Source organism: Vanellus vanellus (assembly GCF_965231255.1).
Source record: "Vanellus vanellus genome assembly, chromosome: 1".
Lineage (NCBI taxonomy): Eukaryota > Metazoa > Chordata > Aves > Charadriiformes > Charadriidae > Vanellus > Vanellus vanellus.
The window spans coordinates 121,740,155-121,852,510 of record NC_138905.1 but is presented as its reverse complement, the minus strand read 5'-3'; the positions used below and the strand labels follow the sequence as shown (position 1 = coordinate 121,852,510).

Here is a 112,356-nt window from a genome sequence, read left to right as displayed (position 1 = left end):
CCCTTTCCTCATTTCGAAGCTTTTCCACAGCCTCATGGATATCAGCAAAGGCTTCACTGGTGTATTTTACTGTGCTAGTGAGCTGGAAAACCCCACTAAACTTTTTAATCAGCATATCTCCCTTGCTTCCTTCCAAAGGAAAACACAATATCCTATCAGTGCTTCCCCTTCCAATCTCATGACAAGCCAGGAGATGCCCAACGCAGTGGCAGTCTGTCTTTGCCAGCGCTTGTCACCCCCCATCACTGTGCAAGGTCATGAAGAGTTGTATACTCGGGTCCCAAATCAACATAACTACATCGGCAAGGCGCCCTACCTGTGCTAACAGAGCTGTATGGATCCAATTCTGGCATAATCTCTGATCCCATAAGATCGCACCAGAGATATCTTTAAGGGCTTTTTTTACGTGCTCGCCTATTGAAGTAAGCTGTGTGAGTGCACTAATCACCCAGTCTTATTCTTATCTTTGTTAAATAAAATATCCTGTCATAGTCACCAGTCCTACTTTATAAACTTTTCTAAAACGATCTTTCAAATAGCACGGAATTTCCTTCACCTAGCAACCAAAACTTGAAAATCATCAGGCAGTTATCATCATTGAGGGTATCTGTGTTGGAGCGTTGTGAAGACAAATTGCTTTTGCTTTAGTGGAAGTTATGATTCATGAGAAAATGCGTAGAGCTATCATGTGACAACTTGGTAAGAGCGTCTTTTTTGCAGTCTGTAAATGATCTTTGTATTGAACACAGCACAAATCCTTGGCTTTTTCTGGAGCAGACGAAAGCAAAAATACATGCAAGCTCTCTGGCATTTGAAAGAGGTATGAGGTAAATCTTTGGGGAGAAAGGAGTGCATCTCAGCTTGGTTTAGTTCTGCAAAAAAAATTCCAGAAAATTTGAGCGGTAATATTTTTCCCTCCATATTGCCTCTTAAATTCATCTCAACCCTTCCCATACCTGAAGCTGACCTCCAGAAGAAGGATAAAAATATGTATTGTTTTTGCAGAACATTTTATGTCAGCTTAGTTGTACTGAAATAAGGGTAAATAATTTTTGCCCAGCGCTGCATTAACTCAGAAAATACTCCCTTTTTGGTAGAATGTGTTGCTTATGGTAAATATCATAGTAAGTGACTTCTAGCATTTGTTTACAAATATTTATTGAAGCTAATGTTTTCTTAAATGTACTATACTGAATAATTCATTAGAGGGTTGGCCACTCAGAAAAAAACAACTGACGTAGCTCTGGCTTAAATTGCTGCATTCAGATTTGACTGGATGTTTATTATTTGTGTTCAAACTCAGTGTTTCTAAATACAGCAAATTTCCCTTTTTTAAAAATGCATCAGAAAACTATAGTTTTAGAATGTCTTTTGTACTAATTAAGCCAAAATGCATGAATTATTAAACATGCTCATTTGCAGTGCTCATGCACTTGAAAGGTTTGCTTTCATTACTAATAAGGCACACACACAGCTGAAAAGAGGTAATTAGAGCATCAAAGGCAATGAACCATCCTGAAACTTCGTAATGGTTTGCCTGAAAAAAATTATCATTCAGCTGAATAGCAAGAAACCAAAAAATGTCTGTACTGTTGTGTCCAGAAGGATGCAAACCAAAGTCTTTCCAAGTAACTCCATGGATATGGCAAGAGGCTTTTAAGCGTCTCAAAAATACCTTCAGACTTCATGTAGGAATGGCAAAAGTGAACCCCTGTGGTTATATTTCAAAGACTGTTTTTAAGTCAGAAACACTTTAGTTCTCATAAATCAAAGACTTTTTTCATCCTGTGAGACCTTTTCAATCCTGAAGAAAAAGTAACGTTCCCAAAATTTTTCTTTTCCAGTGATTTTAATAATCTGCTTTGTTTTATAAGCAGTTGCAGGGAAAGATGCTTCTTGCAGATAAGAAGGAGCACTGGCGCTTTTTATGACAGGAAAATGTGTACATCATATCAAATAATGAGTGCTCTGTGTAAGCCACATCAGAGATTGTGCGTTGCGTATCCAGCTTTGGAGAACAAGTTACACTCTCTGGTTTCTCATTACTGCAATCCTCTTGAAACTTCTCCCCCAGACATTTAGAAAATTACACTAAAATGACTGCATATTGTTTACACAGATTATTGACTCTGCTTTCTTATGTAGATTTAGGGAGGAAAAAAAGGTCTTTTTTACATAGCCTGAAGCTCTTAAATACACATGAGAAATGTCTAGACAGCAGCTTGAAAACCAACCTTCATCTCTGTAAGGTTCAAGACTTGTCTTTTTTATAGTCCGTGCGTATCCGTCGCTCTCAAGAAGCAGCAATGTGTTAAGATCCGGAAGCGGCTCTCCGAGGCGACTGCGGGGGACTGCCAATGAGCCATGCTATGGCTGCTGCTCCGCACCGGCTCCTTCCTGGAAAGCCGACCATGAAACAGAAAATGAGGCAGTAAGAGGGAAATGACCTGGCTGGTCTAAATAAAGCAGCAGGTGTTGTGCCACCCGGCAGCAGCCTGTCACGGACGGTGTCAGGGTGACAGACATCTTTGGGAAAAGGACCATTGTTGCAGGAAATAGGGATGGGGTTTCAGCGCAGAAAATCGGTCCTCTTCTGCCGGAGCCAAGAGACCGCTGTGTTGCGTGGGAGGCAACTGTGGGAGTGTGAGAGAAACCCTACTTTCTGACCTAAACACCCCTGACAAGAGGGGCAGAGACTACCCTGGTATTATAATTAGTCGCAAAGTTTTCCAGCCTACTGAAACTACTGTCTTCTCAGAGGTGTGCTTTTCTGCCCGCCTTCACTGGTGCTCTGCGCAGCGGTAACCCACACCCCCGGCAGCCAAACAAAGGCCCTCACCACCTTCGTTAGCAGGTCTTCATTAGCAGAGAGGGGTACATGGGGGCAGGGCCACCCTCTCCCACTCTCTGTGGATGCCCATCTCTCTCCCCACTGGGGAGGCGTGGGCAGCAATAGGGCTTCTTACTTGGGATCCTGCGACGCTGCAAAAGATATAGCCACAGGGAGTTAGGTGATACAGGCATTCCCCATCCAGGCTGTCTCCTCCCTGCAGCCCACAGGGAATGCTCTTTGGAGCAAGCTGTTCCCACAAACCGTGTTTTGGAAGGACTCAATCCCAAAGGGAACCCAGAAGCACAATGGCTGGGGTGCAGCGCGGGTGGCCGGGGCATCGGGGTCTGGGTGCCAGGCCAAGCTGCTGGGCAGCACGGACATGCCCGCAGGCAGCTCAGTTTGATGCCTGTAGTTAATTGGGGTGAGCCGGCACCTGCCTGCGCCTGCCGGTCCGTGTGTCTGTAGCCTGATGTACTTTACCCCAGCGGCAGGTACATTGCTGTCTCAGCTGAAACAGGTCTCAAAGGCTGAATGTGTTTGGCAGGAAAGGTGCTGTAGGAAAATAAGGTAAATGAGTAAAACCAATTAATGGTACCACGATTCATTTTTCAAGTGGCAATCAACATGATTATAAGCATAAACCTCCCCCTCTCTCTCCAACCTTACATAAATATTGCCACGGTGCATATGTCAGCCTCTTCTTGAGATGTGCACATCTTACTCTACAAGGGTTAAACGCCGTGTACAGTGCGTCCCTGTTGGAGATGTAGCTAGAACAAAACATATGGTGTCAGACGGTGCCTGGAGGATTTCTATAGGAATAAACAGTGATTCCATCCAAATGTAACTTCTCAGCAATTCTGTCTGTGACCCGAAATTATGGATAGAGCAGATGCTGTTAGTCTGTTAGGTAAGATTTGCAGTGCCCTGATTTATATGAGAAAGCAAAAGACCTGGTTTATTTTAAATCACTGGGAGGCTTTTAGCTTGGTTAGGAAAAACAAAATTGTTACACATTGTTTTATAACGAAGAAGTGCTTTCCTGGTGTATTGTTTATGCCACTGGCACAGGTCAGCCTTAATTTCTACTGCTGTAAATAGCTCATGTAGAAACAGGTGTAGTAGTGCCAAGGGTCTTCTACTTTAACCATTCAGGATGCATCCCACCTGTAGGTGAGACTATGGTTTTTATATCAGCCATAAGAGGAAGCCATATACCTGCAGAGGTCTGTAAAGAAGGGGAAACACTGTTCTTGAAGGCACCCGTAACAGTGCTTTTTTTCATATATACGTGAGGTTACACCATCAAATATTTTTAGAAGGGAATGTTGTTATGTGCCTGATTGCCTCTCATTTCCTTGAAGCAACTTTACAAATGCCTAAGAGGCAGGGCTAGAATAGATAAGCCAATCTGACTTCTGTAGCAGGTCTAACACACGTACAGATATGTGGAAGGTAACACTCTCCCCCTGCCCAATTCCAGACAGCAGGTCCAAGGCACCTGTTTGAACTCAACAGCTTTGCAAAGGCAAATCCTCTGGGCTGAGCAGGCTGCCATCACCAAGTTCACATAGAAATGCCCAGGAATCGGGGAAAATAATGAATTAGAGGTTTGCTCAACAATACAGAACAGAAAGGGAGGTTGATGCAAGAGCTAGGGTGCCAGCCCCAATGCGTTTTGTCACCGCAAAACGGCAGCATATTGATGCCATAGTGGTAGAAAATCATTAGTGGTTTAAACACAGTGATGATGGATGGCAGGTAAATGTTCTTGTATTAGAACAAGAATGCTTTTCTGCTTTATTCAGAAATCTCTTTAAAACGATAGCCCTAACACTCATGCATCCATTTTAAATTATTCGGTCATTCTACTCTAGATTGGGGGTCATTAATTGTAATTGTGAAAGTTTTAATTTAAAATGGAAAATAAGAAAGCATATGGAAAATAAGAGCATAACACAGCGATTGACCATAATTAAGGGCTTGTTTTTCATTTTTGCCTCCCCAGGTGATCTCATGCATTTGCCACCCTACCTTAGGATGGACTTTTTATTGAACCGTGGTGTGCAGGGCACGAGCAGAGACCTGGGTTTGGGGCAAGCCTGCTTGGAGCCGCAGAAAAGCCGAACCTTGAAGCGCCCCACCGTCCTGGAGCCGATACCCATGGAGACGTCCTCCACAAGAGAAGTACAGTCATGGCAACCTGGTGCTGTGGCAACATTACCTCAGCGAGAAGGAGCTGAGTTAGGACAGGCAGCAAAAATGAGCAGCTCCCAAGAATCCCTGCTGGACTCCCGGGGCCACTTGAAAGGAAACAATCCCTACGCAAAATCTTACACCCTGGTATAACAAAAAGAGCATGGCTGGACAGTGGCTGTAAATATTTACACTGAAAAAAAATCCAATGAAAGCTACCTTTTTTTTATTGAATTCCAATATTTATAATTAAAGAAGAAGATTGCCAAAATATTTGACAAAAAAAAAATAATATGAACGACAGACAGTGCAAAGACTCTCTTGCTTTTTTTCTGTCTGAGTGTGAGCTTCATCTGACTGGACATCTGAATTTTTGGGTAAAAGAGTCCAGTTTTCTGATCTTCACAAGCGTTTGTGTTTTTACTGATTTTCTACGAAGTGCATGGAGACTTAACTAAAACATTTTAACTGGAAGTTCCATCAGACAAGATTTAAAAGGGAAAAAAAAAATCACAAAAAAAAAATCACCCTATTTGTGAATTCAACGGGAACATTGATTTGGAAAAACAAAAAGTCTTTTGTCATGTTTGCACTTTTTTTTTAAATTAGAAAATGGGTCCTTGATTGTTCTTTTTTTGTTGTTAATTAGGATGAGTGATGTCAGTGGAGGGGATTGATTTGGGTTTTTTTTTAATATTAATTTAATGAGACACTCTTTGCATTTTGTCTATGCGAAATAAAAGGGTCTTCTGCCTTTATTTGTGACGTCTGCTTCCATTGCCTTCTGCTATACTTGGTTATCCCTAAGTGTAATAGCCATGTCAGTACCGTACTCTGAACAATGTCTTCTTGTACCGTGGGCAGAAAAGGAAAGCAGGGGTCATACCTTTGGAAAAAAATTGGGGTTCGCTTACCCACAGCTTTTGCTACCATCGGGCAGAGAGACAGAACGGCACAAGTGCTGAGTGCTCTGAATCAAACCTACCCCGGACTCTGCATTTGCTTCGTCTGCCACTGGGAGGCTTTCGTTCAGCTTCAATATTTTGGGGATCAGAAGAAATGTTTTAATGTTACTTTACTTACTCCCTAGGAATGGGTCTTTAGTCCATTTGGTAGCAGCACTCACAGAAATTAGTCGCTTACATAAGGACTGGGGAAAAAACCCACCAGTTTTTCCCGTCATAGGAGAAAGGGGAGGAAAAAGTTATTCCAGGTCTAAGATCAATGTGGCTTTCTTTAGAGGAAAAAATCTTTTTACAGGGGAGCTGTCAGCTCATATTACTTTGTTGCATCGTTTGATTACATGAGAAGTAATATTGCTTGTTTTATACAAAGCATAAATGATTGAATACTCCAGCTGGTGGGTTTAACACAACAACATTTGAGCCACCTTGCTAAGTGCCTCCTTGTATGTGTTCTGGCTACCTTTGTGTGCCCTGACCAAGAGAACATGGTGCAGAGCACCCCAGATTAGTGCTAACACACTCTCTTCAGCAGTGACTGGAAATATTAACTGGGGTCTGAAAGCAATAAAGCTTGGTAAGCTTGAGCAGGCTGAGAACCTCCTGCAATTTCCCAGGCTGGTGACAGTGTGGGCACTGCTGATGCAAACATTTCTGCACCATGCTCAATTCCAGTTGCTTTAACATAGAAAAATGCAGTTATGTGTAATTGTTTCATTACTATTACTAATGCAATTATGGTGTTAAAAGGGCACTAAGTTAGCAAAGTACTTAAGTGTCTTCAAATGAATCAAGTTGCACTTGCACCCTTAGCTCTGTCAAGTCCAAGTGCTAAAGTTCTGGCAAGTCCTATAGAAGAAGCCAAATGGAGACATCCTTGAGGTACGTACTTCTTACAGACCTACAGAGGAGTGCTGAGATGTCACTCAGAAAAGGAAGCATTTCCCATCTAGTCTGCCTATTTGACCAATATGGTGATAACGCACATTAAAAAATGTGTTGTGTTGGTTATTTTCCATAAAGAAATATTTTGTTAATAAGAAGCTAATTTAAACACACAAAAAAGAAATTTCTTTTACTATTTCCCATTGAAAAACTCCAGAGAAAACTAAACTTTTATTGAAGATTTCTTTTTTGGGCAATTCAGTTCTTTTTGATTCCCACAGGAGTCTGTCTGGTGTGCTCAGCTTGAGGTGGATGGGGCATTAGCACTGCATTTACAAATAAAAATTGATTTTCTCTGTAGCATTCAGGACTTTTGAGTCTCAGGCCACTTTCATCTTCCATTCAAGCTTCCTTCTTGTCCTCTGAAGAAAGATGAAGAGCTTTTGGGCAAAACCAAGGCTTGATCCATTTATTCCCATGACTCTTGGCTGTCCTCAAGCACAGGGATGGTGGGTCCTGTGGCAGCGTTCCCCACCAAAACTCACCTCCAGTCACAGACAAGAATGAGCGTGCAATGGAGGGAGGAAATATTCACATTTTAAACTGCTGGTGACTGCTGATAGTGGTAATATTCCCATATCTCCCTAAATCTACATTTGGCTGACAATCTGGAAAGTGCCAACCGTCCTCGACTTAATGAGACTTCCTCCTCATCTGTATTCAATATGCCTGGTAATATCCATCCTCCTTATGAAGTGAAGACGCCTTTGGGGGCCCCGTATTCAAAGAAATTCATGGCAAGTCTCCTGCTGGTTAAAATCAGAGTGGAATCGGGCTGGTGCTTAAAACACGGAGGCTCAGACCTGCAGGGTGCCTGGCTCCACGCCCTGGATCCAGCCAGCTCTTCAGTACGCGTAACTGTAAACACGTGTACGGTCCCCTTGGCTCGGGGGTTTTATTGGCTTTTAATTTTCCAAGCAGCGCTGCAGCGGTAGAGCTAGTTAAACATGTGACAGAAGCTTTAAGGAAGCGCCTGTCCCACTCTCATCTAGTCAAGGTTTGGAGGCAGAAGTAAGCTCTGATCGATACAGCTGGGAGCAGTCAAGGCCCTGCGGGATGCATTGGTTCGCAGGACCAAGATGAGAGAAAACGAGCTGATGTGTCTCTAGCAGCACCATTTTAAACACTTCCCTGTAAGAAAACCACCAAAATCCATGGATCCTATATGTCTGCATCCTGGCATGTGATACACTGCCCCCATTGCACCAAATGCCCTCTCGGAAGTGGAAACAGCAGTTGGCATCAAAATGAGATCACAAAAGACAAGCCCTAAAGTACTGGAAGACCAAGGTATCAATGCAAGCACATCTTGCACAAAACTGAGACTCCATCTCAATCCTGAGGGTGACAGGAGACTTTACTTCAAAAGATGAATTTAAGAGCTAACATTATTCCCTGTCTTCTGTCTACTAAAAATCATACCTCCTTGGAGAGACTTGTTCTTTTTCACATTATACTTTTCCCCATGCCCCAACCTCAGCTAACCCTTTAATGATTCAGATAGTAATTAACTCCCCGTTTTTGTCTCAAACGAGTGAGCAATTCCCTCACTCCTGCCTTTTATAAGAACCCTTTTATCCTTCTTTATTCCATTACTGTTTCACTTAAATTGGCTGATTAACACAATTACATTAAACTTAGTACAGTTTTTCCCTCTCCTTTTTTTAGGTTGGATCTTGCCTTTCCTACTGAGAACCAAAGAAATTTTGACCGTTTAAAAGCTTGTCTTGTGGTCAATTATTTTTTAAAACCAGGTGGGCTCCATAGCAGTGTTACCATAGCTAAAAGGAGTTAGGAGTTGTAATTACAACACCAAATAACATAGCTGAAAAACAAACAAAAGCAACCCTGGGCTACCATTTAGGACAAACGGAGACTCCAGAGGAGCTTTGTGCAACCAGGTTTCCCACTTTCCCAGGCAGGTGGGGGGATGAAACTCATCCCTGGCTTGCAGGTGGGTGAGTGGTGATAGGTCTCTACCTATTTGAGGTAAATATCTTCAGACTTTCATGCCCAAAGTCCTTTGCCTGCACAGCCAGGTACATATGAAGACTTGTTTTTTTGGTTGGTTGGGCTTGGGGTTTTTTTTGGGGGGGAGAGGGGTGTCTTTTTTTTTATTCTGAAGACATGAACAGCGAAGAGGTGGGATAAAGTGTGCAGCTGGAAAGGCAAACTCCTCCAGCACACCATTTTCCTGAGTAGGCTGAAAAGCTCTCCCAGAGAAGGGAGGAGATCTCTTTAAAAAGAGAGGAAAAGTAAAAACGAAAAATATCATACAGTTTGGACAGCCCGTTCATAGTTTAAGTGTTAGCCAGGTTATTTTAGGTTACCGCAGTTGCTTAATGGACTCTCACGGTCGACTGTGAGGCATTCCAGCAGGGAAAAGAGAGTGCTTTTCACCATCAATTTTCTCAGGGCTTGCCAGAGCCTCCCAAGGGGAACCTCACCACCTCCCCAGAAAGAAAATGCCTCTGTGGGAAGTGCACGAGCCCAGCACACACAGCTAACACTCCTGGGGGTCATACAGTGCACTTCCCTGGGGTTTTTTGTACTTTCTAAACCATTCCTCCTTTTTTCACAATGAACATTACTCCTTTGTATGAGGATTTCAGGGCAGGAAGGTGCTAGAACTGACACAAAAGGGATCTCCAACTGTTCTCACGGTTGACAAGAGCCCTGTAAACTTTCCAGCAGGTCTTCAGCACCGGAGAATTTTGTATGCCCTCTCCACACCCTGCAGCAACCTCCTCCTGGCTCTGCTTAAAGCACCTCTGCCCTCCAAGTGGAATGATTTCCCCCCCTCGCAGCCACCCGCTGAAGGTGTTCAGTACTTTTCAGGCCTGACGGTAGGCGAGGGGACAAGCGTCAGGGATGACCCTGAGCGCGGAGCTGGCTGGACACAGCCATGGCGAGAGGGGACAGCTTTCCTGCCTGTTGGAGCAATCGCTCCAGCTTAAAATGAAGACTCGTCTCTCTGCGATGTGCTCACCAGGAGGAAGGTTGCTGCAGGTATTTGTTCTGACGCTGCTGGACAAGATACAAGCACACAGAATTTCTAGCCAGTGACTTTTCTTTTTTGAATGGGAGATACAAGCATATAGAATCATAGACTCATAGAATGGTTTAGGTTGGAAAGGACCTTGAAGATCATCGAGTTCCAACCCCCCTGCCATAGGCAGGGACACCTCCCACTAGACCAGGTTGCACAAGGCCACCTCCAGCCTGGCCTTGAACACCTCCAGGGATGGGGCCTCAACAACCTCTCTGGGCAACCTGTTCCAGTGCCTTACCTCCCTCACAGTGAAAAACTTCTTCTTAATGTTCAATCTGAACCTGCTTTCTTCTAGTTTAAATAGAGATTAAATATAAGATTTTGAAATCTCTGGGACCAAGTGTGAAAGAAATTGATCTCTACCTTGCTATGGAAGAGTAATGTCAAAACCAATTTCTCAGATTACTGAAACAAAAAAAAAAAATTGCTTTGAGGTAAGTTGTGGAAGTTACTGGTTTTACATTGAAACTGCCAAGTTTTCATCCTCTGAGCCTCTCAGAAAGCATAAACACCATGCCCCTCTAGTTCAAACCTTTGGACTCTTTTATTTAATTGAAAGCAAGCGAGAGATTTTTCATAAAAGGACATCACATAATCATCAGATAATAGAGAAATCCACAACCCAATGGGAAAACAAGGTGAAAAACCGTGAGAAATGCAGTCACTAAGAAAACTTGTCATCAAAACTGTAACATTCAGTGATATAATTTTGGAATATTGCTCAAGTTAAGTCAAGCTACATCTTTGCACCTAAGGTTTTTCCAGTATGCTTTCTTTAACAGTTCCAGTCCTGGTGGGATAACAAAATTAACCTGATTCAACAGTTTAACAGAGAAAGCAGTGGTGTCAGTGCTATTTTTCATGCAACGGAGGCCTTGGGCGATGCGGGGAGGGGAGGGAGCATTGCAGCCAGGGGCTTGGAAATACCAAGTGTGCATTGAAACATATATTGTGATAGATCTCCCACCAGCTAAAGCCTGGCTATGGGAGATCCTGCAGCTTTTCCCTAAAGAAAGCACACCAGGTTCATGGAGAGCTTGAAAATCCTCTCTCCTTCCATCCCCTCACAGGCCTCATCCTTTCTTCCTGCCCTGTCCTGCCCTTAATTTTCAGAGGCTTTCGAGGTTGCAGAAACTCAGTGCAGCTGCCTCTGGAACCTAGGGAACATCTTCTCCTTCCCTTCATCTCCACAGGCAGCATCTCAAGCATCTCCCAGCCCCTCTCATGCCACAGTTCCCATGCTGCCCCAGCCACTGCTGCTGCCCCACGCTCAGATCTTGCACCCCTGTGGGATATGCCCTTCCTGGGGTGGCCACCACCCTGTTTCTGGAAAACCAGAAGAGTGGGACTAGGGGGTCCCCTGTGTCCAAGGCAGGTCCCAGTGCATACCATTCCCAAACATCTCAGAGCCTCAAGGATGAAGAGCTCAGGTCCGATGGAGGAGGCTCACTCCAGAGGCTTGAAACCGAAGCCATCCTGTCTGTGGCACCTGAGATGCCTGCCTCACCTGGGGCTGCAGCTCCCAGCCCTCCCAGGGGGCTCATGGCACTCCCGTGCCAAGAAAAGAGCTCCTGTTATACTGGAGAGGATAAACAGGCTGGTAGCATCAAGGACCTCATCTCTGTTCCCAGGTGGGGGGAGGCCTGCTGGAGCCCATCCATGCCTCTGCACACCAGTATGCTGATGCCTGATGTCCGACTGTCACCTCCTGTCTGTCTGGGCAGCCACAGACTCCCAGGAAAGTGGGAGCTTATTGGGACTCTGTTGGATTTAAATAACGTTATCCCAAAAGCACAAATCGGGGATACTTTTGTTTGTGAAGAAAAGCATTGGAGTGCAGTGAGGCTCTGCTCTGTACCAGCTTCTTCACCTCTGTGTAATTGCTCCAACATTAGTAATTGTAAAATTATATGCCTCCATAAGGAAATTTAAATTAAATGTAACCTAAATCAATTTGAACTTTAAAACACTGAGCTTGTACCAGCTGTCTCTCCTAAAGAACAAATTATGTTTAAGCCCCAAGGTCAGGAGCAAAGGGAAAGCTTAATTAAAGTTGATAGCAGACAACATAATCACACCTGAACCAATATACAAACAGATTAAGCACCAAAAGCCATTTATTTTATTCTGCTATCCTTGCCTGGACTCTAAGAAGATTTTCCTTTTAAAATGGCAACAGCTTCAGTTGCATCTCATCTTACATGTACAGAAATGAATGGATACCTTGGCAAGCTGCTCTCCACCAACCACAAAAGCTCGTTCATTAGTTTCTGACATGTTGGGCCATAGCTCTGTGCACTTCTAATTAAATCGTCATCCTTGAAGGTGAACCCTTTCCACTATTTATAAGCAGAAATGCTTCAGCTGAAGGAGCCGTGAACCAAAGCAATAGGCAACACAGAATTGATGAGGTGCTGTTAAAAATAACTCCACAGTTTTGCTGTCGTTTCAAAGAGAGCCAAGACAAAACTCGAGAGAGAGGGTGAAGCTGGTTTCAGGGCAGACAGCATTACTTGGGATTTAACAGCTAAAAAAGAGTAGTTGTGACCAACCGATTGTGCATTTGCTCCCACGGGTGGCTTGCAACATGCAGGGTATGTCTGGGATTTAGGCTGCTCCTTCGCTGCCCCGGGGCAGAAGTGCTGCACAGCTGAACGTGGTTTGCCGGACCAAACAGAGGGAGCTGGAGCACTGGGAATTGGTGGGATTGCAGTTTATTTCTGGTCAATCTGGCGTTATGGAGCCAGCTGCCACCTGCGCCGTGAGTAGATTATCCACGATTACGGCACGCAGACACGCACATGCATACCCATACACACACAGCCTTTGTCATCTGCACAGAGAATGTCAAGATCAACGCGAAAGCTATTGTCACTGCCCTTTCACTACCACTACATTGCCCTTGGTGGAGGGGAGCAGGGAAAGATGCTATAGCGCCACGAAACCACAGCAAATCAGCCACTTCCAGTCACATCACTCTCAAGCGTTTGTCTTAGCTGTGTGTGGGTGCATAGGCAGATCTTAACTATTTATGGCCCACCCTTTAGCAAATATTGTCCTATCCAGGAGACAATGTCTCCTGGTTATTTTTATAGCCTTGTATTTTATTCTTTACTCCTCACAGCAAGAAGTTGAGCTTCTTAATCCATTCAGCACAAGAATACAAGTCAGAGACTTTTAGGGACAAATGCTCAGCTCAAGGTGAAGGGTGTCATTTACACTGACCAGGACTAGAAGAAAAGAAACACAATTGGCTGAAGTCTGAGTGCTAGAAAGTGCTCTGCGTCAGTCCTGAAAGTACAGCAAGCCCATGATCCCTCTTTACAGCTGTGAACCACTTTTCAGACACTCATGCGCACAGGAGGTCCATGAGAGCTGTATTCAGTGCTGTCCCATCCCCTCCTACACAGCACGGCAAAACCCCATCCATTTCCATCGGTGGCACCCAGAGCAGATATGGAGATGGTCAGTGTTTGCCTCCTCAGGAAAACGCAGAAAGCTTTATGCCAAAGCTGGCAATGTCATGAACAATATGTTTGTTCAAAAGACTACTGCTGCTAATTATGATTATTTTCAATAGATTTGTTTCAGCATAGCCTAATGAGTAGGGTTCTCACTGGAAAAGACCATTCAGTTGACCCAGAATTTTCATGACAGTCTGTCATTTTCAGTAACATCCAGCATAAAAACAGCATGGTCTCCTGCCAATTTAATCAGTTGGACCTAGATAAATGAGAGTTACCTGAGTCTGAGGCCAACAAATTATATCTACGAAATTAGGCCTCAGCATCCCACGGCATCCGCCTGTTGGTAGCCTCTTTCTCCTGGATACAGGGTCTAGCAGAGGTTTGTGGGGATTCAGCTTCTAGACAGAACTTCAAGAGTCTCTTCCTGACATGAGGGCAGGTTCCCACCCTTTGGGTGACCTTGGCAGCTTCCCTCAGTTGCCTGGAAGCAGCCCAGGCCACCGCCGACAGCCACAACAGGCTGAAAACAGAAAGGAAACATTTGGATTTTTTTTTTTTCCTTATAAAATAAAGAAAGGCAACTTTCAAAATTTCCATTCTGAGGCTACACATTTCCCTTGACTGCCCTGGGAGGAAAATGAAAGCTCTTCCAAGACTCCCATTATCTGAAGAAGTGAAAGCATTTTAGGCCACATCCAAAGATTATCACTATGACATGTTTTCTCCGTGCTGCGTTGCCTGAAAAACGGAGCAGCCAGGACAAGGCAGGACAAGGACTGGGTCTCAGCAGTCTTGATGAAATTAGCCAATAATGAGCCCAGGGTAAAAACCACTTACCTAGGGCTTCAGTGAGGGTTCCCTGGCAGCACTTCTTTAGCTGTGTGTGCTGGGCCTGAAAGAGGCTTGAAATTTTGCCATGCAAATTAGCGACTGCTCGACTGACCAGGCAGCTGAACCAGCAGAGCAATCAGCTGGTGCTGACATGTTTCAACTTATCAGAGAGCTCAAGATCCACGGAAACCAGGGTATATCCCAGCCCCTGGGGTAATTTCCAAACACGGTAACAAAAAGCACAGTTCCTGAAGGAAAACAGCACGTTACTTGTATGCGAGTGAAACAATTTTCAGCACGTGAGCTCTGAAGCAGTTTCAGAGCTCAATAATGAACACATGAGAAAAGAACAAATCTTGCCCATTTACCTAGCAATACATTGACTTGTTTCTTATGGGGTTCGATAACAAACTCATCTCCAAAGTCTGTATAGTCCCAGTAAAATACACACTCAAGTCTGACAGGACAAAATCTTTCATATTTTTACAGTCACTGAAGTCCCAAAGACTTTAGTAGGGATTTAGGATAGGAGAAGCAGGTGTGTGTATGTGTGTAATAAAGAAAGGAAGTGGTCCGCTCAGAGAAGAAAAATGAGCGAGACCAAGAGCCAAGACCTCGGCAAAATTCACCACAACTTCAAATTCACCAAGTATTGCCATGTAGACAAAGTTAAGCATAGTTGATGTCTGTACAGTTTCCACCTTTTGCAATTTTAATCAAAATTGAAAACTTCAGCATTTAGTAACAGTGGCAGTGTCAAATACTATTGTGGCTCTGACGGTGACATGATGTTGCTTCAAAGATGGCAGAATATTAAGGTCAGATGTCTCTGAGCTTTCCATTTAATCTTACTTGCACTGAGAAGATAAGACTCTCCCCTCTGCATAGGGTACAGCAACATTTCTAGGACTAAAGATTCGGGAGCTCTGTATCTCACGGGAGGAAAGTTGCTGGTATAGTCTTTCGTTGGCACTTCGACAGCACGTATCAGGAGTGTAACCGAGTAACATAGAAGCCCGAATGCTTTATCCGCCCCCTGTCATACCTATGAGGAAGGGAAGGCTGCCGGGATCAGATGCTTTCTCCAAGGTCATTCTGCAGACACAAGACTTCAGCCTTCACTGGTTTTCACGCAGGGCTCGGTTCTGCTCAGCTGAGCCCAGTGGCAGGCTGCCCTGAGAAGCTGTGGGGTTTCCAACCTTGGAGGTTGGAAAATACTTGCAAAATACTCCAAATTTGAGCAGACAAGCCCTGAGTCACCTGAGCTATGCTGGCCCTGCTCTGAGCGGAGGGGGGAGGGGGGGGGAGGGGGGGATAATCCCTGAGGTCTCCTCTAGACTAAAGTATCCTGTGATTTGAAAACAGAATTTCCCCTGGGAGCAGAATTGCACCCGGAATGCCTCAGCTGCATGGACCCACTTTCCTCTTTGTTGTTAATAGTAAAACACCGATGTTTTTCTCTCCTGACCCTTGAGAAGGTGACAAATGCTTCCACATTTGAAAAAGAAATCCCTTTTCCCTGATTCTTTGTTTGCACACCTTGCTGGGGGTCATGGGGCTTTAGGTTTAACACAGGCTACTATCCAGCCACCTACCAAGTTTCACCTCAGCTTTGCATGCATATAATACCATAAATATTTTCCAAATATGGTCATAATGTGGGGTCCCAAAAATCAGGTGAAAGTTTGTCCTCCACCTCCCTATACCTTAGTTTGCTGTGCTAAGGGGTGCAGTGATTGCTATTTCATCTCATCGTGACCTCCTGCAGAGAAATGCAGAAATGTTTGTGCAGCACTTGGACACTGGTGACTGTGTTCATGAAATGAAATCGGAATCATGAAATCTCCAGGGAGCCAATGAATGATTTTATGTTCATTTCAGCCTCTGAACAGTGAATCCTAAATAAAAAAACCTAGTAGTATAAAAGAAAATAAGAAGTAATTTCCCATTCATAGAAATAGGAGAGGGCTCAGGAAAGGGGGGATACAGGCTTATGAAGTCAAAACCTATGTCATAACACATTTCGTCACGGAAGAGCAAGTACCATTAGTACTGCAGGGGTATCTAATTCTGGCATTTCCAACTTCAGATGGTTGACTTTACAACCTAGTTATTTTTGATGTGCTATATAGTGTGCAGAAGCTTTCTGATGTTTTGCTAACCAATAACCTTGTTTCAAAAGAGCATCTATGGTATCTTAATGACTTTCAGATATCTTTTATAGCTGATGTTTTCAACCAGCAGGATACTCTTGGGTCCAAACCTAAATATATTCTGTCTGAAGAAGTGTCAATTTAAAAAAGAAAATCCTTTACAGATTTACAATGAAGGATGCCAATTATATCTCAACATTCCCCAGAGTGCTTGAAAATATCTGCTGAATCAATATATATATCATAGAATAATTCAGGTTGGAAGAGACCTTTAAAGATCATCTAGTCCAATCTGCACTGCAATGAACAGGGACATCTTCAACTAGATCAGGTTGCACATATACATTTGTTAAAAAAAAAACCCAACAATTAAAAAGACAATACTTATAACAAAGTATGTTACTCTGGAGAAAAACTTGCAAAGTTGATTGATTTATAAAAAATTAAAATCTTTCCTACACTTTTAGTAAAAGCTTGGTATTTAGCCCTCTTTTTCTACTACAGTATTTACTACATGATGTCTAAAGACATCCTTTTCTTTATGCAGGTAATTTCTTTTGCTGCATGAATGTGTTCAGAATGTCAGCAGGCTTTTTTTTACTCCAAGACATCCTTATTCCAACACTTTTCATTCTCAAAATACTGTTTTCACATATACAGAAAACATCCCAGGATTTTCACAAGCTGACTATTGGCCACATCAAAAGATGTCAGGTATAACTTTAATTCTTCAGACAGTTGAACAACCTCCTTAAAAAAAGTTTCAAAGGGCAAACACAGAAATTTCTTTGACAGGTAGAGCCAAAGCAGTTTCCAGTTGCAAAGACAAAACTGTATTTACGGTGCACTTTTTATCATCAAAAATTGATGGTGTGGTCATGCTGTTAGTTGACAGGTCTGGGGTGGGCTGGGGTGGTTTTGCTGTGTATTGTGCTCCAGAGATGGTGGCAAGGGCTGTGGTGCAAACCTGCTCCTGGTGGCACCCGTTGGTCCCTCCTGGGGACACTCCAGGAGCCACCCTGCACGCGCGGGCTCCCCAGGTCAGGTACCACCGTGGAGCAGCAGGACTTTGGGCTGCGATGGTAAAGTCACTGAAGGGCAAAACCACTGCTGTGGGCTGGTACATGCACATGGCTTTGTGCTGGTTTGGGGGTCTTTTTTTTTTTTTTTTTTTTTTTTTTAATGCACATACATTTTAAAGGTTACGATCTTTTGTGACATTTCCATTTCTCTTTTCTTGCTGGTGGTCATGCAGCTGACAAATTGAAGCCAAAGTGTAATCTGAATAACTGTTTACGGAAGTCCTCTGTTTTCTCTTCTTGGCTACCTCTGAGATTTGGGCAGTGCTCATGTGGCTGCTCATAAGTGCTTCTGAATGCTGAATTTGACCCCAGTCAACCCAGACAGCATCTATCAGATGGTACAATATACCTCCTGACTGACAAATAGAAGGCTAGCATGACTAGAAAAATAAGGATGTTAGATACAGCTTTTAAAGCTATTTGATCATATATCATGAGAGAACATCCCATTAGACTAATCCTAATCGACACTAATTTCCATGTTTTATGAAACCTTTTTTAATTTTCATTACACTTTAGGGGGGGCTGTTCGGAGCTTGTCTGTCCCAAAGTTAACCTCCAAAGAAGCTACAGCTTCTTTAAGAAGGTTTTTTCACCAAACAGCTCTTGAAGAGAGAGATCCCTGCTTCCCTTCCCTGGGTCCCATATACTGGGAACTCATGCTATGGGCCACGTCTCCAGCAAGTAAAATTGAATACCACTCCTTTTCCAGCTGATTACATCATAATGATTTACAATACTAACAAAACTAGTCTCCTTTTCTTTTTTTTTTTTTTTTTGGCGGAGGGGGCAGCACGTCTGTCTACAGATACAGACATGGTTTTGCATCTGTGTGTATAACATACTGTTTAAGTTACAGGCACCTATGTATGCACACTCATTTAAATTAATGTATGCTTGTAATATAAGCAGCATGTCTTCAATTCAAATATAGATGTTAGGTAATATATTAATTTATACATAAACATAATTGAGGTAAGGTGTACGGGCAATAACTTTTGTTAGACCAGATGCTGGAAAAACAGACATGCTTTCAGGCGGATGAACTATTTTTCAGGTCATTTTCAGGGCTTAGGTACCCCAAACTTGTCTTTCTTCCCTTTTTCATACCATCTGTGCTAAGAAATAATCGTATCCTTCCCTGCAAACGTCGCTTCCCCTAGTATTCTTAGCCCACCACAGCTACGACAGGCTAGCGTTAGCTGAACACAAACTGCTGCTCTCTCGAAGCTTTCTCCTGGAGACACCATGCCACCCAGGCCTGAAACAGCCCCCATTGCCTATCTGTGGAAACCCACGGTTGTTATTCTTCTGGGCTGTGTTTGGGTTGTTTGCCCTATCACGATCCCAAGAGCCGCAACGCATAACACATCTCCTGTGGTCGGTGAGTACACGGGGGCTTGAGATCTGCTATTGTCTGTGGTGACTGAGCAGAGAAGGCTTAATTAAATCTGTCCATCAGTAGGTGAAAGGCTTCCCTGTTTCTTTATAATGGGAAGATACACAGGTAATTGCCTTTTCGATTTATCGCCTCTCGTATCAGGGCTGCTGGCACAAGGCATGGAGGTACTCTGGGTGTCCAAAGGAAAAGGGGAGGGAAGATACGGTGGAATTTTCTCTGGCAGCCCAGTTTGGAGGACCAGTGGGCAGCAGCCTGGGAGAAATCCATCAGCTCTGCAAGATGAAGCTCAGAAGCCGAACACCTTTTTTCTTCGCTAAGAGCTAGCTAAAAGTAAGCCAGATTCTGCCGCAATGAATTATTAAGAGGAGTTCATTTAACATCACTGTGCTCTGGCTTGAGTACAGACAGAGCAAAGTGGTTTCCCAAATCTTACTGACTTCCCTAAGTGTCCTATTAGAGGACAAAAATGTGAGTTTGTCAGCAAACATATCTGCTGGGGGAAACCTAACACAAAGCAAAATGAGCTTTGGAGAAAGAAAATAGTTAAATGGGAGTTAAATGGGAGAAAGAAAATAGTTTAATGGGGTTAATTATTTTTATTAAATAAAAATAATTGCAATGCTTTAGGTTTAAGTGGCTTAATAAAGAAAAATGTGCTCTGACAGCCCGGGGATATACCAATGTCTGTGGGGCATAAGGGTCTGCATCTAGGATCACATATATGTTCTATACATAAAGTAAAAGTGTATCTGTGTGATTCACCTTCTCCTTTGCCCCTCTTCTGCCCTGGTCAGTATTTCAATGAGTCATATTTCACCATCTGCCTTAGAACTTGACTCTGGGATAACACGTGTGGTGGTGTTCATAGAATCATAGAATCGTTTGGGTTGGAAAGGACCTTTAAAGACCACCTAGTCCAACCCCCCTGTAATCAGAAGGGACATCGTCAACTAGATCAGGTTGCTCAGAGCCCTGTCCAAACTGACCTTGAATGTTTCCAGGGGTGGGGCATCTAGCACCTCTCTGGGAAACCTGTTCCAGTGTTTCACCACCCTCATTGTAAAAAATGTCTTCCTTACATTTAGTCTAAACCTACCCTCTTTTAGTTTAAAACCATTGTCCCTTGTCCTTTTGCAACAGACCCTACTAAAAAGTGTGTTCCCGTCTCTCTTATATGCCCTGAAAGGCCCCAATAAGATCTCCCCAGAGCCTTCTCTTCTCCAGGCTGAACAACTCCAACCCTCTCAGCCTCTGCTCATAGGAGAGGTGTTCCAGCCCTCTGACCATTTCTGTGGCCCTCCTCTGGACCTGTTCCAACAGGTTCGTGTCTTTCCTGTGCTGAGGGCTCCAGACCTGGTCGCAGTTTTCCAGGTGGGATCTCACCAGAGCAGAGTAGAGGGGCAGCATCACCTCTCTTGACCTGCTGGCCACATTTTGATGCAGCCCAGGATGCGGTTGGCTTTCTGGGCTGTGAGCGCACATTGTCGGCTCATGTCCAGCTTTTCATTCACCAATACCTCCAAGTCCTTCTCAGCAGAGCTACTCACAATGCCTTTATCTCCCAGCCTGTATTGCTACCAGGGGTTGCCGCAACCCAGGTGCAGGACCCTGCACTTGGCCTTGTTGAGCCCCATGTGGTTCATACGGGCCCACCTCTTGAGCCTGTCCAGGTCCCTCTGGATGGCATCCCGTCCCTCAGGCGTGTCAACTGCACCACTCATTTGGGCTAGTATGAAGCATCAAGCACACTGTTCACAGGTTTCAGGATAAGTTCAATAACCCAGGGATTTTAAGTGTTCGTCAATTGTTGCACTAAAGACTAAGGAAAACACTTACCTACAATTGTTTTCTGAATGTATCAAGCTAAAAAGAAAATAGATGAAAATACAAGAGGGCAGCAAAGGCAGACAAAAGTTAACATAGCAGTCCTGCAAAAGTCGCACCAATTTTTCTCAGTTCTTCCAGCAGAATTTTTATTTTCTCCAATTGTTCCTCTGTGCAATGCTGTGCAATTCAATTTCTCACAGCCTTATTAGCTTTGTCAGCAAGGCTTTTAACTTCTAGTTTTTCCAACCACAAGTCCCAGATCACCAGGCAAAAGGAAGGTATGCCTAAAGCCCAGGCTGTGAAGTTCAGTCTCCAAGGTAAAACTCTCGTTAATTCAGTATGGCCAGTACTTTTTGTAATGGATCCCGCATAAAAATGTATGGGTAGCACACACTCGTAAGTGCTTTAATAAATGGATACTGATGTAGAAATGCTTTAGGGTTCCTCCTTTCTTTCCCTTCCTTCTTGTGTTCTTTAATATATGACAGCAAATAGCAGCTACCTCTAAGGCAATTAATTGGAGAAAAAAAAAAACTGTAAATACACTTTATAACTGAATCATTTAATAGACAAAATTTAAAAACAGAGTCCCTGAAGACAGTTCCAATATGTTTTGCATTACTGGTACATTTAGGAAACAAGTAAAATATGCAAAGAACCATAATCAGTTCAAATCTGACTAAAGATTTAAAAGGCTCTGTCAAAATCTATTACCACAAACATTTGTTAAACCTCTTTTCTTTTCTTTTAATTTCCAGTGGGACAGTCCAAAAAATGTCTGTGGAAAACTATTACAGTCAGTGTTGGCAGTGGGCTCACCTCTGTAATTGTCGAATTTGGCAAAATGAAATTACTGGTAATTTTGTTTTAAAAGAGCTTCAGGAGGGAGCAAATCAAGGTGTTTGGTGGGCATGTGCATGTGCGCATGTGTCTGTAACCGAGGATGAGGACATCCTTCTTTAATGTGAACTGTTGACTTCGGTGAGTCTAGTCACGAAAAAGGTGCTGAGTTTGTATGAATTATGACACTTCACATCAGACGAGTGAGAATACCAGCTTAAAATCTCCATTTTCATTTCTTCTCTTCCTCGTTTTTCCGTATACCTTAACAGCATTTTGTGTAGCATGAAGTAGTGGGATCTGCAGTGATTGCTTTGCCGGTATGTTCGTTTCTAAAGAATGATGGCCAGTCAGTTTTTTTAACATTTATAAGCAGGGAGATCCTCAGAACGCACTACAGCTGTAAATGGTATGCTATTTATACTAGAGCTAGGACAGGTAGATGAAAACATACAGTGTTTTCAATTTCCCTAATGAACATGGTAGTTTCCTCAGTCTTGCCACGAATCAGTGAAAACTAGTTTCCTAAAAGAACTGCATTTTGCAGCTAATCAGCGTGCTTGGTTACCACAAGATTATTTCCTAAATGGAAAAAATGCACATTAGTATGAATATTCAAATAAGACCGTGAAGCGTTAAAGACCCATTTGTTCTACAAATAGAACTGCGGTGACTTTTGAATAAGCTCTTCCTGACAAGCAGTTTTCTACAGATGTGAGAGGCCAGAAATTATAAACTTACCCTAAGAAAAGGTGCAGTACCTGTTGTCTTGAAGGAGAGCAACTAGACAGACCTAGGAGATCAATCTATTTTTCTGCCTGGATTTTCAGCATTGCTGTTCTTTACCATTTTCAAAAGAATAATCAAATCCCCAAATGAACTTGAATAAAATTGCTTGTTCTTTTGAGTTTAATGGACTAGTTATTTTTAGTCAGGTTTAGTCACTAGAAGCAAGTTCTTTTTTTTTCTTTTTTTGAGAAAATTTGCACAGATCCTTCAAGATTTTTATAATACTTTAGAAGCACAGGAAAAACACTCCACAGCACTTCTGATGCTTTCAAAGTACGCTAAATACTTTAATGAAAAACTCCACAAAATCTCACCAAGAAACAATGTTAAACATGTAAGAGTACTAACACTTGTATTTTAGCCCAGTTACTGAATTTTATTTTTTTTTTTTTGCTATTTTATCCAAAATCTGGTGTTTCACTTTAATACACTACAAAATAGTTTAGCCAGTTTTTGTTGTATGTCAGTAGCTATCAATTTTGGCACATATAAGAAAAAAAAAAACCCACAGTAATCTTTTTTCTTTTTTTTTTTTTTTTTCCCCAATAAGTCTTTCATAGAAAGTTTGGTCCCTTGCAGAATGCAGATACAGAAAAACAACGAAGGAGGAGTATATAACGGAACAAGTGACTTCATATAGGAGAGACTTTCCCTCGTATTACTAACATGCTGAGCCTACCCCATGTGTAACTTGCACCAGGTCTAAAAGATGAGATGACAAAGAAGCTGACCTCACATCTGGAAGCGTGCCCAGTGAAGCAAACGCCTTCATTTTTCTCCATCGTGAAGTCAAAGAAGGCAAAAAAAAAACAAAAACGGGTGCACCATGGATTTGGGAGAAAGACTGTGCTTAACGTAACTGATGGATAATCTGATCCATTTTCAGCCTTATTTTTGCTCTTTCTAAAAATTGAACCCCAAGCCTTTGATTCCTGCATACTGCTTAGGAAGAAGCAGAACTTTTTTGGTTTACATATATACAGGTATGCGCATATATCTGTATATACACCTATGCGTGTATATACACGTGTACATGTACTTTAATACATGAAGGCAGGTTTAGACAAAAGAAGAAAGAGGGGGACACAGGTCAGCACGCTCAGAGTAGCTCATAGTATTTGGGCCTGCAAAGATGATCCCTTTGGGTTCTCGCCTTGCCTGTCAGTGTTCGCACGCACAGATTTCTGTTATACCCTGCCCCACAAATTTTCCTTCCTGTTTCCTTCTTATTTTCCTTCTTTTTTTTTTTTTTTTTTTCACTGAGGAAATTTACACACAGAGGCGTGTAAGCACCAAAGCCTGAGGTTTGCTCTTTCTTTCACACAGGCTGGCTGAAAGTGCATGTTTTTTCTCGTTAGACGGCTTTTATGACTTGGAAAATGGGTATTGCAATCTCAGTATGCAATTGATGCATGGTGCACAGATGCAGTGCCTTGGAAAACATTTGCATTGACTATCATGATGTTTTCCTAATTAGACGCCTCTGAATACAGATCTATTTCCAGCATGGTTTTTACGTCGAACTGCACAACAAATTCAGTTCAACTGGCAGTTTAGCTTACCCAAATGCCATCAACAGAAGTTAGCTGAAATAAATTAAAGAGGCAGTAATGTGCTCGTAGCATTAACATTAGCATTTCATGGCCTTTAGCTAGCTCAGGCAGTAAACAAATTTGAATTGTGAAAAGTTTCCTGCTTATGCGGACAGAAGGGCATCTGATGGCTGAAGGCTGATTGCTGCTTCCCATCAGACACCATCACTTGCCTTTTCTGATGGGGTTTCGAGAACCTTAACCACGGTCATAAAGTGTCCTGCGCCCCAAGAGGGGGTTAGAGGTGGGAAGTAGAACAAAGGACGGTAAAATGGGGGAGGGACATAAAAAAAACCCCAAACAACAAAACTTGCTTTGAATAAGCTGATGGAAGGAGCAGCTCCATAGCCGGGGGTGCAACACCTCTCCCTCCTAGGTTACTGATTGAAGTGATGGAAGTTTGCTGATTGAAACCCAGCTGGCGCGGAGTGTGATTAAAGGTTTTTCCCTCCAGTCGTCCTTCAACAAACAGCTCATGTGAAACAGGGGCTGTAGGGAGAGTGAGACAATCTCTGGTAGGATTTCTGGTGGAATTCAGAAGAGGTACCTCTGTTTTCTCATATCGTCCTACTCTTTCCTCCACCGTTGGAAGCAAAAATGCTTTTAAGAACCTGGAGCTGCATATATAAAATACAGCTGAAGTACGATTTTAACCACTGCCTCACGCTAATTCCCTAGAGCCACAGACAGGCAGGGACTTAAGTGGTTACACTTTAGGAAGAGCTGAGCACCCAGCAACCCTTCCCACAGAAAATTATTTGGTACTGATTGAAAGTGGTTCTTCTAGAAATGATCCATCACGGCGAGAAACATGATTTCGCCCAGTGATTAATGTCGTGTCTTTATCGAGTGACTGCACGGGAAGGAAAGGGACAGTGCAGAGCCGGCAGCAGGCACAGAAGTGATGGGGGTGCTGCTCTGGTAGGAAAAAATGGTGCCAAAAGCTGCGCTGAGATGGGGTCTGATGAAGGCAGAGGGGCAAAAGGAAAAATCTCACCTTTATGGAAGTCCAAACTGTGTTAAATTGCTTTCATTTTGTATCAAATTGTCTTTTTTTGTCTTTTTTTTTTCTCTTTGAGGAACATGGATTGCTTCAAGAATTGGGGCTAAAGTGTTGTAGCAGGATAAGAGCTCAAAATGGAGTTATTTAAATATTATTTAAAGAATTTAAATAATAATAAATAATAATAATAATAATAACAATAATAATAAATAACTATATGGTCCCTCAGCAATCATGTATCGGAGCCCCACACTGGGGTAGTGAAGGAAGGGAGCTGCTTTCTGCCCCAGTTGAAGCAGACTTCCTGCCTCGCATTTGATTTCCGATGAATAGGGAGTAAGTTTGCCTCTGACAAGAAATCCTCTAGCAGAAGGAGGCAGATAACAGGGGTCGTGGGGTTTATGGCTCTCTGTTACCTGTGGGTGGCACATTTGACAAAAGAAAAAAAAATTGTCAAAGGCAGGAAAACACTTCTAGTCAACAGAAGTTCCTCAAAAGGAGAAAAAAAAATTAAAAAAAAAAAAAGACACATAAAATCTGAGTCCTTTCCAGAAGCACTGTATGGAGTCACTACACGCACCTTGCTTTAAAGGACCACCCTTTATATTATTCACATGCCATCTGAGCAAGGGTCAAGGAGCTAAATCAACAATGAACTCCCTGCTGCAAGCGTTTCACCTATACTATATGCCAAGACCTGGGCTTTCACCCATGGTGTCATCCTTCTGGTGGGTTCCTCAGCAAAGGTCCAGTCCAGAGCTTTGCAGGCTGCCACTCAGGCTCCACTACCTTCAAGAGCAGAGCCCAAGCTGTTGGGGCCTCTTCCACACCCTACTGCTGAGGCTGTAGCTGATGGAAGACTGGAAGACCGGAAGACCGGCCAGAGAGGGGCAGAGACCTGGGACTACCCAGAGAGTAATGGTGAGAACTTCCTCTGCCTGCCACCATCTTCTGAGTGGCTGAGCTGGCTGGCACACGCTGCTTCATTTCCCCCAAATCCCTCATTGCTTGAGAGCAAATCCTAAGATGCTATGACAAAAAGTTTACGACTTACCACCAGAGTCTTCAGGTTTTCATCTTATTTATATGAATGTGCCTTTAGCCACCACGAGAACTGCAACTCCAAAGAGCAAAAATTTTAATTTTGTTCCAGAGGATTGCAGTTTACTTAAGCACCTGCTTGCTTTATTCTGGCAGGCTAGGCTAGGATTGCTCCGGTATTTTACTGTAGCTTACTGTTTGATGATCAGTGTGTTCCATGAATTTTTTTTTCAGGCAATAAATACTAGCTGTATGTGGCAAAGCATCTGGAGCCATTTGTTAGTCCAACACACAAGGGAAGCAGAATAGTCAGCACAACCACGGTCTAATTTTGAGGCTAGGATTTATTTATGTCAGCTGGTCAAACTACATCCTTTCATGCACTGTGCCTATAAAAGTAACTGCAGTAGTAACGGTTCATCAATAAGGCAAATTGCACCTCCGAAAAGAAGAAAAGGCATTGCACTTTCTGCAATGAGTAGGTGGACAATTTTGCATGGCAGAGGAGAGAATAGCCATGAGATTTAGTACAGCTTCAGCTGCAGCCATTTCCAGTTCCTTGGCATGGTACTGAACCATAGGGGCTAATTGCAAGGCAGCCTGCAGAGCAGTTCATCAATATAGATCTAGCATAGCTTCCGAGAACAACAATTTAAAAACCATTTTTGCTACTTAGAAATGTGTGAATACAGAAGGCAATACGACTGCTGTAGCATAAAAATACAGCACGGTATAGTGCACGCTTGCTCTCATCGGTAATAAGACAACGACAAAAGGACGTTTACCGAGACTTTTCACGCCTTAAGGAGACAGACCTTGATAGCGAGCGCATTTCATGCCTCATCAGCAAAATATCAGCTCCTTTTACAGCTGAGGAAGTAAGCAAAGACTTATTGAAAAGAGTGGAGCTTGTTTTCCTGTGGCCACTGATGACTCAAGCTAAAGCAATATCAAAATGTTTCTAAAGTTTGTCTCTTGGTTATACAATTAGTTGAAAGGGGAAGAGGTCTGCATAAATATTGAAGTGAATTGTTAGCAGTGTTTGTAAATATAGACAGTATACTACCCCAAAACTGTCTGTAGTTGGACAACGTATCATGATGTGCAGCTGGTAACGCTAAAGTTAACTTTCGAAGAAATAACTCTGCCTTCAAAGTAATAGAAAAGGGAATCACTGAATGCTCTTCTAGCTCATCCACTGCAGAAACAGCAAGCGTGCTCTCTCTAAGACATCAGTTTAACTTTAAAGCCTGTAGGACAGGAGGTTTCTGTCACATTTCCCTCTCTGTCAGCAGATTGTTCGTCTCAGCCTTGACAACCAGGAATTTTTGAGGCATAGAGTACTCAGCTCTGCACAGAACAGCACAAAGAAACTTAAAGTGTTCTGCAGATATAACGCATCACGTTTTTTATATTAGTTTTATATTGCGAAGTTGTAATTCTTAAGCCTCTTAAAGATGGTGAAGATGCAGATGGGTGAACGCTGCTTTTTAAATACTAAAAACTGTGACAGTCTTAAAAGTAGGACAATCTCATCCTGTATGTGCTGAAGTTTGACATAATGCATTAGTTGAAGGTTAAATTACAACAGAGAACAGATGACAGATTACTTCTTCGTAAGAGTAACTCTTCTCTAAAAAAGATATGCAAAATTATTTAATTCAGTGCCGCACGTTTGTTCTCAAATAGCTGAATTCACATTCTGATTTCTGAGAGGAACATTTTTATTCACTGTTTGAACTACATTTTCTGAAGGAAGGACAAAGGTGACTTTGAAAACCGTAGATGTTTGCAAAAGGGGGAAACTTCTGATTGATTTATGTTTGTTGGTGCCATGTATGACGCGAACTGAAATGTTAAGTAAAGGGTGTGTGTATGTTGGGGAGGGTGTCAGAAATCCTGTATTAGAGAAGGTCGGGTTCTATTTTCAAATGTCTTAATTTTTCAGAATTCTAGCTTTCTCTCACACTTAATAGTTATGGCATTTGCTGTGTAAATTCCTAACTCAAATATATCAGCAGAAAGACGACCTTGCCAGATTGCAGAAATATGCTAAATATTAAATCCCTTAAGGCTTAGGCTTCGCTCACACATGCAAAGAAGTTTCAAGAAATGATTATGAAATACAAATATGCATTACAGTTACACTGAACTTACATAATATCTTAAACAAGAAAGTAAAGTTTATAACTGAATTTTATATGTCACAGTCATAGGAAAATTCAGGGGAAGAAAAAAGAGCCTGGGATGCTAAGGGAAACATGCTTCTCTAAAGGACCCCCTATTTTTCATGTTGTCCCTTATTTCCAGCCAAGATAGGCAGTACCTCTCTTACCAAAGATGTCTGTCACTCATTTCTCCTGAGCCAGATGCCAAGGCAAACAGATCAGCCACCGGTTCCTCTCACTATTCTTCTCCAGGAATTCAATTAGAGGAAACGACTGCTTGGTGAATATACTTGCCATTAGCTTCCCCTGGACCTTGAACTAAGCTTCATTTGTAAAGCAGAAATAACCCACTCGGGAGGGTTCTCCAAAGAATAATTTCTTTTAAAGGTCATGCACACACTTTTGAAAGAACTGAACACTTGTGCATGAAGAATTATCAGAGTTCTTACATGAACTGCACACATTGTACGCATCAAAATATCGAATCTAAATGCTTTTGTCTTCCAGAATTTTTAAAATGCACACGTTTGTACCCACGCGGGCAATATGTATAGCTAAACACGACAGTTGGATGCGCTGGCCAGAAACTCACCTCGTATCTAAGTATCTTACATCTACCATCTTTTAAAACTGATCATTTGTCCACAGAAGAGAGCTGAAAATAACCTGCTCTCTGACTGACAGTTCAGTTAATGAACTTAGCTAGATAATCCTGTAAAGTCTGAAGTTAAATACCATAGCTAAGAAAAGGTATTATCCCTGTTTTTCTCCTCACTCTGACTTTGCTAGATGTTACCAGTTCCAAGAAAATAGACAAGGGCTATAGCCCGGCACCCAGAAAAAAATCCCGACTACTTAAATTGTTCCATTACTGAAGTACAAAGACAATCATCCATCAACATGTCAACAAAGTTTTAAAAAGTGGCTCCTCAATTTTTCCAGGAGAAATAGTGTTTTCTACATGACTCTGGAAACTACTTTAAGAAAAAAAAAAAAAAAGAAGAGAACTTTTAACCCCAGAGGCTGCTGAGACTTGCTTCTTATTTTAGCAATGCAGCTGTTACCAAGGTAAGAAGCAGAGAAGCAGTACACTTTTCTAAAACTTCAGTTGAATGCAAAGCCTCTCTTGTTACACTAAGTGGGAAAATAATACGTTTTTTCTGCTGAACAGGGTATTTAGAAAGAACTCTCTCTTAGATCAATTAATTTGGTTGATTGTACGTAGGCGAGAAACAGATTTCTTTAAAGTATTTGGTCCCGGTTAATCAGAGAAGCACAGTGTCAGGCTGTAGCAATGAGCTCTTTTTCTTTCTTTCTTTTCAAGTTAGAGGGAAAAAGATTTTGTAAAAATTATCGATTCCTCACTGACGATTCCCTACTGATTTTTGACTGTAGAATGAAAATCCCTAAATATCTATGAAGTCGCAAATATCCCGGGTTATATAACAACAGCCTCATCTGCTCATAAAAAGCGATGTCTTCAGTGTCATTTACTAATTTCTCATTTTTTCCAAGTTTGGTGAGAACCGGTTTGCAAGTAGTCCACCTCCAACGCCTGCCCTCTGTTGTTGAGGGATTTATTAGATGTGTTTCCAAGTCTCCATTAACTGTGACTTTCCAGTCTATTAACTATTTACATCTGGTATCACATAAGCATTTCTAACATAAGCACCGCTGTAGTGAATGTGCATGCTATATAAATAATGGAGTAATGGATTGGATCAACTCCATCTGGAAATGGGATAAACTCCTCTCTATCTCAGGCAGGAGCTCTTGCCATAGGACCAAACCGAGGTGAGCTTCTCGCTGGAGAATGAGGCTGGACATTTTCGAGGCTGGACATTTTCAAGGCTGTGTTGGAAGACGGCTTGCTGCAGCCGCTGAAGCCTGCGGCAGGACCTAAATAGGCAATGGGACCGCTTGGTTTGCCCTCCAGAAAAGGGCATTTCAGCCCCAGGAAAAGGTGCCGTTCCCCCGGAAGCACAGCTTTGCAGCTGGACTCGGCTGAGCAGATGTGTACCATGTAACTGCGGAAGCTGAGCAGGATGTATTCCCTCATCGAGCTCAGCCACTTCTACGGCGGCAAAGAGCTCTTAGGAGCACATTCGCAGGCGTGAAGATTACCAGCCTGCTGTACTCTTCCCCTGACGAATGCAGACACCTGACATTCATCTTGCAATTTGCGGTCCCAGAAAGATGTCTGTAGGAGCTGTACCTCAGCAATACTACTGCACCTGCCAGGAATTACAGGCACCGCTGCTCTGAGCTTTCAAGGCAAGCAGCACGTCTGAGACTGATTCAAACAGTAGTGAGGAAAATACCTGTTCCGTACTCCTGCTTCTTCCTCAAAACTCTCCGCGCGGGCAAATCTTGCACAACTGATAATAGACGCCTCTCTATAACAAGACAGGCTTTGTTTGGTTTTATTTTTGATGCAACGGACATATCAAAAACCAACCAGATGTCACTGCAGCTATGTTTATAAATGGATGGCTAATAACTGGAAGCTGGGGCAAATTAAGTCAGATTTATTTTGCTTTAGGTGAGAGCTTGTTAATAACAGTGAAACGCACTACGAAGAGAGGCGCTGCTAAAGCTCCCTGCTTGGCAGAAACCTCATCCATCACGGAATTGCTGCAGTTGAATATAGCACATTTACCCAGTCTGCGAAAGATTTGCAAATGCACCCAGGAGATTAAAGTGCATAAGTGCCAATGACTTTAAATGGTACTTGCTTTTGCAAATTTCGTCCCCTGAGACCAGTAAACCTAGTAACGCACAAAAATACAGTCTGAAGTGCAATCCAGCTTTACATCTGCTCGGCAAGTCTCGCTTTTGTTTTAATTTGACTGACATTGTAAGGTGATAATAAATATGACTGCTTTTTCAGAAATTGTCGTACTGGAAAGTAGCATTTGTAATAATACTTAACCTGATAGGCTCACTAATACAAGTGTTTCTAAATGCCAACATGTAAGAAGTTTTTCAGTGGAAATCAACAGGTTACGTTATGTCAAAGAAGAGACAAGCAAAGGGAATTAACTGGCCTTGACTAATGGTCTCACCTAAAGAATACTGCTGCTGATAGAGCACATGAAAAGGGATTCCCAAGAGGGAATAACACAGCCTAAAGCCGGCAAACAAAAGGAACCTTTTAAAGTTGATTTGCATCAGAGGCCTCAGCCTATTGTCTAAAAATAATAGTGTTGACTCCAGCAAACCAGTCAAGCCTTATCTGTAGCATACCAACAGAAAAGCTATTCATCTGAGACTATTTTAGCAAGAAGCAGCAAGAAAACCAAAAGAGAGTGATATTTGGTTGCTAGGACAAAGAAAAAGCAACACAAGTGTGTGCCTGTTCACACCACCACAGCCTCGGCACTCCCTGAACGTCTCACAGCAGCTGAGAAATCAGCTCTCTGTGTAATGTGTCTTTCTGGGCCATGCGGGTTTGTATTCCTGAGACGCAAAACATTTTTCAGTGACGTTTTGCGAGTCTTAGATCCATCACCTACATAATGTCAGTTATTTCCAAGGCAGAGAGTTAGAAGGACACTCCAGACCTGGCAAGCAGGCTGCTGCAGTGGGAATTGCAAAGGGCACTGCGGGATGTCTCCAAGGATTTCTGATGAATATCCCTGAGAATGGAGCGGTCACTTCCCCCCCACACACACTTTGCCACCTGTTTGGTCATCACTTAAATCTTGCTGCGTGGGAACACAATACCACTCACCAAAGCTGCCCGTGGGCTGCCCACCCGTGCCCGCAGGCAGCCCACCTCCCCCTGCAGGAGCAGGCGGCGGGGCGGATGAGTTTTAGGAGACTCTGAGACAGACAAGGGGGTGATAAGTTTCGGTACCATCGGCGGGCAAGCGAATCCGAGAGTTTTATCTCACCTTTACGCGGCACATCCCCACTCGTGCTGCAGTCCTGCAGCCCGGCCCCCTGCTCCACGCCGCTGGGCTGCGCGCGCAGCGAGGTGGCACGCGATGCAAATAAAATTCAAGGGCAGAAAGGAAGCGTAAGTCACGCTGGTGCACCCAGGGCTGTTCTCCAGCGCCCACTTTCCTGTGTAGCAGCTGCACATCGCCGGTGTACGTTTGAGCCAGAGCTCTGACTGTGCATTGGCACCGAAGGAACGCTGCCCAGATGAAAAAAGGGATGTTTATCACTTTGTGTTTGTTTCCACAAAGGAGAATTGTCTGCTTCTATGCAGGCAAAAAATGTCATCAAGAGAATTCCCCTTCTCACTTTATACTTTCAGGATTTCCTTTACTCTTTGCATTTTTACTCTCTTACTTTTTCCTTTGTTGCCAGCCCTAACCTTGAAGCTTTGGCAGCTATAAACTATAAATACTATTGAAAATTACTTATTTAAATTAGTCTTATTGACGACAAAGCTTGCAGGATTACAATTTCAATGCGCAGCACAGAATCAGGATAATGGACTTTTAATTCAGATGATGGGCCTTAACTCATGTGAATATGTAAAATTGGAGTAAATGTAGGTAGCTCTCTAATGCCAAGAAAAACTTACATTAATGGAAAGTGCTTCTTTAGCTATGAAATGACCGTTTACTTCTTTTGTATCAAAGTATATAGAATATGATGCATAATGCATGCTTTTCCCTTGTGTGGATCCACACAGCAGCACTGAAAACCAGCAGAAACAGAGGAGCAAATCATCCATCTCCTTGCTATGCAGCAGATGTCAATAAACTGGAGTTTGTGTTCCATTCTGTTAAAATCCCAATGTCCCAGGCAATAACCTATCTTTCAATAACTGCAGGTCTAATGTCCATTGAGATGTGAGCTAATGCTGAGTGGAAAATGACTTCAATGTTTACCTACTTCCAAATTGTATTTTATCCATTTTCATTTACCAGATAAAAACAATTGATTGCCTTAACTTATCCTTTGTAAAGAAAAAGGCTCTACAATCAGGGGAATATTGATGGCAGAAGAATTCTAATGGAATAAAATTTCTTTCCCTCTGAACAATGATCTTAATTTCTCTGAACATGATGTCTCCCAATTCACTTTTTAAGCCCAAAATGAAAGAGATGCTTCAGGCGCTCTCCAGAGACTGTAGGTACCATATGTCAGGGGAAAGTCTAGAGGGCAAACTACAGGGTGACTGATCAAATACTGGGATTTTTATTTTTAACTCGAAGACAGAATTTACACAGCACAGCTGTGATCCCTAAATGCCTGCCAATTGCCTTGCATAACTTGAACGCATTGCAACGCTTCAGCGCTTGCAAAGTTGCCCAGGTATCCCCTAAAGACAACACTATGCTGTTTAGTTTTACATAACTGAACGGGAAACATCTAAGTTATTCATTATATCAGCAAAAGAGTGAGTGGGAAACGAAATGCTCCATCTCTTCAACATCAGGCAATCACCTCCCTTCTCCGCCACCGTTCCCCCTCCACCCACCCTTCCTGCTGTAATTCTCTACCCACACCCTATGCCTCCTCCTTAATGCGCTGTCATTACATACATCCCCTTCACCCTTCCCGTAACCCTTCCCTTTCCACTGCAGCAATCACCTTCACTCACCCCTGGCTCCCACCCTTCGCTGCCACCTCCCACCAGTGCGTCCGCTTTGTCCTCTCCCCCAGTTGCCGGAGCCCGACAAGCGGCGCCCCATGCTGGGACCACTCTGGGCTTTAGGGGAGTGTGTCGACTCCACAGCCCTGCGGCTGACCAACTAGAAGGTCTAATCCTGGTGCTTATTTTTGGCCTGCCTGGTGTTTTGGCAAGAAGGTGGCAAGCCAGCTGCCCAGCCAGGCAGGCAGATGTGTGCTCCCACCAGCTAACGAATGACCCTGCAAGCAAACCCCATCCCAAGGCTGTGCAGGACCAGGATGAGTTTTGTCTAAATATCTGATAATCAGAATTTTAAAACAAGCAAACAAAACATAGTCCTACGAAGGGGACCTGTGCACCTCCATGTGATATTAAAGTGGGGACCAAACACACCTCCTGCGTCTGGCTTGCGGGTGGCACTGCGTCACCTGTGCAGAAGTGGGGAAAGTGGGACTGCACCAACCCCTGGGCAGGGGCACAGCAAAGCAGGGACGCGACCAGCCACGTCCTTGCTACCGAGAGGAGAAAATTCGCTGCCACCACAACAACTGAGGTTGGCCACTGCAGGAGGAGGCCAATCCAGGAGAAGGATTACAGGTATAGCCACGCCACACAAAGAAATGTGTCACCGTGGCTTGTGCGTGTGATCTGAACTACTTTAACGTGTTTGGGAAAGATGCCGGTCTTCTGCAGCTGTGTCGGTTTTCCCCTTGCTGTAATTATTGTTGTTATTAATCATCGCCACCATCTTGTGGTTATTTTTTTATATCATTCACTATATTAAACGTGGACTTGGCTTCCAAGAAGAAATGAGCAGGGTTAAAGAAAAACAGCGATAGCGTTTTGCCAAAAGCTGGAAACTAAGTACAGATTGTGTACTTGATGAGGCCAACGGACCATCCCCTCACGCACCCTCCCTCTGTCACATTAGTCCTGAAGACTTCAGTGGGAATATTTATGGTGGAAACTACTACTGAATGTGAGTAATAGTATCGGTTTGGCCTTTGTGAAAGAGCATTAAATCACAACGCACTGAGAAGGGGCAAGAGTCTTCAGGCTTATTTCAAGAGCTATTTTTAGATATGGATATTCAGACGTTTCTTGTCAAATAATTAGTCATCACAAGTAAAGGCAAGATAACTTTTGAGAATAAAGCAGGAAGTCATTTAAACCTTTTCTGAGCTTCCAAAAAAGGCTGATTTAGAGATCATTGATGCTTCTGCACCTGACTGTAATAATTTAGTAACGGGAAAGAGGAAAGCACAAAAAAGTCTGAACCAATCACAGTTCCTCCCCAATTTTCAGGCCAAAGAACTGAAGATAAAGACAGTCACCTGGATTTCTGTATCTTCCCGGTATTGCGGAGGTGCAGTGGGACTACAAAATTAAGAAAGGTGGTTTACAGCCAATACAGTCTCTTGTAGAAAAGAAGAGGAAAAGCCTGACTAGAGAGACTGCAGAGAGGCTCCACATTCATGGGAAATTATGTTCTGACTATAAGCCAACAAAATAATGCTGTCACAAAAAATGCCAAAAGCCACGCAAATTTGTGGTAAGGGGATCGTCACTTGTAAAATAGTCAAGATAATTATGCTGCTGTGCTTGGCACTGGTTATGTTTCATTCGGATGGCTGCATTTCATTTCAGACACACAGATAAACTGGCAGAGTTCAAAGGAGAATAACAAAAAATGATGAAAAGGGTTGGAAAAGTAGACCTATGAGATAAGGTTGGGGAAACTGGGTATAGCTGGTGTGGAACAAATTAATCTAAATGGATGGAGGGTGGATTTAGGTTAAGGACCAACCTTTATAGCTTTAAGAAAAGTTCAGCCATGGAACAAGCTGCCAAGGAAGGTTTTAGCCTCACCATCACTAGAGATACTAAAAGGCAGGAGACCATCTGTCAGGCAGAGTTTAGGGATTAAAAAAAAAAAAGAAAAAAAAAGCACTGCCACAATTTAAGAGTTGAGCTAAATAACCCATTCGTGACTAGACTTTAATGGACTAGAAGTGGCATAGCTTCTCTTTTTAGGGTAAGTTCCTAGAACTTTTCACTGTGAAGACTGTCTTGATCGTATAAACTAACGATCTGCCGATTTCAGATTGGGAAGGATATCTGCATTTAAATATTTGCAGGAGGCAGATTTCTAAATACTAATTTAATCACATCAATAATACACTCTCCTTTTTCTCCCACCAGGTTTTGAACATGTGTATAGAGCTGATATTGAAAACCATTAAACCATAATTAAAATCTGAGGTTTTTCATATCCCTTAGTATTGCAAGTAAATAATGTGGCCCAGGCACAGGCCTGTCCAGTGGCCTGGGGCTTGTGATGACCACATTCAAAAAGATTTCAGATCAGGTCAAAAATGAGGTGAGTGGTAAATGGTCAGTAAAGCATATAAAAGCGTTTCTGCATTTCCACAGAACTATGACACTGGCATCTGAGCATCTCTTGCAGCCTCATGGCAAACTGCTGACTGTCAGGAGGCACCTTAGGAAGCTTCCCTTTGCTGCAAGGCATCTGCTAGCTTGAGGGTCTTAAGGAAACATTGAGCAACCCAGCCCAAACAGCCTTCAGTGGTGATTCAGCTGAACTGCTGGGACTTTATTTTGGAAGTTTCCACAGTCAGCTGCCAGGTCTAAAACGGGAGCTGGCAGGTAATGACTGAGGGTAGCAGAGGGCACCTAAGATGCCTCTCAGATGCAGAGACCTCCTCTGGTTACGCCTACATGAGAGCCCCACCACCGACGGCTAGATGTGCACCACAGCTATGTCACAAACATAGGCTGTTATCCTGCCTGGGCAAGTATCATGTCTTCCCTCCTCCACACCCTCCTCAAGCTTTGGTTTTCATGAAGGAGAAACCCTGACATGCTCCAGTTGTACTTCTGAGGTGGGGGAGCAGGGACCATGGCCATTGGCAACGCTTGCCATCGTGCGTGGGAACGCCCCCACTCTGCTGCCCAGTTCTCTGTGATCCAATGGGCTTTGGACTGGTGTTTGGGAAGCACCGGGTGGCATGTAGGATTCACCGAGCTGCATAGACACCTCCCAGGGGTGGCCAACTTCCCACCAGAGAGCCTGTGCTTCTTTGAGGCTCATGGCCCAAAACAGACCAGACGTGAGGAGTCAACTACTTGAGAAATCACATTTAGATGGCTTAGTAAGTTTTGGCAGTGCTTGCCCTTCCCAGCTGTGCTCCTCTTTTGCTCAGAGGGTTCCCTTCCACCCGTCCGCCTCCATTGAGTAATCCAGCAGATGCTTTCAATGACATATTTGGGCTGCTGTGCTCGTACCTGAGAGCCATTTCAAGCAAGCTGCAAGCTGAGGGGTTGCACCGGGGCCAGAGCAGGTGGCAGAGCCACTGCTGGCACCCGTTTCAGTGAGCGGCTTGATGGACATCCTTTGCCACAAGGAATCTGGTGGGGGACCCTGCTGCACCCACTCTGGACCTGCCTGGGGGATCCCCCCAAGTTCTTGGGCTTCAAGCATGGCATTGAGCTGCATTATGCGCAGCTCGGGCAACTGAGAGGAAATAAGCCAGGGGAGGGAAATGCTACTTGTTTTCCATGAGGAAAACCATGGTCCTTCATACACAGGACTAAAAGCTATCTACATCCCTCTCCTTCCTGGGAGGGACACTGGGATATGCAGAGGGACAGAGCCTTAAATGCAGGGCACAGTATGTCTGGCAGCTGCCCGGGGCAGGACCGTGCGAGGTCCAGCCAGGAGCAGGGCAGCCACCAAGCACCAGGGCAGATCCAGCCCCAGGCATCGGACACCTCCCTTGGGATGGGCCAAGGCCAGGACATGGTCCCGGGGATGAGCTCAGCTTGGTGGGTCCATGGCCGGGCAGGGCAGAGGTGTGGGGACCCAGAGACTGGCCCCGCTGCGGTGTCACTGTGGCAGGGCCTGATGGCCCTGGGAAGCTGACATGGGGACCTGGGCCCTGGCAGGGTGGTGGAGCCCCAGGGGGCTGCCATGGCATCCTGGCCATGGTCAGGGTCGGGGGAACTCCAGAGGTGGGCAGGGGGAGTCAGGGCTATTGGTGCCTTCATAGGCCTGACACATCCTTCCTCTCCTTGTGGGTCTCAAGGAGCCTTCTGTAAAACTGAGGAGCAAAGCGTGGGATTTTTCATGTAGAAAGCCCCAGTATAACAATTTGTCACCTCACTTTTCATCATCGCTCTTTTCAGGTGATTTTTAAGAACGTTGCACAACGTAGATGCTGTTGGAGTCCCACTGGTGACACCCCACTCCGGTGAGAACCAGACATGCCATCCCACCCTTTCGGCTCCTGTCCCTTAACCAGTTGTTTTTCTGCAAGAGGACCTGACCATTTGTTCCCAGAACACTTGACTTCTCTAAGAAGCATTCATGAGAGTCCTGTCAAAACTTCTTGAAAATCCAGGTGCACCTGTTTACTCCACCAGCAGTTATTAATTCACCACCACCTATTCCCCTGGAATTGAGGCCAGCATGAGCAATGGGTTGAACAAGGCAGCTGCTGCATTATCTGAGCTCCTCTACAACATGTAGGTGAACCTCACCCAGCCCTGAAGATCTGTTGTTACTAATTTTGCCAGGTTACTCCAAACTCTCTTCTACTGGCATTTCAGTTTGACGATGAATTCCTCGGGTTGATGTATTACAAAATTAGACCCCTGTGCCCCTGTTGTGGGAGCTTCTGCTCTGAGTGTTAATGCAAGATTCATTTTTACTTTCTGCAAGATCTCTGCTTCCCCACATCCCCACAATTCTCCAGTAGGCTACCAGTCTGAGGAGTGTTTGAACAAAAGTTTCATTTATAACTCTGTACTTTCATCAAGCCACAGGTTGGCGTTGGCTTTGGCTTTGGCTTGCATTTCTGTGTTTAGCTTGATAGAATTCACATCCTTTGCTGTTTTCCTCATTTGGACATTCTTGTGTTTTCTGATGGCGTTTCTTTACTTCTAATAGTCTCCTTTGCTGTTTACTTCTAAAGGTTATTTTATGGTCCAGGCAACGATGTGAACAAAAGATCTCTAAGGCTCAGGCAATTGTTCTGATCATTCAGCTGTAGGTTATTCCCTTTTGGGACAATCTGACAGTAATTTGGAGCAGAAGCAGTAGGGTTGTGTCTAGGGAGGGTGTGGGTGTATGTGGTGGGAGTGATAACCCTCTTTCCTCCAAAAACTACTGCTCTGAATAATCTTTCATGTTACCTATGGGTAATTTTGGTTTATCAACACAGATATCCAGCTAATTTAAATTTTGCTTTCCATGACTTGGTTACTCCCAGCTAGGTAGTGCCACTTAACTACAGAGCTCAGTGAGTGTCTGGGATTTAAAAGACCCATATAATACCTGGAATGTTTAAGTGTCCCCTTTCACCCATCTTAGTGAAGTCCCTGATTGAATCGAACTCCTTTCCTCACCTCAGCAATATCCAGATAAGTCTTTGAAAAGTATGAATTAGTGGTAAGAAAGGAAATTAAAACCTGCCACCTTGGATGATATGAACAAAGGATCAATGAAAAGCAAGTCTCAGGAGTGAGAAAGCTCTCCTCTCCTGGGAACATGAACTGAATCTGTGATGCAAGCGCAGTTTCATAAAAAGGAAATTGTCTGATGGGGCAGCCACAATTAATCCAAATTTCATGTCAGTTCACTCTTTCCTCATTATGTTTCACTGTATATTAAGACTGTATTTGTAAGATGCACTCTGAACTCACATTAAAGAATAGCCCTGCTGCTAAAAGAGCCATAATTCATTTACTAACAGCCCTTGTTGCTGTGCTTCAATAATGTAATCGTTTTCTCCATGTCCCAACCATATGATTATCCCTGTTGTGCAGGAAATTTAAGTCCAAGGAATGTCAGATCAAATATAAAAGCCTAGTGCTTACCCATAGTTTTTATTCAATTAAGTAGCCATTACAGAGCTCATGCTATTTCAAATGACATAATGCAGAATGCAAATGCAGTGCTTTATTACAGATATATGTTCATCTAAACAAAATGGCACCAACACAATCCAAACCCATTACAATTTTTAAATTATTATGCTAAGGCGATTATTATATGGTGAGCAGTCTCTGTGAAAGACAAGTGGGGAATCCGTGGCCTCCACAAACCACACTTTGAGCACAGCTGGAGAGTTATTTGAGGTTTATTTGTGAAATTCCTAAATGCAGAGAAACAGTGCTGCTAAAATACACTCCTAGAGAGAAAGAGCTGCAGTTTGGAGTACTCTGACTTTGCAGGGGATGTGTGGTAAGTCATGCATAGGGCCGGGACCTGACACAAACAGAGGTGCCTAAGGCAGGGTCTGGGCAGCGTTTAGATGTTTATCCCCAGATGAAGATCTAAAATCCATGTCCATTCCCACCCAGTCTTGCTTTGCTTATTAAGCACCTCACGCACCGTCTCTGCATGTGCCTTCTACATCACCCACAGGACCCATAAGGCTTCCTCTGCTCAACATCTCTGAGGGCTCCTCCTAACCAGCGCGGTCTCAGAGCTCCTATCACCCACCATCAGGTTTGGGCTCCTCGCTAGATTGTTGCCCAGCACCATAAGTGCCTTAACCTGCATAAGGGTGAGGGCATTCCTTTTGCAGTCCCGCAGCCCACCTTTCAGGCACAGCTCTGCACCCCTTCGGTATTGCTACTACGGTGGGCCCTCAAGGGAAAGGATTGCTACCAGCGTGAGATCCTTCCTTTCCCTCTGTTCCTACCCCTTGGTTGTGGCTTTCCGTTTACATGAGGGGCCTGATGATATATGCGTCCTCCACCCTGGTGATCAGAATATTCCTGTGGGACGTGGGAGAGGAAAAAACGAATCTCTCTAGGCAGAGCTGGGAATTATACCCGAATCTCTCACACCTGAAGCAGTCTCAGCTCCAGGCTGTTCGGTTGAAGGCAGGCAGGCTGTCACCCCTCAGCATGCCTGCCTCTGTCAGCCTGGAGGGGAGGCTCACGCTGCCTTCTTGGAGAACTACTGCAAACACCAGTCCTCCAGAAAACACCTGTCTCTGATTTCCCTAGAGACAAAGATGCCTACTGGAACCCCTAAATCTGCTGATGCAGCCAAGAAGAGGATGAGGGGGTTTTTTTGCACTTCTCTGTGTAGTGCATGTCCCACTTGCTCAATCTAAATAGCTCTTTTTTCTGAGTACAAACTACTTGTTTAAACCTTTTTTGAACTTTCCTCGTGCACTATATGGGCAGCCAATTCCTGATGAGGTTTGAAGCCAGGCAAGATCCTCACTTAGATCTAGCCTGAAACTGATCGGTTACTGTTTTACAACAAGGAGAAAATAGAAATACTTCCCAATTTCAGACAGACATTGTTGTGGCTTTTTTTTGTTAATCACAAACTGGGCTAATACAGTGATAAAGTCAGGGGCTCATATAAAGTTGAATACAGAACAGTGCAAATGGAGACAGGGAGTCTTATGATTTACTCATCAAATACTGAAAATAATATGAAAAGAGAGAGATGGCATAGAAATAGTTACTGATTATGTAGAGAGTGAAAAGCTGCATCAAAAAGAGATTTTAGAGGATCAGTTTCTAGCTTTACAAATAAATAAAAAAAAAAAAACAAACAACAACAAAACCCACCTTCCAAAGGTTTCTGGAATTGAGTTTTGTATTTTGTGTCTGATTTATTATTTTTTCCCATAACAATCAATATGGTCCAAGCTGGGTAATCCTGAATGTTATCATGCAAAGAGGAAGGACAGGGACAATTTCCCCACTTAAGCCACTTTACTGGCATAATTGCAAGACAAAAAATAAACCGCTCACTGCTTCCTACACCTCTTCCCCTCATGCCAGCTTCTGTCTGCAACTTTTTACTCTCAGCTCATTACACGAAAGTAATTTTATTGTCACATTTGGCTGGCAGCTGGAATTCTCCAAATGAGGTAAGCAGGGCTGAGATGCATGCTCTCATCCCTCAGCAAAAACCTTGTGACATACGGTGCAGTTATGTCTCCAAGCTTTACGTGAAGAGGAAAACAGGCAACTGGGCTGGGTTCATCTGTAATGCTGTGGTTGCTGAATTAATATGAAAAGACAGATGAAGGCAGACACTTTAATTACTTCACCCTAACTTTTTATTACAACATCAAGTAAAATGGTGAGTTACAGAGGATAATGGGCGTGAAACATCTGGGATGAAGTCACACACAAGCTCATGGTTTGTTATCTGCCAATGGGGTTTTAAATATCGATCATTTCTGTACATGCATCTTTGTGTTATTTCTGATTTTCTTGACAAATCATTTCAGGATTACTTTGTTTTAAGCTGTGAGGTAGCTACTAAGACTGGGACCCCGCTTTTTTCTTCTGGAATTTTCTGAACTGGGACTGTATCGCCACGGCCGCCCGCTCTGTCTCTGGCGCGTCCATGTCTATGTCAAATTCCTCTTGAACCTTCTTCTGCCCATCTGCTCAAAGAAAACAAAACAAAACATCAACAGCTTTTTCAAACAGTGATAAGCACTGGACAGAACAGGCGAAGACACCAGCCCCTCTCTCCTTCACAGACACAGCATGACGATGGGCAGAATATTCAGAAAAAAAAAAAAAAAAGGGATCAGTTTTGGCAAACACAGCTGATCAAATTCCCCAACCTCTCTCAACGACAGAGTCTGTGACAGCCTGTTGGTAGCTGGGCACCAAGAAGTGACATCCAAATGGCGCTCGGCTGTCACCGAGCATCACCCTGACGTCTGAGCAAGTCCTCTCCTGCCCAGGGAGCTAACAGTGAGGGGCAGAGGGACCCTCCTGTGCCACCCTGCAGGTAGAAGTTACTCATGTCCCCATGTTTACTCTAAAACAAAGGCACCTTAAAATATTTTAAAGTAGGGATTAAAACCCTGTTCCTATCACACCTCCTGTATTAAAGGAAGCAATAATACTTCCTAAAGCAAATTTCCATCTTTTTCACTTGTTTCCTGCCTCATTCTTTCCAACACATACCGGTCTTCCCTTTGAATCATTTATGTTCAATCTCTCTGCCACTGTGCTGCTTCCCGCACTTCTCCTTGGGCTCTGTTGGTGCCTTTCAGCCTCAATCCTTGGCTCTTTGCCTTCCTTTACTCCCAGTCCTCAGCTTTTGGTGCAACTGCATTTGACCTCCACGTGGACAACCCAGCTGACTTCCCTGAATTTTGCTTCATCCACCTATGTATTAACAGTGCAGCTATGGGAAAACTCCTGCCCTCATTGCAAAGAGAACCCTAATCTGCCTGGACTACCGAAGTGAGAACACACATTCCCTCCGCTAACCTCATCATACCACTGAGTTTCTCTTCTCCATAAACTTGTTAAACTCACTTACATAATTGTTGTATCCCAGTCCTGCAGTGAATGTCATGCCAGGATTCTGCAGACAACTCTACTTAAAACAGTTGGGGGAATTTACCCATTTTGAACCACTTTGCTTTTTATTCGTGAGATTAATACTTCCAGGATGCTCATCCAGCAGTACTGTTAATGCAAATCAAGGGAAACACTTTCAACACTTTATTAAAATGAAAATAAACTTATTCCCCACTCTCTCTCTCCTTCCCACTAGAATGCAGGGATAACATTTCATGACTTTAGCATGAGTCTTGCAGTATTTCTTGCCTTTACTTCTTGTTCTTATTCAGAACTCAATTTTTCTGTCGACTTTCCATGACCAGAATCCACCCTAAACTGGGCAAATATTTAAAGGGAAGGTTTTGGCATATTCCATACCAATTTTATTTTAAATACAATAACCAAATAAATGCAGCTACGTTAACATAAAAGAAATGTTCGCTTACGATTTTGTTTTACATTTAAGAAGAAAGATGAAAATGTAAGAAGAAAGAGAAAGTCTGAAGAGGAAGAACAGCTTGAGAACTTACCAAAGTGTTGATTATACAGTATAATGAAAAGTTAGGCTATCAAAATGAAGATTTTATGGAAGAAAATGAATCATACCAACATTACATCACACTTCCATAGTCATTAAATCCAAGAATCTGCATGGTTTGTGTAACTATTCAAGCAACCCAACCACCTTAAGTACAGAAATACAATTATTGCCTTATTTTTCATGGGGAAAGGCAGGTGAAGGTCGGAAGTGACTTCCTTATTCTCACAAGCTCTTGACACAGCCAAGGAGAAAACGGAACTCTCCCATTAAAGCCACGCTGCATACTGGAAGTTAGAGTGGCTTGTTAAAGAAACAGAAATGTCTGTACCAGTTCCTAAACTAATAATTATAACGCAGCACTTTGTGGAAATTTTCCTACCATCTCCTCCACATTGCTGCGTACACAGCAGAAAAATGGAGATTATTTTATTAATCAAATTTGAAGAGGAATTATCATTTTCACAATGACTTAGTACCTTTTTTTGGTATTTTGGCTGGAGTTGTTTTTGATTTGGTATTTATGGGTTAAAGGGAACTAAGACAAGAAATCACAAGATTTTATATGGAAACAAACCAAAAAAGGACTTTAAATCATCCTGCAAAAAACTAAGGATTTTTAGTCAGAACATGTAAATATAGACTTTTCATTTGAAATCTTTCAGTGAAAAAAAATCAATAGCCTGCTCAGCTAGCTCTAAAAGTAACCACTCCGTGATAACAGTAATAAGAAAATAAAAACCGTTTTAGTTGTCCATATGTCAGAAACTCTCCTCTATTAATAGGGTCTTATTAACTTATTCTAAAGAGAAGAGCATCACTTCTGGAGAAATACTCTTATTTCTTATGGAGAAATATTTTATGAAAATGTTTATACTAGTAATGTAACAAGCATTTAATCAGCTTGGAAACTGATGAGACTAATGTATTCTCATTGCTTGATGATTTTAATTTTTGTTGTAACATTCTGAGTTTTAGGTCCCTCCCTAGCCCCTCACTAGACACAGTTGTCAGTCATAACAGTAGAAAACAAAAGTGGAGTTTATGCACCAATTTTAGCTTTTCAGTATAAAAATTACTGTCCCTTGGAAATGTCAACAGGGAAAGCTAGATGGATGGATGAGTCAACAGAATTGGTTCCATACTTCTTGATGAAATCTGGCTTGTACAGCTCATTTCCTATTACAGCCAAGTCTTAGCAGTATGTTAACTTGCAGTAGTGACTCAGCAATCTTACGTTAAGATTGCATAGATTTTAAAACCCCAACATTTAGTACAATTTTTCTCTAGAATTTCCAGGACAGTTAATCTTTGTTTGATGTGAATCATCATCACTGCCTTAAAATCAATTGTACTACAATAATTTACCATATCTTAAGATCTATCTGACTTCCGTTTATTTTTTGACCCATTCCTGTCAAAATGAAAAGCAAAATTCCTTATGAACTCTTTCTGTATTTCTCTTCTTCCCATCACTAAGGAGAAATGGTAGGATGAGAAGTTTTCAGCCATGATTTAGACTTGTAGATTGAGAAATTAGAAGTGTTCAAAAGGGCAAAGACATTTATATGGTAATGAAGAAATTCACTGTTAGCTTACAGAAGGTATAGAAATATATATGATTACACATATATGCATAATGTACATTATAAACCAACATGCACATCATCTATATATACAGTATATGACATACCTGTGTTTTCTTTCTTCCTATGCCCATCTTTCTCTCTTTCCATACACATGTATGGTATATCCACATTTGAATATATAGAGAAGCTATATGAATATAGATAGAAATATACAGATGTATTTGCTTAAAGAGTTTTATGCCCTGTGTTAAACTGAAAAGAGATGGATGGGGTATCTCCTAAATTTTGGGAGTGGATTTTCTTGGAGTTCTCCCCAAAACATTTTCTATTGATGACTGTCACAACACAGATACTTTAACAGATGGATTGTCAATCTGGAGAGAGAATTAAGTGGTGTGCCTTCTTTGGCTTTGTCTATGCTAAGGGAAAAAGATTTTAACTTTTACCTTGATTTGTTTTACTAAAAGTAGCCTAATGATTTAAAATATATCATACCCTGCTAACTACCGTGTTTTTGTTTTACTGATCAGTTAGAGTTAAGAGCATGAGTCCCAAGCCCCATGGCAGGGGTGTTGGAACTAGATGGTCTTTAGGGTCCCTTCCAACCCACACCATTCTGTGATTCTATGAATTAAGAATTGACTCACTTAACTACAGTGAAAATCCAGTCTGTGCTTCAGACCTGCACAGACTAGAGATGACCTCACTGCATCAATATGAGTAACTGAAAGCCTTTTTGCACCCTTCCTACTATATACGCACCACACTAGCTTTTACCTGTCAATAGTTATTCATATATCTCAAACACGCAGGCTATTAAGTTTGAATGCTCAAATTATGAAATTTATGCAGAGAATTGAAAGCAGGCCCATATTTATGTCCCTCTTTCATTCATTGTCTCCCACTAATAGCCTTTCTTTCACACTAGCTCGGGATCACTAGCTTGGAAGCGATCTGAAAACCCAGGAAATGTTCACTCTCAACAGGCCAGCGCATAGATAAGCACTTGCACAGGCTTTACTCTTGGAATTGCTTTTTTTTTCCTACTGGTGGGGGCCAATGATTCTGTCTGATAACAAGCCACCTTTTTCTAAGCCACCTTTATGTAGTGATAAAGGTATATCTGGATTCCCTCTCCCCATCCTCAGTCACACATGCACACTTTTGTTGATATCTACACTTGCTAGATTATGTGCAGATTTCTTCCACATGGATACCTGAGGATCCCTGGACTACCACAGGCCCACATGAGGAAACCAAGAGGAACAAGACTGTTGTCAGTAGACTTTGATTTACAAGCTACTTGTGATTTTGAGGGATTCAGAAATCAAAAACATAAGATAAGCACTGGCCTGCACTTTCTGAGGGGATTTGGTTTCATTAGGACTATAAAAAAATCAAAACCCTGACCTTTCTCACTACACTCAGCTATTTCAAGGCTTGCCCTGAAAGATTTCTTCATACTTAGTCCAAATCCCTCTCCTAGATAGTGACTCCCACTCTTCTTCAGAACATGCCATGACAAGATGTGGGAGTCAGTCCATGTTCCTGCTAGGTTCTGATCACCTCCAGCAGGAGAGGTAAACAGAACAATCCCACACCAACAGTCATGGGTTGGCCATAACAAAATTCTAGTATCTCATGAGTTTTTCAAAATCATGTGTTTAATGTGGACTGACCCTGGCCATGTGTCAAATCAGGCAAATCTGAGTTGTGGTGGAACAAACTCCTTGAAGCACAACATCAACTGCTTGGTGAGTCCCTCCATCATAAAAAGCACCCCATGCCCCAGCACCAGCCTGGAGCTACAGACTACTTTGCAGGACTAAGACTGAGACAATTTGCAGGGTGCAGGTTTTACTTCAGTATATGCAATAGTCACCCCAGCAGGAGAGCCTGAAACAGCATCTAATTAGCTGTTTTCCAAATCTAACATCCTGAAAGCTCATTTCACATTGTTGCAATGAAAAAGATTCTATTTATTCCATTTCCAGATGAAACATTAGAATGCTGTCTCTGTAATCTGCTACAGTGCCTCATAATCCATTGCAAACACTGGGTGGATAATGAAGCTGCCTGTAACAAGGAAAACAATCAAATCTTACATACAAATCTACCCAGCAAACTCTCAAGAAATGTGGTACAAGTGTAATTATTCACCAATATGCCTTCAGCTATTTCTTTCATTTACTTTTCAACTATAAAGTAAAATGAAGTGTGACAACACTGGAAAAAGAAAACACTGCTTACTCCATATGGGCCAAAAGACTAAAGCAGTCTTTTGTGATCTTTGAACACGGGCTAAACAGACTGGTCTTTCCCAAAAGTGTTCATGGAAGGGCAAAAGCTAGTGGGATGGACCTGGGGGAAAAGAGGACTCACTCTTTATTCTCAGAATTTCTCCATCCTCCAGATGAAATAGAGATTACTTGTCACCTTCTGGAAAAACATTCAGCATGAAAAATTGCATGGGCTGGAGCCTCTAACTGGCATTTCATGTCTTAAGCACTATCCTCCGCCCCTGCTCACCCTGCCCACAGCCAACAGGAATTATGGGACTACACTGAGGATGGTATACTCATAAAATGACTATACTCATAAAAATACGGCATTTTTCAGGGGCTAAACTGCAGCATTTTGAAAAAGACTAAATGAAGTGTGGGACAGAATCACAGTGTCCCAAAACATGCCAGAAGCTGTATTTTGCCTCAGGCAGGATCATTACCTCCCACTGTGCAAAAGATCATTCAAGCTGTGACAATCTTTATGCTACTCTGATTCCAAGCTATTACACCAGTCTGTCCAATGAGGCAGAACAGTCCCTAATTAGAGAGGACCAAAATGGGCAGGAATCTCGCGGATATTGACATTCATGTGGAGCATTATCTTTATCTTTATGTGATCGGAAGAGTCATTTTATCTGACTAGACTCCACAAAGCAACCAGCCAGCTAGAGAAAAACATATGGGTGCTTAGGTGTTTGGAGGCCAGATTTAACTCCTTGCAAGTACTGGTTTTGAAGGCCAAGAATTGGTGTTACCATTCTTCCCCCTCTGTATTCAATTGAGGGGTGAGGAACTGAAAGACAGGGTCTCTTCTCCTAGGGCAGTCAATCTAAGCTTTTCATTCTGTGCAAGATGAGGAAAAATAACACCATAACTGACCTTCTGGCTGAAGAAAGGAGACAGACTACTTCTCAACAACAAAAACTCTCCAGTCAGTTGCCAGGACCACATTACCCAGCCGGCTGGCTCTGAGCCTTTGTTTTGGTCACCTGCTTGCTCCCCAGCAGACTCTCACTTCACAAGGCAGATGAAGAGATGGCAGTGTTGGGACAGTGGACGTTGCCCAAGCCCAAGAGAAGAAAGGAAGTAATACTGGCATGCAGAATAGAGCCTTAACCTGACCTTGCCTACTTTTATTTATTTCCTAGCCTTTTTTTCTGCTGAATGAAATGCCAAGTAGAGGCCTCTCTGAGATCATCAGCTCAGCAACTACAGTTTGTTGCTCTCTATGGTATCCATTGCACTAGTTTTGCGACCTTACTAGCTTAGTGTATACAGCTTGCAGCTGTGGTCTGTGGAGACAGGCTGCCGTGAGGACTTTGCCTCAGCACTCCTCCAGTGACGGGATGATCCAAAGAGACTTATATGAGGAGCCTGTACCTATGCATTTTGAGGGACAGGCTCCATGGTACTGCTGGTGTGATACAATATTCCCATTGTCTAGAATGACCTTACTGCATGAAGATATCATTGGCCTTTCTGTTAGCTCTGTGCCTCCTGAGTTAGTGTCTAACCACAAACCTCTCAGAGATTACTTTTTTCACATGCATGTTCCTGATGTGACAACGCTAAACTCTGAAATTTTGATCTAACTTTCCTAGATTGATGCCGTCATTTAAAGCCATTGGTTCTTGCGATATTCCTGGCTAATCTCCAGTTTGTTGGTCATTTGCAAAAGCCCTGAATCCATGGGAGCCTTGTAATTACTTGTTTTACCAACACACTAGCATAATGCAGTATCAGGCCTCTGTAGAATTACCTCAGTGTGACAGTCTTGTTGCCCCATGACTTCCTCAGCCACAAGAGGCACAATCCCTTCAGTCTTCTAAGCTGCAACTGTGGGACTGAGCAAGACAGAAATTCTGTCTTCTTCCCTTTCCTATCCATATCTGCACAATGGGGTATCACTATCTGACTATTACATGGCTAATCCAACTCAAATCTTCAGCTACTTCATTTTTAAGGACAAATTTTCTCTAATTAGCTTAAGAATAACAATAATTTGTCTTCCTACTCATTAAAAATGCTGCAGGGTGAGATACTAATTTTGTGACAAGGACTACATCACTACATGTGTTCTTGTTTCTTCACTCCATAATGAACTTTGACATTCAAGGCCCACCTTCCAAAGTCAAAGGCTAACTTCTGTTTGAGTGTCAGTAGGTAGGCACTCGACAGTGGGGGAGGTTATGGGTTTATACAAGGGTGTTTATTTTCTATGGTCAGTTATTTGAAGGTGGTAGGTGCTGGGGAAATGTAACGTCCACACAGCAACCATCTCTGAACTGAAGAGCAAACCCTGGAGCTCAGCAGTCTCCTGTGACTTCAAAAGCACAGTGTGAAGGGAAATAAAGGTTATCATTAGTGATCAGATTAAATGTAACAGCTGTTTTTATCTGAACCACACCAACTGGCCCCTTACTATGAGTCAAAGCGAGCCAGAAAAGAATTAACATTATTTGATTCAACTGTAAATTACAATTTGGTATAAAGAAGACAACTTCATTAGGCGACCAGAATCTTTTCTTCTTCAAATTGACCTTTACTTTTGTAATGCAGTGGTGTTATCTCAAATTTGAAAAATTAGTTTTGCTGCAGAAAATAGTGGTTGTTCTTTTAATATTTTAAAAACATTATTTCAGCATAAGGCTTTTGAAGTGTCTGATTAATCCTTTTTTTTCCTAGTTGTAATAATGTTGAAGAGCAGTAATACTATTTCTGACATAAGATAAATGAAGTAGCACAAAATTATGTATATTGGGGTAACATAATGAAACAGAAAGGAATAGTAATGAAGTTCAGTTTATAAAAATTATATTTTCAGCTAATTCGTAGCCAAATACAGATGAATTGATTTTGCTCAACAATTAATAGAGACAAACATTGTTTTTAAATGCTAATATTATTTTAACAATCATTCCTCATCTTCAAAATAACTAATGTATCACTTAAAAACTTTTAAAATGGCTTACAAATACATAACTGATGCATAGATAGGTACGTAGGTGTTAATGGAGATCTACGAAGTGTTCTGGGCATGAAACTAGAGGCCATAATTCACATCCCACAGAGACCAAACATTGTGGAAGTTTAAATAGGAACATAGCAAATTAAAATGGCCAACTTAGCTGCATAATCTCACCTCTTGCTAGCTAAAGCTGCATCTGAGGATTGCTAGACTGACTAGCAAATGCAATGGAAGCCTCTGGGAGCTAAAACGAAGTGGCGCTGAGGATCAAGTGCTGCCACACTCAGGTCCCTCTGTCACTGCAGAACAATGTCCCACCAGCAGGGATAATATACTTAGCCCTAAGTCCTCTCCTCCAGGAGAGAGTGCCACGATCCTCCTCACAAATTCTGTCCAAAGTTATGGGAGTCTCTTTCTGCAGCTGCATGTATGTCATCTGCAATATCCCAGCTAAGTTTTAAATGGGAATCGTTATGATGTGCTTTTAATTTCCTGTGCAATTTCCAGTACTCACTTCCTCAGTAAACACTGTGCCTTTAAACAGTTTTGCTGTTTGACTGTGGAAAGAGCTGCATTTCAGCAGTTTGTGAAGCAAGCTGCCCTCTTGCCTCGCTAGTCAACTGCTTGATTAATATATGATCAGTTACTTTCCTATTATGGTAGCATTCAGGCGCTCCAAGTCATAGCTGGGAACCCTAATGTGGTTACAAATGCAGAACAATAAATTCTCCCCCCTCCGCCACCCCTCAGTACTATGACCTTTGCAAAAGTGTCTTCAGCAATAAAGTTTAAAATAACAACAGGAGAAATTCCTCAAGGCTGCCTCCTAGGCTATGGCTCCACCAGCCCAGTACCCAAGGCCACGGTATGGCTCAGGCACCATCCACAGCTTCTCTAGACCATGTAATACTCGGCTCACCCACTGGCATGGCTGGGACTGTTCCTGCCTGGCTACTGTGGCCATATAACACGGCAAGGACCCTACCTTGCAGGCAGGGTGGATGAGAACACCCTGGGCTTTTGAGGGAAAGAGAGTTTAGTCCTATTGATGCAAACCATGCTGTGCCACTATGACTATCAAAGTCAGAGAAAAGGCTTTAGCCCATTTTATTTTCTAATAGAGATGTAGCCTCCAGCACTTCAAAACACTCTGTAGCTCTAGACTGTTAGGGAACTAACTCAAAATGACTTGGCACTTGCTACTAATTGTGTGACGACCAACAGTACCTGAGAGACCTTGCAAGGAAAATGTAAAATCTTCCAATGTGGTACTGACTCCCTTGTGTTGCATAACGGCCTCACTTTCCAGGAATGCTTCCCCCCTCCCTTTGCAGTTTATAAGAGTAGCTAGGGAATAAGCTCAGAGAAATGTCAGCAATCACAATATGGCACGCAGAAGTAGCAGAAAAGGGTGCTCGAATTCATGCACTGCCAAAGTGAGATAAGCTGGGGAAGATGGCATAGGTTATAGACGAAAACCTGTCAATCGGAAAAAGGAGGGGAGTCAAAAGAACTGTGGTATGGAGTCAGAAGGTGTTTCTTTTCACACACAAAATGAAGAAAAAGAAAAGCAAGATTTTGCCCTGCTCATCTTCAAAGTGGAAAGTAAGGGCAGTTTCTAGGTGGCACTGTATACAGGCAGATCTCTGTTAGCAACTAATGAGAGAGCTATTTTAAGTTTTCACAGTAACTTTAATAAAAACTGTTATATGAGAGCTTGGAAAGTCACAGTGAGAAGATATTCTTCTCTTGTAAAATCCACCACCGGCTTTTAATTACAAAGTATTTAACCACACGCTCAGCAGTGGACAGTGTAAGGTATAGGAATGGAGCTTTGCCATTCAAAATTACACTCTTAAGCAAAGAGTCATTTCAGTATCTCCTATGCCTTATCGCATGGTATAAAAAAATGCCTTGTAAATAAGATTATCTGTAAGAAGCATTTACTCTACTGCATAGATTAAATGCAAGAAACAAATATGTTGTTAGGTCTAAACACTGCAACTTTTATTTGCACGAACATGGGCACTGTTCTATGTTGGTGATAGGTTAATTACTTTGGCACAATCCCACTATGAAAAAAACACTGCTTTAATACAGGTATGTACACCGATATTTTTTAACATCTTGCACTATATGGCAGCTTGGAGGTGCTAGCGGAGGCAGTTGGGTCATTCTCAAAGTCTTGCAGGTAGAAGTGGAGCTTGCAAGGTTTAACATGCCCAAGGAAGCACCTGGAGTCCTTTGGAGACAGAATAAAATTAGCACAGGGTACATGATCCAGCCCACAGACTGAGTTTAACAATTGTGCTCTAAGAGATTCTTTTGGGAGTGTATTTGGCAAAAGAAAGTTCGCCACCCAAAAATGCAAACGCATCCCATTGGTAGAGCCCCAGAGATGTGGTGGATGTAAACCCTAGGCTTTTGGAGCAGCTCCAATGTAGTTCAGCCACAGTCTAAGCAAAGACCAGCATACTCTGATAGACGTCGATTTACCATGACACTTGGCCTGCATGTAGATCTTACATTTTCCTGCACCAATTGGCTTTGTAACTTCTGCTCCGCCATCCACAAGTGCAACCAGATGTAGTGCTGGATTGATGTAGTCTCGTCAATAGTCTTATTCAATGTTCTGTATAGTGAAATTCTCTCACAAAAGGTACAAAAATTTAATGTCTCTGATTCCTCAAGGCAGATACTCAGCTGTAGTTTTCCAGCATAAAGCAAAGAAATTCTGTTGCAGGAAGGCACTAGGAAATTTCCACTGTTTTCTTTTACTTGGACTGTTATCCAAACAGAATCATTAATTTGAGTTTACCATGTCTCAATTGAACACAAAAAGCCACATTATATGTTTATTTCCCCTGCAGGCTGGTTTGCTTAACTTTCTTAGGGAGAGAGGGGCACCTCAGGAGAATGGATGATAGCACTGAAATAGCAGTAAGGGGAGAGAAATGAAGATCCCGTGGCAATATGGCTCTGGAAGAGGATGAGAAGGAATTATATGCTGGAGGCTGTTGTCAGTGTATTCCAGGCTGTTTTGCCCAACAGCCGTTTGGAAAGCCATGTTACATGTTGTGCAGAAGCTCATTAGGCCAAGCATTTAAAAACTGAATGCTAGATAAAAAGCTCTGTCCAGTTCCTGAGAAAAATTCACTTAACCTAACTTGCAGGTGTTTACATCACAGCTCAGCAGGAGCTCACTTTAGAAAGAAACAACGGAGAATAATAGGCACTTTGAGGGTGCAATTTATCTGACCTACTTTAGGCAGACATTTTAGGATGAATCTCACCCTTGAATTCCCTTCCTATATCGTCTAGTTCTCTATTAGCTACAAAGGGAGCTCAGGGTGACTAGTTCAGATGTAGATATTGATACTTAATCAAATGAATAATATTCCCTGAGCCTGAGTGGTGCCTGAACTACACATTGTAGAATTTCATGTGACTCATCAAATAAATTATTTAACCCTTATGAAAGGTACTACACTGAAACTGTAGCAGCTAAGAAACCTTATTTGCTTCAGGAAGGAAGACAATAAAATAAAGACAGGCATACCTCCTCACACTACTCCATCTGTGTGCTTCCATTCCATTGCTAGCATTGAGAGAACAGCTCACCTTCAACAGAGGGTCACAGTGAACACTTGTTCCCTCTGCTGAGATTGCCGGTGAAGCTGCCAGTTGTGCAGCTGATCTGGATCCCCTCATGTTCCCTCAGGATCTGACTGAACAGTCTACATACATTTCTCTTTTTATAGATATATAGTCGAACAGACAAAAAACCTGTATCAGCACCTCTTGCTATCTTGCTATTTCAATTTATTTCAAGGATAGTGAATTTTTGTGCATGTATGTGTGTCTGCATGCTATGGAGACTACTGCATGCTCAAAAGCCTTTTATTTTAAGTGTACATCAGTAAGACTTCTTGTATTTCCTTAATAAGGGATTACAGTTAACACCACGACAAGCAATATCAAACGCTTCATATGAACAAGCAGCCAAGTGACAGTTGCTGTGAGAACTATAATTGAATTTGCAAGCTACTGCAAACATCAAATCTCTGCTCTGCTATTTAGCTAATAATGAGCCAGCTGATGGCTGCTGCCATTCTGCTGGAGTGGAGATGCTCAAAGAAACCTTGTTGCACCTAGTGTGTGTCAATGGCAGCCATTACTTGACTGCAGGACTCTCCTACATAAAGGAAAAGAAGTAAAATGGGTGAGTCAGATGTACTAGATGTGCTGGAGAAGGCAACATGCTTCTCATTGATGATCCAAGCCAAGGAAGGCCCCCATTGACATGAGATTATAGTCGGCATTAAGTGCGCAGAAAACCATAGTGACCACCTCCTATTGCAGTTCCCCACATGCATCCCCTCTCCTTCCTTCCTTCCTGGGTCCTGTGCAGCACCTGTGAGTAAGAAGACATGGCTTCTGCACCAAAATCTTAGCTGGCGTGCACTCAATAGAGAATTCTGATTTTACAGGACAAGTATACACACACGTTCTTTAAATGCCAAAGCACACAAGTTACTGCCTCATCATTCCTTAATGGAAGAAATACAAACCACCCATACAGCCTTGTCTTTTTTTTTTTTATTTCCCCTCCCCTGCTGTAGAAACCCATGCTAAAGTTAATATGATTATTGGCTCTGAGACAGAACGTGAGCATAGCTCAGGTCTCCCACAAATTTCCTCTCACGGTGTAATAGAAAAGACGTCATTGTCACATAGGACAATTTACTGTTTGGCATAAGGGAACACAAAATGGCAATTAATAGATTCTCTAAAAGAATGGGGAATGAATCCAGAAGGGCGAGCTGTCCTTCTCAGTAGCTTGTTCATTACTTATAGACAGTTACTGTATTGTGAGGCTAAAGCCTGGAATTCTAACAAGTCAATACCAAAGCTCTGTGGGATTTCTCGTCCCTGAGTTTAGTGTCTGTATTTATTGAGTGAGGACTGATGGTATAGGGTAATGTAATTTTCCAAGCCTTTTCAAAGTAGCAGAGATTAACGAGCAAGGTCAGACACCAAAGGCACTAGACAGTACTTCAAACCCTGCTTCTATTTTTTTTTTTCCTTTTCCCTATCTCATAAAAAAATAAAATTCCAAATCTTCTAGGTCCCAGGCACTGACTCAGCAACATCCTCTTTTGAACTCGATGCTATTTCAGATAAAGAGTGGAGGGGTTGTTCTCCCATAAGAATGCAGTTATATGCATCTGGCTAAATTCTAGATCGTTAAGGCCAGGTTACATTAGGCTTATTCTCAGGTGTATAGCACGGAGAAGGAGCATCCACCTTCTTGTAGTCTATGTATTTATTAATTGTACCTACATCTTTTTTTTTTTCTTAATGTTGGTAAAAGCAAGCATGGTTTTCCAATAAAGTCCCAGTCAAAGAAGAAGGTAGGCCCATATTCCTAGCTTTTTATATATATCAGATGTTATGGAGCAGGGAAGGGAAAACGGTCTCACCCTGACAGATGGTGCACTTAAACCCACACAGTACATTAAGGACACAAAGAAAGGTTGTACATGCTTGAAGCACAGTGCATTTCTGAGCTGCCAATGAAAGCGGTGGCCATGTAGTACCATGCTGGCCCACCACCCAAGCTGCTTTCCAGCCCTCAGGGTGGTAACAAATTACTTTTGTCACCTGGATTATTCCTGGCCTCCTCCTTCTCCAGAAGGGACTGTCCTCCTTTTTCTCCCTCCCATCCTGGTCCAGCAGCACCTCTTTTTGCTTGGCAATCTTACCTAACAGGGTTCATGCACGACCACTCCTTAGTGCAGCCCCATTCACCTTTACAATATACATGGCTTCAAGATGGAGGAATAAGAGGGTGAGAACACAACACTGGATCCATATGCAACATGTTCCCCTATACGTCTGCGACTGGCTATGTCCCCCCTGTAGATCTCTGCCTTGTGCTGAAAAAACTTACACCGAAACAGAGAGAAATGGCATTAAGCTATGGCAGGTGGTCACTGAACACGTTCATTCATTTGTGGGTTGGTTTTTTGTTCGTTTTGTTTTTTTTAATTAAAACTATGGCTGAGTGTTGAACCTTTATCTCAAGCACAAATACAAAAAAAAAAAAAAAAAACAAAAAACACCACACAACTTCCAGGCAATAAATCGGGAAGTGCTAGCACAGTAAACTTTCACAAGGTTCAAAAATAAATTCTTTGCTATAAATATATGCTAAATGTTTTGTATCCTTGAAGATTCATGAGGTCTCCCTGAAACTCAGAAAGTGATAGAGTCATCTGCTTTTAAGTATAAAACATATTAAATAAAAAAAAAAAAGTAAAAACACTTTAAACAAAACAAAAACTCAAGCTTTATTGATCTGGGGTTGTCTGGAAGAAAAGAAGATGTGCTGTTAATTTTATCTTTATTTTCACTTCACTAAGTTTTCACCTGGCACCTTTTAACAACTGCTATTTAAAAACAATTTTATCAGGAAGGGTGGGCATTGATTTACCAAAGTGCTGCAATTGCAATTAGAGAGTCATTAAACCCAATGCCAGATAGTCTAATTGACATGAAAATCTAACTGAGGCCAGGGAATAAAGGCTTCTCTCCTGCTTAAGTTGTATGCTTACTGCACACATAAAGCTATCTAAAAAGAATATTAAGGTTGCAAAGTTGAGCATGAAAAAGTTAGTAAACAACAAGCTACATGGACACCATCATGAAATTAATTCACTTAATTTTGCATAGATGACTTTAATTCCAGAAAATCCTGTTTCAAATTCTTGACTTCACAACCTTCATAGTCTTAGGAGCATGTCCTGTTGTCTAGATTTAAAGAAAAAGCGTTATATTCTGCTGCAACATATGGACACCCACATGGTTTCACAGCACGACTGCTTGGAACTGTTAGATCCACGACATAGACCTCTTGTTTTAATGAAGTAACGGACAGTGGTAGTAGACTGTTGTCCACTACTTGAATCAGCAGGAAATGGGATGAGTTGCGTATTTTGCCAGTAGGTTTCATATGGCTGACAGGAAAGGAACAATGAGACAATGGAAGGTACAGGGTGCAGGCTCAGGGACTTCATCACTCAGTGATGCCTTCAGATGTGGTGGCCATTTCTGTTCTACCTCATCTGTACAAACTCAGGGCTAGCCCCATATCTTCCCCAGTCTAGATCCTCTTCATGGTTCCCAGTAGACCTCAAAAATGCTGCTGCTTTATCTGGCTAGTCCTAGGCCCCAAACTGTACCAGGGTAGCCCCTAATCTCAGAGCTCCACCCAGCCCCTTCCAACACTAACTGGCTTCTAGCCTCCTCCAGTTCTTACATCCCAATTCATATTACTCAATCCCAGTTTCCATTCAAAAGTATCAAACCCTCCCTAATAATCTGGGTTCTAGTTTCCTTATGAGACTTACTGAACTCCGTCATTTCACTCTTTGATCTTCCTGCTTGAGCTTCTCTGACCATCTGGTTCCAAGGAAGGAGGTACATTTCCTTCCAAGCAACTGTGGTATCTTGGGAACACACAAGGGGGACCATACAAGGGGCACCATCATGCTCTTAGTTTCAGTTCCTGGCCAAAGTGTAGCTTACAGAAGCATGTAGCAACAATTAAGGAAAACTATAATTTCCTTAAGCCTTGCAAAGACACTGTTGGTTTAGTTGTTTTAGTGCTTACTATTTGGCTCAGTGATGTTGAGTTTTCATTTGAAAAAATAATTAACTGCTTCACTGAACACATGCAAATGTAAGACTTGTCCTTCTAAACATTTATAACTTGGCCAATTTTGAAGATAGAAAAGTCACATCCCAGATGGCAAATCTTACATTTCTGTTCAAAATGACAAAGGCTCAGAACAGTCAAAAAAAGGCCACCAGAAAGTGTTTTTAATTGCTAGACATGCTAGCATTTTGTTCAAGCCTCATTTTGGGAAACAACTGGAATGACTTTGCTGAACCCTTCCAAAATACTTCTGCTTGAGGCAAGCAATCAACATGACAAATTTCAGCCTAAGCAATTGGATTTTGGCAAGGCTGTGTACAACTGAAAAGGGAGCTTTTAACCAGTAGAGTTCAGCAGCTCTGTTAATCAGCCTTGCCACCAGTCCCAACTGTAATAAACAAAATAGAGTATATGAGTAAAAGAATGCAAACTAAATGAATAAAAATAAAAGTTATGAATAGCTGGAAAAAAATCTTTAAAAGGTGTCAAAAAAGGAGTGTGAATAATCCTGTGCTGGTGTTTTGAGAGTTGCCAAAGATTTCTTCAAGTTTTAACCTCAGAAAAAAAAAAATACGAACAAACAAAAACCCGAAAATAGTTGAGTCACTTAAAATGATTACATGGAAGACAAAAATTCATCAAAGGTCTCCCTTATACATTCTGTACTTGAGGAATTCTCTAGCGCTTAACTCTGCTACTCATTGAAAACTTCTCTGGAAAGCATTTTCCCTTGTGTGAATTTAAGCTTTGCCAGGCACTTTTTAAGTTCTGTTTGAATTTGCAGACACGTCAGATTGTCAATAAAGCTGATCAGAAACAGCATCTTAGCTGACACACACAGCTGACCAACCTCAGATCATTAGTCCAGCCCATGTGTTCTAACCTATATCGATTCATTTTTCCTTCCCCTATTTCTGAGGATTACAAGCCCCATAAGCTTACAAGGTTAGCAAGTAGAAGGAGGACTGGAAATTTCATACATTTCCTCTGCATCAGAAAAAACAAGCTGGGTTAGTGCAATGATGGATTTAAGTTAGGATTTAAACCCCTGACATGGCAAGTGTTGGCATATGCAGAATGCACAGTATACAGCACACCCCAAAACTAGTCCCTGTTGCACTAAAACCCACCTAATTTTCTTCACTGTTTAAATTTTTAGACCTAAATGTAAACAGAACCAATTAAATATTTTTTTTATTCTGTTTTGCTCAGGAAACCCAATATTTACTCCTTCCTTCCTTCCCAAGTGAATAAGGCAGACAGAGCGAACAATTAAAAGCCTTCTTTTTTACAATCCCACTGTTTTAAAGACTGCTTTGTCTCTTTCTTCAATGTGGTGCTCTTCTTCCAGATGTTTCTTTGCTGCCTACTCACCTGGCCCTTGCTTAAATCTAGTCTGGGAAACAGTAAATATTTTGTAAGACTGGAGAGAAATGAGAGACTGTGGGGGAGGGTCACCCCTGACTCCAAATTAAAGCATTAGTCAGTAACCTTCTTTTGGCGAATGTATGCTCTTTACTAAAGACCCAGACCAGAACTTTGTCTGGGAAAATAAGGATGGAAGAAAACTAGGCAGTTAGAGGGAAAAGCAGCACTTGACCTGAAGAGACATGAAATTCTCTGGGGGAGGAGAAAGAATGAGGAATGCGACAGAAACACAGCACAAGGGAAACAGTAAGAAAGCAAACCAGAGAAGAAACTGCTTGCGCAAAAGATAAAAGGAAAACTTGAGTTTTTATGAAGATGGGAAGAAAATAAGAAATAACTAACTTGATCCATTGTAGCAGCCTGGTCTGCCTGGCAGAGAGGGCCAGTAGCTTGGAATCACCCCAGAGCATCCCACTGTATCACATGCTTCATCCCACTCTCACGAGCACACTCACTCGTTGCCTGTGAGAATAAGGGGTCTCACTGGCAAAAAACTGCCTACTTATACAAGACAATGAGTGGTTAAAAGCTTCCATATAATGAATGCCTCTTGGGCCTTGCATAAACCAGCAGAAATCACTGCCAGCACAGCTATGGCAATTTGCAACTACTGAGGAGCTGAGTCTGTTTTCTGTTGCTTACCTCAATCTGTGCAATCTCTTCTGACTAGCACTAACCAGAATGATTATTATGCTTTTTTTTTTTTTAACCAAATCGATTAGACTTTCTCCTGAAACAAGCCACTGCAGGATGGAACACCTTTTTTTTTGAACTGCCCAAACTGAAAGTCTACATTGCTTTTTGTTTTGTTTTCTGGCACGCTTGGTCAAGCTTATCAAGTGTTTTGTCACATCCAGGCAGAATCACTTACGACAACAAAAGGTATCCCTGACATTGGAAGAGGAGGCTGACAGATCTAGGCTGGATCACTCACTATATCATCAACTACACTGAAATGTTAAGCTGTGATGAACACAAGTGGAAGCTGTACTCTGCCTCTTGCTGCTAGGCCAGAAACCTCACAAACACACAGTAGAATAGAAGCAGCTGCTCTCTATCTCAGCTCAGGTTAATTAGATGCTAGTTCCTATTCTGCAAGTACAGTCAAGAGTCACCTAAATATGCTTCATGGTACTACATAAACCCAGAGAAAAGTACTTACAGGCAGACAAAATTACTGTGATGTCCTAAGAGTTGTATGAAGCTTGAAACTAGGGTTAGATTTATGGTAGTTATAAAATCTTTCCATGCCAAGTTTCAAGTAAATTTGGATCTATTTATACTTTGGAGAGGAAAACAATAACTTCTTAGTGATCTTGCATAGTACCCACTCCAAAAATAATGGCAGTTATGGATGTGCTTACATTTAGGTTCATTAAAACTCGAAACTTAGAACCAAACCGAGGGGAGTGACAAGCTCACACAAACAGATATACAGGGAAGAAATTACAAAGAAGCACTAGTATCCCTTGATGCAGCTTTCTTCACTGATTATTTTTATGTGTGCAGCATCTTCTACTGCAAGAAGAAAAAGAACTAATAAAAGGAAGAAAATAGGTATTCTAATTCCAACTCACTCTGGACCTCAGCCAGTCCACCAAGTAATAGAGAAAATGCTGATGTTAGCAGCCGTAAACTTCTCAAGATCATGAATAAAGACCAAAGATCTACACTAACTCAGCCGCAACTGAGAACAACCTCTAGATTGAGTTGTTCATAAGGTCTGCCTGTGGCATGAGCAGAACAAACAGAATAGCCAAAAATTACAGTTTCTTTTTGATGTTCTTCCATAATGGAATGGCTTTTAGCTGAGATACCTCCATAGACTCCCATCTTATGACTCAGTCTCTTGGTTTTTATTTATGTGGTCCCTCATTCAAAAAGGATAGGCAAGGAAGGAGAGGTGGTGGAGTGGCCCTCTATGTTAGGGGCAGTTTTGAATGTCTGGAACTTAACAGTGTGGATGACAGTGTTGAGTGTGTATGGATAAGAATTAAGGGGAAGGCCAATAAGGCAGACATCGTGATGGGAGTTTGTTATAGACCTCCCAATCAGGATGTAGAAGCCGATAAAGTATTCTATAAGCAGCTGGCAGAGGTCTCACGATCATCTGCCCTTATTCTTGTGGGGGACTTCAACTTCCCAGGCGTCTGCTGGAAATACTACGCAGCAGAGAGGGAACAGTCATGGAGGTTCCTGGAGTGTGTGGAAGACAACTTCTTAACACAGCTGGTGAAGGAACCAACTAGGGGAAGTGCCCTACTAGACCTACTGTTTGTTAACAGAGAAGGTCTTGTGGGGGGTGTAAAGGTTGGAGGTCACCTTGGGCAGAGTGATCACAAAATGATAGAATTTTCAATTCTTGATCAAGTAAGGCGGGGAGCCAGCAGAACTGCCACCTTGGATTTCCAAAGGGCAGACTTTAGCCTGTTTAGGAGCATGGTTGAGAGTGTCCCTTGGGAGGCAGTTTTGAAGAGCAAAGGTGCCCAGGAAGGCTGGGCATACTTCAAGCAGGTGCTCTTAAAAGCGCAGGAGAAGGCCATCCCCTTGTCTTGAAAAACGAGCAGACAGGGAAGACGACCAGCCTGGCTAAATAGAGAACTTTGGCTGGACCTCAGGAAAAAAAGGAAAGTTTACATTCTCTGGAAAAGGGGGTTGGCAACTTATGAGGACTATCAAGATATAACAAAGCTATGTAGGGGGAAAATCAGAAGGGCCAAAGATCAATCAGAACTCAGCTTGGCCACTGCAGTTAAAGACAATAAGAAGAGATTCTTTGAGTATATCAATAGAAAAAGGAAGACTAGGGAAAATGTAGGCCCACTGATGAATGAGACAGGTGCCCTAGTGGTGGAAGACACAAAGAAGGCAGAGTTACGGAATGCCTTCTTTTCTTCGGTCTTCACTGCTAAAACTGTCCCTCATGAATCCCATACTCTGAAGGCAAAGGGGAAGGTCTGGAGAGAGGAAGATTTTCCCTCAGTTGAGGAGGACTGTGTCAGAGACCACTTGGCCAAGCTGGACATTCACAAGTCCATGGGCCCTGATGGCATGCACCCGTGAGTGCTGAGAGAGCTGGCGGATGTTATTGCTAGACCACTCTCCGTCGTCTTTGAACGGTCATGGAGAACAGGAGAGGTGCCTGAGGACTGGAGGAAGGCCGACATCACTCCGATCTTCAAAAAAGGCAAGAAGGAGGACCCAGGGAACTACAGACCGGTTAGTCTCACCTCTGTCCCTGGGAAGGTAATGGAGCGACTCATTCTGGATGTCATCTCCAAACACGTTGAGGAACAGGAAGTTATTGGAAGTGGTCAACATGGATTTACCAAGGGTAAATCATGCTTGACCAATCTGATAGCTTTCTATGATGTTATAACTGGTTGGCTGGATGAGGGGAGAGTCGTGGATGTCATCTACCTTGACTTTAGCAAGGCTTTTGACACTGTCTCCCATAACATCCTCATTAGGAAGCTGAGGAAGTATGGGCTAGATGAGGTGACAGTGAGGTGGATTGAGAGTTGGCTGCGGGACAGAACTCAGAGGGTTGTGATCAGCGGCACAGAGTCTAGTTGGAGGCCTGTAACCAGTGGTGTCCCCCAGGGGTCAATACTCGGTCCAATTTTGTTTAATATATTCATTAATGACCTGGATGAGGGGACAGAGTGTATCCTCAGCAAGTTTGCTGATGATACCAAACTGGGTGGGGTGGCTGACACCCCAGAGGCTCGTGCTGCCATCCAGCGTGACCTGGACAGGCTGGAGAGCTGGGCAGAGAAGAACCTAATGAGGTTCAACAAAACCAAGTGCAAGGTCCTGCACCTGGGGAGGAAGAATGCTAGGCACCAGTACAGGTTAGGGGCAGACCTGCTAGGAAGTAGCTCGGAGGAGAAGGATCTGGGGGTTGTGATAGACAGTAAATTATCCATGGCCCAGCAATATGCCCTTGTTGCCAAAAAGGCCAATGGAATCCTGGGCTGCATAGGGAAGAGTGTGGCCAGTAGGTCGAGGGAGGTCATTCTCCCCCTCTACTCTGCACTGGTGAGGCCACAACTGGAATACTGTGTCCAGTTCTGGGCTCCCCAGTTCAAGAGGGACAGGGAACTGCTGGAGTGAGTCCAGCGAAGGGCAACTAAGATGTTTAAGGGCTTGGAGCATCTGCCTTATGAGGAAAGGCTGAGAGAGCTGGGTCTCTTTAGCCTGGAGAAGAGAAGGCTGAGGGGAGACCTTATTATGGCGTACAAGTATCTAAAGGGTGGGTTGAAGAAGGATGGAGCCAGGCTCTTTTCAATGGTTCCAAGTGAAAGGACGAGGGGTAAAAGGCACAAGTTAGAACACAGGAAGTTCCGTTCAAATACATGGAAAAACTTCTTTACGGTGAGGGTGACAGAGCACTGGCACAGGCTGCCCAGGGGGGTTGTGGAGTCCCCTTCTCTGGAGATTTTCAAGACCCGCCTGGATGCAGTCCTGAGTAATGTGCTCTGGGCAATCCTGCTTTAGCAGGGGAGTTGGACTAGATGATCTCTAGAGGTCCCTTCCAACTCTGAAAATGCTGTGATTCTGTGATTCAAAATGCATAAATACTTAAACAACAGTTGTGACACTTCTCTCTGGCATAGGGCTACAGGTTCAAAGTGGTCCAACAGCCAGTGCAGATTAGGTCCATCAAACCTCCTGAACATGGGCAGAAGAGCTCCAAGTCTTGCACCTGTTCACACCGGGCATGTCACACAGGCCTATGTGCCAGTGTGCTAAGCATATACAGTATGGTTTATGGATCCTTAATCTCCAGATTTCTTTCCACTGGTGTCTAGTAGAACTACTTCTTTCTCTCTAATTTGATAGAGAAAGGAACTTAAGCCAAAGTCTTAAGTTTGTCTGAGATGAGACAAAGTGGTGCTGATAGAATGATGACTCATGACTGATTGGCAGAGCCTGTGTCTGTGCCCTCCACTGACAGCATCTATCACCCATTGATAAAAAGGTCTAAAACCACACATCTACATTCTTCTTCTTACTTTCTTGGCTAAAAGAAACCAGGAATGCTTTTTTTTTTCCAGCTTCTCCTAGGCAGCACAACATGTTTTTGCCTCCCAGAGGCAGACCTCACAAGAGATACCAGAGTTTAGTTACCACTAGGTTCATTGTAAAGGTCACCAAGAAATTTTTGCTAGTGAAAAATACACCTGTCTGCTTTATGAACAAAATCATTAGATGAGATCATAATACACCTGTGCTTTGCACTGTCTGCTAGTAATTATTCTGCTGGCTGCTACACCAAGAGGTAGCTGCTTCAGGATGCCAAACGGCCTTGAATCCAGCTGCCTCAGCTCTGTCTAGACATCCTTCCCTATGTGGGTTCTAGCCCCTGGCTATTTGAGGGGAAAAGAAGGGGGGGGGGGGGTATCTCATTCTCATCTGTGCTGTATGACCAGCCATCTGTATAAGCCAGGATGGGGGCATACACACTCCCATCATACCCTAAGATGGGGCCCAAACATAACTGAAGGTCTGGTATTACATGTGCATCACGTCTTTTCTCAAAGGTATCACACCGGATAACCTACATTCAACTCTGTGAAATCAGTCTAAGACGAGAAGAATAAACATATCTTCAAGCTTTATTAATCTCTCCCCTCCTACCCTTCTGTTTAGCTGTATCACATCTGCCACAAACCAGAGAATCCAGCCCAGAATTTTCTCCATAGTTAATTGTTGCTTCCTGACAGAAACTTAGGACAGAAACTCTCTGCAGCATCTATAGGGGCCTCAGCCCCAAATTCTTCAGGTGCTAGCAATTTTAATGAGAACTAAATTATTTTATGAACACTGAAATAGAAAGTTATTAGTAAAAATCATTTACATGCAATAGTATAGCATTGTCTAGCTGGAGAAAACAATACTAAAAAGTACTCCTAAAAAGGAATGCTTCTGGAGAACCTACGAAAGTAGAAATTACTTAGAGTAAAAAGGACATTAGCAGTCCAAAAGGCTATCTCTTAGCTGGCTGGCTATCAGTATGAGATCTGTAACTTAGATTAGAAAGTCTGGAGCCAGGACAGTTACTGTTGGATTAGTACAGACGCATAATGAAATCCAAAATCCTACAATAATATATTGTTTTTTCTGGCTATTAGCCTGGATTTTAATTAGTTTGTGCTAATGAATACATTTGTACATGTCCATTTTTTATTGGCAGCTTTTAGATGAGCTAGTAAATTGGTCACTGTGGAGTGCCAGTGTTTCACTAAAACCTAACAAATAATTAATGCTTTCCCCACCTAGAGTCAAACAGCAGTCTCAGGGGTTTTTAGGTATAAATTAGAATGAAAGATGAGATACTCAAAATACAGTTAGAGTACTCAGTCATCAACCACGATTAAATAATGTTACTGTGAGACCCTAGATAAGTGTTGAGAGCTGAGTTCCAGCCTCTGGACTACCCACAATATCTCAGGAGCTGCCAGAGCACCCTGCCCTATTTTCCACTGTGACTCTTGAAATACCTTTTCCATATGCAGTGCTATCCAAGCTGCTTCTTTTCTTGAAAATTCCTCCTTGGAAAATACGTATTTTTATCAGTTCTTCCTAGTCATAACCCACTGTGGTCTAGGGAAAAAATGAACCAATATCAAGCATGCTTGACCAAAGCAAATGCTTTCACCAGATCCAGCATCCTAACTAACAAAGACCTCAAGCCAGGAAATATTTGGTTGTTTTCACATCCAGATTTCTATAGAGAAGATGGCTGGAAGACCTGACATGAGATGGCCGGGATCAACCAGACCTAAATAAGGATGGAGTTGCTTGAGGTGGGATTAAGGAGAAATTAAGTGTCCGGGTCCAAACCTGACATTCTGAAAAACTGTTGAGCATCCACTAAACTCCAGAGATATACAGGCTCTATAGGACTTTTATTTTAGTTTTACCCACAAATTCCTCAGCCTTGATAGAGCTGAGCAAATCACAAGCCATTTTATACCTAAATCAGATTAGGATCTATAAACACCAGGCTTTCCAGAAAAGCTCACTCTGATAAGTATCATGTCACAAAAGAATACATTTCTCTCCGTTGACAGTAAATGGAGCTTTAGGTCTCTCATGCACATGTATACCAATACAACCAGGCAAGAGGAATTTCACCCCTAACCTATAGAGAGGGACAAAGTTTACTATTATTAATCCTAACAGCTCCTGTTCAGCATAGGAATCCCAGATACACGTAGGCTGAAGTCCCACTTTGACACAGCCTTCTCTTGCATAAGGCACTTTACATAAGGTCCTGAAATCCTCTCTGAGCACCAAGACTGAAGGTGCAGCATTGTGCTGGTTCATGTTGTAGCATCTAATTCCCTTTAGCAGTCTTAAATGATCTTTGTTCTGGTCACTAGTTCAGCTAAGAACCAAATTTTAATCATGTCTGTAACACTCCCGCTGTTCTAAATTCTAGTGCCTGCTTATGCAAGGGAGCCTGATAACACCAAATTACAAGCTAATTTTGGAGCAGCTAGCTAAGTGCATTAAGACAGCTGTGTGCTATAAATTAAAATCTTACAAACCTTCAGAAAAAAAATGATTAATCATTTACTGAATTACTAACAGACAAGGAATTCATAAGTGGAAAAGCATTTTCATTTAATTTACAAAACCAAGTCTTCTGGAAAAGAAACATAACAGAACAAAACAAAAGCCTGTCATATGAAGTAAGGCAGATAGTGTGTACAGTCAAAAAGAAAAGTGATGTTTCTGCAACAGTAAATCTTGGTAACCACTGTTGTGCATTGATTGTGTTCCTCTCTCATTTTTCACTTCCACTAAATTAAAAAACATGCTGCTGAGCAACATCCACCTCTTGTAGTCTTTTAATCATCTGTTGTTAGAGTCTGGGAACATGTAGAGGTAGATATGCAAGTCAGTCCAGCTCCATGGACTTCCAGTGTAGGTATACTAGTTTACATATGCCATTGACTCTAGTCCTGATACAGCCCCAAACCATCCTTGATGATGTAGGGACAGACTCATTTCCAAGGTAACATTATTGGTTTTACTAGGGTTATCTAGGGACTTGCTTGACCCAGGTCCTTCATTTGAGTTCCTACCAGCAGCAAAGCAGAACTAAATGTTCTTCTTTCAGAATATTGATGACAGCATAGTTTCAAATGAGTGCACATTTGTGAAAGCAAGCCAGTGCATGTCAGCTACGTGCCAGTCATGGAAAGAAGTCTCATTCTCCCTGGTGCATAGTCAGGCAGCACACTGATAATTACAGACTGATTTCCAAGAGAAATACAGCACTTGTCAAAGGCATAATTTCAGTTCTGCCTTTCCTCATTAGCACCTGATGGGAACTCCAGCATATTTATGAGTCATCTAAAAGGCAAAAACCACCAGCGTCACCAAACTTTATTATCTTTTTCTTAATTTACAACTGACTGGGTTGCCTTTTTTTTTTTTTTTTTTTCCTAATGACCTAGCCTGATCTTTACAGACCAGATTTTCAGAATGGATTAGGGCTTCTACCACGCTTCAGGTGCTCAAATGCCCACTGAATTAGGCACCTCCTAAGTGCCAATATCCCAATGCTGCAGGAAGCTGGATCCAAGTCACATTGTCATTGCTGAAAGGACAAAGAAACTGAGGCAAAAATCTTACCAAACAGGGAAGTAGTGGCTGTCAGCTAAGGGCAGAAACTAGGAGGCAGAAAGGCAAAACCCAGAATGTAACAGGCTACAGTCAACGAAAATATTAAAAAACCTAAGGACAAAGGAACATGCCAAGATCCTATGCCATCTACTTGGCTTGTGCAAAGTGTTTGACACTGTCCCACATATCCTGGTCTCTAAATTGAAGAGACACGGATTTGACAAATGGACCACTCAGTGGATAAAGAACTGGCTGGACAGTCGCACTCAAAGAGTTGCGGTCAATGGCTCAATGTCCAAATGGAGAGCAGTGACGAGTGGTGTTCCTCAGGGGTTGGTACTGGGGCCTGTACTGTTCAACAACTTTGTCAGCGACATGGACAGTGGGGTTGAGTGCACCCTCAGCAAATTTGCTGATGATACCAAGCTGTTTGATGAAGTAGACACACTGGAGGGGAGGGATGCCATCCAGAGGGACCTGGACAGGCTGGAGAGGGGGGCCCAAGCCAACCTCATGCAGTTCAACAAGGCCAAGTGCAAGGTTCTACATCTGGGTCAGGGCAATCCCAAGCACAAATACAGGCTCAGCAGGGAATGGCTGAGAGCAGCCCTGAGAAGGACCTGGGGGTGCTGATTGACAAGAGGCTCAACATGAGCCAGCAATGTGCGATCATGGACCAGAAGGCCAACCGTATCCTGGGCTGCATCAGAAGAAGTATGGCCAGCAGGTCAAAGGAGGTGATTCTGCCCCTCTACTCCACTCTCATGAGACCCCACCTCGAGTGCTGCATCCAGCTCTGGAGTCCCCAACATAAGAAGGACATGGACCCACTGGAGCATGTCCAGAGGAAAGCCACAAGGATAATCCAAGGGCTGGAGCACCTCTCCTATGAGGAGAGGCTGAAAGAGTTGGGGCTGTTCAGCTTGGAGAAGGGAAGGCTCCAGAGAGATCTTCTTGTGGCTGGGGAAGGACTTTTTACTAGGGCATGTAGCAATAGAACAAAGGGAAATGGCTTTAAACTGGAAGAGGGCAGGTTCAGATTAAACATTAGGAAGAAGTTTTTCACTTTGAGGGTGGTAAGGCACTGGAACAGGTTGCCCAGAGAGGTTGTTGAGGCCCCATCCCTGGAGGTGTTCAAGACCAGGCTGGACCTGGCCTTGGGCAACCTGGTCTAGTGGGAGGTGTCGCAGGGGGGTTGGAAGTCGATGATCTTCAAGGTCCTTTCCAATCTAAACCATTCTATGATTCTATGATCCTCTTGGGTATCCTGAAGAGGTGTGGGTCTCCGACTTAAACCTTTCTACCTTTAGTTTTACTCCATTCTTTCAGGCAATTTTACAGCTCCTCCATGTTCTCACTGAATCTGGTTTGCCTGACAACACCATAAGCTTTTTTTTTAAGGGGGGGGGGGGGGGGGGAGGAGGGGGAGGCGGCAAGGGCATGGGGAAGGCATGCACCCTCTAACACAACAGTTCTGTGACCCTCATATTAACTAAAGTTAAAAAGTAAGCATAATTCATGATGATTCCCTTAGGCTGCTTCTAATCTCAGTACTGTAGGAATGCTGCGGCTCTACTAATTCCTACCTCCTGCAAAGGTAGAAAGGAACACACTGTATGAGTGACCATATGTAAGTCTATATACTTATATACATGCTTTCATTTCTCACATTTTTAGAAATGCAGCTGAGCTCTCAGTTTGAGAGTACCACATGTGAGCAGGCACACAAGTTTCCCAAGCTGTATACAGGCACTGTGTGCAAAACAAAGATCCCATAAATTAATCAAGTTATTCTTGTAGCAAGCTGGAAAGAAAGAGATGGAGTAAGGCAAAAATTGTTATTGTTATCTCTATTTTTAAATACTTGGAAGACACTCCGTTACTATGGTGGTGAGGACCATATAAGTACCTAGACAGATTCATTTGTAGCAGGAGCATTAAGTGGGAGACTTTTTCCGTTTCAAAGGTGCCAGCTAGCTGGGACTTCTTCCTCTAAGGCAAAAGAGGGAGAAGTGTATTTTGAAGTAATTTCATATTTTTAAATACTTAAAGACCGAGTTTAAAAAGCTTAAGTCATTCTATAGATGTGCTATTCTGCTTTGGTTTTCTTATGGGACTTCTGCATTTAATTTGCTCTCCTGGTACTCTTTTATCAGATACTAAACCATTTTTTTTTTCCTCTAGTGCAGTCCCAGGGAGGAAAAAAAAACAACCAACCAAAAAACATCCAAGAAAAAGCTGCATAATTAACATTATGTATCAACATACACACAAGACACCCTTTACGTGCATATGCTATATTCTTTGTGTCAGTAGATAGACTTATTTGGTAGTCATGAAAGTAGTTATAAATGATACACAGTGAAAATTTGCAGGGGACTCCCAAGACAGGACGTTGGCCAGACTATATGAGCACTGCTGGCTCTGCTAACTGATGAAACTTTTAATACGGTGCCTTTTTTTTTTTTTTTTTTTTTTTTTTTTAAGAGATCTTTCTGCCTAAACATTTTAAAATGAAAGCTTCTCATTGCAAGATGAAGTGTAGCAGTAATGCACAGTGTCAAACCCGACCTGTCAGATAACAGAAGAACAGTATCTGCTCTTTTACAAGTATTATTTAAGTTTAAATTAAGTATATTCATTACTTTACACTCCACCAGAAGATCCTCTCCATAAAACCAGATGGTTACTTCATGTGTACAGACACATATGAGGGTAGATGAAGTTTCAGTACGGAAGGTGTCTACTTTATCTCAAACAGATAAAAAATGTTGGTTTAAAAGTTTTTGTTGCTAGGTAAACATCAAAAGTTGTGGATAAGAACTTTTGTGAACAATGCTTCATTGTCATCATTGCCCCAAATAAGCACACGGTATTCCTCTGGAGAGGGCTTATCTCTGGCCTCAAGAAATGGAAATTCACCTAGGAGAGGAAATGAAGTTCATGTATAATTCCCCTCTCTTCCTTTCAGCATCCTCTCTAGGGAAGATCTGTGAACAATCTGAGAGCCTTGTTATTAAAGGCTCGATCTGTCTTTAGCTGAGACATGTTAGCTGCCTGAAGAGATGAACAGACTCCTTGATAAACAGACCAGTCTAGGCAAAGAAAGAGATACAGGCCATGAGAGGACCCAAGACATATTTGGGTTGGTTCTGGGTAAACTTTATGTGTAGCTGTGCCTGAGAAAGTGCCTGAAATGAAACCCAGCAGATAAGGTTGCCTGCAGTATTTTTGCCATGCATATCTATGCCTTGAGATGAGATTCATCTAGAACTGTATACTTTGAATTTTTCCTCCAACTCTCATCTAAAACACTCTCAGCTACAGATCACAGTGTTGAGTTCACACAGGATTTTTACACCTTCCTCTGAGCCTGAGCAATCCGCGCACAACCAAATACAACTTATATAACTACGCTGAGGGTTCAAACACTTTTGTATTTAGGCTTTGTGAAGGTGTTACATTATTTGATGGTTGCATATACATCTAGGAATGCTGCTGAGACATAGACTTCCTATTTTAAGAGATGGGGGATGAAGTACAGCAAATAATTCTCATCTCGCTTCCTAAATCCCCACTAGCACCAACTAGGTTGTATGAGATAGGACAGAATTTGGCTCTGGACATAGATTGAAAGAAATGGAAGAGAGATTGAATTACTGACTTACTGATCATATTCCTTGAAGCACCACTTTCAAGGGACAAAAGAATTTGAGCAGAACACCATAGTGAAGAGAGACAAGCAGGCAAGGTAATTTTCCTCCCAACACTCAACCCAGGAAAACACAGTATTAATTAGTTTCATACAATACTCCCCATTTAACTTCTGATTAGTGCTGTGGGAGTGAAATATCAGAGAGAAGCAATCTGAAAGGGTAGGGTTGGGTTGTTGGTTTTTTTTTTGTTTGTTGGTTTTTTTTTTTGTTTGTTTGGTTTTTTACATTGATTCAGCAGTTGCTTGCAAGACCTATTTCATCTTTCGCCACACAAGCAATGTTTTGTGGGAAAGACAAAATGCACAAGGCATTGCAATACTACAGCTCAGTCAGTGTCCTTCTCTGTGAAAAAAGAACACAACCTCTAGACCTGGGCATATACAGCAAACCATGTCCCATGAGATCCTCTGAATATTTATACAAATTAGTCTTATGCGTTCCTTCCCTTTTCAAAAATCTTTTTTTCCACAAGTAAATTTATTTGTAGGGCTGTTACCAAAAACCAGTATATTTTTACATAGTCATTGGAGAATTAGTGGAACATTAATTTCAAGTTCTTAAACAGATATTTATATTAGACCACACTATAATAACAATCCTGGCCTCTAGCCAGGAATTAAAATTCTGTTAAAGCTCTGTTAAGCTAAGCACTCTGCATAAATAATGATGAAGATGATTATTCAGTCTGTCAGACCTAGCAAGATTCCTCAGTGCAGTGTGCATAGAGTGCAGAGTTTCCCAGATTCCTTGAGTAGATGAAATGGGTGAATAGCGTAATCAACAGGCCGAGAGATGCATATCCCTCTACCAGGAAAGCTTACTAGAAAGATATCTCTATTCTTCCATTCATGGTTGTTTTCCATTTCTTTACCATTACTGTTAGTGTTTTCTGGAAGCATTCTGATTCAAGTGAATTTAGACAACTAAATTTTAGATGTAAGAGAACAGAATTTACTTTATTAACTCTGTTTCTTTATCCTTATGTAGAGTCATCCCATGGTGTACTGTATGGAGAGGAGGAATGCAGAGCATTTATCCATTCATAGTTTTCTGACCATCCAAAAGCAGAAATCATACACTGACAAGACAAATACTTGAGAATTAGTGAAGACTAAAAAGAAAGTTGTACTGAACAAGTGAAGCCTAACCATCTAGTCATGATTGTGTAGGCCTAACCCACCATGACATGTCAGCTCATGAAAAAGCTATTCATTTTGATTTCACTCAGACCCAGGAAGTCATAGAATTCATTATATGAAAACACTTATTTTGTTATTATAAGAATTCATATTGCTGAAAAATAAATCTGATTTTCCAAGAAAATTATTAACAAATATCAATTAATAATCACATGGCCTTTTGTACTTTTAGAAGAAAGGGTGAGATCTATTAATAGGAAAAAGCGATTCTAAATTTGAAGATAGAAATAATTGGTTCTAATGCAATTATTTCCCTGCCAGTTGTGCAAGGCTGTAGAGTAGATAGTATACCAGCTTGCAAATTACATAGCAAAAAAACACGTAGGGTAGTGTGAAACAATGAGAAGTGACAAGTGTTAGCCTACAAAGGAACTTTGTGACATTGCCAAGGTAGTACGAAGAGTAAGGTAAGAACATCCTATTTTCATTTAGGATGCATTTGCAAATATGATAGGCCAGATTAATCAAACCTGGTGAGGAAAAATGAAGTTACAGCTTCTTATCCCACACTGACTCTATTAGACCAAGTCAGATTCATATAGGAGGGGGTACATGGGGATAGTACTGCTTTCTTCCCTTTGGATTTTCTACCATACAGAACAGCATTGTCTAATAGAGTTTACAAGTTAAGTTTGTAACAGCACACACAAGTAAGTATCTGAAAGCCAAGACAAAGGTCCTTCAAGACCCAATGAGGTTATGGCAGCTACAGTTACGTGGCTATGTACAAGTTGTTTTGATAGAGGTGCTTCTATATGCATAGTATTACTGCTAATTATTAGGGTGGTGTTTCTTTAGAAGTAGTCCTTTGACCAGTTTTCACCCAGAAAAACTAGTTTATGTAATTTACTCCAAATGATATTTTTGTTTTTCCCACTCTGACAACAGAATGAAATTACATAGACTTCCCTGACAGCAATATAGTATGTTTTGGACAGAAAAGCCACTCATTACACAGCACCCACTGAAGCTTTCAGGAGCTCTTCCACTGACTTCACTAGGCAATGAGGTACCATGAGAGCATATTGTAATGCAATAGTCACTCTTCCTAAGGAAGACATGAATCATAACCTGTAAAAGGACAAACTACAATTTGTTTAAAAGGTCAAGACAGACAAATGACCAGCATCCAGTGAGGTCATTGAAGGTTAACAGCAAAACTCTCAGTGTGAGTAAAAGTTACTCCAACAGAAGTGATTATTCAGTATTTATAATACTGATACAGCTTCAAGAACTACCACGTTTATTGCTGCATAAAACCCAAGATCATATGGTAGTATATAGTACATGAAATATAGTGGTGAGGAATCCTGCCTGCTAATGACCAGTGCTCTGAAAGATGAGAAGAGGGAGACTTGTCCTCTACACCTTATCACCTAGCAGTCTGGAAGACTATTCAAAAAGGCATCTGAGGAAAGATAACTGCTGATGAGTGAAGGTTCCATGTAGGTACAACAGTCTTCATCAACATTACAACCAGTATAGTTTGTGTATTTCTTGTCCCATTATCACAAATTCTTGTACTGTGGCGTGCCACTGCTCCACACCACTGGCTTTTCTGAAGCTCAGTCTTTTCCATTGCTTATCCCCCTGAGCCAACAAGCAAAGCTGCTAGAACAAGGCAGTGCCAGTTCAGTAGAGATTGGGACTAAGCCTGCATTTTGAGTGATAGAGTCCTCCACTGGAAGGGAGGCTAGCTAAGAGAGACCACTGCTGTGGTGGTCAGAACTAAATACAACTAATAATAGAATGTTGCTATCTAACAAAGGTCAAACAAGAACGTGCATTCACAAGTGTTTACCAAAACTATCACTACTATAAAAGGAATATTCAGAGATTTCATTTCCCTGAATGCTTTACAGTGACAGCAGTGCAACACATCTTCAGAGGGAGAATGCTGATTGCTATGGTCATTAGTTTTTTTTCTCAAGTTTTTAGACACCCTAGAGATGGGCACAAAATTCATTTTCTACAAACAAAGCTTGACCCATAGCAGTGTCTCCACTGTGTAAATTGAAAACCCTGAACACAGCTGATTGTCTCTATTGTTAGGGCTAGTTTTCAGCAGCTTTTCCTGATCTTGTAATCAAGAGCAAGGACAGAGACCAGACAAGCTTGCCTTTGCAGACATTTTCATAGAATGACTTTTTTTTTTTTTCCCCCTTTTTTTAAACAAGATGAAAGGGATTTTGGTTTCTACCCCCATTTTCAACATAAGAGAAAGCTTCCTTTTGACAGGGAAGCAAACATCTGAAGAGGCTGCTAACAGCCACAAAGAAAGTTTAAGACATGGACAAATTGCAGACTTCTGACCAAAAATCACGTAACAGAGGATTCATTGTGTATGTAGGTTTACAGCACACCCCAGTTTTCAGAGGAATAAATCAGTTCTGCTTTAGTTCTAGCTGCACAGAGCTAATAAGGACAATGAGCTATACATTTCTGCTTCTTTGATTTAGAATTCAATCTCAGGTTCAATGTTTGGATTCTGCTTTATTTTCATGCAAGCATGTGGATTGGGGACAGAAGACTCCATCTCCCCTGTTGCTCCTCTATTTTATGTAGGTGACAGGGTTTTGTTATAATTTCGTTACGAAAAATAATTGCTATCTATTTGTCTAAGATTAACTGCACATCAGCCTGTTCATATTATATAAAAAAAACTATGCTACAGCTAGAATCATATGTATTTGTTAATCAACAATGCAGCACTTTCTCACTCAAAATTCCCTTTCAGGAAAAAAAAAAGCTTTTAAAAGGCTGCAGGACCAGTAAATCTAAGCTGAACTTTACAACAGGATAATTTTATTTGTGAAGAAATTCAAGGCAAATGAGGTCAGTTCATAAAGTGCTCAAACAGCAAAGAGAAAAACATGCTTCCCATGCTGCCCAAATGGCTGACATAATTTTGCTTGCTTTCCTTTCCTGTTAACTTGAGAATGCAAATAGCTTTGCTGTCAGGGTACATTTGTTCCCACTAATTCAAGACACTATAACAAGCCAAAATATTTATTTCTTTTTTCCACTCTAATTTGTGTCTTATCATATTGGGAATATCGTCTACAGATTTCATTTACTGTAACATTATGCAAACAGCCCTTATGGGAAAGTCATCTCTCTGTAATACGAAAGTTAAGCATAAAGAAGTCTCTTAATGTTCTAGGATATGTTGCCTCAAAGGGGCCAAAAATTCTGTTCAGACCAATATGTAAAGGCCAAAATATATTTCCAAAATAACTGCTCAAATATCCTATCTCTGAAAACCCTTGGCTTCTCACAGAAGATACTTACATTCTTCCTGCTTCTCAGTACACAGGACAGACTAACAGAACATATTCTTTCAATTAGAACTGGATGATCAAACAGAAGCAGACAGCATATTTGTATAATTCAGTCCTTATCCCATTCATGAATGTCTACAAACTGATGTCGCCTCACATTCAGCTAGGTATATAAAGTTGGTCAAAATGTTTTCCTTTGAAAACTTTCTGATGGTCACTGGATTTTAATCATGTGATCATTTGTGTGTAAAGCATTTCTGCCTCCTATAGGAAATAAAAGGAGATTTCAGCTAAAAAAAAAATTGCTGTTTTCACTGAAAATTCAGTTTGATTTTCTTCAGTTAAAACACAACAACTTTTTGTAATTAGAATTGTTTGTGCGACTTAAGGGGCAGAAACTGGTTCCTGCCTTGTTGAAGGCCGAAAAAGCAATGACTCACCCCTTAAAGCAGTGGAGCACAAGTCCAGATTCACTCAGGTAGAGTACCAAAGTTAAGAGCCTATTTGCCATATGGTTCTTCCATGTGAACAGCTCCATCCATATCCTATGTCAAACAACACTCAAACGAGCACTATGCAAGTGGCTTCTAACTTTGGTATCTTAGTTATGTGCATAAAATTAAGTGAGATGAATCAGACCACAGAAACTATGTTTATGAGCATGTCCTTTGTGATTAGTTTACTTTTTCCCAACCTCCCCATTCAGATAGCAGCTGCTTATAATACATAACCTAATCCCTCGGTGTCCTTTTTGCACATACCTGACACAGTCTTTTTCTAGCCTTATTTGTGTCTGCGCTGCCTTTTATACAGTCCTTTGGTTTACCATAGTACAAGCTCAGAATCAGGTCTCTACTTTAATAGATGATTTGAACATTCAAATGTAAAGAAAATAATCCCACTGAAGCCCTTCCAGTTTTTAAAACACATTCAAAAGATAAGATATGAAAACAGGGCCATTGCTACTTGACATCTATCATTACATTAAAAAATATTGTGGCTCAGTTTGACTCAATATTCTTCATCATGAAGTACAGTCTACCCTTACCATTCTCACCAGATGTCTTGTCTTTTCCATTTGTAGCTCCAGTTCCTTGTCTCTGTTAAGGGGGGGAATAAAAAAAAACACAAGTGGTCAGAACACATTTGAATGTGCATTTTCCCCTTGGAGTTACTAGCAGTTACAGCCTGGTTTCTCCTTGATACCTTTGACAGTCATTCACCCTCAAGCAATATTGCTTGGAAATACTACCAGTCAGAACAGGAATACTTAGTACCATGATTTAGGTACAGCTGTATAACTATGTGTGCAACTGTATGTAACTATCACATTAGTAATAGGATATGTGTAATCAAGTTTCCAGCAGTGCAAGGGTATGAGCTACAGTAAGCCATCTCTTCAGGTCCCTGCTTTGCCTCCATTTCCATAATTCTTCTGACCTCACTTTGGCCAGAAAACTCATCTTTCCACTCTAGCCACAAGTGGAAATGGAACTTCCCACTTCAATCCTCTCTGTCCAAGAGGAATAGCCTCATGACTTCCCATGAAACAAACTGATTTAAGTCACTCTGCTAAGTAACATGTGTCAAACACCACTGCAGTCCAAATAAATATTCACAGTGGCAGAGCTGTGTGGTTACACTACTAGGTAATTTTCTAGCTTAGGAACAGTCACTCTATGACAATTATGCTGCATCCCCCAGAGAAAGCAACTCACAGATGAAGTTAAGGTACTTCAGCAAGTATGGAAAAACTTGCATTTCTTATGCAAAATTATTCATACTTGCGTGTATTACTGAAATAGACTAAAGAACTCATCCTCTAGGGTTGTACATGTAAGAAAACTAGGAGTATTAAACTAAGTGAATAAATCCAACCACATTCTGCCATCAGAGGCAGCACGTCCTCATGCATCAGGAAAGTTAACAGCTGCAGTAGCACTGCAAACCAAATGGTTTGTACCAAAATACGGACAGCCATATCAATTCTCCTATGAGAATTCATACAAGCATACTTATCTGAAGGTATTTACTCTGGAATATCTGGTTAAAACCTTCTCTACTGCTCTGGTTTGTCCTTCATCTCCCACAGTGGTGGTATTTTCAGGGTATTCTGTGTATATAGAGCTAATCACAACAGAAGTACAAAACTTTCATCTGTACTCTTAGCTCTTATTAAGAAAGCCAAGGGCGAAAGAAAGTTCTTCAAACCCCTCAGGAGAATACAAAAGAGCTACATGTGGTCTATTGTGCATCCACATGCCAGTGGTGAGGTTACTCATCTTCTGTGGCAGACTTCAATGCATATATCTCTGCTCTACTGGCTCTGCCTCATCTCTCACTCCGTGCAATGAGACAGAGCATCCCTAGAGAAAAAAAAAAAAAAGCGTCTATAACCACAGCTACAGTCTCCCCATACAATGGAAATATATTTGTTTCTCCCTGGAGCCTCAGAACTAAGACAAGGGATAAAACTTGGCCAATAACAAAAAAAATAGGATTCTAAAAGGGATAAACATCTTTCACTAAAACATAAATTACCAACAGCCAGAAATCAATAAATCTACCCAACAACTGGTTTTGCTAAAGATATTAACCTTTATGGCTTTATTTAAAGTTTGGTTAATATTTCCATATTTCAATTTTGGTCCACATTTGAAACTAGATTTTAGTCTTAATTTACTGGGCCCTTCAAAAAAAAAAAAAAAAACACACAAAACAACAAAACAACAAAATAGTGGATTCTTCCTGTCTATAATATGGCAGCTATATTGCTTTTTCTTTCCTTGTTTTTAAATGCTTTTTCAAGTTGTCTTATTTCACATTTCAGGCTGTGCTACTTAGCTTTTATGTAAGCTTCTCTTTCCTCCCTAGGCTATACCTGTCAAGTTTGGTCTGCTATTGATGGAGTACTGGAATATGGATCCACACATTTATTTCATGTCTCAGGATTTCCTCTCAGGGAAAGGGGGAAGTTGTCAAAAAAAAAAAAAAAACCCACACAAATAAAAACTTGGCTTCAGTCAATTAAGGTTTTTCTATTCATGAGGTCAAGATTTTTCTTTAAGTCTGAAATCAGCCTAAGTATTCTACAGCCATTTATTTGATTGGTGACAACTGGACATATACAGATTGAAGCCTGAAAGTCTGCCAAACAAGCTTCTGATAGATCAAAATATTTATATAACTGAAGGAAAACCTATAAGTACTGTGCTGTCTTCCAAGTGAATGGATTTGAGAATTGGTTTCTAATTAACAAGCCATTGAAACTTATGAAAAAGCCATATACAATGTGATCATCCACCTGGAAAGCCTTTAGCCTTTTATTTCAATACATTCAGTGGACCTATTTTTTTAAAAAACATTTTCAAGATGCTGGTATTATTAGCAGCTGGAGGTTCTTGCTTCTTTCATCACATTTCATGATGCTACCACAGACTGCAGAACAAAGCTTAGCTTTTTAGTGTCATTCAGAGCACAAGAGAATTAAACACAAGGAAGAGTTACTAGGGGTATTTTCAAGAAGCAATGGATGAAAGCCCTCCAAAAGCTGGTGTAACAGATTTTGTCCTCAGATGCAATGGATCAAATTAAAATCAGTGAAGTATAAGAAAACAATATTAATTTCCAGGGTTTGTTTTTAAAAGAAAATCCTCAAGTTGTTGACCATATTTTCAAAAATAAAAGCAGTCTAACACTTTGTTTCCTATAACTTGTAGCCAGCTTCCTCCATTCAAAGATTGCTTCTAAAATCCCCCAGCATTTTCTAAGGCAAGCACGACAACAGAAGCATTGAATAAACTTTCCACTAGGCATCAAAGAAGAAACATCAGGGCCAAAATGAACATGGATGCAAAATCATAATGATTATACAGTAAAACATGATAAACAATTTTGTTGCTATGTTGTGTAGGATGAAACAGTTTGAGTGCTTGGGGCTATATTAATTTTTTAACTCAGTGGTTTTACAAAACAAAGGCACATCATTAAAAGTGTCTCCAAAAATCAAAGTCACTCCCAATTTGTCAGAAGAGGAAGGAAAAAGGACCATCGCCACATGCTCAAAATCCTTATAAGAAAAGAACAGGTTTACTTTCCTGTTAAATTCTCAGTGCTATACACAGCAGCTAGTTAATGTGGTATGAAAAAGTGTACTAAATTAGTCCCCTAGGTGTACAAACTAAGGTCAAAAGTGAATTTGCAGCCCGGAGGACTTTTCAAGAAGAATGTTAAATTACTGCAGCAGCTTTCCTGCTCGTTATTTTAGCCCCTCCTGCACCCCCAAGCCTAATTTTTGCCTTTAATCTTACATTCTGTTCTTGCCTTGAAATAGCCTGACCTTTTCAGTTATGGTTCCAATTAGCACCTCAGTGTTAGGGATTGTAACCAGGTGTTCATTACAGGATTTTGGGAGGCAGAGGGGTTGGTTGTTTTTTGATGAGCCACATAAAGCCAAGATCAGGGACATGAAACTGCCAGAGAGTTCTGACAAATGGACCTATACAGTAATAACATCATTCTGCCACTTCATCTGAGTGCGGGCCAACAAGGCTGTATCCCAATAAAGCAGTGGCTGCAGATTTTCAGAAGTATGTTGTTTCTATATCAAAAACTGAAAGAGTATCCAATGGTAGAATTAAGAGAATAGAAACAGTAAAAAGTTCATAAAGTGAATAGCAGAAAGAGTTAGTGTAGACAAAAAATAATTTAATTGACATATATGAAGTGTGACTAGGATGTTCTGTATTCATTGACAAGAGAAACAGCAGTAAAGTCTGGGCATATCCTAAACTCCTCTTAAGCCTTATTCTGCTACCAGGTCCATCCCTAACAAAAAGCAGTACATGTAACAGAAGGAAATCCATGTTAGTACAATGCAGCACAAAAGTGGCTGTGGGTCAGCCAGCTGTGTGCGCCAAGCAAGCCTTTATTCTGCACTACCATCTGTTCTCCAGACAAAATTTTCTCTGTAAGAGATAAATTGAATCAAACAAAACTATTTCATAAGCGCCTTTTTTTATAGCCTTTTGCTTTCATTAGAGTTCAGCTGCTTTAGCCTTAAAATGAGAGTGCTGAAAAAAAAAAAAAAAACATTTTTCAAATTTAAAGTTTATAACCTTTCTGCAAATTAAAACATCACTGTAAATATCTGCTTAAGGACTTTACATGTTTTTCAAGTAGGGAAAGCTTCCTAGTCAGCAGCAGAATAATCAGGAGATACAGCAATTTCTACCTACTGTTTTTCAGGACTAAATGCCTCCTGTACAGTTCCTTAAATCAGGACAATTAGGGTTGAATTTATCCAGGAACAACACAAAAACCAAAGTTCTTACAGGCTGATCTTTAGTGTTGGTTGATCTTTGAAAATACTGAGAATTTTAGACTACTGAAGGAAGCCCGAGTTGAAGTTCATTACACTATAGGCATAGGTAGATCCCAAATCATACTTAGTATGTAAGCATCACCGCGTGACGGTTCATAGTCCGTTTTTTTAGTTTCTCCAAGGTGGAATTTTGAGGACATTACATTAGCATGCACACTTCCTACAAACTAAAGAATGAATTGGAGAAATCTGTATTAAAAACACAGAACAGAAGACTATCAAATGTGGGACCTACATACTTCACTCCTTTTCCATGTACCTCCTGTCCAGGCATATTATATTCAACTCATCTGGTTCTAAAAGCCCAGAGTTTTCCCATGCTTTTTAATCGCTGGTATAAATTTGCTATTAAAAAAAAGACATCCAGAAAAACAACATTCACTTTAAAAACTATCCGTGGGCATTGAGGGAAACATTAGCTATTACCAGTAGATCAATATATTATGCATACATGCCACTTGAAAATAATTATGCAATGAGGTGATATCCTGAGCTGACTGAAATCAATGGGAATTTTGTAATTGCTTTTCTTTCATGCTGTAACAAAGAATACAAGCTGTATGTCAGAAACTAAATGAAGATCCAAAATTTAAGTAGGGGCAAGAACCAAGCAGCTATGATCTGGGTTGAGCTGATATACTCTGTAGAATTCAGGATTCAAAGTGATTAATTAGGTTAAACCCTTCTTTACTGAAGAGTTCTGTTTCATTATGTTTGACAACCTCTTTCTAATGTCATGTATTGACTTGAAACTATAACACTCAGCATTTCACACATTTAAGTGTGAAAAACATTACTCTTAACCACAACACAGTAAATAATTTGGTAATAAGAAGGAGAAAATATATTACCATGTTTAAGATAAGTTGACAGCTTGAAAAATGATGCTGCTGTGACAAAGATTTGTTTACTGAAGCTGCAAGGGATACCTGATCTCTAAGTAATGGGACTGGAATTTTAGCATCACTATTTTTTGGAATTATATATCAAAAAACATGAAAATGAACATTTGGGAGAGAACATGCACAAATTCTGCCATTTCACTCATTCTCTCCTATTATAATGTCTTCTCAAAACTAGTTGCAATACAACCAGATGGGAAATCCCAAACCAACTTCTGTGGTGTAAAGGTTCATTCACACCAGTAACAGCTAAAGAACATCTGCAGACAGAACTAAAGAATCCCAGAGAGAAGCCTGAATATAGTAATGAAAATTGCATTAGAAGCTACACAGGTAAACTTCCCTCACTAGTCTATTTGTGCATCCTTTACAAGTTCCTCCACCTTTTTCCTACATTTTTATAGGCATGGTACTGAATATTTGAGATGAAAGCATCCTTCAAAGACCACATCTAGGGTAATAGCATCAGGTACAGAACATCTAGCCAATATTTTGTCTGAATGATGGATAAATCTGATAATGTGTCTGTTCCTTCTGTCTTACACATCATTGTAAGAAATCAAGACCACATTTTCTGGGCACCTGACAGAAAGGAAAAATACTTATCAACATATACTTCAGTACAAAGGAGCCCACTCCTGGTTATGACCAAGCTTACATTTCCAGTAGAAGTGGCTTTCTGGAGACTACCGCTTTTTCTTGACTGCTCTCACCCTAGGATCTCAGTTCTTTAGGATATGGCCTCTACTCTCACCTGTGTAGCACCTTCTCTGCATGCTCCTTTATGCAAAGGGAGTTTTCTGCAGCCAGTTTCCTGGTGTCTTGCATTGCCAGGGCAGCATAATATTGCCAGAGCAAGAGTGCCAGAATTCATCTTTCAACACTGGATGTCAAAACTAAAAGATCCCTGGCACTCTGACGATTTCTGTAATTATCTTCATGGGTCCAGCAGTGTTCTACTTGACCAGCTCTTGATTGTCTCTAATTTTATTAAGGTTCTCCTATAGCTATTTTAATAAATTAAAACTTCACACATGAGCTAAGATGAACTGATAGGATTCAAACTGCAGTGGCTAAAAGTTGGCACAGTGACCAGCACTGTTTTCCTTTGACTTTTCTAGTCACCGAATGTACATCACAGAATGGTAAGGGTTGGAAGGGACCTTCGGAGATCATCTAGTCCAGCTTCCTTGCCAAAGCAGGTTTACCTAGAGCAGGTTGGACAGGAATGCATGCAGGCAGGTTTTTAATAACTCCAGAAAAGGAGACTCCACAGCCTCTCTGGGCAGCCTGTTCCAGTGCTCCATCACCCCCATGAGTATGCACACACATGCACATTGTCAGCCTAGAAACCAGAGAAATATTTGTCAAAAATTGACAAGGCAATGGATAATTACAGATGATTTTCCTTCTACACACCATGGACCAGTACCTAGGTCTTGATATTGCAATGATCTGGGCAAGACAATCTCTTCACAATTTTCCTTTGTCTTTCTATGAAAGACAGAACATCTGTCCTTGAGGACCTGGACCTCAGCATTCATATCCTTGCACCTTTGCCAGTCATTTACACTAGTGCAAATTAAACCTCAAAGAATTCTTTCAGACACAGAAGGAAAGCACTATATTCATGGTATAGCTGTCCATACAAGCTGAAGCCTGCATGAAAAGCATACAATTTGCCAGGTTCACTGTTGATGTACTGGTTGCTGCATTTCCCCAAGAAGGAGGGCATGCAAATTTAGGTACTGTTTACTGCAGGTGAACCCATAACTCCCACAAGACAGCACCAGGAGGCATGCTGGAGGAAGGCTCTGGCCCTCCTGTTGATCCACTGGACAACCAGGCACAGAAAAAGCAATGGGAACTGAAGGAGTAACCTTGAAGCTGGGACTTCTCAGGGTATGTGACAGTTGTAGTCCCTGATCCTGGGCTATTTTGTTTCAAATGTGGTCATGGTCCATGTAAAACATTTTATTGACATGAATATACAAAATGCATAGTCTACCCAATAAGCAGAGTGCCTTAATCACAGGGCTGCTCACAGTCCTAAAGCATTTGTCTCAATTTAAGAGGTGTAATTTTTTCACTTTCATGCAGAGTTTTTGGCTTGAGGTAAGTCCTAAGAACAGGCACTTTTGAGTGTACACAGGCAACGGAACCCCAGCACCCAGCACATTTCCAGGTTAAATAAGGAGGCACCTAATGAAAATGAGCAGAGGGAATCACTGTCTGGGATATAAGAATCCATTTACAGTGCTGTTTTTAAATATTCTAATAGCACTGAGAAGAACTTTCACTGTGCCCCACTTTTGCCAATGCTGGGCTGTAATTTATAAATCAGCACAGTGAGAACCTGCTGATTTTGTATTCACATTCAATATAATGTTCTAAACAGAATATTTACACCAACACCAGATGTAACCAACATAATTAGCAGAAACAGTAGCTTGCTTAATATTTAGGTTATTAGCATATTTTGAATTAAAACATTATTAAGCAGATATTTCTCCAAAGACATTGTAATCACATTTTTTTTTTCTGAGGCAGGGATTAATGGTATCTTTGAAGTTAATTTTGAAAGCAGCTGCAAGAATGTATTTCCCAAATCCTGTTAATTACCATGCCAGCCATGAGAAGTAATCCCTCTTTTCTGCGGGAAATGGAGGATTTGATCCTGCAAGGTTTATTTAGAGGGGTAACTCATATGTGGACAAGTAGTTGTCTTCAACTCAGCAGAATTACTTCACATGAGTTGGAACCTCAGTGTGATACTGTGGAATTTCTACAAACTGCATGTTAGGTTTTGTTTAGCAAAGGGCAAAGAAGGTTAAGTCAACTACAGAGCAAGCCTTCTCACACAACTTGCCAAAAAATTACCTCAGCTCTCATTTCAACATGGGTGATACAGCCCATATCCTAATTACACTGGAAATTGATAAAGAGGAAACATCAAGGTGACCCCAGAGGAATACTTCAATTGCATAAAAATTGATTAAGCTAGATGGCATAAGTGAAAAGGGACTGAGGTTCTGAAGGTGGTCTCTTCCTTTCTCCTATTATTTCTTATCTATTGGTAGCATGAGACCCAACACTACAGTTCCAGAAAGGGCATTTTTGGGCAGGAAACCCACCTTAAGAAATCCTATTTCCCGGTCTAGCACAATCCAGCTGCACCTTCCCATCCCCAAGGCCTCATTTATTTGCAAGGTCATACAGAAAATAGGAGCACTAAAATTACTGAAGTTAAAAATAATCTTTCAGCAGAGCTCTGTGTTGAAAACAATCATTGAAATGATCCAGGTAAAAAAATACATAGTTTCTGTTGATCACTTCAGTAATGTAGTTGATGTCTCTGATCCACAAACAGTTGTACCAGGGCAACTGAACAGGCAAACAAACAATACCTTGGGGTGGAGGCTTTGCAATTTTGTTCTGGGAACTGAAAAATCAGGGCAAGTCATACCACAAAACATAGCATGCTGTACCTCCCTGTGATGTTGCATTACCTCCTAGCAATCTTTACTCTGGAACAGAGAAAAACATGGAGCAACACAGGTACATCCATGCAGCCTAAATTATAAGCATTGGCCACCTGTGCAGTCAATTCTGACAATTAGTGGCAATTGACTGTGGCATCTGATTAGGAGCCAAACAGAACCTTGGGGAATCTGGAAAAAGCATTTGGATTCAGATGGTATCCTGGGTATCATTTAATATTAGTGTCCCCAGACAGGAAGAGTACCTAAGACAATTAAAGGGTCAGAGTCCTTGCCTAGGCATAATATAACTGATTATGGATGGTGTTTTTGTAATAAATATCTACTTCATATTTCATTCTTCCAAACCCTTCTGAAGTTTGAGGTAATTTAATTTGCTGAGCTACAAACCCAGCTGTAATTGAGTTAGAGGCTGTCTTCAAGGGACAGTTTGGGTTATTAATGGCAAAAGTCTGCACTGACAAATTGCTTCATATCTGATCATATTGACTATCATTATTAAAACAGGCTGCTTCTTCCTAGACTGCAAATATTCTGGCATTTTTTCCCCTTTTGGCATTTTTATTTCCAGTTGTACAATTAAAAAAGTTGTTCTCAGTTTCTCCCCATTTCCCTACATATTTCAGAGGTAAACAGATGTTATTACAGTCTGTTAGACTGCACTAGTAACTGACCAGCCAGCTTTCTAAAAGGTATTAATTATGGCAGTTTCAAATTGCCATGCAAAGGAACTTTCTGCCTTTACCCTAGGGCAAAGCCTTCTGATTTTCCAGACAACAGCAAGACGAAGCTGCAAAGATGTTTATGCACCACTTACTCTACTCCTCAAACCCCCAGGGTAGACAGTCTGGTCACAGAGAGCAACTCCAAGCAGCCCCAGAGCCATTTGCAGTTATGACAGTAACTTCTTTAGGGCTATTCCAGTAGCAGGGGAATCACTGGCCTGAGAGCATGCTGTAGCCTTGGCAATGCACCCTGCCCAGTGGCTGCACAGAGAGATGACGCAAACCTGTTATCTCTGGCTCTGTGCCACAAGGTGATTCATGCAAGGGGAACCCTGAACTGGATGCTGAAGCTGCCTTGAAATGGGCCCTTGCTTGACAGAGGATTTGTCCCACATTGTTCAAATCTGTATCAGAACTGACCTGCTGAGACTTTAGGGGAGCAGCTATGTTCGAAGCGTGATGCAGTTTGGAGCAAAGCTGTCTTGGTACTGTGAGTCTGAATAGCAGCCAAGCTATTAGAAACAACCCTGCCATACTAAAAAGGAAAATGGACAGGGTGATGCACAAGGTCACCTTGATTGCCAGAAATCAGGGACAGCAACCAAATACACTGATACAGCAAGCAGAAGAGCCAGGTCACTAGCTCTGTCCAAGAGCTGGCTGAAAAATAGGGATTTCCACAAATCAGAAGCTCCCAGGACCCTGCAGCTGGTCCATGAAATTGATGCTGCTATCAGCTTAATTGTTAATAGCAGCAAAGAAAGCAGTTTTCACTGAGCCGCTGTAGGTAGTTCCCAGAGTCCCTGGCTCCAGGACAGACCCACCAGGTTACCTGCCCTAAGACTAAATGCTGTACAGTTCCTGCAGTGCCCTAGCCATGAACTAAGTGCAGGGGATATGTGGTCAGGCAGACTCAGCAAATACCCCCCCATCCCCCCCTTAGTTTCACTCTCCCTCCACACAACTGTGTTTTCCAATTCAAATTCAATGAAAACTTGCAAGTTTCTCCACTCCAAGTAGTCATCAGTTATTCCTTCTGTCTTCAGTCTCCCATTATGTATCAAGCTCTATTCTGCACTTTGTGCCTTGCATATGAAGTGAAAGAAAAGTGTTACCCAACTAGACATTCTCACTTTATTCACATATGAGCCATCATTCAATACCATTAAAAAAAAAAAAAAAGGACCTTAAAACACCCCTCCAAAAAAAGTCATGCATTCATTTTGTTAATATTCTAACACACCCATCCCATGACTAGGCAGAAAATAAGTTCCTTGGAAGTTTCATGCAGAAATAAAATAACATTCTCTTAGATCCAGCTATGTGCTGCCTGACACATGCAGTCAGACAAAAACATCTATTAAAGGCTTACACGGCATGACTGCAAAAGACATTTCTAGAATTCAGACAATTTGCAACATAGGTCTCTTTTTTTTGCAGTTTACATTAATGCAATTAGTGTATTGCATTAATTTTACATTAATCAATCCTTTGCTACCAATGTTTCTGCATCTGCAGATCCATCCCATAACTCCAGTGGAAATGCACCAAGCTTTTACTCCAAGCAAAGAATACAAAGCAGCACTTGGAAAAAAAGCCTTATGAAACAAAGAGAGGGTCTCCTGTAATCTTACTTGAGACATCCATTCAGCTTGGCTTGGATTTTAGTGTTGTCCAGTAGCTTACCAAGTGTGCTGCAGGAAAGATGTGATAGCTAGCCAAGTCCAACTGGCAAACTAGGATCAGCACGAAGCTGGCCTGCCTTAGGCATTTGGCTGCCCCACTTAAACTGTGGCACATGTGTGCTGGCCCATGCATTTTGAAGTATGCAAGCCAACAATGTGTTTGCTCTCTGTTCCAGTGGTAAGTGTGTATCTGTCAGATCCGAGTAGAGTAGTGGTATGTATGAAGCAGCTATGAAGCCATGTCTTATTTTTCTACCATGTCATCTGCAGAAAGCTGCCTGCCTAGCCACCCCCCTCTTGCCTAGTATACTCTTCTCCTCCTCATTCCTACCAAGTTAATGCTTCCAATTTGTAGCAGTTTCAAACTTGTGTCTCCCTTTTACCTCACATTTTACTAATACATGTTTGAAACTCAAGAAACCAGATCTCAATGTTATTCAGATTCTTTTCCTGAACACCACACAGTATCTCTTAAATTCAAATAAAAGGTTTTCTTCAGAGTATTTGAATCAGTGTTAAAATTATGTGCTTAAAAAAATAGGGTATTCAGTATCTTAAAACAAAATAATTTAAGTTTGGGTATTTGAAAGAAACATTTTCTGTAAGAGAAAGGGAGAGAGACAGCAAGAATCCCATTACTTGAAACATTCAAGCTAGGGAACGAAAATCCCTAGAATTCAAGTGAAAGACATGCCAGTGATTTTTGTGAGAATTGTTTTTCTGTCTCTGTACCTCTCCTCTACCACCCCACCCAAACTTGGACTTTAGCATTTTCAAACGTGTTTTCACATTTAGCTAGGCATTACCATCTGGTTCACCACAGGCAGGCTTCACTCCACCAGATTGTTGCATCTGTCTGATGAAGGCTTCACTCACCTTGTTTGGAATTGTTTGGTCCCTTTTGAAGGGAAGTCCACCTTGGACATCCAAAGCCCAACTCCCACATCCCCTCATAGAATAGGGCACACTTTCCTCTGATCAACCCAGCCTCACCCTACTGCCTATTGAGGGCTCTGCTGAAACACACACAGCTTCTTAGTATGGCTTAGAAATACTAATCCACTAAAGCCAAACTATTTGTGGGAAAGTGCTACAATGTCTATGAAAACATGCCCACAAATCACTGGTCTTCCTTCATATCCCAATCATTACTAGGAAATGGTCTAATACCATTAAAATTCAAGAAATCAAAGATGTCTTCGGAGCTATTCAGCTTTTCCTCATCTGCTTAGTTACCCACTTGCATCAATTTAGGAATTACTTATGATCCTGATAGCCTTTTCCTTGAAACACATCTTTTCCTATAGTCAGAATGCTGCCAACGACTATTTCAATGCCTGGTAATCCCTCTAGTGTTAGATTCATAAAGAGCAAAGCATCACCAAAGCAGATTGACAGCCAGGTGCCCTGACCAGTCGTACTTGCTGGGTAGCAAGGCTTATTTTGTAGGTCACAGAGGACAGAGATGCAAAGCAGGCATTAGCAATGGGTACTGCCTGCTTTCTAGCACTCTGCCCAGTGATTCTGAAACTGTGTAGAACACTACTTTCCTTGAAAGTTCTCCTCCACCCCCTACAAAACTAAGGCACCTTCTGTGAAAAGCTGCTTCTTATGTGCAATCCTACTAGTTCCTACTGGAGATGCTGACTTAACAGAACTGTTCCAGCTGTCTCACCGATTCACTCTAGAGGAGCCTGCTAACTCTTGTTAAGATTAACAAGCTTTAGCATAACATGGAGTTGTCCTGTTTCCAGGGTTGGGGCAAGCTAGCACTAACTAGGGCATTTCTGAATTATGCTCCATCATTCCCAGAAAAGGTGCACCTAAAAATCTCCACAAATACATCTACACCAGTATGTAGAGCTAGCCAGGATGCCTAAAGGTCTCTCTTGTTCACTTTTAGAATGCTTACATTGTGTTGTGATCCAACACAACCTTCCCCTGCTCAAGTGCACAGCAGTGCATACCCCTTCCAAGTTTAAACCATTATAATGTGAAAATTTGTTTCAGGTTTTCCTGGTTCTACTATTGCAGCTTTCTAGTCCCACTGGCACTATCCAGCAGCTGGCTCCACAGCACAGCTAGAATCAAGCCTGCCAGCCAAAGAACAGCAAATAAGGCTGGTGACAGAACAGCTCAGAGCTTTTTGTCAGGCATTTGGACACTAAGACTCCGTGTTAAAGCCACTTAATATACACTTGCATACATTTTGCCATAGTTATAGCTCTGTTTCTCCAAACATTAGAAAATCTGGAGCCCTCATACCTGGTGCCACCCTTCTCACCAGCTTGCTGTCCCAGTCCAGGAATCTTTGAAGTCTCCAAATCAGACAAGGACACGGCCTTTTACATTTTGGGGTTTGTTTTTTTTTTTTTTCCCCTTTTGTTTCTTACTTTCAGCTATAACAAAAGAGATCTCTAACATCATTCTGTCTACTGTCACAGTACTCACAGTAGCAGCTGCAGCACTGTTTCAGGTCACATTTCATGCACTATATAGTAAGGTGATAATTTAAGAACATTCAGTGTCTGTAAAATAATACTTCTCTAAGAGGAAAGATCATTCAGCTATAACTAATATTCAAGGCATGTAGGCAGACAAATTTCATTTCTTCTCTTCCTAAACTTGTGCTTCTTCCTCCAAATTCCATGTTAGTCCATAAATAAGGCTATATCCCACTTGGTATGAATTGATTAGATGAGAGCACCAGCAAAAGTCCTTGCCTATGTGATACTTGCCCAGTTTACCTATAAGTAGACTAGTCAGGTCTCTGAGGGAGCAGACATGGAGAGTAGGGATAAATTGTGACCTCAGAGCCTGTCATTAATATTAAGTTTCACAACTGCAACACTTCTGCAGCTGCTTACTCTGAACTTATTCTATCAAGGTTGCCATCCATTTTTCTATTAAGAGAAAGGCAGCCTATATAGTCTGTCTCTTACATCTCTTTCTATAGAGAAATAAATACTGTTTTTTTAATTAAAAGTACAGGAAGAAGGGGAAAAAATTATTTGCTAGTTATGATTTGACCTAGTTTCCACTTATCTATGTCTTTTTATTTAGAAAACCAATGTCCAAACAACTGAATAAAAAGAAACAGAACACCGTTTCTTAGAAAGAGGGAGAATGTATGTTATTTGTCTTCATTAGACAATCCCATACCTTGCAGAGAAGAACGCATTACATGGCTCAGTGAATTTAAGGCTCTGTTGCAACAGACAGGCTAAAGAAAGGCATAGCTTTCCTCTGATGCACACAGCTGCCTTTTCCCAATCCTCTTCAGCCAGAAGTGGGTGTTTCATGATTTTCATACCCAGTGTCTAGGCCTAGCCACTCTATTGTAAGTTATTCCATAGAAAAGTTACAGAGAAGAGGTAAAACATGTAAACACTGAGACATTTTCCAAGTCATCCCTAAAAAAAGGGATGACAGACAATAGCAAATAGTGGCCTGGAAATAAAATATTTTATTCAAATCAATAAACAAACACCCAAACACCTTTGATGAAAGGGCCACCACTGTTCCTGCTGAAGTTAAATGCTACTACATACCACACTTCATCATAAGCATGATCTAGTTAATGTAGAAACTGTTGGAAGGTGACTCTCAGACTTCCCAATGCATTACAAATTTAGGGACATTGGACTAGAAACTAATATTCTTTTGCAACCTGAAATTATATTCTATTCTCAAGTACTGCAGTATGAAGGTTGGAGCTTTCCTGTTTTACAAATGCAGAAGCTTTTGCTTTAAGTTATTTTTTTTTTTTTAAACAGGGAACACTGTATCTGAAGCATATTATTAAAACTAACCCTTCTTTATTTAAGTATTGTGTTGTTTGAATACATTGGCATTCTATACACTGCAAGAAAACTAATGTGCTTCTTCCTAAACAGTAGGTCTGCCAGTTTCACCAAATTAAGTAGTGATGTTGGAAATTGATCTAAGTGCTATTTTAGAAGATGCTCAATCCCACTGAAACAACACTGATGGAAGGAGTAGGCAAAGTGACAGATCTAAACTTATTGTTCTCCCTTCTTCCTCCTCTTTTGAGCTGCAATTTACCACTCAGCTAATAAATAGATGTGAGTTAAAATTAAAAACTAATGTTCATGTGCCTTATCTGTCCCACCCCCATCCTATAGCAGCTGCAGAATTTCCTCCTCCACCCTGCCCTTTTCTTGCTGCACTCTTATATCTACACAGTTTTGTACCTATTGTGTGTATAACCTCAGTGAGGCCAGTGGTTAACAGTTGGGGGTCACAGCAGTATCTGAAAAATGCATCCAAAAGGGCCCCCATAAGACAACTGGCTGGCTCAGACACCCCCAGGACCACAAGCACCACACAAGAGCACAGGGGCTCCTTTAAACAAACATGGCATGTTTTCCCCCTGCAAACACAGCTCTTTGATTTAGTGATATCACAATTATTGGTGTACAATCCTCATTTCAGTGTTTAAATACACCGGGTTCTAAGACCCTAAATACCATTTCAGTGGAACAGATTCAACTGAACTCAGGAGAGCAACCCATGAAAGAACCTCAGTTTTCCCATTTAACTACCTGAAGCAGTTACAGTTTCAAGTAGAGGCCTCCGCACATGCCTAATGTTTCATACTTGTCCATGGCCCTCTCCTTTTCTAATAGCCTCCTGGTGACCACACTTGTCCAGAGTGATAGAGACATGTTCCAGGTTCTCCCTCAACCTGGAGACAAGCAGATACCCTCTGTTATTCTGCCAGCTTAGGGGCATGCCCAAAACACCAGGCCATGTGGTTTTGAAAAGTTTGAAAAGAGCCATAGCAGAGGCTGCCTTGCTGATTAGTGTCACCTCCCCCCACACCAACTGGTGAAGCTCAAATTTCAGAAAAAAAAAAAAAAAACCTCCAACCCTAGCGTTAGGCTATGTCACCTTTCCAGTGAAGCCATCTTTGAGTTGGCTGCCTCAGTACATCCCACTGACGGTGATCTGAACTCCAGAACAGAGATTCAGAATGATCTGAGCTCTAAAATAAAGGTTCTGTACTCCAGGTTGCAGAGGAGAGCTGCCCACAGCTCATCCAACATGCATGCCCTGCACACCTCTATCACAAGTCACAGGAGCACCCTTCATGATCCTTTTGAAGGTGGGCACAACATAGCAGTAGCTGTAGGATTCAAGAGGCCAGAGGCAACATAAGGCAAAGGGAAAGAGCTTGCTGTAGCTCAAGGAAGAAACAAGACCTTGTGTTCTTTGTATTCAAAGCCTAAGAAAAAAAAACCCTACATTTACAGAGATCAAGTCTCTAGCTCTTACTGTCCCCAACCAAGGGACCTAACCACTCCACAGAGTCAAACCCCTAACAGCTCTCCTCTTCTGTCTTATGAATTTCATGTGCCTGGTTGTGTGATGCCTGTTTCAAGAGGAAAGCTAGCATATTCATGCTACTGTCTGGTAGCTAGGCTGCTCCTCAAATATATCAAGCTGCTGGCTCAAACCCTGCCTTAGGTGGTGCACATCAGCACCCTGGCAATCAGTACAGCTCTTCACTCATATTGTGTAAGGTTCTTCCAATGCAAGTTCTTAAGTCACAGGTGCCTCAGGCATGTGGGCTGATGAGGTAGATTTCCTGAATGGCTCTCCCAAAGTCAGTCACCTAAATAACACATTAAAGCTGAACCCCTCCCCTACCCCAGCAATACCATTCTGACCCTTTAATATCCAAAGGAAATAAATGTATCCAACAAGGCAATCTCTGCTAATGCTATTTTAAACTGCAACCCCTTACACATGTGCTTCATCCCCAAACCACCAAAACAGGATCCAGGGCTGTAAGACCATACTGTTTAAGTGTGCTCCTTCCCAAGTCCAGAGCTGATTCCTGATGACAGCCAGAATCATTCAACACAGGAGGCAAGAGTGGCAGTGACCATTGTAAAAATGCTTGTGTGATTAAATGATTCTCATGAACCTTCATGCCAGGGGAATACTGTCATCATGACCAGATATCAGCTGCAACATGTCAGGTAGATAAAAAAATGGTAAGATGACAGGATTCCCTGTGGTGAAACAGGTTTATGCCAGTTTGTGAGTCTAGAGGCTCACTGGTAAAACTGCTGGCTGTGAACAGCAATTTGGCATTGGTCTATAAGCCCATCACCCAGGATTACTTCCCCCACTTCATCCTATGTGACCACTGACCTTTAATGGAAGAAGGGCTACGCCTCACAGGCGCTCACTGACAGCAGCTGATGTTTTCCAGCATGGCCCTTCTCTCTAGGCTCATTAAAAATAACAGAAAACATCTACAGACCAAAAGAAAAGGTTCCTCAGTTAAAGTAGCTTTGAAAATCTGTCCTCAACACCTAAAAAATGCATTTCAGTGTATAATGTTCTGAGGAGTTCCCCATACAGCTAAATGACCTATCTGCCACCAAAACTAAGCAGCATGAAGCACTAACCATGTCTTCCAATGCTACCAGGTAAACTCTTACACCTCACGTTCCCTGTAACTAGTTACAGTGCCAGACTTTTGCCCAGCAGACAGAACATCTTAAACGTGGGGTTTTTTTGACAAATATTGCAGGGGGAGAAGTGTAGAGATTTTCTGCAGAAAAGTTCCTTATCCTTCCTGAAAAAAAATGTGAGTTAGCTGCTAGAAAATAGAACAGTGCTATAGTCAGATGAATGGCTGCTTCCTGTTCAGCTTTCTCCACCAGGAGGCTGGTAATCACTGCCCATAAACAGGAACGAAGTTAATTTTGCTTGAAGCAGCAAAATAAGAACCCATGCAAAGTCTCAGCAAATAACTTGAGTGATGTGAAAGCTCCCTTCACAGATTTCTGCAACTGCATTTCAAGCTCTGCTCAAATCCTGATGATTGTTAACATAAAGCAAAAAGCCTTCCCACCCTCCCATCACCATTCTATTTGGGATAATCTTTTGATGGCTCTAGATGAGCATCTTTTCAATCACCCTGTCCTCAGATTTTCTAGCAGATTAAAATGAAGAACATAAAAATATTTTTCAGTTACAGCATGACAAGTGAAATCCACCAAGACCCCCATTCAAATACAGCAAACAGATGTCTAAGGAGCTTGCTTTCCGCTAATCTTTTTTGCCTCGTTTTTTAACAGCCTTTTTCACTGAGGTGGTTTGGGGTGGTCCAGTTGCTTTCATCTGCATTTTGGGAAAAGAATCATCTTTTGAGTAATAGCCGACAGGCAAGTAACAGCAAGGAAGCCTTTCTTCAGTGGAGCTGTGAGTGATAAACTTGCCAATATTGTTACTTGAATGATAGTGACAGTAGCACTGAAGACATTGAGCACAGTGCTAAGTGTCACACATACAGGGCTTAGCACTGCACCAGAGGAAGAGGCATCACTTCCACCTCCAAGGGTTCTCTAGGAATACTGTTCTATGAGGCATGAGAAAACATATTATGAATAGAGAACCCCTATGCTGGTATTAGGGATGATCTTCATGTTCCTTGGGACTTTTAAAATCCACAATGCACACAGTCTAATTCAAACTATGAAAGGGTGATTACTGATCAAATACAACCCAACACAGGACCATCACAAAAAAAAAAAAGGTGCCTCGTACAGTTACAGTAAGTACAGCAGCATCACCCAATCATTACTCCTCACCAGCAGATTTTTCTCTGAACACTATTTTTAAGTAGCAGAATAGCAGTGCTGCATCTCACAGAACACTTCAGCTAGCCCAGGTGACAAAAGGACAGTGCATGAACTCTATCCAGTTGATGCAAATACAGGCAGCAGCCGAGAAGAAGTCATGAAGAGCCTGGTGCATTACGCCTGCACTGCCTGGTCTCTGCAAGCAGCAGAAAAGCAGAATGAGGGTTTCCTCTGCTTTCCCCATGTAGCCTGACCTGCAAGCCAAGATGTAAGCATCTCCTCCTAAATCCCTGAACTGGAGACCATGCGACTACATTACTCTGTCTCAGGTTTACACCTCACGTAAAGATGCAGCAGAGTGTTAACACCTGCACAACAGCCAGTCAGAACTTACTTGGTGTCACCCTTAATTTTACTCTTGGTGTTAAGAAAGACCCATTTGTTAATGAAGTAGCAGGTCTTTTATAACAGGAAATAGCCTCCAAAAATAGGTGCTAGGTAAGGTGTCATTACAGTTCTCTCTACTGATTCCCAAAGAAAGAGTTCCACTAGAGAATATGGGATCTGCTAGCCGAACCTGCCCAGCATTTGACTGACTACACTGTCAAGTAGTCATCCAGCCCAGCAACACTTTTGATAACAAAAAATACTAGTTTGCCCCAGAGAATTTTTCCACTGCAAAAAAAACACAGGTGAAAATTTTCAGCTTATTTACAACAGTACAAGTGATCCTTACATGTTTGGCATTATTTACATTTTTTCCTTAATTGTAATCCTTCCCAGGACACTATTTATAAAGCCTACATCAGCATCCAACTACAAACAGGGCATTCTTTTCCATGAGCTGTAGCAGATCAACTTTCACACAACTTACTAAATCCTTCTTTCTGCATAGGAAAGCACTAGATACATCTTTAAATTATTAGGGTTTTTAAGTAAACGATTCTCCATTAGTGCACATGGTCCTTCAAAGGGTAAAACATTGCCTTGTTTTGTGCTTCGAAGGAGCACACATACACCTGTAGAGATCCGCTTACGAGAAGAGAGGGTTTATATTTCAGGCTATGTATTTCAGACTCGCCCACCCAGCAGAGAGTCACCTCTCACTCAGGTCCACCAGCTCTGCCGGGAAGCACAGCAGAGCCTCACCGGGTTCCCAGCCCGGGAAGCACCCGGCCCTCCCCACCTGCCCTTCGGGAAGGGACGGTTACGTTCAACACCGAGCGCTGCCCACCCTCCAACCTCCCGAGCCGCTCGCCTAAGGGCTGCGGCGGTTGGCCCCCACAAGCCCCCTTCCCCCGCCGCCCCAACGGCCGCTCACCTCGCTCATGTCGCGCGGCAGCGGCAGCCCGGCTCGCAGTAGCCCGCCCAGCACAGCGCTCCTTCCCTCCCGCCACCGCCCGTTAAGAAGCGGCGCCCCGAGCCCTGCCCGGCCCGCGCCAGCCAATCAGCGCCGCGCCCGCGCCGAGCCCCTCGCGCCCCCATCCGAGAGGGCGCGGCGCCCCCTGGCGGCGGCGTCTGAGGCGCGGCAGCGGGTGGCCGGGCCCCGAGGGGGGTCCCTGTCCCCCACAGGCGGGAACCTGTCCCCGCCTCCTCCTCCTCGGCCGAGCGGGCAGGGCGGAGGTCCTGGGGCAGGACCTGCCTCAGGAACTGATGGGGCCGGAGCCCCCTTGCACACTCGTCCTTGGCAAATAGCCGTTACGAGCAGTGGTACTGCTGTTTTCCCCACACGCCCCGGGAAGGGCGGGGGGGGGGGGTGGTGGTGGTGTCCCGGAACATCCCTGTGTGCTGGGGGTAGCCTGAAAATGCAAATTAATGCGTACAGATCGGGTTAAATAGTCAAAGTTTCGCTGCTGTCTTTACTGGCTGGCTTTGTTCTTCATTACTGAGGAGCTCTGGGTCATAACGTGAGTCTCACTGCCATTTCTGATGAAATATATAACATTTCTTCATCTAGCTGCTTTCGCAGGTATATGGAAAACAGTCCTTCTGATAATTTCTCTAAATGAGTAATTAAAACAGAACTTTGGAAAGTGTGCTGTTATACTCCAGCATCCATCTTCTGATGGAGCGCAATTACTATATTTGGCAATACACATTCAGATGCTCTGACTCATGTATCTGTGGAGAAATATAGATTCAATTTTCTCTGGGAATGCATTTAACTCCCTCAAATTTTTCTCAAATCAATATAAAAGTTAAGTCACTATTTTGCAGAGCTGAAGAAACTTGCCAAACCTTTCGGCTTCCAGGGACTACCTTGCAGCAGCCTCTTCTCTTCATCAAAGCCTATGTTCAGGGCCGGTCTTAATAGAGGTAGTAAAATAAACTTTGTGAAACTTTTCTGGAAACTGCCTTTCCCCTTTGAGTTGCAGAGGCACAGGCACTGCAGCTTCACTGTCCTGTACCACCCACCAAGAGATGCACAGTGACAGAAGGGAACATGGAGCCATCCCATTGCAGTCACTGCTGCCATGGCTTTCAGTCTGCTGCCTGCCTGAATGCCTGCCTGGCCCTTGCCTGGCCATGCACCCCTCCCAGTGTTCTTCCCCAGCAGGAGTGCACTGGGTTTCTCCACCTGAGGATGAGGAGGCTCCACACACAGTGCAACTAGGGATTTATATCCTGGGAAGAATATAGGGAAGGTGCCCAGATGTGTAGGAATGGGATCAGGAAAGCCAAGGCACAGTTGCGGCTGAATTTGGCAAAGGATGTGAAGAGTAAGAAGAGCTTCTACACATGTGTTGGCCAGAAAAGAAAGATTAAAGAAAATGTACTCCCCTGGTAAATAAAATGGGAGAGCTGGTGACAACTGACAAAAAAGGAGAGCTGATGACAACCAGCATGGAGAAGGCTGAGGTACTCCACACATTTTGTGCCTCACTTTTCAATGTTAATCTCTCTTCCCACATCCGTCAAGCTCCTAAATCTCAAGGCAGGGGGAGAAGGCCCTCCCATCAAAAGTGAAGATCACGTTTGAGATGACCTGAAGAAACTGACCATACACAAGTTCATGGGACCTGATAAGATGCATCCCGGGGTCCTGAGGCAATTGGCTTATGTTGTTGCCAAGCCACTCACCATCATATTTGAAAGGTCATGACAGTCAGACAAAGTCCCTGTTGACTGGAAAAAGTGAAACTCCACACCTATTTTAACAAAGGGTAAAAAGAACCCTGGGAACTGCTGACCAGTCAGCCTCACCTCCATGCCCTGTAACATCATGGAGCAAACCCTCCTGGAAGACATCAAAACATATGTAAGACATGGAGGTGATGACAGCCAACATGGCTTCACTAAGGGCAAATTGTGCCTGAATGATCTAGTGACCTTCTACAATGGAGTGCCTGCATCAGTGAACAAGGAAAGAGCTACGGATGTCATCTACCTAGACTGTTGTAAGGCCTTTGATATGGTTCCCCACAACATTCTTACTGTTAAATTGGAGAAATACAGGTTTGACAAGTGGACTGTTAGATGGATAAGAAATTGCCTGAATGGCCTCCAATGAGTTACAGTCAATGGCTTGGTGTCCGAAGGGAAACTGGTGGTGTCCCTCAAGGGTCTGTACTGTGACCAATATTATTTATATCTTCATCAATGACATGGACAGTGGGATTAAGGACACCCTCAACAAGTTTGCAAGCTGAGTGGTGCGGTTGATTTACTAGAGGAAAGGGATGCCATCCAGAGGGACCAACACAGGCTGGAGAAGTGAGCCTATGTGAATTTCATTTAAGTTCAGCAAGGTCAAGTGCAGGATCCTGCACCTGGGTCTCGGGGCAACCCCCGGTATCAATACAGGCTGGAGAATGAAGGAATTGTGAGTAGCCCTGCCAGGAAGGACTTGGAGGTGCTGGTGAATGAAAAGCTGGACATCAGCGAACAACGTACGCTCGCAGCCCAGAAGGCCAACCGTATCCTGGGCTGCATCAAAAGAAGCGTGGCCAGCAGGTCAAGGGAGGTGATTCTTCCCCTCTACTCTGCTCCAGTGAGATTCCACCTGGAGTACTGCATCCAGCTCTGGGGTCCTCAGCACAGGAAAGATATGGACCTGTTGGAGCAGGTCCAGAGGAGAGCCACAGAAATGGTCAGAGGGTTGAAACACCTCTCCTATGAGGACAAGTTGAAAGAGTTGGGGTTGTTCAGCCTGGAGAAGAGAAGGCTCCAGTGAGACACTATTGTGGCCTTTCAATACTTAAAGGGGGCTTATAAGAAAGATGTAGAGAGACTTTTTATCAGGGCTGTGGATATGGGGGTGACACAAGCTGGGTCAAGAGTTAATAGCAGTAGGGTGGTAGATGCGTGGTTTGCCTCCTGCTTCCTTCAGGGTGCTAGGAAAGCAGAGGAAGTTGGGGGCACGAGTTGAAGATGGGCACTGGAGTCCTCAGCCAGAGAAGAATGTAAATTTCCTCTGAAGAAGAAAGAGTGCTGCCTTTTATTTCACTTGATTTCCCAGGTGGGCAAGACCCAACCTGCCTACCTTTGTGAATCCCTTCATATCCATTTACTTGGACTAATAAACACTTTATTGTATCAGCTCACAAACTTGCTGCCCTGACTTCTGGACAGGAATAAAATGTTAAATTGTGATTTATCCTTGCTCTGGAGAAACTTGCTGGCTCCTGAGCCAGCACAGTTCTTCTCAGTCACTGACATGATGACTAGTCTGAGCCAGCCACTAGGACTTTCACAGTCTTGATTTTCAGTGAGGATATCTGAGATCTCAGTCTCACAGGGAAGTGGAGGGATGGACAGCATTATGTGAACCCATGTAGTGTTGATCCAGCAGCAGGAGGAGGACTTTCATTTGCCTTGTTAAACACAGTGGCATATTTGCAGTTTGTGACATTATTCGACTTTATTTGATCTCCAACCTGAGCTAGTGTCGTGTATGCAGATATGCATAGTTCTTTTAAAAAACAGTTCATGGCACAAGGTGGTTGGAGAAGAATCACTTCACCAAATGCATGAACGTATGATATTTAGGCTTCTCTGGATTGCTGGTTACTAGCAACAACAACAAAAAAAAGATGGGAAAGACCCCATTTAAAATATCAACTCTGGTCCTCTTTCATTATGGTGATATTCCCAGGACCTCCACCACCATCTGACATCTTTTACAACTTACATTAATTGTCCCAGCTCTTGTGAGTGGACCAAGTGGGCAATAAGCACAGTAAGAGTTCATTGTATAAGTAGCAGATTGTTCTGCAGCTTCACAAATGTCAGTACAGTGTAAGGACCGAAACTAAATATGATGAGGTTCAGCCCCTGAAGAAGCTTTTATATTATATGACAACATTTTCCAGTGAAAAGTAATTATGCGAACGTTGCATTAGTATTCATACTCTGACAGGAGCGCCGTTGGTCTGTCAGCTTATGGGTTCAAGGCACAATGCTAACACAAATTATTAAAGGGGTATTTCCAACCAAAGGGCTCGCAATCACATGGTAAGTAATACAGACCATTGAGACATTGATAGGAGTCCTATTGGTCTCACTCTTCGCCATCAAAATAAATGTGTCGAATTCAAGCGGGAAATCTCATGGTGGTAATTCAGGCTGTACTCCGCTGCGCACAGAGTCGTGTGTTAGTAGAGAAGGCTCTTTGCACTAGATTCAGCAGGGGAACATATAACGTTTTTATCTTCTGACCTGTTTTGAGGAGTTCACAGCTTCCAAGAGAGGCACACTGGAGAGCACACTGAGCTGTGTCTGGGGAAGCCCAGAGGTTGCATGGCACTCAGCCCTGTCCCCTCGCTGCAGCGCCCACCCACTGCAGGACAACCCTGCAGTCCCAGTTCAGTACCTGTGCCCAGGACTGATGTGAGCTGGCATTTTGAGGAATGAGCTGCCCAGATGAGCTAGTGGGAAAAGTGAAGGAGGGTGGAAATCCCTCCCTTCTTGGGTTCCTGTGTTAAATTTGAGTTCATAGCCAGGCGCCTGTCTTTTCAAATACGGCATCAGGCATGGTCTCTTCTACAGCAATGACACTGATGGTGATGACAGAAAGAGTGGTCGTTTTTTTCACAGAGTGGTCGGGCATTGGAATAGACTGCCCAGGGAGGTGGTTGAGTCACCATCCCTGGATGTGTTTAAGAGATGTTTGGATGTGGTGTTGGGCGATATGGTTTAGGGGAGAACTTTGTAGAGTAGGGCAGATGGTTGGACTTGATGATCCCAAGGATCTCTTCCAACCTAGACAATTCTATGATTCCTGGTTCTATGATTCTATGACAGTGTCCTCCATGCAATGTCTCTCTGCTCTGAGGACAACTTGCATATATTGCAGCATAGAGTCACAATATAAGATGTGTAAGCTGCCCTCAGACAGGTTCCTGAGTGAGCACAGGAATCCCCTCTCCTTGATGAAAGATGCAGAGATGCATCTGTTCTCTCTATCCCTCTGAACAAATCTTGTTCCCTGCCTACCAGGTTTGTGCCTCATATGCTGGAGAAAACTTCCACAACCAACCAAAGCAATCTAGATACAAACTGTGGGCTGAAATATTATGTGGCTCTCCTACTTCTTAGTGTGGACCTACTGAACTTAATAGCTCTTGAAAAAACATGGACACACAGATAACGTCCTAATCTTGTGTACAACCTGAGCTCTGATATTTTAATTTATGAGCCAGCTTAGTTTGACATATCTTGAGTTCTGGAAATGCATCAGCAACTTGAATTTTTCAGAAGGTTCTTAGAATAAAGATAACCTTAATATTTGTTTTATTTATATTCTGTCATTTATGCTGTCTGATGGCATCAAGTTTTAGTTTTGAGGTATGCCTTTGCTGGCAGCCTTTCTAACCTATAGCAATCCTTTAACTTAAAGGTGCCCTGAAGCTCAGCTTTTACTTAAGTGCACAGCTAAGTTGTGACACTTCTAAATAGAGAAAATGTTCTAAGCTAATCTATTTTCAAGAGCCGTTATATTCTGAAAATTGACTATTAAAGTACCCCCTTCTTATTCATCATGTCTGCACTCAGTATGTGTTCAATCTTGTCTGATGGCATATGACTGCAATTTTACTGCCTTTTACTCCCACTTACCTGAAAGACTCAGCAGAGAGGAGAGCATCTGAGTTGGATCCTGAAACAGAAAGGCTCACAGGCTTCCAAGGATTTTCACCTGTGCAAGGGGACTGAAGACAGCTCTCCTCTGCAAGACTGAGCAATCCATAATTGGAGAACCGTGTGCTGCATATATTTAACAAAAGAGCTAATTTGTACGCTCAGTCTTTTTAACTGGCAATGACACACAACTGCACGGTCTTGCTTCTCTTTAGATTCCACCATTGAAGGTGTCTGTGAAGTGGAGTGTTTCTCTGAGGAGTATGGCTAGCTGCAGAATCGCTCCAGAATAGACAGTAACACAGAGTGCAGAGGAAGATGACTGCTTAGGCTGCTATATTTCTCAGTCAAAATTTGATTCAAATCAAATCAAACCCAAAACCCCATAAAATTAAAATATGGATGTGCCTTCAAAGGTGTTTCATATTTCATCAGAGCAGAGCCACTCTCTTTGGTAGAATGTATTTGAATTTTGACTGTGACTGTGAAAACTGAGGTTTCCCAGTGCTTGAGACTGGTACACTGAAGTGAAACCTATGCCTCTTGCTGGTTTTACACTCTATGAATTTTTAAAGAGATGGAACAATTTCACACAAACTCTCTGAAAAAAATAAAAGTCCATGTTGCAGCTGAAATCAAGGATGTTGATTTGAAATGGAAAGCTTTCATTTCAGAAAGCCATGTGTCTTTGAATGCTGGAAAATAGAAGGGGATCTGGAACATGACCTTAATTAGAGAGAATATGCTGTATTTATAGGCTTTGGTTTGCTCCTTAATAGTAATAGATTTAACAAGCATAGCCCTAGACACTGTATGATGTATGACTGGTCATATCATACCTATCAGCTAATTTGCCCAAGTAAAAAAATTAAAATGTAGAAAAAAGACAGTTTCCACAGGTTTAACTCCCGTTAGTATGCCTTTTTACCTTTTAATTAGGAAGCTAATAGCTGTGGGTAGTTAAGCAACAAACTACCTTTGAAGATCTGGGCCTTAGGGCCTTTGTTACAGTCTAACCTTTGTTCCCATGCAAGGGGAATGAGTCAATGGTTCCAACAAAATCCTATCGCTGGTGGTATCACAAAAATATCAAATACAATTAGGAAAAATTTAGTCTTTTCTCAGGAGAGTTGCATGACATGACTTACTGTACAGTGTGAGTCATCTTCTATCCAAAAAAAAAACCAACACCCAAATATAAGCATCAATTCTTCAGTCTGGCCAAAGAATTTTGAAGGATGAAATTCACAGATGTGTCCTTAACTTTAGTGTGAAGAAAGCCATTCTCAGTTTAAGCCAAATTCCCTAAACCTTTCAAAGCCTGAAGAGTGTTGTGGGTTTTGACTTTTTGACTGGCTATGTTTTGCAGAAGCCAGAGGATGTGAAAACGTATAGCATTCACATGTTACTTGGCACTAACCCATGGCAGTTAACTTTTTAATCAAAAGGTAAAAAGACATAATAATTATCAGTTAAAAATTTTCAATCTCTGTACAGACAAAGGAATTAATGTGATTAGAAAGATACACAACAATTATAACTTGCAGTATGGAAAGACAAAGAAGTTTAAAGCATACTCCTTCCCTTACTTTACTTCAGTGGCTTTGGGGTAATTAAGTTTAAGGGCAAATTCTCTGTGCTCAGCATCTCTTTCTGTGCCCTTTGGATTAAATAAACAGAAGGAAAAATCAAAGTCTTTCCCCCAAAATTCTCAGTGGCATCTTATAGAAATAAAAAATTATTTTCCAGTACAAGCTGAGAGCATTAGGTGCTGCATATATGTATATGTATATGTATGTATGTATGCTGCATATGTCAGGGTGAAATAAGACTTCTAGGAGAGTCTCATTGGCTCTTGACCGTTGCACAGGGATGAGGGTTCAGGGAGCGTTTTTCCCTTTGTGTACTCTTTGTGTACCCTTATTCAGCTCCCAGCATGGATATAGAAGGCTCCCAGCTTCAAAAGGGCTGAAGTGTACTGCAAAGGTAACATCACTGCCAGTGTTAACCTCTGCATGAAACTCAGGGATCACAGTCTTCTTTCCTACTCCGGCTGCAGAAAACTTATTTGACCAAAACTGAAGGGTAGTGCTACAAGGCCCCTTCTACTGTGCACCACCCAGCACTGCTGCTGTCACTGCTGGAGCTGCTCAATTTATGCTTTTTTTCTTGGTCTCTATAACAGCATAAAGCTGAAGTTCAGAAAGGTTTCTGCCCTGTTTGCTTTTCATCTTTAGACAGAGCAGAGGCTTCAAAGCAACCTCTGATCTTTGCGTCATAGCACTCCCAAATTTTGTCAGACATTTTACAGGAAAGAATAAAAAGTCAAGACATTCAAAACCGTTTTTCCATTTACCCCGGAAACCTTTTTAGTGTTGTCTTGATAGTAATTACACAGAACATATTCCAGTAAAAGGAAGTCAAAGTCACCAGGTCAAGTGATCCATAATTAGCAGCTGCCAAAATGCAAACATACTTCATCTCTGCTCTTCCCTCATGCAAAGACATGTTGGGGTTCTCCATTTTCTCAGAGGGCAAGACCCTGCCTCTGCTGCACAGGGTGGACCAGCTCAGGGCATGGATCAAGACCAAGCAGTTAGCTGGAGAGGGAAAACTTTATCAACGTTAGGACTCACGCAGAGGAAGGTCAATAAAAAGGAGGATTTGTCTCTATTGCTAAATATTTGTTTAAAATATATTTGTGGCTGGATATGTGAAGCTTTGGAGTTCTCAAACTCAGCTGCTGGGGCCTTTTGACCCTTACATACCTGTTTTTTAAAGGGAGCTGGTTAGAATTAACATTACATACAATGTTGGCTGGAGGTAGGAAGCAAGATATGGACTGGATACTTCAAGAGGTCCCTTCTACGACTATTTCCTACATTTGGTTTATTCAAAAAATGGAATGTCTTCCATTTATCAAGGTAAAGATATTTTCTTAACATTCAGAAATTGAGCTAGTCAACAAAAATGTAAGATCAGCACTTTTAAATTTCTGAGCCTGAAGCGCAACAACAGACTGAGACAGATTGTTCTGGCTTCTAGAAATACCCATTTAGTAATGGGCATGCTCAGAGGCCCCAAACCAGGCACTTTAACACAGCCCGTTCTGTGCCACTGAGTTAAATCTCTCCTTTTAGCAACGGTTAGTTTGCCAAGGGGAATATGAGGCACAGAAAGGAAAGGAGACCTAAAGTATGCAAGGCAAAAACAGCTATGCGTCTTCAGCATCTAAAAACCTAAACTGATGAATAAGTATGGCTAATTTGGCTGAACCTTTTTTTATGACATTACTTGCATTTTTTTAAGTTAAGAAATGATAAAATGGAGATGGAAATAAAAGCAACCCCCAGATGACTGATGGGAATAGATGACCACTCACTAAAAGCACCTTACTTTTAACAGAAAGAAATGCTCAGTTCTGTTTCCTTCATCTGTCTTCTACAATGTCTGTGTTACCAATAATAACACCTCGTTTAGCTGTTTCCTATGGGCTAATGGTGAATGGTTGATGACTTTTCTGAGGGCCCTGTCCACCTTCTATCCTTGCTAGAAAGTGCTCTTTCTCTGACCCAGTATCTTTAATTCAGGTGTTATTAAGTAAAGGTTCTTGTAAAGGTCAACATGACTCTAAAATAGATTCATGAACACAAAAGAGATGTGGTTTTCTATCCTGACTCACTGCAGTGCCATTTTATTCAGCACAGAGTTTTCCTTAGTGGTATTTCTTGTTCTGGGCATCAACTCAAGGCATGTGGAGGAAAAGAAGGCTATCAGAAGTACTCAGCATGGATTCACCAAGGGGAAATCATGCCTGACTAATCTGATAGCCTTCTATGATGGTGTGACTGGATGGATAGATGAGGGAAGAGCGGTAGATGTGGTCTACCTTGACTTCAGCAAGGCGTTAAACACGGTCTCCCACAGCATCCTCATAGGGAAGCTTAGGAAGAGTGGGTTAGATGAATGGACAGTAAGGTGGCTAGAAAACTGGTTGCAAGACAGAGCACAGAGGGTTGTGGTTGGGGGCGCAGAGTCTAGTTGGAGTGGCGAGTGGTGTTCCCCAGGGGTCAGTACTGGGTCCAGTCCTGTTCAATATATTTATCAACGACTTGGATGAGGGGATAGAGTGCACCCTCAGCAAGTTTGCTGATGATACAAAGCTGGGAGGGGTGGCTGACACACCAGAAGGCTGTGCTGCCATACAGAGAGACCTGGACAGGCTGGAGAGTTGGGCGGAGAGGAATCTTATGAAATTCAATAAGGGCGAGTGTAGGGTGCTGCACCTGGGGAGGAATAACCCCATGCAGCAGTACAGGTTGGGGGCTGACCTGCTGGAAAGCAGCTCTGTACAAAGAGACCTGGGAGTCCTGGTGGACAACAGGATGACCATGAGCCAGCAATGTGCCCTTGTGGCCAAGGAGACCAATGGCATCCTGGGGTGCATCAAGAAGAGTGTGGCCAGCAGGTCGAGGGAGGTCATCCTCCCCCTCTACTCTGCCCTGGTGAGGCCGCACGTGGAGTACTGTGTCCAGTTCTGGGCTCCCCAGCTCAAGAAGGACAGGGAACTGCTGTAGAGGGTGCAGCATAGGGCTACGAAGATGATTAGGGGACTGGAACACCTCTCTTATGAAGAAAGACTGAGGGAATTGGGTCTCTTTAGTCTGGAAAAAAGACGGTTGAGGGGGACCTGATCAATGCTTATAAACACTTAAAGGGTGGGTGCCAGGAGGATGGGGCCAGGCTCTTTTCGGTGGTGCCCAGTGACAGGACAAGAGGTAACAGGCACAAACTTGAGTATAGGAAGTTCCACCTAAACATGAGGAGGAACTTCTTTACCTTGAGGGTGGCAGAACACTGGAACAGGCTGCCCAGGGAGGTGGTGGAGTCTCCATCTCTGCAGACATTCAAAACCCGCCTGGATGCATTCCTGTGCAACCCGCTCTAAGGTGGCCCTGCTCTGGCAGGGGGGTTGGACTAGATGATCTGCAGAGGTCCCTTCCAACCCTATGATTCTATGATTTCCAAAGCACCATCAGAAGGTGAGCTTGCAAGGACTGGGCTCCCGGAGGTATCTCTGTGGTCCATGAAAGGGCAAGTTTCCCCTGAGGGAAATAACTGAAATAACTGACCACCCTGATTTGTGTCCTAGCAGAGCATGTCTCTCTCTCTCCTGCTGCTTCTCCTTTAACTTTCTAGTCAGATGAGGGAAGGGAAAACACCCAAAGCTATTTTTTAGCCATTGTGAATATACACCTAAGGGCGGGCACAGAAACCCTTCCCCTAAAAGCTGGCAGACTTCTATGGATGGCAATGGAGGAGGGTGAGAACCAGGCCAAGCTGAGGGATCCCCTAATTCCAACCTCACAGGCGGTGTGTCTGGCACTGTGCAGCTTCTACAATTTGTTCTTCTTATCCTCCCTCTTTAAAATGCAGGCTAAGTCATATGTAGCTTGTTTAACACTTGCTGCTGCACAGAAATTAAAAATAGCTGCACTGTAGGACTAGAAAAAAAAAAAAAAAAAGCACACTTAGATTTAATGCATTCTTGTGTATTTGATTTGTCCCTGTGCAGCATTAGTGCAATGAAGCATAGAGGGGTCCAGCGTTTACCCTGGTACACTATGATTTGACCAAACCATAAGTCCAGTATGTACTCCCTCAAATGATCAGAAAGAAAATACTTTTGAGCCAATTAGAAGCAGTTCAGGCACTACAGTGAACTTGGCAGCGTGATGGAGCACTGGCTATGGCCCTAATGGACTAGCTAGCTCTGATCTCAGCTGCAAAATTCAGTAGTAGTCCTGGATTTACATTTTTGCAGGCACTTTGCTTTTATGAATAATAAGTAGGTTCATTTATTTAAATTACTCAAAGGAGTTTGTGAAGGTCAGTGGAATCTAATCTGCGGTTCTCTTAAATATTTAGTTTATCATCTCTTTGTATTTAAAGTTTCAGAAGCTGAAACTTTAATGATGTTATGCAACTGTAAACAGATGAGTTCACCTGATATTGAGTAAGGGAAGGATATTAAATAACATACCTCTTATCCAGGAAAAGCCAAAAACTTGGTCACTTCTTTTACAGAGCACGTTGCCATTTTGTTGATCTACCTTGTTTCACGTTTCAAACAAAACCATAGAATCAAATAATAATTTAGGACAAAAGGGATCTCTGGAGGTCATCAGGTTCCCCAGCTCAGTGGAGATCCTTGTGTTGCCCCAGGAACAGCTATGAAATACAGCCCACATAAGGAAACATAGTGCAACCATTTGATAGAAATTTCTGGATACCATGTGCAAGGGATTCTGAGCTAAAGCCTGGAAATTTGTTGTTTGTTTGTGAGTGTGTATTAGCTTTGTCAACAATGCATTGCTATGTTGCCAGGTGGTGAAAATATATGTGAAAATTTTTTTGTACAAATTTCAGATGAGTAAAGAGGGTTTCCGTGTGTACAATAAACTCACTGTAGTTCCTATATCTAGCACATTTTCTGTATTTGCAGGAATATCTCAGCAGTCCTAAAGCACACTGTCAGGGTTCCTGCTGCCATCTGGTCACAAGTTGTTCCTTGGGTGGAGAACCAGCCGATGTAGTTACTTGGTGGTGGAGTTACATCAGAACACGGCTGTGCCGACCTCCCCCTGCACGTGCCGCTTAGTGGCGCGTCTCTAGAGGCCACAGCACTTCTGCTTTGAAGTATGCCCAAGTTTGCAGGGAGACAGAAAACCTTTGAACACAGGGCCTGAGGGCAAGAGCTGCCTAATGTTGGATCTCTCTTACCTTGGTGCAAGAGGAAAACCCTGCCAGTCCTGCACTGGCCTGTACGGGTGAGTCAGGATCTTTAATGAATTCTGAAGCTTTACTTCCTAATGGGGTTTTCTGTTGTTTGTTCTTGAGAGCTCAATTTGATGAGGCACTGCTCAGGGCAAGGACTGAGAAGTAGGTGAAAGCATATTGTATACGTATCCTCAAGCTCTTGGGGATACTCACTAATACCTCATTAAGCAGGATGGTTAATTACACTTTCAGTACTGCATCTGTAGACGGTTTGCTACTTATCTGCTAAGACCACATTTAAATTCAGTATTAAAAAGCAGTGACAAAATACTATCGCTAACATATGCACCATATACCAGCAATATATGGAGTTCAGTGGGAAAAGGCAATTATGATTAGTATAAAACTGGAAAACAAGTAATGCAGGATTTGACTCTTGGAAGAGCTGTTAGCAGAATAGCACGGTACCTTGTCTCAGTCACTCCAGAGGCTCTTAAATGTAGTGCCTTTAAAATAATTTCAAATGAATGAGGTTTGGGTTACAACAGCAGAAGACATGAGAGTCAGCTTCTTTCTGCTGCTGAAATATGCCTTTCCCTCCCTCTCCCTGTTCTCCTTCCTCCCTCACTGCTGCAAAAGAGGGGCAACTATTTTGGACTGTGACCAAGACCATTGCCAGGATATGTTTCTTGCTAGTTTCAACTAATATCCCGCAAAGAGATGTGCAAGCACATAAACATCCCAACTCAAGTCCATTTCCATATTAGATGTTTATTCCCCTTGTTCCATTATACAAATTTATAATTTAAAGGAGGACATGACTGATGCCTAGAGAACAAAGTAACCATTATGTCCTTTGGAGTTTTTGTGTTATAAATTATCTTGGCCATAAAGTACATTAAAAAAATGTACCTGGCTATTGAGAATCACCATGCTCTGCACATTGAAATGCCAATGCTAACCCAGGGGAAGGAATCATTAACTGGGTAATGAAATTGAAAGCACGATAATAGATTTATTACTTAAATTGTTGATTATGCCAATTGACCTTTTAGTTAGATCTTTAAGCCTTCATAAAGTCCTCTTGCTCCTTGACAGGAAAAAACCAACAACCCCTTGCTAGCAATTATATTCATTTGACAACTGTGTTTGCGAAGCAGAAAACACAGCAAACGGAGCAAACTGAGTTCAGTGAACTCTTATCTATGAGGTCTCCAGCATAACATCAACTCAGGCAGCATGAGCTGAATACTCTGCGCTCCGCACCTGCAGTAGGGAAAACAGTATAGTTACAGCCTGGCACTTACATGTAAATAGTTGCAATTATAGGCTATTTAGTTGATGTTTTGAATTAACTTGGTCAATGACCCACGAGTGTGTCTGAAGGCAGTGCTTCCCTGGAAGATAAACACACCGAGAACGAGAGATGGCGGCCACCGTCACTCACTTGCCCACTGTGAACTTTTATCATTAAGCAGCTACAAAGGGCGCAAAGGACATAGGTGTCCGCTAGGCAAATCTTACCCAGCAGCAAAATTAACAAATACAAGCAAAGGAGTGGCTTAAGTAATGTAACATTGGTAACCATAGCTGGTGGCTCTTCTTACAGTTTCCATTTCAGAGCACCATCAATGACTTCATAATCATCTGACATTAGTTGTATCTGCCTCTGCCCTATCAAAAGGGTTTAGCAGTTGAAATTAAGGAAACTAAGGCTTTGTTACTTATTAGCTATGAAGCTGCTGAGTGTAGCAATATAGCAAGAGAAGGAAACCCTCCCTGGCTTGGTGGATGATCTTCCCAATATGCATTAGAAAGTCTTCATTAATTATTTCTGATTGGGTTCATTGCAACAATTGAATCGCATCTGCAATGCAGGGCAAAATTTGTCAACAGTCTGGCCACCGAGGGTAAAGGGATATAGATTTCCTTCCTTATTATTCCTGTGGCGCCACATGGCTGCTTGCGGAGCTTCAAAGCCAGGTGAGGACTCAAGGCACCTGCTCTGAGGCATGTGGGTTCCTGATTAAACAAGTAAAGCTATGAGAGGTGACAACAAACTGAGGGCAGAGGGGGACAAAAGAATCATCTGCAAAGTAGGGGGAAAAGAAAACTTTTCTGGAGGGAAATGAAACATTATTTGCAGTAGCGCAGCTTAGGTATGCGTAGTTCA

At 42.2% G+C, this 112,356-nt stretch overlaps 2 protein-coding genes across 2 annotated transcripts in view; one reads left to right on the top strand and one right to left on the bottom strand.

Moving 5' to 3' along the window:
- The window catches only part of DSCAM (DS cell adhesion molecule), a gene marked incomplete at both ends in the record, with an annotated part of 477,096 nt that extends 471,914 nt beyond the window's left edge, over window positions 1-5,182 (top strand). The window contains one exon of the mRNA XM_082498944.1: window positions 4,842-5,182. Coding sequence (XP_082355070.1) covers window positions 4,842-5,182 — 341 coding nt within the window. The remainder of the gene's footprint in view (window positions 1-4,841) is intronic.
- Window positions 5,183-41,918: 36,736 nt separating this feature from the next.
- Window positions 41,919-97,699, bottom strand: PCP4 (Purkinje cell protein 4). The gene is made up of 3 exons (XM_082484867.1): window positions 97,648-97,699; window positions 77,558-77,609; window positions 41,919-42,223 (listed from the first exon to the last, which is right to left on the bottom strand). Exons 1-3 carry the CDS (start codon window positions 97,654-97,656, stop codon window positions 42,096-42,098), a joined length of 189 nt encoding a protein of 62 aa, XP_082340993.1. The 5' UTR covers window positions 97,657-97,699; the 3' UTR covers window positions 41,919-42,095.
- Between the last annotated feature and the right edge of the window lie 14,657 nt (window positions 97,700-112,356).

Bases quoted from the DNA above. Each gene is read 5' to 3' on its own strand.
- PCP4 (XM_082484867.1), bottom strand. The intron at 42,224-77,557 runs GTAAGGGTAGAC...TTCTTTGAGCAG, and splicing joins CAAGACATCTGGTGAGAATG to ATGGGCAGAAGAAGGTTCAA.